Source organism: Hakea prostrata, chromosome 6 (genome assembly GCF_041222555.1).
Source record: "Hakea prostrata isolate BN-2017 chromosome 6, UWA_Hpros_2, whole genome shotgun sequence".
In the NCBI taxonomy this organism is placed as follows: domain Eukaryota; kingdom Viridiplantae; phylum Streptophyta; class Magnoliopsida; order Proteales; family Proteaceae; genus Hakea; species Hakea prostrata.
In genome coordinates, this window is record NC_142605.1 from 35,916,058 (window position 1) to 36,022,803 (window position 106,746).

Sequence of the window (106,746 nt, forward strand, 5' to 3'; positions counted from 1 at the left end):
TGTTAACTGAACTAAGTTTTAAAGGTTGGCAATAAAGATGAGTAGATATTAAAACCTAATTGTTACTGAAAAAATAGAAAAATATGTAATAGAATTTGATTATGTCTATCAAAATACTATATAACATTAGTATCTTTGTAAGTTAAAATATAGATTTTAAGGATGTAATCAAAGTACGAGCAAGCTGGTGAGTTATGAAAAAAAAATTTACTATTTTATCCATACATTAATCATGCATAAGTATCTAAAACCATCATCCTAAGGTGTTTTAAAGAACTCACTTACTATCTTATCTAAATTAATTTAATCTAAAGGAGTGGGGAAAAAATGTGGCGCATGGAAGAAGAGTGAAATGAAAGCCTCACTTATCTCCTCTCTCACTAGATGTTCATATTCTCTCTGATCCATGGAAAGCCATAGGTGATCGGCCTACCCTAAATGTTTATCCAAAATAAATCGTCATTATCATAATGGAGGAATATAATCTGGAGGCTAAGCTTACATATCTAACTGAAAAAAAAAAAATTATGTTAGTAAGCAGCTTTTTTTTGTTTTCAAATAAATATACAGTTTTCAAATTCCAATTCTTCACCTCTCTTTTTAATGTGTTCAGTCTGAATGATCTTATTCAGGTGAAAAGTTGAGAACCAAAATCCTATCTCTCTCTCTCCTCTGTTAGCTTGTCACCTCCTAACGTTGCGTCACCGCCGTTTCTCTCTCTTCTCTGCCTTCATTCCTTGCCTTCTTAAAGACCACGCCAAACCCTCTTTCGTCTGTCTTGCCGTAGCATTCATTCTCAATTTCTCTCTCTGTTTCATTCACAATGGAAGCAGAGATTCTGCTCTTGCTCTGTGAGGAGCCTGCAAGTAGGATGGCAGAGTGAATAAGCATATTTGAAGTCGTCTCTCTCCTTGTTGGTTTCTTCCTCTTTTTGCATTGAGTCGAGTTGCAGAGGGAGAAGATAATGGCTCTTATCTGCTTAGTTGCTCTATTTTTGCTGGCACAAGTTGCTTCACCATTACCCGACGAAGGTTCGGTCCTCTTCTCCTTTTGCAGCTTCAGTGGTTGTTGTTCCTTTTGTGTCCAAGTTACTGTGTTATCCCCTGGATACTATAAACCGTTCAGAGGGTGAACGAAGATCAAGCCAACTTTTTAGTTTTTCAAGGGATGGGTTACCTTTTATAGTAACCGGTTTTTCATTTCCTTGGTGGGTTTTTTGTTTACAAGGCTCTTTGTTCTTCTGAACGTTATTTATTTATTGGTTGAAAATGTTGCTTGTTGGGTCATGGTTTTAATAAAGGAAAGGCGCTTCTATCGATCAAGGCTTCTTTTAGCAATGTAGCTGATGTTCTAGTCGACTGGAATGATGTGCACAAGGATGATTACTGTTCTTGGCGTGGAGTCTCCTGCGAGAACGTTTCTTTCTCTGTTGTTTCCCTGTAGGTTCATCACCTTGTAGCTCTTGCTTTTTCTTCTCTTTCCTTTTCTACGAATGGGTTATGCTCGTTGATTAGTATATCGTGCTCATGGAGTTCTGTTTCACTGGAAAGGAATCTGTCAAGTTTGAATATTGGTGGAGAGATTTCCCCTGCCATTATGGACCTCACCAACTTACAAGTCTTGTGAGTGTTTCTCTTACCTGTTCTTGTGAGATCTTCCTCTGTATCCCCGTGTTAGAGCTTTTTATTGCATGCCTATCTTACAATGCCTGACAACTTGCAGAGATTTGAATGGAAATCGATTGACTGGGCAAATCCCAGATGAAATTGGAGACTGTCTTTCCTTGAAATATCTGTAAGTTCTCTGCTTGTTTGTAGCCAAAATCTTCATTTCGGGAGTGATTTTATATGTTCGTGACTGGGTCGGCTTCGAGCAGGGATTTATCTGATAACATCCTTTATGGTGACATACCCTTTTCTATATCCAAATTAAAGCAACTCGAATATCTGTGAGTTTACAGTCGGATTTTTTTTCTTATTCAAATACCTTTAAAGCCTGAGGATTTCTAGAACTTATCTTTTTAAGTGGAACCCTTCCTGCAGAGCTTTGAAGAACAATATGCTGACTGGTCCAATTCCTTCAACCTTGTCAGAATTGCCAAATTTGAAGACTCTGTAAGTACTCCTTATCTTTTGCCAACTTATATAAGGTGAATTTTGATGCTGCTCCTTTCACTTTCCAACAACAATCAATATTAGTCCATTAGTATTTCCCTTCCATACTTGAGGTGGTTGTGTTGTTATGAAATTGTTTCCATTATGAGATGCAAAGCACATAGAAGTGAGAGTGGGATGTAATGAATTTGCTGAAATGCTTTCTGATGCTGAATAAAATCCAGGAACCTTGGCCAAAACCAGCTTTCAGGCGAAATGCCATCACTTATTTACTGGAGCAAAGTATTGCAATATATGTGAGCCGTTTGTTCTTCTGTACCATATTTATTATTCTTTCAGTAGCTTAGTTTTAATCTGTTTCTCAATTTGCCTGCAAAGATAGTTTTGATGCATGTTCTGATGGGCTGTATTGTGTATGTTTCTGCAGAGGCTTACGTGACAACTCACTTACTGGAACTTTATCCCCTGATATGTGCCAATTGACTGGCCTTTGGTATTTGTGAGTAGTTAATTAGTTTCCACTTTGTTGGATTATCAATAATGATTCCATTTATCATCTCAATGCATCTCAATTTTTTATACAGTGATGTGAGAGGGAATAACCTAAGTGGAACAATTCCAGATAGCATTGGAAACTGTACTAGCTTTCAAATATTGTATGTTTTTCATGCTCATCTTATGTTCAAAGTTGTATGGCAGTTCTTCAATTGGTATTGCTCTCATGGTATCTTTTTGTGATTTTAATATAGGGATATCTCATACAACCAGATTACTGGGGAAATTCCATACAATATTGGTTTCCTGCAAGTGGCTACCCTGTATGTTTATTTATTTTAATGTTGGTCAGATTTAAAGATCCATTAAGTTTGATTTCTGCCTTCTGGTTTCTTGACCTTAAGGCTTACAAGTTCTTTAATCAGGTCCCTTCAAGGAAACAAGCTTACAGGGAGGATTCCTGAAGTCATTGGTCTGATGCAAGCCCTTGCTGTCTTGTAAGCATTTCTTCTTTTCAATTTCATTGTTCGAAGCCTTTTATAATAGAAAATCTAACAAAGTACTCAAATGCACATTGAAGAGTTACTCTGTTTTCTTTCAGGGATCTGAGTGAGAATGAATTGGTGGGGCCAATTCCACCCATTCTTGGAAACCTCACTTATACTGGGAAACTGTGAGTTCCTCAACATTAGCAGTACACAGGTCAATATTTGTGGATCCTTGATTAATGTTTAATCCCGTTGCTATTAGGTATCTACATGGTAATAAACTCACTGGACCAATACCACCAGAGTTGGGGAATATGACAAATCTTAGCTATCTGTGAGAGCCCTATTGTCATTGCACTCTCTCATGACTGCTCCATTGTTTCCACTGTTTCTGGTTGCTAACCCTTCCAACACAGGCAGTTGAACGACAACCAGCTTGTTGGTGGGATACCTGCAGAACTTGGAAATCTAGAAGAATTGTTTGAACTGTGAGTTTCAGTTTTCTTTTTTTTTTTTTAATTGTTTGTCTTTTCCTCTTATTTCTTGTCTTGCCTTCTGAACTCTTTTGTACCTTGCATTGCAGCAATCTTGCCAACAACAATCTTGAAGGACCCATTCCTCAAAACATCAGCTCTTGCGCAGCCCTGAACCAATTGTCAGTTTTTTTTTCCCCCAATTCTTTTCTGGCACAGTTTCTTGACAATTATATTACCTGTTGTTGATATGTTATAATTCTATAATTCTTTTTCAGTAATGTGCATGGTAATTGGTTGAATGGCTCCATACCATTTGGCTTCCAGAATTTAGTGAGCCTCACATATCTGTTAAGTTTTCTTCTATTCTTTGTTTCCCAGAGAATGTCCCTTTTAGATATTTGTGATCCAATCCATTTTAGACACTTCTAATTTAAGGTTTTTTTTTTTCTTTCTTTAGTAATCTTTCTTCAAACAACTTCAAGGGAAGGATCCCTGTCCAGTTGGGACGAATTGTAAATCTTGATACACTGTAAGTGATGCAATGCCATTGATACCAGTCTTGCTGGTGCATCCCATCCAATAGACTCTTCTAATGTGATAAAAATCCAGGGATCTGTCAAACAATGCTTTCTCTGGGCCTCTTCCTGCCTCTGTTGGTTCCCTAGAACACCTTCTTACTCTGTAAGTAATTCAATTTGAAGCAGAAAGAAATATTCAACATTATCTAGTCCAGTCCCTTCCTTTGACTGCTGTTTTTTTGGTTATCTGGTCCATAGGAACTTAAGTAAAAACAGTCTTGATGGACCTCTTCCTGCAGAATTAGGAAATTTGAGAAGTATCCAGATTATGTGAGTTTGTCAAGATTGTTAACATCACCTCATTCAATTGATCTGGTGGCACACTATATTTGCTTCTCATTTTACTTGTAATAACTACTTTGATTTCAATGTCAGTGATATGTCTTTTAACAAGCTCTCAGGTAGGATTCCTGAAGAGTTGGGTCAGCTGCAGAACGTTGTTGCTCTGTAAGTGTGATCTCCAATAATTTTCAGTGACACATTCTTTTTCGCTATCATTTTAACATTCAAATTATCTTCTTTTAATACTTGAAACTCTTGCAGCATCCTTAACAACAATAATCTCTCTGAAGATATCCCAGTTCAGTTAACTAATTGTTTCAGCCTTGTTACATTGTGAGTCCCCATAACTCTCTTTTGCAAACAACTAGAGTTTAGAGTTCAATTGTTATTATACTGACACTCCAACATTCAGGAACCTTGCTTGGAACAACCTGTCTGGAGTTGTACCTCTAAACAAAAACTTTTCAAGGTTTCCACTAGAAAGGTGTGCAGCAAGTCTAAATGACCTTTCTGATATTGGCTACAATGCATTTTTAATTTCTTGTATGATTTGATATGTCATGCAGCTTCTTGGGTAATTCTTTACTATGCGGCAACTGGTCAGGATCATTCTGTGGGCCATATGAAGGGGTATCTGAAGGTATCATAGTCAAATTGATCTTATTCAGATAAAGAATGCTTGGTCTATTTTGTGCTGCTGCTTTCCAAATTAACCTACTTTCCTTTCCTGTTCGCAGCTGTTATCTCCCGCACCATGGCTGTCTGCATTGCCTTGGGCTCCATTACGCTGTTATTGATAATCATACTTGTAATCTATAAATCTAACCAGCAGAAGTGTCATAAGAAGCGGTTGAACAAAGTGTTACAGGGTACATTACTTCTTCTGTCTTGCGAGTTCTATTTATTCCTTCCTTCACATGTTTTCTTTTGTATCAGGTCCTCCAAAGCTTGTAATTCTTCAAATGGACTTGGCTATCCACACCTATGAAGACATCATGATGATTACTGAAAATTTGAGTGAAAAGTACATAATCGGTTATGGTGCCTCAAGCACAGTCTATAAGTGCATGCTGAAGAACTCCAAGCTTATGGCTATCAAGCAGATATACACTCAGTATCCACATAACTTGAGAGAGTTTGAAACTGAACTTGAAACAATTGGTAGCATTAGACACAGAAATCTTGTCAGCTTGCATGGTTACTCTCTTTCTCCACATGGAAATCTTCTCTTCTATGATTATATGGAGAATGGTTCTCTGTGGGATCTTCTGCATGGTCTGTTTTCTTGTCCTCTGGTTTCATGAAGAGTATCTTGTTGCAATTTTCTTGCCTATGGTGTGTAATAGGTTTCTCATTTATTTTACTGAAAAAATAGGACGAGGAAAGAAGGTAAAATTGGACTGGGATACAAGGTTAAGAATTGCTGTTGGAGCTGCCCAAGGACTTGCATATCTTCACCATGATTGCAGTCCACGGATCATTCACAGAGATGTGAAGTCCTCAAATATCCTATTGAATGAGGATTTCGAGGCTCATCTCTCCGACTTTGGGATTGCCAAGTTCCTCCCATCTGCAAAGTCTCATGCCTCCACATTTGTGGTTGGCACTATTGGCTATATTGATCCAGAATATGCTCAAACATCCCGGCTGAACGAAAAGTCTGACGTTTACAGTTTTGGGGTTGTCCTCCTTGAACTACTTACCGGGAAGAAGGCCGTGGACGAGGATTGGAACTTGCATCAATTGGTTTGTTGACTATAAAAGAGTAAATTTAGTCTTCTTTATCTGATGCTATAGTTTTATATTTTGTGTTCAGATATTGGCCAAGGCAGATGATAATACAGTGATGGAGGCAGTTGACCCTGAGGTGTCTGTGACATGCATGGATATTGGACTGGTTAGGAAGACCTTCCAACTTGCTCTGCTCTGCACTAGGCAGCATCCATCAGAGAGACCAAGTATGTATGAGGTTGCAAGAGTGCTGGTCTCATTGCTGCCACCACCACCCGCCAAAAAGTTGTATAATGATCTACCTGTGGCAATCAACAATGCACAATTCTCTGTGAATTCTGAAGGGAAGCAGTGGAAGCTGCCACAACAAAATCAACACTGGGAAGACAACAATTCATCTGATTCCCAGTGGTTTGTTAAGTTTGATGAATTTATATCAAAGCACACCCATTGACTTGCTCGACTGGGGACCATAATCTGAAAAAATGGCATGAGATCATAAGTTTTGCTTTGGCGGGGTTTTCTTTTTCCTTTTAAGCTAGTGTTGGCAAGTGTGTTTTGCAGATAGTATGTTTTGCAGATCCAAACTTGGATTCTGGGAGATCTGGGATAGATTTTGGGAAATTGAAATTATACCATATGTTTGGAGAGGAAGAAGGGAAAAGAGATTGTAATAGGTTGAAAAGAACAAATGGGTTCTGTAAAGGGTGTTTCAGTGGCAGATATATTTTTACAATTGGTCATGAGAATATATGGGATTCTATTGACCAACAGCTGTGCATATTTATTTACTTCTGAGTTCTGACAGTCTGTCTTTCTGGTTTTTAATAGGGATAACTCTGTATTCTCTGTGATTGGAAACTTCTGACCATCCTTCATTCCTGTCTTAAATATGGTTCTTCTACCTGCCATTACTCTGAAAGAGCTGGGATTCTGAGCAGCAGCATCACGGGCTTCAATCGCACATCCAACTATCCAAGAGGATTGAAATCTGTCATCCAGGCTCCACTTTTGTTCTTCCCTACCACTTTGAATCTGCTGGTGGGTCTCTTCCCTTGTGACATAAATGACCGAGACTTTCTCCTTTGACTTTTGTATGCATGGGAGCCAACTAGTGCTACTGCCATCTTCATCTGAAGTTATCAATAGTCCCACTCAACCCCATTAATGCTGTAGGTCAGCTTCATTTTTTTTCGTAGTAAATTACAATCTTTAACCTGACAGGACATTTAGGTGAGTCTTTCTCGATGCAACTTCTTCAGGAGAAAAAGTTTCTTGTAGCCTGACTTAGCAGGGTGAAAGGTAGCACAGTTCTGAAACAACTGTGTTCTTGCAGCCTATGGTCCATATTGAAACTGAAACTGAGAGGGAATTTCAACTACTTGGTTTGTCTCGGTGAAATGATTTTTTTTTTTTTGGGATAAACTTTAATTGCGAAGTGAGCTGATCACAAGTTTCAATCTGAACAGTTGCTATGCATTTATTGCACAACACCCGAGTAGAGCTCGTGAGGGATCATGAATGAGAATTGAGACATCCATTAAAGTATATTTTTTTTTCCATCCTTCTACACATCAGAATTGTCATATTTTGGTTGTGACTCATTAATGTCTCTGCTGGGATTTAATAATTCACCTATAAAAACTAAGCAGTAAAGGGTAGCCCTTGTTTTTTTTTGTTTTTGGTAGGAAAGGGTAGCCCTTGTAACTTGTAAGTCTTCAGGTTGCTCAGCATTTTTGGATCATGAAAGCCAACACTGAAATGGAAGGGGAAGAAGTTGATTAGAGGAAGTAATTGTAATGTGTTGTAGTTTTGATATATTTTCCTGTGACTTCCAGGGGTTGGTGATCGACACAGATTCTCAAAGCATTCCAAATGACACAGAAAACACCAATGACTGATCAGTGAAGTTATTTGAGTGGGATAATTAGTTCAACCTTTCCTGTGCCTTGCTTTTGAGAGAAACCATGTCATTTGGCTTTATAAAGATCCCTTTGGATCAGAAGTTGTTCATTCTTCTTTTCCAACTTGCATTTGTTACTCATTAGACCAGCCATTTACATAACTAATAATATGAATCTACTGATATCATTTTCTCAAAGATTTTGTAATTTTTCTTCTGACCTGAACACATAAAATTTCACCAGTGAAAAATCTTTTACATAGTCAGATTCACCGGTAAGCCAACCGTGACCCCTTTCTTGCTTTTTAAGTTTCTTTGAATTCAGGAAACTATATAAGCTTCTCAGCCACGAAAATTTAAAAGTTGATTGAGATCACAGGATACATCTCAAAATGATCCACCTTAAAGATGGAAAGAAAATGAAGCAGAAGAAAGTCTTGGCTCTCATCTATGAAACGATCATGCATCACCTGAACTTGCGATTCTTCCTCTTGTGACAATATAAAAGCAGAACAAAAAGCTTATAAGGACCCTCTAAACATGAAATCTTTTGGGATCCTTTGCATTGTCAAGGCTTGTTGGAACAGCAAAGAAAGATGACCATGGAAGAGAAGAAATCAATCATTCTAGAGGATGGAGTAGTGGACATTCATGAAGTATTCCCTGAAGAAGAAGATCAAGGAAAAACTAAAATGGCAAACAGGGGAGAAAAGAGATTCAACAGACCCAGTAAGCTAAGAGATATGAGGAAGCAGCGAAGCAGTTTAAGTCGACAGGTCTCATTAGAGACTGGGTTTTCTGTACTCAGCAAGGAGTCAACAGAGAAAGGCAAGGAAACCAGAACACTTGAAAGAAGTGGTCGAAGCTTAGGAGGTTTAGGTTCAGCCAGTAGATTTGGTGGTGAAGCAAGGAAAGGAGATTTTAATATGTTCAGGACGAAATCTACCTTGAGTAAGCAAAAATCTTTGTTGCCCATGCGAGAGATGGATTCTCAGAAGAATGATGTCTCAGGAGGGCTTGAACCTCCGGACAACAAGAGTGTGTCTGCTGGGAGATACTTTGCTGCTTTGAGAGGAGCTGAACTCGACCAAGTCAAGGTAACTCAATACTAATCAGATTCAAATTTCCTGAGACTTCTTAAACTCTAAATTATTGTTGATGTTCAGATTGGGGTTGAGGGATGGATTGAACCGGACTTTTCAAAACCCAATGGGCTAATGCCAAAAGCCAAGCCAACCAGAACACTTTTCTGTATTTCCTTTGGCTATTAATCAATCTGATATCATAGCCCACTGAAAAACAGTTTCTTGGTGTTTCTTGCCTTTTAAAACAAAAGTATCAGTTGAAAACCATTTGATAAAACTTTTTTGTTTCAAGTGATTTTTAAAATGTAAATTAAAATATATGCTTCAAGAAGCAGTTTTGAGAGACAACTATTTGTTGTTGTGCTTGTTTCTCCAAGGGAAAAATGCATGCAGGCTAAGTTTGAGTGAAAAAATTTAGAGATGGTATTCTTAGAATTTGACATTCTAAACATAAGAACCCTATTAAAACCCTGTTGATAATGTTTTTGTTTCTAAAAGTAAGTTTTATCAAATGCGAAAAAATGTTCTTTTGCTTCCAAAACACGATCAAAACTATTTCTGATGTTTTTTCAAAACAAAAACACTCGATCTTGGATCAACTCCAGTCAAGGGACTAGTGGCGGAGCCACGTTGGGACCGGAGGGGGCCATGGCCCCCCCCCCCGGATTTTTTGAAATTGTAAAGATCCTTGTTTTTTTCCTTATTTCTCTATCTTTAAATGTAAAATACCACTATTTGGCCCCCTCCAAAAATTAAAAATAAAAATTTAAAATAAAGATGATTGGTGCAAATTTCATTCATAATCTCTATCTAATGGTTATCATTAAATCTCTAGTTTTAAGGAATAAAATGTTAAATTCTAATTAAAAACTAACTCACGATCCATGAATTTCTCCTTATATATTCTCTCCTATTTTCATTTATATTTATTCTCTCATGAATCTCCTCTTTTATTCCTATTTTTTCTCCTTTTTTTTCTCACACGTCTCACAAAATATTGAAGTTGTTAGCAAACTTTGGAATTTTCCTAAATCTTCTCCACATCAGGTATTCACTCTCTTTCTAAAATTATTCACTCTCATACTCACGAATTTTCTATTAATTTACCTAATTTTTAATGTAGACTCTACATTAAAATATAATAATATATTCTGAGATGGGACCTACAGTGGGTCCCACATTGGCCCACATACATTCGGCCCCCCTCCATGTTCAATCCTGGCTCCGCCCCTAGGGAGCACGCTTCTTTACCACACTAGGGATAGGCCATGTGGGACCCATTGAGAATCCTACATTTGAATTATTTTATTTATATTCAGATATATAGGCCCACTCCCTTTGTATAGTGGGAGAGTGTAGGAAGAGCAATTTGAAACACTTGGTGGGTTGTTAAGAACTTACAAAACAAGAACATGGTTTTGGATAATGGTCTTACCTTGTTGTGCTTTGTGCAATCAACCTGTGTAGGAATACGAAGACATTCTCCTGCCAAAGGACGAGAAGTGGCCATTCCTCCTTCGATTCCCCATCGGCTGCTTCGGTATCTGTCTGGGTCTGAGCAGCCAAGCCATCCTATGGCGCACTCTTGCCACAAGCCCAGCAACATCTTTCCTCCACATACCTCTCTTCATCAACCTGCTCCTCTGGCTCTTGGCCCTTACCGTCCTTGTCTCCTTCTTCTTCATCTACGCACTCAAATGCATATTCTACTTCGAAGCTGTTCGACGTGAATACTTCCACCCTGTTAGAGTTAATTTTTTCTTTGCACCTTGGATCGTCTGTATGTTCCTTGCTCTTGGTGTCCCTCACGTAATCTCACCACCCCAACAGCGTCTTCACCCTGCAATTTGGTGTGCCTTCATGGCTCCTCTGTTCATCCTTGAGCTCAAGATCTATGGCCAATGGCTCTCTGGAGGTAAGAGACGTCTCTCTAAGGTCGCCAACCCTTCTACACATCTCTCTGTGGTTGGAAACTTTGTGGGTTCTATCTTGGCTTCCAGTGTAGGATGGCCAGAGGCTGCAAAGTTCTTCTGGGCTGTTGGTTTTGCACATTACCTTGTGGTCTTTGTTACATTGTATCAAAGATTGCCATCCAGTGAGGCCTTGCCTCAGGAACTGCACCCTGTTTATTCCATGTTCATAGCTGCTCCTTCAGCAGCAAGCATTGCCTGGGAGAAAATTTACAACGAATTTGATGGGCTTTCGCGAACATGTTACTTCATTGCATTGTTTCTCTATTGTTCACTTGTGGTTCGCATCAACTTCTTCACAGGATTTAGGTGAGTGGTATATTGTTTCTCTCTCTTTCAAGGTGTTTCTGTGCTTGTTTCAAGTTTACTAACAAATGGGTTCATGAAATATTACAGGTTTTCTGTGGCCTGGTGGTCTTATACCTTTCCGATGACGACTGCATCATTGGCAACCATCAAGTATGCAGAGCAGGTCCCATGTATACCAAGCAAGGTTCTTGCGCTTACTCTTTCCTTCATGTCTTCAGCAATGGTGTCTGTGCTGCTTGTTTCCACTCTCCTTCATGCTTTTGTTTGGCATTCGTTGTTTCCCAACGACCTTGCCATTGCTATAACTAGAAAATATAATAATAGCAATGTCAAAATGAATGGCAAAGAGAAGAAACCCTTCAAGAAGGCCTATGATATAAGGCGCTGGACAAAGTCAATAGCTAAGCCCAACTTATCGGTTAATAAGGAAAAAGGCAGGGAGGAAAAAGGCTAATGAGAAATAAATGCCATTAGACTGGTTCATTTGAATCACACACACTTCTGAGTTCTGATAATATGAGAAGGGAATTGTTTCTGCATGATTGTAATTGTTTACTAGTTACTACGGTATCATTTTGAACCATGAATCTGTATTTCTATGTCTACCAGAAAGGCTAAACCAAACTGCACATAACAGCAGAAGTCAAATATGAAGAACACAATGACTTGTGGCCACCATTTAGCACTTTGAACCCTGACTTCATGTCTCTCATTGTATATCTGGTTTTTCATGACAGAAGTTGAAATCCAGAAAAAGATTGCAATATAAATGAATTCCATCACCTACTACCTTGGTCAGTATGGTTGCATCAAAGTGAAGTAGCCCTTACTGGTGAAAAGAAACATACTATCATGAAAACTAAAATTTAACTCTTTTTCGGTGATCTGCACTCTTTCACGTAAATGAGCCCTCTTCATCTTGTTCATTGATCTATTCACAATGATCCCCTGGAAAGGAAATAGTGGCAAAATGCCAGTTTCCAGTTTCCAAAAGTCAGTATGGTTGCTCTCTGTTATACTTTGATATTTCAGTGGAATTGCAAGAAAGTTTCTTCTGGCAGGGAAGAGCCCCTGTCATTCATCGTGGCAGAAAACTAGGTAACAAATGCACAAGACAAGAGAAACAGCTATAGTTCATTGACAAAGAGAATTCCAGATTAGTGCTGCTACTTAAAATAAAGATTTAAGACGTCAGAAAAAGAAGAAGTGTACCATTCCTTCTGGTAAAATAACTTCCCATTACATGTACTTGATGTACTACATTTTGTGATGTCGCTTCGCAAAAGTTACATATCCTATGCTTACAAAAATTGAGCCCTTGATAAACTGTACAACTCTGGCCTCTTTACATTTTATTAAGGAACAAAGACTACCTGTTTTCTAAATTGCTAGGAGTTTCAGAAAACTTGCCCCTGCAAGGAAGGAGACCCTGACTTCCAGGACACTGATTAGTCAAGAAAACCTTAGTTACTGTGCTGACCAGTTCAACATTCCGCAGCACAAATTGACTTTCAAAAGATCTCGTGTCCCAAAAAAAGGAGCTATCATGTTGGTCCATCCATCAGTTTTCATGGAAACCCAAAAACTGAAATTCATCATTACCATTTGATAACATGCACAAATAATTGCATCTTCACTCTCAGCGGATGCCAAAGCTCCTGTCGAAAATCAAGGACAAGTTCAGAAACTCTAGTATAATAGGACAACTTTTTCATTTTCACTCAATTAATTTTTGCAATGCAAAATGTAGTTCCAAATAGTCTCAACTTCTGCATCTATAACAATATAATGCCTTCAGACAACCAAATAAAATGCTTGGCAAATGTTTTTATTGTTCACAATGACAGATTCAGTGAGTGTAAAACTCAAGTTGGTCAATTGGATTTCTGATCATGAAAGTTATTCTTTCTTTTTTTTTTTTTTAATATAGGTTTCTAAAGTTATTAATTGAAATTTCTTTTGAATAGGATCTTGTTCTCCGACCATAATTTTGTTTCAAGTAGTTTACCAAGAGTTATATCATGCAACAATGGATCACCAGACAAATGAAATCCTGGAATTCCTCGATGTTTACATACTCAACCATCTCATGGGAGGGAATTAAGACTTTCACAAATTCAAACTTTGAAGAGCGATTTTTTCCAAAAACTTTCCTCTTGTTCAGTTAGCCAACTTCATTTTGTCTCAGTTGATCATATGAGTATCATGCAAGACATAGTGGGTTGGAAAGTTAACTGGTTGGTTGAACAGTTTTCAATTCATCATGAGTAAGTTGTCCGGAGGGTAACAAATCAGTCATTTTTAAATTGGACATGTAAATTTGATCCTTTTGCAAGCACACACATCCAGAGTTGCTGCAACATTGAACTGTCTGTCTTGTTTAAAGAGTTAAGAGATGCAATTCGAACGTCAAGGGGTCCTTGACTAACTTCATTTTTTTTATTTTGGATGAATAAATAACTTCATTTTAGTTATGGATTACTTATAATACGTATGGTATCAGCAGCTTGCTACAAGGATACCATTAAGGATTATCATGCAAAACCAAACCGATGTGTCAGGTTGTTAACAGTCAACATCACATCTTGAACTAAAAATTTAACAGCTACTATAACAAGGCAAACCACTTTTAGGGATCTGAAATATACATGACATACTGCATATTGCAAGATCAAGTTGACCTAATAGCTTGGCAATTTATGGCTTACCTGTTCATATTGCCTTGGGTTCTGAGTTCTTCTCTTCTCTGTGACCACGACTGAGATTGCTTCTCCCCAACTATATGTGGCTTTCCACTTTTCGTTCCTGCCATCTTCATGTCGAGATTTGTTAGTTTTGGAGGTTTGGTCAATTCAAAGTACCCTGTTTAATAATATACAGACTGCTAAATAATGAATATAAGCATCTCATATGTACCACATGTTTTTGTTGGAATGGACCTGGAGTATTTTCCTTTAAGCCCTTCAAATCAAACAAAATTAACATATCTCAATCCTAGGTAGATTAAGACTCCAAGGCAATCAAACTGTAAAAATAGTTCACAAATTCAATACTTAAGGTGTCACAAGTGATCAAGGAAACCTGAGCATGTGTGGAATTAGACCAAGCCAACTTCGGCTGAGATACAGTAGTCTGCTGGAGTTCAGATGTAAGCGACAGCTAAAATTTACACACATATCCAAAAAGGGAGACATGAGTAGTGTGAAGCTTATTTATGCAATAAGCAAAAAAAAAAACAGCAAAATATATTTGAATTCATAGGTTTACATTTTACCTTGTTAAAAAGATCTGTGGGTGGATGATGCTGAGACCTCTTATCTGTTGAAAAATTGAATTCCTGTGGATAGTTGAAAATATAATTAACAAAAAGGCATCCAAAGAATTAATAAGGCACCAAACTGACCATAAAGTGTACTCAATTACCATGGGAACTGTTATTTCCCGCTTACAATTCCGAAAAACACCAATGTCTCCTTTACTTGAAAAGATCTGGAGTCAAATATTAAGATGGTAAATAAATGACAACAACCACTAGCATTTTATAACTCCCAAAAAAAATGCATTTGCTAATTGCCATCCCACCTTCTTATTAAAAGGTCGAGCCTTAAATTGGTGTGCTGGTTCACATTTACCCTTTGGATTATCACCAGGATTTGATCTGAGCATACTCAAAAGAAAAAAAGGCATCTGTTACGACCCAGTCAAAGCAGGAAAATTTGCTCTTTGACCATATAGTTATTAAAATTAAGTCCATGCAGCCACCAGGAGAAAGAAAGAATGAAAAGGACTAGTCGGTACATGATGAGACCTGCTACCTGATAATCATAAAGAGTGCATAATCTATCATTCACAATAAAAGGCACAGTATGGATATACAAAAAAATAGATTTATGCATGTGAATCCCCAAGGCCAAGGTGGTTTATGGATGCATGCTAATACCTTTTTGCGTCCATGGTCGCATTATGGGTGACCGAACTGGTATCCACATCAACCTACAATGGCATGCTTACTATTATTAGCAATTCCTAACAGTGGAAAAGGATAAATGAATCATTAAACATAAACAGCAGCCAATGACATAACTTCTATCAAACATTAATAATGTGGCAATGGTAGCTTATCAGCCTTGTGGAGGTAATGATGTGTATGCTAGATAGATATGGGGACCTACCTTATCAGATTTAGTGCAAGCTTGTGAGGATAAAGCAGATGTAGAGTGTTGTAGAGCCCGCTTTGAAGTCTTCAAATGAAATTCCTAAGATGGAATGTAACAAAATGAAATAATGAAAACCAAAATCTAACTAAAAGATGTTTTTTCGAAGCAATTGCTTGACCTTGCACCAATATGAAGGCAAGCAACTGATAAAGTTAAAAGGCAAGGCTCTGGAGAAATGCAATATATGTACCTGAAATTCGGGCAATCGTGGTGTGGTTTTTTGAACATGTTGCAATGAAGGAGCCTCAAGTATCTAAATTGCCCACAAGAAAATAACGAATTGGGAAAGTTAGTAACTGCTGCACAAATGGTTTCCGTCTTCCCCTCCATCTCCTCACTCTAAAAAAGGGGGAAAAATGAAGGTACCAACTTTTCTGTTCAAAGGGCGTGCTTTGAATGTACATGTTGTTGGCTTCTGATGTTCTTCCAACCCAGCATTTTTCTTTGATCTAAAACTAATAAAAAGAAATTGAATTCATCGGCTTTAGATATTTGAAAAAAAATAAGTAAACAGACCACATCAAGCAACAAGCAATATGAAGTATTTACATAGGTTCCAAATAAAGAAGTATACCAAGTTCTTTGGGCCCTATGTGCTGTCTCCAGTTCAGGCTCTATTGGGATAGTGAGTTTAAGTTTCGAATGCAAAATATTACTCTCAACAGGTCTTTCCTGCTAGTTCATCCAAAAGTGTTAGAATGGAAATTAGACTTTAGTTATATATCAAATGAAACCCAAATATAGCCCCCAAAAAGTAATAAAAATAAGATGCATCAGTTGAAAGACTAAGGCAGAATGCCCATAATCAGTAGCTGCCATAAAACATGAAAAATAGATCACCTTCTTTGGCAATTTGTGTGTCAGAATAGCTTGCTGCTTTATTCCAGCTACCTGTTTGCAAAATGAAAACATAAATCAGTGGCCTTCTTCAGAAAAGAATGCCCAATTATTAAATTCTCTTACTGATCCCCATAGAAAACCACTTCAATAATGCCAGCCAAGTCCCACCAGCTCTTAGCACATGTTTATGCATTATACCAATTTAACAGGATTTTACATCACCCACAAGTTCAAAACGAGCATGGAATCCAACAAGAGTCCTCCTATGTTATCCTAAGTGTGGAATCCAACAAGGAAATAATGAATTTCGGTCCACCTTCTGTAAGAGGCCTCCTTCAAGCTTCTGGCGTTTAGCAGCTTGATTTTCAACACCAGAGGAGTTATCCATGCTCTTCCCACTGTTTTGAAGAAATAGCTTCCCAGACCTACAAAGAACAAATGAGAATAAGGAAGCAGGGGAGGCTTTGACAACTTTTATTGGATCTTGGATCTGGGTTTTAAATGTTTAGAACATGTAATCTGAAGTTATACTAGAACACTATTTAAAGTGAAGTTACACAATAAACTAAAACAAAGAAATAAAACCTCCCAAAAAGTCTGCCAGAACCGCAGACATCTCGTGGTCCATTTTGCTTTGCCAGATGGCTTGCAGTTGGTTTCATTAAAGTAGAACTCCTATGGGAAGGTCCCTTGATTGCATGCTTTATTTTAGCTTTTGGAATATCTTCAGCCATATGATTATAAAATGCCAGCCCTGGAAAGAAAAAGAAAAAAATAAGAGAGAGAGAGAATATAAGGAATATGTTGGTTAATTTTGACTTGAAATATCCTTAATACAAGGAAAAACATGGTCCAGGAAGAAAAAGAGACGGAACGATTGAACTTGATTCTGAAATTAACAAACATGTCAAACTCAAAATATAAGAAATAGAAATGTCCTGTGTCATCATAGGGAATAAAACATTAATACCTTTTGTCAGTGTTTGTTCTTCATGTTTAATTTTCTGTGGATTGCCACCTGTTAAGTTCCTGAAGTCTCCATTACTCGTCCATTCATGATCTATAAAAACAATAAAAAACAATATACAAATTAGAAAGAAAATCTATGCCCCTTCTAAAGCATTAGTCATCAATATTTTAAGATTCCTACAGGGATGTTAAAGTCTACCAACCTCTTCAATTTTCAGATCCACCAGGTGTTTTCTGGAGGGGGGGAAAAAAGCATTCGCATTTGATTGTTGTACTCAACAATAACTATGGCTAAATCTTTTTGGCTGAAAACCATCCCCTACAAAGAACTTAAAGATTTGTGGTTGACAATTTAAGGTTGGGTTTGGGTGTGAGAAGTTCAAGTGGAGCTAGTTGTCTCATTTAAAACAAAAATACTCCGCACATGGTGAGCACAAGAAATTTTAGCCAAAGATTCAGAAAGAGAAGGCTGGACATATTGGAAAAAGATTAAGAAACCTGCCCAACTAAAGTATTAATGCCAAGTTCCATGTAAAACAGTAAATCTTTGACTAAAAGTCTTCTTAGTTATCAGCTACAAATAAAACTCTTTGCAAGGTCTGAAGCAAGTTCGGGCTTTCAGTCATTTGAAATGTTTTGCATATCAAAATTTTCAACAACTTTATGATGATCCATTTTTACCAGTTAAAGAATAAACCAATCAATGATAACAAATCATTTTGAAATGCCAATATAAGCAGTTTTCTAGATTAAAACAAAATCAGAAATAGAACCACTGAGAGACTGGAAACCATAGAGTTCAGTATAAATGTGTATAGTGTGAATGAACACCAAGGGCATGATGGAATTCTTAGAATGCAGCACAAAATGCACATAGCTTGAATGAAAACTAAAAGCATGAAGTACTCTGGAAGTTTAACCACTGTAAATACCTTGGTTATTTTCATCTAATGCAGAGCAATCTGGAGCAGTGCCAACATCTAAGCAATAGGCAGTGGAACCTCCATTTTCCACATCTTTTGATTTTGGAGAGGTGTTTATGTTTTCCACAAAGATAATCTTGCTCCACTTCAACTTCTCGGCAAAAGCTGAAAGTGATTCAACAAAAATGAATAAAGGAACCAAATTGTCAATCAATTCCCTGAATGACTAACTTCTATCAGAACAATGAGGAGGAAAGGTATAAAGCAACGAGATAAGTGCAGATCTCTTTACATGTTTCTGAGTTGGGTGGGGGAGAACGTGATCTCTCCACACAAATAATATCAGGGTTCAGAAAAGAATATTAATTAATTAAATTTTGTCAAACGGAAATGTTACAAACTATTCATCGAAAATACAACATCAACAAGCCTTGTCCCAACTAAATGGATTCAACTACATGGCTTGATCGAATACTGACTTGGAGACCTGAAAGTGAAAACTCTAGTTAATAAAGTTAGCAAGAACATGGGGTCCCACAACAAAAACTAAGCTTGGGTACTTGACGCAACTTAATCACTCAAAACATTAGACACGAAGAGATTTTAACTAAAACGGCAAGGAAATTGTTGAGAAGGAATGGAAGAGTTGACTGGTTTCGTTTATAGAAACCTTGCCCAGGATAAGATGTTGCCGAAAATTACAGATTGTCACTAAAAATGAAGAAATCAGTGTAATCTTGAACAATGAAGACGACCCCTAAATATTTTCTCGCATAAACACCAAAGTCAGATTGAGAAATGCTCAAGACAGTCAAGCAAGTGGAAACAAATGATCAAGATTAAAGAAAAGAAAAGGCCACAAAAAACCATTTATCCAGAAGAAAAGAAAAATAAAGTTGAAACAACTCACGAGAAGGGGGATAACTCCCAGCTGTTTCAAACCACAGCTCCGCTTCTCGAGTCTCCGCAGGCGTTTCATTCCTACTCAAATCAATGTAACGATAAGAGTCAAACTCGTAATCGAAATCTATTTCCACTGAAGAAAACCCTTCTCCAAAGACATCTTCCATTTCTTCGTCCATCTCAGTCCACACTTACACTCTCTACTCTACAATAGTGCCGGTTAGTACAGATTCTCAATCCAAGAAACCGGAGGAAGCCGCCATTGAGATTTCTGGATTCGTTCTTGTTGCCCCCGAATCCCCTCCAAATTCCTGCAACGAATCTTCTTAAACCCTAAATCTGAGAAATGCGAATGAAACCTTAACGCAGGTGCCGGCGATGATTCCGTCGAAGGCAATGCGGCCTGAATGGTAAGAACAATACGAAAATTTGAATTAGCGGGATTCCGAAATTTATTTAAAATAAATATTAATTCGCATCGAAATCGGTAACGTTCCTTTTCAACGCTGTTGACGAATCTATCCTCGCGAAACTGTCGTAATGCCAATCTATATTTAAATCGAAATGAGGAGTTGGGAGTGAGGGGACGTGATCGTGACAGAATTTTGTGATTTCTGGGCCAAAAAGTCGTGTTTCGGTGCCGTGAATAAAGTACATTAATTCGCCTCATAGGTGAAATGACATATCTGTCCTGTTCATTTATCGGAATACACAATAATTTTCAGCAAAAAGACAAGAATTCCAGAATAAATTATCAAAAGAATATCAAAAATCCATAAATAGAACACATTATTTTTCATCTTTACAGAGTGTTTGGGGTTGCGTGTGGGTTCGGTTTTCGGTCCGTCAGTACACAAATGGTTTTCAGGCTGAAATGTTCGGTTCGATTTGGTCAATCCGACCGGAATTTGCCTGCCAAGGTGTATCCGTTAATGACCATATCATCCATTTGCGTGGATAGTGGGTGTAGCCTCCTTATAGAGGCATTAAGTTCAAGGAGATTATGGGTTCGATCTCCTAAGCTCCACCCCTTGGCCTATATCATTTTTTCTAACAAAACCGAACTTGTAAATAAATAAGGGGGGGGGGGGGGGGGGGGGGGGGGGGGGGGGGGGGGGGGGGGGGGGGGGGGGGGGGGGGGGGGGGGGGGGGGGGGGGGGGGGGGGGGGGGGGGGGGGGGGGGGGGGGCGGGGGGGGGGGGGGGGGGGGGGGGGGGGGGGGCGCGCCGCCCCCCCCCCCCCCCCCCCCCCCCCCCCCCCCCCCCCAAGAAAAAAAGAATAAAAAATTAAATATACGCACTTTCCCCCCTTTCCCTCCCCCCCCCCCCCCCTTTCCCCACCAAACAACCCCACCCAAAAACAATGCTGGATGGACAATTTTGTCCTACAATCTCAGGAAAATACATTAATGGCATTTATTTCTGTTCTCTATTACAATAATTATATGTAGGGATAATTACTATTACCCCCTTATACTTTGGTTTTATTACTAATCAAATATCTTTTTTTATGAAATTATTGTTGCCCTCCTCATTTCTAACGGTGTTAAATGATTGTTAACATCAAATATGTAAAGTCTATTTTGCCCTTCATTAAAATTAAGAAGTTAAAAAATATGACATTACCCTCGTTTTTAAAAACTATATTGAATGTCAATTATATCCTTAAAATCTTATATTTTACAATAAATTTTGGCTTTAGTAGGACCACACACTTTGTACAATGGTTGGCATATATTAGGAGATTTTCAATTTTCAATTTTGAATTACATTTGATATTTCCTAATATTTTAGTTTCTATTTTAATTTTTATTTAATCACATATTTCCTTTGTTTTTTTTTTTTTTGTTGCCAGCCTCGGTTTGGGGTTCGACCCGCGTCGCACACCTAGCTGTGGTGGGTGAGTCTCCCAGCAGGAATTTTTTGCATCCACAAGGATTGGATACTAGAACATTGCTTAAGCGGACCAAGCTGCTTACCACTTGGACCAATCCCCGTTGGTTATCACATATTTCCTTTATTCGATAAATTATTTTAAGAGAAGAAAAATCAAGTCTTTTCTTTATTCGGTAGTTTCCTTTTAGAAAAAAAAATCTAATTTAAAGTTAATTTTTCTCCATAGTTAATTAATGATAGTATTATAACTTGCAAAAGAGTAAATAAATTAAGAGATAATTGTAGGGTTATTTTTGGGTTTTTAAAAAAAATATATAAATGCAACATCATCAATAAACTAATTGAACTTAACGAAATGGGGCATTATTAATTTTAGACAAAGTTAAAGATTAGATTAGCAATTTTAAAAAGTAGAAGAGATAAAATAGTAATAAAATCAGAGTACAATGGAACAATAATAATTATCCCGTATATGTAATATTAATTTTATCAATTCTCTTTTGATTGATAGAGTTTATAGGATAGTTTATTTTCTCGAAGAAAAAAAAATCATCTGTTGTGACATCTCTCTTCAGTACACCACCACTATGTGACACTCAGACAATACCAAATCAATGGTTGGGATTAAAACAATAATTTAAATGATAAAAACCCTCAAGTGAAGTTAGTTTAACCTATATCTGTCCATTTATATAAACTCACCCAATTAAACAAAGCTCCCACTGCTTAGAAAGTTAGAATCCCTTTCTTCCTTCGCAATTATCGTCTTCTTCCTCAAGTATTAAGGTCTCAAATCTAAAATTCAAAGGTTGAGGAAAAATTAAATTTGATTTGAGTTTTTGGGTTCTCGTTAATGCGTTTACCTACCATGCTCTGTTTGAAGTTTTGCTAATGAACCAATGATATACATTGAACCAATGATATACATTGAGAAGGAAGAAGAGAGTCTCAGCTGGAGTTATTCTTTAAATCAAGTAGGTTTTTATAAATGGGTGGAAACAGATTGAACAGGTCCCACTTCAGAGTTTTTACATTTGAAATTTACTTTCTTAATTTCAACCATTGATTTGGCATTGTCCAGGTGTCATATTGTAGTGATGCAATGCAGAGTGATGTGCATAGTATACGATTTTCCCCCTTTCCACTTGTCTGACATTGTAGCCTGTAAACCTAAGGGGCTGTTTGGTGATCCAAAAAGGCTAGCCTTTACTAAGAAATGAATTCCACCTTGGCTTTATGTTCCACAATGCCAATGTCTTGCTCATCTTGCTTTATGTAGAAGAAGCAAAAAAAGACAAGCATTGTAGATTGTGGACCTTGGCCAAAAAAAAAAGTAGATTGTGGACCGTTTGGCCTTGTTGCTATGTAATGTAATTGGGCCCGTTGGCTCATACCAGCCCATTCCAATTTTGAGTTATTGACAATTGAGATTGAGAAATATGTAATTTCAAGGACGTTAGACCACAAATTTGGGTTGGATTTGTCTTATTTGTTGGATTGTTCCCAACACAAACGACCAAACTTAGTACCACTTGCATCAATCCTCCCCAAACCATACAAAAGCTCGCAACTCCCTCACTCACTTGGGATAGCTAGTCTCATTACTTGTGCCACGTGTGTTATCCTTTCATGAACCCATTCATTTATCGGTCACAGCCATGGACTTAAAAATTCAGAATTGGACAAGTTTACCCTTGACAATTGTCATTTGTTCCGATATCACCCAGTACATTGTTGAAATTGTTTGGGTGTTGTGTAATTAGTGAATGGTCAAGATCCAAATGTCGACAAGATCTCGACCATCCATTTAAAAAAAAAAGTGTTTTCACACTTTTAAGAAATAGATTCAGTGGATAGTACTGCATATTAATTACATGGCATTGAAGTCAATCTCACCTCAGTACAAACTTGTGGTAGCCATCAATCGCCCAAACTTCAATGCTGCGCATTCGAACTTCAATGCTGCGCATTTAATGCGCAGCATGTGAAGCTGACGGTTGAGATTTCTTTCTTGATTTCGATCTCGACTATCCATTTCAATGTGTTTATAAATCAAAATAGACGGTCAAGATCGAAATCTCCTCAGCTTCACGGAAGATCGACCCGATCAATTAGGTTAGAGCGATTCAAAACCAAGATCTGAAACCATGTGAAGAAGTAGAACGGTTTCCAAATAACTAATATCTTAGTGAATTGCGGCACACGCTGCAATTTTTTTATTCCTTGCCCATTGGAGAATTGTAGATTCCTCGGTTCCAAAACCAACAAATTATCTCACACATGTCTTCAACTTGTACCCTTTAGTCAACGGTCAATAATATACTACATTACCATAAAGCCCTCCCTAGACATATACGTAAAGGCTAAGTTTCTAAAGCCGCATCTTTGTTATTTATTTATTTTTGGTAAACCACACTTCAATTAGAAAAAGAGTGGTTACACAAGCCCAGTTCCTGGGGCATTAAGTCCAAGAGCCAGGGAGAGCTCATAGGCCAGACACACCTAGAGCTAGAAGAAAGACCACCACGGGCCAAAGCATCAGCAGCTAAATTAAAAGACCGAGAAATCCAAGAGAAGGAAACACGAGCAGGGGAAATACAAAGAGAAAAATTCTCATCAACTAGAGGGGAAACTGAATAGGAACCAAACCGTCTATTCTGAAGATCATCAGCATCTTTGTTAATTAGGTTATCATGATGAGCTCATGAGTGCACAAAAAAAAAAAAAAAAACTTCATGAGTGGGCATAAGGCATATTACTTGGACATGTTCTTAGATTCGATACTGTTTTGACATTACATTTACAAACCCCTAGCGTTGTTGTAAGAACTAATACCTTCAACGTGAAATTTATAAGGTCTACTCAGCAGAGAATGCAATGTGAGTCTTGTGACACTTTTTATGAAAAGACATTTAATATTGTGTGCACTCTCATATATTATTATTGATTTTATAATGTCAACTATTTAATGCAAAATGGTAGATCTATGGTAGACTTTTTCGAAGTAGGTTTTAAAGATACGAATTAAACATATAAATTGACGTATGATTATGACTTAACAAATATGATTCATACATACAAGAAATATAACAAGACGTATTAAAAAAAATTGCAACCACTAACGTTGTCAAAGTTTTATGAGACGGCAAGAGTGAACAAGATGCTTGGTTAACTATTCTCAACCACTGGAGTTTTGTTTGGTTGAAAAGATAATTTGTTATAATCTTAAAATTTTTTTATCAAAGGAAATACATTTTATATATTCTAAATTCAAAGATTACGTGGGGGTAAACTAAAAACAAAAATATACTCAAAAATATGAAATGAATTTGAAGCATTGATGGTGGACTTGTTTGGTCTTGAAGCAGGCCATAAAGGATGAAGGTTCAGTGTTGCACAATTAATGTAGAGCATTGAGTTGTGTAGGATTTGGATGGAATAGATGGTCGAGGGTAAACTTTCGACCATTCGATTCGTTTTTTTTTTTTGTTACTATTTCAACCATACTATCTGTAATAAAAAAAAATATGTAAGAGGTTCAAAATTATCTTAAAGAATTAAATATGGCCCACTCCGGCCCTTTTCTTCTCTCACTCTCACTTTTTGTCTCTTTATTTATTTATTTATTTACGTATGGTAAATCTCACTCTCACTTTAGGCTTGGGCAGGGTCGCTCTATGAAAGAATGTGGTCCCAAGCCCTGCTTTCTAGACCGTTGATTTCATCTTATACAGTGAAGGAGCGGTGTACGCGTCAGCATATAATCATGAGAGGATCATTTGGCTAATTAAAAGCACTTGAAGGGTACTAAAGTAAATTGACAAATGCCGTGAAAATCGCAATGAAAAGATCCATGATCTCCCCAAAGAAGGAACGGCGCAAAATTCTCGAAGGCCTCTTTCTGGTCCAGCTGTAACTTTCATCGTTCCCTCCAACAAAATCAAGAAAATAAAGAAACTGAAATCTCTCTCTCTCTCTCTCTCGTCTCTGCTCAGTCTTGCTTCTGTGGCATCTCTTTCTTTCTCCCACGCTTCATCTCACCTCAACCACCTTGAATAACACTACAGCGCGTAACCTACTCTGGAACTCCATGAAGCTTCACCGTTGATGATAATGACCCGTTTCCGGCAACGGCAACAACCGGAAAGCGACGAAGATTCCAAAGGCACCAGTAGCGGTGGTGGTGGTGGTGGAGGAGGCGGAGGAACAGCCATGAGAATAATAGTACCTTTGCAGGGGGTTGTTCAAGGCAGAGGTGGTCTTGTTTTAGGGTCAGTGATTCCTTGTGCCCTCTTTTACTTCTTGCAGCTTTATCTTCGAAGGAATCGTTCAAATTCTCCTCCTTCGGCGTCGTCTCCTCCTTCACCTTCTCAGTCATCAGGACAGCTTGCTGAGCCTTCTGGATTACTTAGGTCTTCGTCCAATATTTTCTCGAGGTCATCGACTGGTCCGGCTTATATATCTTCTCGGGCTAATTCGATTGCGAAATCTGCTGATGTTCCCTACTATGTTGGGCTCAAGAAGGTCACCGAGGATCCATATGACGCTTTGAACAATCCGGATGGTGTTATTCAACTTGGATTGGCTGAGAATAAGGTAATCTTGCATTGGTCTGTTTTATTTTGTTGACTTTTGTTTCTTACATCGATTGAGATTATTTGTTTATTTATCTTTTTTTTGTGGTTTAGAGACGGATGGGGATTTAGGATCTTTTCTTTTTCTTTCTTGTTTTGGTTGTTGTAGTTATCGTTGGATTTGGTTCGAAATTGGCTGGATGAGAATATGAAGGATTCGATATTTGGCGCAGGGGGAGGGGGAGATTTGAGTATACGAGGGATTGCCACTTATCAGCCTTTTGACGGATTGATGGAATTCAAAGTGGTAAGGCAGTATCTTCAATTGTTGACTAATTGGATGTTTTGGTTGAACTTGTGATTCCCGGTGTTCCTTTGCATGATTTATATCATTTTGTAGTGCTAATCTAGGATACTGATAGAGGATTCAACACTTCCGCCCAATATCTGAATTTATATGGGCTGTGTATGATATCACACTGATACAAGTCTTAAGATTTGGACTGAGCTGGTTGCCCAATTATCAAAATATATAATTTGACTTGTATTAGGTTCATTCTTCTGTGCTTCTATAACTTGCAGGTATACTAATGCCACGTTTAATCATTCCCATGAGTCTGCTCTGTTTGTCCCAGAGGTGTTTCCACAGGTGGTATGAAGTTTGAACATCACTTTAGACTTGGTCACTCCGTTGTGACATTAAGTATAAATGCCCACACCTCCAAAAAAGAAAAAAAGGCAAAAGAACTAGGAGGACAAGGTAACTATCTTAGTGGTTGACAATCTAGTAGGCAAGTTAGTAGAATTGATGCCAAAATGTGCAAGTTGATGGCTTTTTCCATGATGTAGATTTTATATATTTCATCCTAAGTCTGGAGATTGGCTTGAACTTGAACCTTGGTGTAGAAGAAATTTAGTTATGTTCTCTATATTGCCACTATATAGAAGTACAATGCTTGTGGTTGAGAAAGAGTGAAACCTCTGTACTTATTATGGTCTATTTCAGCAATCTTTTCTTTGATTCATGCTTAATGGTCTCCAACTTTTGTCATTTTGATGTAATCTGTGGTTAAAGACAAGTTCATCTTTGTATTGAGTAAACCAGTGACTGGTACATTTGGATTTGGGGAATCTGCAAGAAGAGTGGCATTATCTGTCACTTTAGTGACCAAGATAGGTTCCATGTCAGTTAATAGTAATGCTATTCAGTTATGTGCTAATTTATTATGGTATTGGGTAATCCATTCAATCATCATAAAAGCATGAGACATTTGGTTTTGTTTCCACTTGGATGATATCTAGAATACTTGTCTTCATCACATATAAATGTGTGATCTTTGGAATATGTGATTAGGTTTACTCAAATTGGAGTAGGATTTATGAAGATAGAAGTCATAATCTTCTGATTGGCTATTATTATTATTTTGAGTAGTAGATATAGACTTGTTTTGGTATATTTCATTTATTCTGCACTGGTAAGTTGAAAATAGAAACTGCTGGAAAGCAACCAAATTTAACCTCAATTAAGTTCTCACTTTATTTTAAGGCAACTGTGAACTTGGATACATTCCTCCTCGGTTAACCGTCGATGGACTCATCTGAACTACGAGTGAATAGAATGCTCTATGGACACACAGGCATGCAAACAAAAATCGAATCTTCTATGAAGAAAGTTCTTTTGTTTCTACATGGTATTTTTCCTGCAACGTGGAAATTTTTTAGTCCTAATGACCTGATGATGACCTTTTTAACTTTTTATAAGTGGGAAGGTTTTTCCATGTGCCTATATTAAAATATCTGACACACAATGTAGAATGGATGCACTCAAGGTCGGAATGTCCAATGCCGTTCAAATAATACCATTTGGGGACCGAAAGAGTTCTTTCGTAAACATTGATGGATATGTCCACTCTGCTGTCGACATTTCCAATTCACTAAATGTTTTATATATTAAGGACAGTTAATGACAAGAGTTTGTTATTTGTTTTCATACCTTATTTAAGTGTCTAGCTGATTCTTAATTTATTTTATAATTTAACTTGGTTCCTTGGTTCCTTGGTTCTGTTTAATTGGCTGACCCCATTTAGTTTGGATAAAGGCTATGATGATGCTAGGCTTTATTTTATTTTGTGCAAGTGGGATGGAGTCTTTTGCTTCTGTGTTGTGTCTAACTTCACACGCTACATAGTTAATCAAATCTACCTGCCAAACCTGCCATATTTAAACTTTGTGAACATTTGGCCCAAAGTTTAATCCTGTATTGCTGTTATTTTTATCGGGTTGAGGATGGGAAAGGGTGCATGCAGGGGGGGGGGGGGGGGAAGAAAATATAAATTATTATTTAACTGGGAAACTCAAAGTAACCATCCTTGCTAAATACCTCCTATATACTATCTTCCAGCTCACTGAAGTACTTAGAATTGGACTATTAGGTTCTATCACATAGTGTGGCACTCTTTAGATGGTCTGGATTAAGTAACTAGTACAGAAAACGCATAGTGAGCAGTGCAATGGAATTTCAAGTTGGTGAAGAGAAAAATCATTATATTTTATGCATGACTCAATTTGTGATATCCCCTTTTAACAATGTGTCTGTGTGAACGTTTATCCTTGGTTATTTGAGTATATAGTTACGTCTAGAGTCTGAACTCTGAATCATGTTTTTGTTGTGTATCGTCTGATCTGTGTCAGAGTTTGATATTAGCTGACCAATATGGATGTTATCTGGGGTTATAAATAAACGAATGGCTAAGAGCCTAGGAGCGGATGAGGTGCAATGAAGAAGGATTCTTTCTGTGAATGTACTACATAGTCACAGCATTAACAAATTTATCTATTCTGCAGGCTGTGGCAGAATTCATGTCCCAAGTCATGGAAGGATCAGTTTCATTTAACCCATCACAGATTGTGTTAACATCTGGTGCAACTCCTGCACTTGAGATACTCAGCTTCTGCCTGGCTGATGCTGGAAATGCATTTCTTGTTCCCTCGCCTTATTATCCAGGGTAGCTGTTTTATCACTTCTCAATTGATGTAGTTCTTATCCTACTGCCATTGGGTCATGAAGCTAAATTGGATGCATAATCTGCAGGTTTGACAGAGATATAAAGTGGCGAACTGGGGTGGAGCTGATTCCTGTTCCTTGTCGCAGCACTGATAACTTTAACTTGAGCATTACTGCTCTTGACCGTGCATTCAACCAAGCAAAGAAAAGGGGGTTAAAAGTCCGTGGGGTTCTTATTTCAAACCCCTCAAATCCTGTTGGCAGTCTGATGAGTTGGGAAATGCTGTATAGCCTTCTAGACTTTGCCAGAGAAAAGAATATCCATATCATCTCCGATGAAATATTTGCAGGTTCCACCCATGGAGATCAAGAATTTGTGAGCATAGCCAAGGTTCTTGATTCAGAAGACTTTGACAGGAGCAAGGTTCATATAATCTATGGGCTCTCCAAAGATCTCTCCCTTCCTGGCTTTAGGGTGGGGGTTATTTATTCCTTCAATGAGAATGTTATTGCAGCAGCTAAAAAATTGGCAAGGTTCTGCTCTGTTTCAGCTCCCACCCAGCAACTATTAATCTCAATGCTTTCAGACACAAGATTCATCAAGGAATATATTGAGACCAATAGGAAAAGGATTCGGAGGATGTACTTGGCATTTGTGGAAGGGATGAAGCAATTGGGCATCGAGTGCATGCAGAGCAGTGGGGGTTTTTACTGCTGGGCGAACATGAGTGGGTTAACCCGATCTTACAGTGAGAAAGGGGAGCTTGAGCTATGGGATAAACTATTGAACATAGCTAAGATCAATGTGACTCCTGGTTCTTCTTGTCACTGTATTGAACCTGGATGGTTCCGTTGTTGTTTTACTACATTAACTGAGAATGATATTCCTGTAGTTATGGACCGGATTCGGAAAGTCGCCGAAACCTGCAAATCGTAGTTTGAATGATTTTAGTTAAATGTCCAAGCTGTGGCATCAGATCACATATAGTTATCAGTTAGCGTGAAATGCTCTGGTATTGATAGTTTCAAAGTTGCAGTTGAACAAGTAACTCCTGCATCAAAACTGAACTTCCAGGCAAGAAACCAAACAGGAGCTTCAGGAAGTAACTGCAATGAAGAACATAGACCTTTTGTGGATATGGTCTAGGGATGAAGGGTGAAGCTTAAGGGGATTCAGAAGGTAATTACAAATAATGGATTTCAGCTGGACCATAAAACTTGACAAGGAAGACCAGTCTTCTTCTTATGCGGTTTCAGCATCTGCATCATTCGCCCCCTGGAGGAGTTGTCAATCCTCCTGCAAACAGGTCCGAAGAAGCAGCATCCAAAAGCGCTCTTCCTCACGAGTCCCTACCATGTGCAATCAGGAAAGAGTTAGAAATCTTTTTACAAATTTCACATTATGATTCTTATGCAAAATTGGTTTCACTGTACAGATAAAGATCACTCTTCCCTCTTTAATCTATTTGAATTTTCTAGCTAAGACTGTCCTAATTGTAGCCCGGTCACCTCAGAAGGCTAGAGTGATGAACCTGATCATTCAATTTATATCAGATGGATCAAAATATCTGCTGCAATTTTTTGAATGCTTTTGATTAAGATGAAATTAAATAGATTTCTTTAAGGGTTGCAAATTTAAATAGCAGTCAAGATTGGTAAAACAGAGGCTTGGGATAGAGAATTAACCAACGCAAGGCTTTTCTTCCTTGTTTGAGTGGGATTCCAGTTGCAACTTCTTTTGCGGCTCATCAGTATCAACTCTCCAAGCGTTGGTGTTCTTCTCACTGGTATATTGCGCTTACTTATGCCATTGGGTTCTTTGGTCTGTTGCTCTGGGGAGGCATTCTTTTCATTGCTGCCAAAGTCGACATCACAATCTGTTGAAATCAGGGGAAAAAGACATTCTAAGAAGGAAGCTCCAACAAGGCTTGTCCTTCCAGTTGCGTAACTGCTTGCATTACTATCGGTCTCAGAACTTGGTGAGGTTGGGGTTCCATTTTGAGAACTTCCCCTTCTTACTGGAGTCTGTTGCACTGGAACAGCAATAGACTCATCCGTGTCACACCATAATGAGTCAAGATCTAATTCAGATGTTCCTCCTTCCTCTTCTTCGTCATCTGCACTCTTCCATTGAAATATGCTGGTCTTGCGACTAGCCGTAATCGAGGATGATGTGCTCGAAGAGAGTATGGAAAGGTATGGGAAACCACTAAGCTTAAGCGGGGAAGGATTAAGAGAACGTGACTCCGGTTCTGGCTGGGAGAAACCGGGCAGTGGTTTCCCAGGCTTTTCCTCCCATTTGAAGGGAACTGAAGCAACAAGCTTTGCTGGATGTAAAAGAGTGGTTACTGTTGTAGCCTGAGAGTGAGGTTTCCACTCTTTCTTTGGTTTCCCTGGCTTCTCTTCCCAAAGAAATGGAACTGCACCTTGTTGCCTCACCCTTCGCTGTTGGTTACCGGGCTTAGAGGGATATGCTCCAGCCATCATTCAATCAAGAGGTAGTTGCAAGGAATTGCATATCCAATCTGGTGTTGCACCTTGGGAATATGTAGTGCAGTTGAAGTGGATTAGAAAATTTTTCCAACAAATGCAACAGCCTTTTTTCATGGGTTAGAAATATTACAACTAATGCAACATGGATTCTAACCACTCCATTTTTGGGCTTGCCAATCTTATCAAAGAGAGGCATTGAAAATCAAAAAACAATAAAAGAGGTGGTCTTTGGCCCGATGACACTGTAAGTGATGGAAGAATCAACTAATTTTATTTCAACAATGAAGAATTCTCCTCAATTCTCAAGGTAAGTTGGTAAAAACAAAAAGAATAACAAAGAATGTTTCTTTTCTCCCATATCCCTCCCCCAACCCAAGTGCTTCCGGGGTCCCATTTTCTTCCTTGGAATATGAAACCTAATCTATACCAAACCAACAAATCTTTTAGGGGTCGGGGACCCCATCTTCTCTTTGACTACTGTGATTCTGAACCAGATCTAATGGATTCCAGAACTTGAACAACCTCTGCCATGTTGGGTCTCCTGGAAGGTACCTCAGAAGTACAGATCAACCCCAACTTCATGACCTGAATCAACTCATTCTCAACAAACCATCGTAAGGTTCTGTCAAAGCAATCTGAAGCTGTGCCCTTTTCCAACAATCCCCTAACATATTCACACAGAACCACCACCTCAGTTGCTGCTGGACTTTCCACAGGTTTCCTCCCAGTAACCAGTTCTAGTAAGATGATTCCAAAGCTGTAGACATCACATTTATCACTGAACCTCAAGCTCTGACAAGCTAGCTCTGGTGCAACGTATCCCACAGCTGTGTGAAACTTGGTTAAACCATGGGTACCCAAAATTGGTAGCAACTTGATCAACCCATAGTCGGATAACTTGGCTTCGTATTTTTCATCTAAAAGTATATTGGTGGACTTGATGTTGAGATGTAGAACTTGTGGTTTACAGTCATGGTGAAGATAAGCAAGTGCTCTCGCTATTCCAAGGGCAATCTGAAATCTTCTAGACCAGTAAAGTTCGCTCCTGCCACTACTGGTGCTGGTACCAGGGAAACTTACTCCTACACCTCCATGTAAATGGTCATACAGATTGCCGTTGGGAATGAATTCGGAGAGAATTAGCTGCATAGTAGAGGACCAGTAATAGCCCTGGAAAGCAACGAGATTGGGGTGTCGAAGAGTGCCCAGACGCCCAACTTCCTGCTCAAATTCATCTTGGTTCTTGATCCTTCCTAATGTCTCGAGCTTCTTCACTGCAATGGAGACTCCACCTTCAAAGCTGCTTTTGTAAACTGTCCCAATGGACCCGCCACCAATCAGACAATCTTTGTCAAGCAAAGCTTTGGTCCCCGCTTCCCAATCCTCATACCTGGAAGGCAAGCTTTTGCTGAACAGAACCAGCTTCCCAATGATAACATTTGAATCTGTTGAAGCTGGCGGGGTACTCTCCACAACCAACACCTCGTTATTTTTCTTCCTGCTAGCCCTTATGTTCATGAAGGAGATCACGCAAACTCCAGTGAAAATAACAGCAGCAGCAACAATGGCCACTATTGCTGAAACACTCAGTAACTTGGCTTTCCCTTCAGTAGATGTGGTGCGATTGCCTTCACCGTTGCAGCGCATGTTAAGAGGAGGGCCGCAAAGCCCAGGATTATGGGAAAATGCGGCCGCACCAAACTTCTGCAAGGTAGGAATGGCAGGAATCTCCCCGGTGAGATTGTTGTAGGAAAGATTGAAGTAAGTCAGCAATGTTAAATTTCCCAGGGATTCAGAAATTTGCTCTGAGAGTAAATTTTCCGATAGATCAAGCAATTGAATCCTGGATAGCTCCCCTAGAGTTGATGGGATGCTTCCATTGAGCTGGTTTCGGTGGAGGTCGAGAATTTTCAGGTATGTCACATTGTATAGGGTTGGAGGTATTCCTCCTTGTAAGGCATTCTCGGAAAGGTCCCTGCAAAACGAGTTTGTCGTGTCAAAATTTGATTCAAAGAAAATCATATTTGTATAGGTCAAATTGGGCTGAAAAACAATGGACTCACAGCTTAAGCAGAAATCTGCAATGGCTTATCTCGTCGGGTACTTCACCAGTAAGGTGAAGGTTGCGCAAATCCAGAACCTGTAGCAATTCAATGCTTCCAAGCTCGTGCGGTATACTCCCATTGAGTTGGTTAAAGCTTGCATCCAAAGTCCTTAGGTTTCTGCAATTCGTGAGACTCGGTGGGATCTCTCCATTTAAGCTATTTCTTGAAACATCAAAAACTTCCAGTCGATCGCTGCAAGTTTGTATCTCAGGAATCTTCCCTTGGAACTGGTTTGACGATAAGTTGAAACGGGTGAGATTTTTCAGTCCAAGAAGATCGAAAGGAACCAAACCAGTAAACAAATTGCTTCCAAGATCCAACACTTCCAAGCTTTGGCATGCCGAAATCTGCGTTGGGATGTCCCCTGCTAAAGAATTACTTCCCAAGGATATGAAGGATAAGCTTGGAGGACTACAAATCTGTGCAGGAAAACTACCAGTGAGATTGTTGAAAGAAAAATCGAATCCTATAAGCCTCGAGCATTTCGCAATAGATTGAGGAATTGAACCGGAGAGACTGTTGTGTGCGAAAGAAATGAACTTCGTCTTGAAGCAGTTCTTGAAGAGACTGTCAGGAATTTTTCCGGTAAAACCATTGCTCGACAAATCCAGCAACCGAAGATTCGAAAAATCTCCGAGATAGTCAGGAATCTGTCCGAACAACGCATTAGTACTCAAATTAAGCTTCCAGAGTGTCACAATCTCTGCAAATTCCGGAGGCAAGGAACCCGTAAACCGATTCCCGTATAACGACAATGTCCGCAAGAAATTCAAGCCAGCCAAACTCCGCGACAAACTTCCAGAAAGACTCGTATTCCACAGCACTATTCTCTCCACAAATCCTAGGGAATTACAATACACGCCATGGAAATCCTTGCAAGGATTTGTGTTAGGTTGCCACGAGTTTAAGTTGTTAAAAGGATCGTCCGTAACATTCCCTTTGAATTCAAGCAGAATCTCCTTCTCCGTCAAGGAGTAAACGGTGGATCGCAGTAATGAAATTACGAACAGAAGAGAAAACCGATACAAGAATCGCCGGAATCTTCTCATTCTCGCTGAAATGGAGACAAGAGCCCCACCTCTAGTGTTCAAATTTACACTTCCGGATCCGGCATTATCAGTAATGAAAGCGTAAGTTTCTTGATCTTTAACACTTCATAGCCACTTCATAGCCACTTGTAAACAACATCATCTTCTCAGTTTCTGACAATGTCACGCTTTGAGATTTTCAATTCAAATAGTGAAACATTGAATCAAGTTGGATATCCCAGCAACGAACCCTAGACAGAGAAAGAAAGAGGCGAAATGGCAAGAGAAGTTAGGAACCTAGATTGAAGAGTGAAGTGAAGAGGAGAGAGAGAGAGAGAGAGATGTGGGGGGTTGGGATTGACAGACTTGCATTGCCTGGAAAGTGAGCAGGTGAAGGTGACCCCAATTTAATAACTGCTGCTTTTTGAAGTCCGTATCTTACGGTTGCGAACCACTGAAGAACCACGTGGTTAATCCAAACTCTTGCACTCTCTCTCTTCTCAGAATCGTTCGAATCGCCTCCATTAATTCTATTCCTTCAAGTCAACAACCACACTACTTCCTTACCTCCAGTCATTGAAGAAGATGAACAAGGATAACAACGAAAGAGAGAGTTGCTGTAAACCTTGTTTTCTTTGTCTTGGATTCTTTCGAGATCCAGCCTCTTCTTCTCCTCCTCCTCTAAGGTCTGTACCATTCTGCAAAATTAACACCAAGGAAACCAACAGATCTGGTTCAGATAAGCTAATTCTTAATTCATGTCTTTTCTGATTAATAAATAAAATTCCTGATTATTTTTTGGGTTTGTTTGAATTCTGAATTAGCTCTTGATGGTGCACGGAACCCTAGACTCTAGAGATGGTGGAAATGGAAATGACATTCGAAAGAGAGTCTTCTCTTCTTCCAGAATCTTTTTCTCCCCACTTCCGTCCGTTCCACATTTGTCGTTGCTACCCCCCATATGCGAATCTCCGCAGCTTTTTTTTTTTTTTTTTTTTAAATTATCTTTTTTTCCCCATGGCGTTGGATTTTTGGGCTAGTGGAGTTCTTTTAATTTGGTTCCCCGCTTCCAGCTCCTATACAACGTCCTCTAGTTAAATGGAACAGTTGGCAGCTTAGTTGGCCACCCAGCACTCTCCCACGTGTCAACCACGATAGTGTCACTTTTATCTAGAAGTCAACTCACCCATAGAACGGATCTTCTGTCAAGTCTGGATCACTTTTCCGTCCAGAGAACACATATTTATCTTTCAAACGCTTTTCTTCACAGGTGAGACCCTACTCCTATGGAAAAAAAAAGGGGGGGAAAAAAAACCCCCGGGCCCCCCCCCCCCCCCCCGGACACCACACTCCACACATATGCAGTAGACTTGTAAATGATAGCCGGAAATTTATTCGTATTTGCTAAGGGTCCGCATACTAGAATTTTCGAATTGCCGCAAACTAGATTCGGATTTGAATAATTACTTATCGAAAGATAATATCTAGATAAAAATTTATTCGGATAGAGTAAATTATTCAACATTTTTTCTCTAAAAATGGATGATAATCGGATTGAGAAATCCATAAAGAATAATCAAAAATTAAAAATTATCCGGCTAGAGTAAAATATTAGATATTTTTCTCTAAAGAATTGCTGAAATTAGAATTTGAAAATCAAAAATTAGAAGAAAAAAAGTGACAATCACCAATCAATAATCGGATAGTTTATCGGATTGATTATTATCAGATATCCAATAAAGTTACAAATTCAAATTCGAATGCCTTCTCTGAATTTTTTCTAGATTTGAATTTAGATACAAGTGTATTTAAGTAGAATCCGATCCATTTATAGGTCTATCTATTAAGAGGGAACCTACTTAGCTACTTCTAAGTCGGTCCCTCCTAATGTGTGATAAAAGTTATATAAAAGAAGCACAAAACTTTGTACCTAATGGATCTACCGTTAGGTGGAGGATCTGACTCATTCATCGAAAATCAATGGTCACATGGGATTCTTTCCCTCCTTTTCTTTTCGACTCTTCTCTTTTTTTCTGTTATAGATTCTAACACAAAGTTGATCATGGAACTCACTTTTGTCAACGTTTTCCGTTGGAAATTTTTTTTCTCTAACACACCATATCCTAAGACCTAAGTGTAGATGACTTGACCAAACAGCAACATTTTGAGTTGACAGGAAACCCTATAACGCCAGCTCATCCGTCAGCAGTGAAGACTTAGCAGCAAACGATGATCCCAAAGACAACACTAGATGGTTTTCACTTTTGCATTGAAGCTTCTTCAGAACGCATACCCAGATAAGGGGAATCAACTGGTATGTTTCTTACTTTGCGTACCTTTTAATGGTTAGTTCAGAATTCAGAAACTTTACAAACATGGGATGGGACCATTTTATTACCTTTAAATGTATGGGTGGAGTTACTCTCACTCATGAGATGGTTCAGGTGTTATTAATAATAACCCTAGTGGCAGAGGAATTCTGCATTGATAGCTACCCACCGACCCTCTTCACTGTTTAATGTTCTTCTCCCTTTGTCCACTAAACCACAAATCAAAATGATGTTTTGAGAGACAGTTCCAAGGAAGTCCCTGAAAAAGCTTTGAACTCCTAAAATCCCTTGCAAAAATTAGGGTTGGGGGAGCGAGATTCTGGGTTTAAGTTTAGATAATGTTTATATAATCTCAGGACAAAATTATGTTTAGCAACTGAGTCATCAAACCAGAGTCTCTGGATCCTCTACCTATTAAGATAGAGGTATGTGTTTCTTTTATATTTTTTCACCACACAATATGAGTGGAGCCCATTGAAAATTTTATATTTTTTATTTATTTTATCAACATTCAAATGTGGGCTCTGCTTCAATTTTACAGTACACAAGTCTTGAAGAAAGTAGAGACCTCTACCCTAACAGAACGGATAGAGGATTCGGACTCAGACTGTGAATACCACGAAAGAGACAACCATGATGCTCCTTCCTTTCATTTTCAATTAACTGTGATCAACCTAAGGTGGGCTCACTCCATCTGATACTTACCAGCTACCAGAATAAATGCATAACATGCTCTGCTCATTTAACTCTTCCCATGCGGCTGGTGGTGGGGCAAATGAAAATCAATGGCTGCTGGGGTTGCTGTTAAACCTTATGACTACAGGTGTCAGAATGTAGATGGAGGGTCAAGTAAGATGCTATTATTGCTGTTAAACCTTATGCTGTTAAATCATTTGCATCTTTATTGTTAAAAAATGAAGAGTAGCAACTAAGATTTCACCTTTTTGCTCTCCAGAGTCCACACTCATGTCATAATCTGTCAAGGGTCATAGAAGACAAACCATCCAGACTTTCTGGCTGCACTGTCTTCAAACTTTGCTGCACTAAGCTCTCCAAAGATGGAAATCTATAATTCCATCGTCAAATACTTCTCTGTAGAAAAGAAAATAATATAAAGGCCCACTCATTGAGAAAATGGCTTCCAAACCAATGAGCTGCAATGTCAAAACTAATAGCAAACTGATACATCCTGATACCATTGAGGCATCCAGTTTTAGTCACTTCAGTCCTGATTTTTCACCCATCTTATCTAGTTTGAAAGAAACTCCAAAAGTATTTTATAAAACAATGGGTTTAATAAGATCAAAACCAGCTGGTTCATATTGTTGAAAAATCCTTAAAAACCCACCCATTAAATGCATCTATGAAGTATTCCCATCCAGTTTCGAGCTCTTGAGGTGCCCCTAGACATATCAGTTAAACACCCAGTGCAGTGAAGTCTGTAAAACCACTTTGCGTTTTCAGTATATCCTAGTGGACTAAAAGCTGCATACAAATTGATCGCAATAAATCTTTCTATCATTCAATTACTTTCCGGAAACATGGAAATGACAATAAGTTTATTGCTTTCCTTCATTCTATAAACAGTGGAACAATGTTTAATCTGAACAGTTTTTGTATATATATACACTCAAACAATGTATGCCTTTTCCCAGAAGGCTGATGTGGTTTACCTGCATCATCCACGTCACAAATGTCAACACCACCACGTGACCAATAGCGGTGATGGTAAAAAGAATAGACCACCCGACAACCTGGAACTATTTTGACTGCATAACTTGATCCAGCTCCAAAGGAATGAATTCTCTGCTATTCTGAGTTAAGTCAAGCCTCCCACTACAGTAGTGATTCCTCTTCATCCTTTAGTTCGTTCAGCTTCCTCCTGGCATAAACTGTGCTGACCACGGTAGTAGCCACTGTAAAACAGAAACCAATTACATTAAAGATGGTCTGCTGTGTCGTAAGGGACCTGTGCTCCTGCGTTGCCTCAGCCAACGACCCCAATAGAATGCCACTGTAAACAATAAACCATAAACAAGTTTAAAGTGAGAAAACAAAATATTATATTTCATAACAAGAATTATTTAAGATGATTCACAAAGTAAGAGAAAGGGCTGGCTACAATACCCAATTATCCCACAAACACACATGAAACACGATAAGAAGCTGATAAAATCATAAGATGCAGAAAAGAACCCGAAAAGGCAGATGACCACTGCGTCCAGACACAGTGCACAAGATGACTGACCCCCACCAAAAAAAAATAACACACACCAACAATGAAAGGCAGAGTTGATTCTCCTGTTGATGCTTCGACCCACACTCTCTCTCAGATTAGTCTCTTAAGCTTCATCAAGAGGGACTCTTTCCCATCATCTTCACCCAACCACATATTTGTGTGATTTGCATTTGCTTTTTTAGTCCTATTCTTTGAATGCAACAGATCAAATGTATTTCATATAACAAAGAAGAAAGTGCAAATTGCAAAATAGATGCCAAGAAAGCTGTTAGCTAATCTTTAATCATAAATGTGTTTTTCTGAATAGAAGAACTCATGTTTTTAAAGGATCCAATCTTCTCTACACTTTCATCTAAATAATGTTCCTTAAAATGCATTCAACAATTAGTAGTGGGACAATTTTCATGCTTCAAAGTACTTGTTATCCTTTAAAAACAAAAACAAATTCTCTAAATAGAAGTAACTATCTGAACAAAATAATCAGACTCATAAACATATACGAATGTGTAGGTTAGAGAGAGTTAGTTGCGTCTGTCACTAGAATGTCATTCCAGAACCTAGTTGCCAAGTAGAGAGAGATTGTGATTGTCTGCAGCAAACACAATTTTCTCCTGATAATCTACTGGTATTATGATCAACACTACTGGCCCTTTGAGTGTCGAAGGGACCTGGAGCAATGATGTCCTTAGCAACCTCAGAAGCAGAAAATGCTGACAACCCAACATCATATGCATCAATTAAAAATAATGCAACAGCAAACTCTTCAATACTGTGATACAAGGAAGCTATGGGCTCAGTCACATGAGGTGTCATCAATATCAAAACCTTCAGATGGAGCTGCATTAACATACAAGATGAAGGAGGGCAATCGTGTGTTATTTGTGGCGTTGGGAAAGCCCCCCAGCTCTGATGGCAAAATACAGGTATTAATGCCTAACTCAGGGCAGAAAGAAATGTGTGAGTTGGAGCTATGGTTACAGCCTTACAGGTTAGGAAAAAAAGTCTGACAACAGATACAATGAAGCCTGTTTGTTCAGAGATTTGAACATATATGAAGAAGCTGAAACATAACTTGACACAGGACACGGCTAAGGATCAGTAGGAAAACTTTTGATCACTCTCATAGCAGATCTCTGCAAGGTATGGATCCCAGGTCAAGTGAAGGGTCTCCAAAGGGTATTTCAGTGGTTAATATCTTTGGGATAATAGAGACTCATAGCAGAGAATGGGTGAGAGATAGGAAGGAATGAATTGAACGGCTAATGGTATTCGTAGGTCTGGGGAGACGGGTGCACTTAGTTGGTGAAGTTTCAGGACCAACAGATCAACTTTTCCAGAGTTGTCGAGTTGAAGGTTTATGAAAGTAACATGATACTGGGAATCTACATGGTGGGCAACAAAAACTGAAGTAAAGCTGAACTGATCGATGGGTAATATTGGAGGACTTGCACGATTGTGCGACAGCAATTCAAAGCCTATGCACAGGGTTTAAAATTCCTGAACAGGAAACCAGATTGATCCTGGTTAATTCCAATCCAGACCAGATTGGAGTTGGTATATTCCAGGCACCAAGGGTGGATGGGCCCAATAGTAGATGAATTAGGCTATCAAACTTTCAAACATAACATAGTGAACTTTTACCTCAGGATCCGCAGTCTAAAAGTGTGGTGCCCATCCTATGATGTTAAATCCAAGGTTTAAAGTATCCCACGATACCATACGATACTAGCCGACACGTATCCATATTTGACCCAACCGATACGATACATCTCGATACGTCTCTCCATTGAATTACACTAAAATACATTAGTCAAAGTGATACAATACTCGATATAGGATGATACGTCTCTTAAAAACACGTTACCAATACAATACTCAATACCGATACTTTAAACCTTGGTCAAATCTACTCCCTATTAGGTTTCCATGCAAAAGCCCACTCCCCATCCCTCCAAAGGAAAAAGGTGGGGAGTTAAGTTCGTTGGGATTGGGAGTAGTAGCAAAGGATACTGAATTAGGACCTAAATTTTGGGATGAAGGATGAATGATTTATGACAGGTGTATGTCACTCTGGCAGGATTTTAAGTGTTTATTTTTCATCCTAGTAACCTCATCTTCCTTTAGCCCTCTTACTCAATTGGGGGGGGGGGGGGGGGGGGGGAGGGGAATCCATCAAGACCACCAAGACCTCTTCATACATCAAACAAACAATTCATTTTAGGACTCTGGTGAAATCTCCTCAAAGCCAGAACTACTAAGCAAGTTTTTTAATTTCCACTAGAGTCTTGGGTTGACATATCAGTTCTGAACAGCAACAACTATTATCTTCTGATCCTTTCCAAGCCCAATCCCCAGTCTTCTAATGTCTTCTCAAACACTGGTCTATTGCTAAACTGTCAGCACCATTTCATTCACTAAATGCCCGGTCTAAATTTCTATTCATCATCCCAAAATTTCTATCCACCTTCTACATCAATAATTCAATTCAAGAGCAAAATGTGTTCATCACATCCATTCCTAGCATCCTCCAAAAATGCCAGGTCTTCTGAGCATTCCCCAGGTAACGGTTACCTTCAATGTAACTTTTGAAGACTTAATGGGGAATAAAATAGAGAAGAAAGAAGGATAAATAAGATAGGGGGCAGAAGAAGGGGAAATCTTAGAAGAATTAGTGTTGAAGAAGGGGAAGAGGGAGAAGAACATTCATAAGAAGAAGAAGAGAAAGGGAGAAGAGAGCGGGGGTGGCTGCGAAAACACAAAGCTAAAGCTTCAATTCATATTTTTTATTCTAGCCTCAATAAGCTGATTACAAGTGTTTAAATAATAAAAGAGACATACTTCAATATGAAAACAACTATAGTAAGACTCTTGGTAATTTAAAACTAACAAAAAACTGATCATACTAGGACTCTTAGGAATTTAAAACTGACTAAAACTGATCTTAGATATTCACCCAAATTAAAAATCTAATTACATAATTATCCCAATATATAAATAACAAAAATCCTAAATTATCTCTAAAACTCCCACAAAAACAGTTCCTATTTTATCTCCTTGCAAGCTGCACTTTGGGCCCACTAAATTTGAATCTATCTCCATGCAAGCTAGAATTGGAGCCCACCAAATATGAAAATTATCATCTAGGTTACTGCTCACGTTACTGTAGCGTGAATGGTATCTTCTGGTTGTGCTGCATCACTACTAGGGAACCTGGTTTCAACTGAAACTAGAGAAATCCATAAACTGTACAGGTGCTGATCTCATGACCTGTTCCCACTGAGGAGTTAACTAAGATATAGCAGTGGTGACTGGTGAGAGCTGAGCACTCTGCAGAGCATAAGCTAGTGCGTGCATTTTTTTAGGATGGACACATCTATATTTGCACTTCTAAATGTAGTTATGCGTAAATACTTGCTCAAGTTCGAATACACAATAATGAAACTAAGATTTTCACTTACTTCAAAAGATAATGACAAATTGCAGATGCATGCTAAGAGAAATTCACGACAGAGATGTCCTACCTGTAGATAGCAACGATAACATCCGGCACCATTCCCACCAATGACCCCAACATGTAAGGACAGTACTTCACATTTGTTGCAACAGCAGCATAATTGAATATAAGATAAGGAAATGGAGAAATCCTGAGTAAGGTCACAGCACGAAATTGATGAAACCAATTCCCTTCACCGGCTAACCTAATAAAGGCAGCTCTCTTTGGCCATTGCTCCAACCACCTCTACATAAAACTCTTCAGCGTTAATGAAAAGAAGGGGGGAAAACAGCAAAAAAACTAGCAATTTGAAACTGCTCTAAGACACTCACATTGATATGATGCTGAAAGTAAGAACCAATGAAATATGGCAATGAGACACCCACTGTCACTCCTGCCATAATTAGTAGAAAACCATATCCATAACCAAATGTCATTCCAGCAACCCACATGGAAGGTGAAGTCGGAATCAAAAAAGAAGGAAATAGGGCCACAGAAGCAAAGAGTACAACCACAAGTACTGGCATGCTGAATGTGTTCCTCTCCCAGTTTAGACTTGGGATAACCACCTGCCAAGTACATAACAGGTCAGGCAGGAAGGCATAAAAAGAGAACATGCTGTAACAAATAAAAAACCATGGAGTCCTTTTGGCACACTTCCTACACATCCTAAGGACAAGAAATGTCGGAAACACTTGAGAAACAGAGTCTACATATCAAATGCCCACGTTAACTTGTTGCACCCATGCCCCTTCTAACACCTTGTATTGCCTAGAAGCAAGGCAATGAGAACTCAGGAGAATAGATTTTTTTCAAGCAACACTGATCTACTAAAGTGTTCAGTGTTTGGAAGTTTAAACTTACATCAATCAAGATTTTTCTCTTTTTGAATGTATTACATCAATCAGGATTATCAATTAGCACTTCAAGATACGGCCACCAGAGCTTCCAAATGAGATGCACACTACCATAACTTGTTTGCTGTTTTGTTAGAATTCAACCTATGTTTGTACGTGGAGGTTTGATTTCCTACTCACCACACAAATCAAATGAACCGGGAAACACAAATTCAGTCTATGGTGTCTAGCTGATATGGGATGATCCATTATGAATCACACATTTCCTTCCAGATTGGTTTCTCAGTTATCCCATCAGAACCTTAAGGAGAATAAGGTCAATTATAGGCACATAAACTTACTATGCTAAGAAAACCAGCATTCATATACATGTGACCAATTTTTAACTATTGTGAAAACTAAATCACACCACTGTCTCTACTAGTATAGGAAAATCATAAAAGTGGGTTTTTTGGTTTAAGGAAAAAGCTTTGGGTTGTGTTGCACATGTTTGCAGCCTCTGTTCTAAGTGGATTTCATTCTAATTATCACACCAATGACCCTAGGATGTTGATATGCGCTATGAATACAAAATTTGTCAATTAGGATGAATTTAAGCAAAATCGTTTCAAATCCTTAGGGTAATTTGAGTCAGTCTAGATAACTTTCATGTCATATGTTAGTTAACTTGAGCCCTAATGTTATTAGGAAATCCAATTGAGTATATGCTTTGGTTCTAGAATCCCAATTTTAGGACTTTCAGTTATATACCTATTTTTGCTCCTCCAAGCAGTACATATATTCATAGAGGCCTAAGCTGCATTTTATGATATCAAAGTTTTCAGTTCTCCAATGTTTTCCCTTCTGTAAATTCGGTGTGTTGATTTCAGAAGATTGTCAAGGGGTTATTGGTGGATTTCAAACCACAACAGGTGTATCCCTGCCCAATTACCTTCTTCTAATCTTCTATTTCCTTACCAGTCTGCAGTTTTTTGTTTTTGTGTCTGTAAACTGATTTTTCGTAACAGTCAGTTTATTCATTCTCTCTAAGCTGTTGCATTTCTGTTTTCAGGTAGTCCAACTTGCTTCTTTTGGTCACATCTTTCTTCAATCTGACAAGAATTGCTTCAAAATTTATAGTTAAGCTCCTCTTTTTCCTTCCTTCATATTGAATTTTGGGCTGAAATATCAATTCTCTCGCTACTTCTACTTACGGAAAAACATGGTCAACCGGAATACTGAAGGTTACCAGACCTTTCAATTGTTAGCAATAAAATTTTTATCTGTAAGCTGCCAGTTTTCTTGGTTTTGGAGATCTTTGATTGCAAGTCCCTGAAGTTTGGGATTGAAGTGGCATCAACTACATGCATGCCCTTCTTCTATAATCCAGTAACATATAACAATTGTCTATTTCACTGGAGAGATGCCTGATACAGCATTTCATACTTCCTTGATTTCACTATGATTCTGCAACAAAACCACTCATTGCCAGAAACACAAAAGCAAGGGACTTATGGAAGCAATTTCTAGAAATGTAAAACCCTACAATTGACTCTGCAATACTTCCTTTATAAAGTTTTGTCCAACAACAGACCATCTAGGTGTTCAATCAACCTTTTAGAGACTAATTTGAAGGTTGTAATCCCATCACACGTTCACTCTTAAAACAAATATTGGATATACTCTTAAAACAAAGATTGGATATATCAAGATTTAAATTTTTACCTATCACAAACCCCAAAAAAGAAAAATAAATAGATCAAATGTATCAAAACACCCAACTTTTGCATATGTTTAGATGAACTTGGCGCACAGCAAGAGCATGTGCATGTCCTTATTGGCTAGTGCATGACCATTTGATCCAATGGTCTCTGCAAGAAGCCCACATAAATAGGACCATTCCTTCAATTAACTAGTAGGTGGTTAAATTGAGTGCACATCAGGCACTCCACAGACTCCAACTTGTGAATTAAGATACATTTATTAAGGCAGAAAACAGTCAAATTGATCCAAAGAACTTTCAATCAATAAAAACACAATTTCTTTTGAAGGCTATCAAAACTCAATTTGAACAATACTGCGTTAAATTCGTAAACAAAAGAATTACAAAAGGTTGCATCTCGACTCTCGAGGATTCTGAGAAACTCTGAGATAGAAAGTAGAAAAAGTATAAAAGCATGATAGATAAGATGTGTAATACCGAATTCACTGTGCTTCAATCGCTATGAATTACTATGATATTGACTTGAAAAAATATAGAAGAAAAAGAAAATACTAACCTTGTTCAGGAGGATCGGACCGACCCAGACAACAACGAACACAGCGAGCGCGAGCAAGCAAATGCACAACGAAAGCACCTTCACCCACCACCAAACAGACCTTCCTTGCTTAGGACACGGAGGCTCCTCGCCGAAATCCCCAGGTTCACGATCGTTGAAGGAACCCAGTGTCACATAGTCCCCTTTCTCGTTCCCCATTCTCATTTTCAGCTCCGAGACCACAGTGTTCTCGCTTTTACACATCATTCTTCCGCAGGATCCAACAAAACCAGTCCAGATAATTCGAACTTGTCCTTCCGTCTCTATCGAGCTGCAGCCGAAGGAAACCTAAAAGCGAGAACACAGATTCATCTCGAATTGCGTAAAGCAGCAACACTTCAACTTCTAAAAGAGGAAAACCACATGATTTGTATTTCTCTCCTTGACAAGCAGGAAAAACACAATGAATCTAAGCAGAAACCGAAGAGATCCTCTTCGGTTTCTGGAATTCTATTCCAGTTCAAACAAACAGCGACTGGCAAGGAATCGAAGGTTCAAAATCTGACAAGACCAGTTGATGAAATGCAGGAAATTTGTAGTAATTAACCTAATCAATTACGAGGTGGGCATTAATCATTTGGGTTCAGATCTTTCTCTCATGTATGATTTTCGCCGATTCATATTATGATCGTTATTAATTTATGGTATTCTCGTTGCGCTCGCCGTGTAAGGAATTGATATTTACATTTCGGAACTTTACCAATGAGGAAAAAGAAATAATAATAAAAAATAAATATTACATTCGAAACCACACAGACTTCCAAATTCCAATACGTGACGCTAGTGGCATTCAATTAGTCGACGACACGTGTCTCGACAAATAAGCCCTATTCCCGCGGTAACTAAACTTACTGTAACACTAAAAAAAACTAACTGGAAGACCAAACCCTTGCGAATATAGTCATAGACCCAAAGCCACTGCACTTGTGTGGGGCCCACTCTCTCTACCAAGATGCTATTTTTTGTTTTTTGTTTGAGGTTCATCCCGTCAATTTGTGCGCACCTTGATTACATCTTCAGAGGGAGCTTTGTGTTCGCAATGGGTCGAAACCATGACCGCTCTGCTGAAAAGTATGGATCTTACCACTTTACCAACCCTGCATTGACTAACATGCTTTTCCCTAACACTGTAATAACTAGGGATCAACTACAGTGCTGTGCATGTGCTATCGAAATCTCGACCGTCCGATTCAGTTTTAACCACTTGTGAGACGAATGGTCTAGATTGAAATCTTGTTCGAAATTTTGATCTCAACTGTTGGTAGTAGGTTAATGTCCAACTTTCGAGTCTGTCCCCAATAACTATGTATGAACTAGTGTGTCTATAATGTTTCTTTCAACAAAAGTAAAAAGAAAAAAAAAACTATATTTAATAATAATAAATAAATAAATGGTAAACACTTAATAATAATATATTGGATAGATTTTTTTTTTTTTATGTGTTTATATCTATATATATAGCAAGGTTTTTTTTTTTATATCATTTCTTTTTGCTGAATCCTAAAATAACAAGGTATATCATAATATTGTTGTTAACCCATGATACCACACCATGTCATTTTTTTTTTCTTGGTGAACATACATTATTAGTTGACACGTATTCATATTGGATACATTTTGATCCAGTACATATCAATATGTTTCCTACATTTTTAAAGGCACATGCTAGATTATACCAAAATATATTGATCAACGCAATATAATATTCGTTACAAGATGATACATTTTTTAAAATCACCTAACCAATAATGATAAATACTTGAAACTTTGTTGATTAATACTTTTGTTGGTTGAAATGTTCAATTTTTTTAATATTGAAAACATGAAAGCACATTCTATCAAGGAGTGTGGAATATGTGTCTCGCATTTTCTTCTTCAAGGAAAAAAGACAAAGTTGTCTTTCCATATAGATAGATTGGAAGATAGAATCTTGAGAATTCTAATATGTGACATGATTCTCTGTTTTTTTATTAATTATAATATATTCTAATTAGGTACGTTTTATTTGTTAATTTGTTTGGATAATAGTTAGTTAATGTAACCTTCCTGATCTCTCTATTTTTTTAACATTAGGTTTCTTTTTAAATAAGAAACATGAGACATTCACTTAAAGAGATTTATTTTTGATAATATCTTTGACTTGGCATGAAAAATGACATTACATGGAACAGGTTTATCTGTTAATTTATAAAATATCTCTTCTTAATCCTTAAAGGGCATTTAGAAATATGGTATTAATGATTGGTTGCAGAGATTTTCTCTTCACCCAATATAAAGGAAAATTTGGCTTTTATCAAACATGAGACATGCTTGCTTACTTCTATTAGGTGTCGTACACTAGTAATATATCCAAACAATTAAATAAAAAGTTTATTCAATACAAGTTCTGAAAGCATCACTAACAACTAGTTTACTCTGTAAAGCAACTTATAATGGAAGGCACAGCTAAATGTCATGTAAATAGAAGGAAAAAAAAATGATTGGTTGATTAATGATAAAAGAATTTTGTTTTTCAACAATTAATAATACAACTTACAAGTTTAGTAGTGCAAGATACAAATGTGAAATATAATGCGTTACTTAATGAATGATCTTCTTCAAGTCAAACCAATAGTTGACTTACTAGATCCTAGATCTTCACTGTAGAATTTCATGAAACCAGTTTCAATGAGGTAACCAGTTAATGAAAAATTATACCCAAAAAAAAAAAAAAACCAGTTAATGAAAAATGAGAATATCTTCAGTTGACCTCTAATATAAAGTTTTATTTAATTTTGCTTACTAACTAATGATTTTACAAAATTGACAAGAAATCCAACTATGGCCAAACCCAAACACTCGAGGTCTAATATGAATATGGGTAGGCATAGGTTGAACTATTAAGAATGTTTGGAAAAAATATTGTAAATAGATTATACTCGAGCTTTCTCGGGACATTACATCTTTAGACTTTAAGGGACATTACATCTTTAGACTTTAAGGTTTAGATTTGGGAGAAAGTGTGAAAATAAAGAGATTTAAAACTAAAATCTTTTTGTCTTACTATCTTTGCATAGAATACTATCACCACTGTGTCAAAATCACATTCATAAACAATCACACTCTTGGGCATATAAATAGATCCATTCACCCTCTTTAAGTTCAATTTGAATGGCCTAAATTTGTACAAGAGTAGTACTCATACAAGAACTAGAACCCACCATCACGAGGTTGCCTCGTGATTGCCTATCTAGTAATGACCAAGACCTCTTAATAAATAGGTATGGATTTAACTCTCCTCGGTGGTACATGTAAATTCCAAAGAAAAAAAAGAAGAGAGAAGAATAAGAGGAAGAAGAAAAAGCTCCATTTGTTAGGGGCTGGGGGATGGAAGAAGAACCAGAAACTGCTTCAGCCTCCATTCAGTTGTCTTAAGGGCTTGTTTGGTTACATGAATCTAGGGGTTTGAAATGAAATGCAATTTTAGTTCTACAGATTCATGGTTCAAAAAAATAATTGTTTGTTTAGCTTTAAATCTATTGAAGTTCATAGAGTTTTGTTGGGTTACTCCACATGAATCTACAAATTTTATGAATTTTATACTTATATTGGAATCCATGAATTTCACCAAACACCCAATAATGGTTTAGGGCCTGTTTTGTTACATGAATTCAGAGATTTCAAATATTTGGATTCAAAAATGGGAGATTTATACCCGTTTGATTGTGTAAATCATTTGAATCATAAAATCTAAGGATTCACATTTTTACACTAAAAACGTGAATATGTAGATTCATGGGTATAAGGTGAAATTCATAGATTTCACCACTATTATAAAAGTGCTAAATATTTGAACCATGACTCTATAGATGTATTTTTAAGGATGAATCTTCAGATTTCATTCAAAAGATTTAGACTAACCAAACAATTAATTTTATGAATCATGACTCCATAGATTTGAAATTTGTAGATTTTCGAAATCTCTAGACTCAAGTAACCAAATAGGTCATTAATTCATGTTTTTAGGCAAAAAAAAAATGGAATATTTGGATTTCAAGAACCCAAGGACGTTTTACAATTAAATAGGCATAAATCTCCGATTCATGAATCCAGGGATTTGAAATCTGTAGATCCAAGCATCCAGCTAACAAAAGAGGCATGGAATAAATCTCCAATTCATAAATCCAGGGATTTGAAATCGTAGATCCAGGCATCCAGCTAACAAAAGAGGCATGGAATCCGGCTGAATTTGGTTGGGTGGTTCGATCTTACTCTAATTTCAGCGGTTGACCGACCCGGCTGACCCAACTAACGTGCCATCCAACGGAAATAAAAACCCCGCTGTCTAGAAGGATCTCAGCGCTTCATTTCCGACGCGAAGAACACTACAAAAGGCGTCATGAAACCGATTCGCGTTTTCGCGGTTCTATAGAGCTTCCAGCCTTAGTTTTCAGAGAAATGGTTTGTGGCGAATCTCCTTGTTTTGTCGAACACTGTACTTAGCAAGTATATTCTAATCACCATTTTTTATCTGTGGTTGCAGTCAGTCACATTGCATACAAATCTCGGCGACATAAAATGCGAGATCTCATGCGACGAAGTCCCGAAAGCAGCAGAGGTTGGTAATAGCCCTCTTTCCTTCGAATTTCAGTTGATTCACAGTTGATGTTGAAATCCTCATGCTGCAGCTAGTTATCGATTCTTAATTTGATGCTAGATTAGAAAATATACATTAGTAGAAGTTGAAGTACACTGAACTGGTAGCTCTAAAAGTCATGGAAATATAAGCTTTACCGTGCTTTCCAGAACCTTGAAAACCCTAGGTTTATTTCAGTTTGGGTTCGAGTCTGACAATGTTTTTAATTTTATGTCGGTGTATTAGGATATTGTCAACTGATCGTTTTATTGTAGTTGTTGTAGCTTTGTTGAGAATCCACAATAGGAGCAATTTCTGATCGTCTTTCTCACGTTATAGAAATTGCAACGCTGCTTGTCTGCTGCTCCACAATATCCTATTGTTGCCTTGTACGGTCGTTTACTGAATGGCCAGTGGAAATAAACGAGTTAAATTCTTTGGTTCTAAGGGTGAATGTGTACCAGAGGGCTTGAATGAGGGTTTAATTTTCCCAATTTTTATTAGAACATCAAATGGATGTAGACTTAGAGGGCTTGAAACTCAAGGTTGTGCATGATGTATTATCTTGCTTAGGTTTTGGCTGAAATGCAAAGATCTGATAAATTTTGGATATATGGAATTAGTAATAATCTAGATTTTAGTGATTCTATAGAGACTGTTTTCATCATGTGGAACGGTAAAAACACTATTGACGTTGCATTTGCTTGCTGGTAAGAGATATGTTTTCTGCTAGTGAACATAGATAATTGCAAACTTGGAAAGGGATTTTAAAATGATAAATGTAAAATTGCATGGCAACATGGGGGGGGGGGGGGTTTGCTCAGAGAAAGTGAAACAAATGGCATTTAAAAAAAGAAAGAAAGAAGGCTCCTGCTTCTCTATGTAGTCTTTATGTATTGTGAGGCCTTTTGTGGTGCAAACAGTTTTCTCTTTGGTTTATCTTGATAAAGTTTCTTGCCATAGCAAGCAAGCAAAAGGCCCTACAATACATAATTAAGAAGCAATTTGTAGTCAAGGGAAATTTAAAAATGGAGGGGAATGTGGATGATAAATAAGTATGTAAGAATAGAGAGAGAAAACAATGGGACCATCTTGGGACACCCATTATTGCCATCCTGCTACACTGCTACCTGGCAAAAAAGAGCTGCATGTAACTTTGTTTCTCATATAGTGTTGTGTAATATTTGTAAATTAGATGCTGCATTTGAAAGTTAATTTTGGGATTTGCTAACCACACTCTCTCCCGAAAGGATGCATGTTGGTTTCGTCCATGGGTTTTTAGAGAATTTAAGCTTATTACCAGTATGTAGCTCAGCTTCTAAACCATGTTTTGGCCTGATCTATTTCAACCAAGTGTATCATCTTTTAGCTCCTGTACAGATCTTCATTTTCTTGACTGAGACTGTGCATTGGAACACATTCCATATCCTTCCTGTATGGAGTTGATGACATGCATTCTTGGTCATGACTTAAAGCATTTTGCTAGAATACTCATTTTATGATGAGATTGGATGATGTGCTAGACTTACCGCTTCTACTTAGAATCCCTACAAGGCAAATGTCTACATGAAAGGATTATAAGTTCCTGTTGTGCTTGATATGGATGCAGAATTTCTTGGCACTCTGTGCCAGTGGTTATTATGATGGAACCATATTCCATCGGAATATTAAAGGCTTCATGATTCAAGGTGGGGACCCCACAGGCACAGGCAAAGGTGGAACTAGCATATGGGGTAAAAAGTTTAATGATGAGATACGGGAGTCACTCAAGGTATTTAATTCAGCTTTCTTGAGATGCAAACTTATTTTTGTTTAGTATATGAATCCTTAACCTTTCCTGCATAACTGAATGATTGCTACTTTACATGAGAAATTTCATTTGGTTGGATGGTTAAGGAGTGCATGCTTCACGACTTCTGATACAAATCTCTAAATTTCTGTGTTAAGTCAACAAGTGATGGGTTGCTTTGCCAGACCACTTGTAATGGAGAAAGATAGTAAAGTAGGTGCTAGGCTTTTGAGTGTTTCCATTCAATAGGGTGAAGAATCATCTTAACTATATTTGTAAGTCTGGAAAAATTAATAAAGAAGAAGAAAGAGAAAAACAAGCATACAAGGTGAATGTGCACAAGAATGAAAACACTTGTTCATCAAGAAAACAATTAGGGCTTGCTTATGCTCCTGTGCTATCACTGAATTGGTCCTGGTTATTCTTCGGAAATAAATGAAAGAATGGAGGAGATTCTCGAACGAGGAAATGGATTTAATGACCTTGCAAGAAATCTCATGTATGGTTCTGTAGACTAATTGTGAGGGTGACTAAATCATCAACGCTTAGCAGCTTCTTCCGTAGCACTCTTGGGTGCTTTACTTCTTATTGATAATTAGTCATTTTGAGCTGAAGGACTCTTAGGATTTTATCAATTGGAAATATCTTACTTCTTTATTCCCTGCAACCCCCCCCCCCCAAGTTACCATTTGTGCTAGCCATTATTCACAATATGCTTCTTACTGTTCTTTGAAATTGTGTTGTTCAAGGCAAATTCAAATATGAGATGTGTGCAACATGAAATGATACCTTATCTTACTCCCCCCATAGCCGCCCCCGCCCCCCCGGCTGGCGTCCTTGATTCCTCTATGTTTTTGATGATTGATGGCATGTTGGATTTACATACTTGTTTCCTCAAGCGTCCCAATTTCTTAAATTATCTCTTGAGTGCAGCACAACGCAAGAGGGATACTTTCAATGGCTAATAGTGGGCCTAATACGAATGGGAGTCAGTTCTTCCTCTCTTACGCAAAGCAGCCACATCTGAACGGTTTTTATACCGTGTTTGGCAGAGTTATTCATGGGTTTGAAGTTCTTGATCTCATGGAAAAGGTATGTGATGTTTATTTTGCTAATTTTGATGGTGATCTTTGTTCATATTAATGCAATAAACAGAATAAAACCCACAAATGTGTCCAATAATAATAATAATAATAAAACTCAACTCAGATTTATTTGCTTTGGATTCATGCAGACTCCGACTGGACCTGGGGATCGTCCTCTTGCTGAAATCAGACTGAATCGTGTGACCATCCATGCAAACCCTCTTGCTGGTTAAGTTAGGGAACTTTAAAGCTAGTGAGTCTTTAGTTTTCTACTTTTCTTGTATTTTGCTGGTTTTCTCCTCAATGCATAGATTCAAACAGGCTTTTAGTGGTAAGGGGCTTTCCATCCTGTATATTGCATAACTCTGCTAACAAATTATCTTTTTTTTCCTGGGTAAAAGGGGAAAACAGATAGGTGTGTTGGGCTTCTTGTTGTTAAACTGTGGAAATCATGTAATTATGAGACGCAGCAATGTAAAACAGTGCAATTTCTTGCTATGAGACAGGTCTAATAAGTACTGGCTTCTGAAATTGTTGGTTTTTTTTCTTCTTTCTTTCTCCTCCAATGCAACTGACAATGTTGATTTAGGAAACCCTTCTCGCCTGAATGTTGTCACTTTCCACCAGTAACAACCTTCTGCAACAGTCTCGACTAATCCTTCCCGAATCGCTGTGATGTCACCAACAAGACAGTGATCCCTCTCGATCAGTTTTGGAGACTGCAAACTTGACCTGGACCAAATGATTTTCTCCATGTTTTCTGTTCAGAGGTGTGGGTGCATCACAGTAACCTTGTTAAATCTCTGCAAGGTGGAGACCATGAGAAATCCTCAGAGGGAATGGGAAGCAAGGTATTCATCATAGGCTTTCTGTGACAAGAACCGGACTCTGAAAGAGCACAAAGAGATCATCTTTGCCTCTTTTCTTTCTGAGAGGAAAGTTATAATCCAATGAAGCACAATAGCAGATTGCAGTTGGGAACCATATGTTCATATGGCATTCGAACCAGACCAGACGAACGAAGTTGCAATGTAAGAGAATATGATTAGTTGATTCCACAACACTACACCGAGGGCAGAGACTCTGCAGTGGAGGGCAGCGCCAGTTGCAATGCTACCGGTGCAGATGTGATCACCTTAATGTATGGATAATAGAATGCCAGTTATCATAATCCTACCAGTATATTTTAGAGAATTGTATGGAATTAGATAAAAATGAATTATAATTTTTTTTTGCATCAGTCAGTAAATTGAATTACAGACTGTAAATCTGAGTCAGAACATTTAAGACTAGAACTTGTTAACTCAAAATCTCTCTAGGTTTAGGACAGGTTTGGGCGGGGTAAAATTTGGATGCTCGTTAATATTTCTGGCAAATTACATTATATCTATTGTATTTGTAAAATCTTTATTTTCTAAAATTGATATTATTACGAGTGTTTTTTTTTTTTTTGTTGCCAACCCCAGTTTTCAAGGCTTTGCCCTGACTAATCTTGTGTTCGACCTGGTTTGCACATCTGGTTGTGGTGAGTGAGTCTCCCAGCGGGAATTTTTTGCATCCACAAGATTTCGATATCGGAACCTTGCTTAAGCAGATCAAGCTGCTTACCACTTGGACCAACCCCCTTGGTTATTACGAGTGTTTTTTGTGTAGTTATTATATAATTTAAAATATGAGGAGCGTAAACATAATAAAATGAATTTTAGAAAGTATAAACATAATTGTATAAACATAATTGTATGCAAACAAAGGGGTGTAAATATAATTTGCTCCACTATTTTAATTTTTAGAAATAATAAGGTTAAAAAAAAAAAAAAAACTGAACCGATCAAGATTTAAAAAAATATTTATTTGAGAAATTGATTTATTGAATTGATTTATTACTGGCATAAGACTTCCATGAGAAGCTTTTACAGTTTGTCCAAGAATCCAAGTATGTACGATACTTGTATGGATTATATGGAATTCATCAAAACTTAGTAAGTCGTGCGGCTCACCCCCATGTTCCATTACTAGTCATCAATGTGATCGATTATTTTTTACATAATTATATTTATACCCCAAAATTTGAATTTATTACAAGCGTCTCTTTGACTTTGTACAGTTTTTATATAATTCAAATAATGAGGGGTGTCTTACCAAAAAAATAAAATGAGGGGTGTAAATATAATAAAATAAATTTCAAAAAGTATAAATTTAATTATATGCAAATAAGGGGGTGTAAATGTAATTTGTTCTACTATTTTAATTTTAAAAAATGATAGAGTTTTAAAAAAATAAAATAAAATAAAAATACCTGAGTCGATGGTGACAAATTCTCTACATTTATTCGGAGAATTGATTGAATTGATTTATTACTGGCAATAAAGCTTCCATGAGAAGCTTTACAGTTTGTTCGTTACATGTATCCAACATATTAGTAAGGAATTCATCGAAACTTTTCAAGTCGTGCGGCTCACTTCCATGATCCTAGGCAGCTAGAGTTCCAGCTCTAGCGTCACTGGCTACATTAATACAAACCTCAAGCACAGTTCCGTGGGAACGGATTGGAAAAAAGACCAACAAGAAGTTCATTTTTCCATTCACATTGGTGTCGAATTCCATAATTGGGGTTTGAAATCCCCGCCAATTTGATATTTTCCTGTAAAGTGTCAAATGGCTCCTGAGGAAAAGACGGGTACTCCAGTTGTTCCGAAGTCGATTCCAAGCCCTAATGGCGAAGTTCAGGCGAATTCGTCCCAGCCGGGCAACAGCGAAATTTCTCCTTCCAAAAACATTGTCTCCCCCAAGGATTTTATCATCTCCGTCGCACGCAAGCTCTCTTCTCAATCTCTCCAGAATCCCGACCCGGGTGTCTGGGGCGTTCTCACTGCTATTTCTAACAATGCTCGGAAGAGGCCACAGGTTAGTTCCTCCCCATTGTACTTAAACCCTAAAAAAGATCTTTTTTCCCTCCTAAACTTTGTCACCATGTCTCTTGCCGTGGATCATCATATCTGAATTAAGAATTCCTTGCATTCTAGTTAACGATTCACTATGTGAATACGCAGATATGTTAAAACAATTGAATGGTTCTTCCGCATTATTGGTTTTCTTCTGCTCATATATTACACTCATGTGACTCTGTATCTTTCCAATTCCAAGTGAATTATTTAGTTATTTATTATTTTATTTTAAAATTTTAAGTATGGCCTTATGGGCAGCTTGGAAAACCAACAATTATCAGAGAAATAATTGAAGTTCAGAGTATCAATATGTATTGGCATTTTATTGGTACAAACGTGTAGCTGAACTTAGTTCCAAGAAAATAGGGTGGTCATGTTACATTGCTTTAAACTGTTTGTCATCATAATGACTGGAAAAACTTAATTTGCCACATGCAAGTATTGTTAAAATCGCTCTAAATGAAAAAATAATTTGGACATGACAATGAATATGTAACTACATTTTTGGTTGTTAATAATGTTTTACAATATTAAGATTTATGAGTTTTTGAAATTTAAGAAAAGCCCAACTTTAAAAGGTTGGGTATCACACTTACTGTCGTACCATTGAAAACCACATTCTTTTCCTGAAAAGGGGTGACTTTTTATTCTTTTGGAATTTTTTTTTTAAAACTATTTTATTGGATTAAGTAGAGGGTATTTGCTTATTCTTACTAAATGCAATAACAAACTTAAAAACATTAATTTAAATGACATTAGGCATTCTAACCCCTCAAAAAAAGAGATGGTATGAGGCATAAATAAGTGGCTGCTTGATTATGAGGTAGGTTTCGTCAAGTATCAACAGGCATAAGTGTCAGGACTTTGAAATTGTGAAAATTTCATCATCTAGGTAAAAATCAAAACTCATCGTAACTTGTAACTTTTTTAACCTCCACCCTTTTTTTTCGCGTGGTTTGGATGGGTATCAACTGAGATTTTGTTTCATGATTTACAATAGCCAGAGAAGGAGAGAGGCTTGCAGTCTGACCATCACTAGTTGTACAGATCTAAGCAGGATCATTAACAACTTTAGGAGAGCACAAGCTAGAGTCATGCCCAATAGTCTTGCACACCAGACAATGGGGAGTTCTCCAGTTGAAGTGGACTTTTAGTTCAAAGGAATACCATTACCTCCATTCACTGTCATGAAAGAAGGTAAAGGGTTGGCTGTTGCAAACTCAATGCAGATTCTTGCGCATGCCTATCTTCACGGTTCCAACATAAGAGAAAAGGAGGAGGGGCGGTGGATTCCCAGGACGAATTCCATGGTGTGAAGGCCTTCTATGCACCAACAGTTGAGAGGAAGTAAGAAATGAAGTGGAATATGTAAAAGTCTGCCTGTTGGAGTTGAATATGACAGAGAAAAAGAGAAAAATGGATTTCTTCTCTACTTGCCATCCTCAAGAGCTCTTTGAAGCTCATTTGGTTGCCTAGAAATAGAAACTAAGTCTTAATCCTCAATTGCATCTAAATTCCTAATATTTTGGTTTATGGAGTTTGGCCCATTACAAAAGTAAACAAAAGATATGAACTCCATGGCCCATTCAGCCTACTGGATACTAGAAATTAAGCCTTCTTCATCCAATTTGATGGCTTTGTCTGCTGTCACCCTTCTGTTCTCTTGAGCTACATCTGAGAGAGAGCACATTCAGTTGCTTGGCATTGGAGAACCAAAAAGGAAAAAAATATTTGTAGCTCAATTCAGTTTCTTGGAATAAAAGGGGCGAACTGGCTGCTGAGGGCTTCCATACAAGCAGAGTCCGGGGGGCAATTTTCCTACGTAGCCTTACCCCAGTAATTTTTCCTGACAGGCTATTTCAATACCTTGATCTCAAGCTACAGCTGTGGTCTACCGACCATTGTGCCAAGGCCCATCTCTTAATTCAGTTTCTTGGAATATGTCATTTTAAATTCATCTGTGTAATATGTGGTATTCATATGGATGTTTTTAGAGAATTTGTTGATGCGGTTGTTTTTATGTGCTTTTCTTGACTTATACTAATGTGCATACTGCAATTTCAGGGTATAAATATCCTGTTGACAGCTGATGAGCACTGGATTGGTAGACTAGTAGAAGACAAACGTTTTCAGATTGAGTCAAATGCTGTAAGTGGAAATCATTGCAGAATTTATAGGAAGAGGGTCGCCACTGAAGATGTGGAACAGCCATCTGGCCTTTCTACTGCTGTCCTTTTAAAAGATTCCAGGTTCTATATTGTAAATGAAGTTTGTCTGGTTAAGATTATTTGATGCAAAAGTCTGATTGGTCATGTCAACTTTATGCAGCACAAATGGAACGTATCTTAACTGGGAGAGGCTGAAGAAGAATAGCTCTGAAGTAAGGCTACAACATGGAGATATTATATCTTTTGCTGCACCTCCTCAGCATGGTAAGATCTGCATATGTCTTTGTAAATTTATGATTTTGCTGCAAAAATGTTTACTTTGTCCTCTACTTGTTTTTTCTACATCTGTTGTAATCTGTGTATTTTGTTTATCTAACGCTTTTCCTCACCTGGGGAATGGGTTTGGGGTTGGAAGGAGGATGTGGGATGTATTGAGTATTTTGATGGGACATCTAGCTGTGGTAAGGGTTGGTGATTCTTCATCACTGTCATCAGTTCATGCATATGCAGGAAAAGATGGATCCATGTGATAGAGATTATAGGCCCCACGCCCATGGTAATATCTAAATTCCATCCAGAAATCAGTATTACAACAATGCCATTTTATGCTATAGAATCCAGCTGGATGTAATTCTGTGGTGACTTCAAACTTATCTGTGGGCATTTCAACTGCTTTTTTGGTGGTGAAAGTTGAACCAATGAGATGGATGGTCCCTTTGAACTCATGTATAAGTATTTAACTGCTTGTTTGGCCTAGATACTTGAACGACAAAGATAGCTGTGGGTTCATTTCACTGCAACAGAATGTATCATGTGAAGCTTATACACTTTTACTACTGTGTAGTGTCTTATCTATTTTGACGCTCAAATTATTCTGTTCCTCAGTTGCTTGCTGTTTTCTGAAATCAGAGTTGCTTGATCTGGTTTGTATTTTGTCGAAACTGTCCCAGACTGTGTATTATTACTTATAGGTTTCCTAAATAATCAAAGATACTATATATATATATATATATATATATATGAGAATCTTTGGTTCTTGTATCTGTTGCTTTCTTGATCCATTTTTGTGAATGATATTCATCATGATATTCGTTTTGGAGTCTGACTGATTTGTTCCCTCTTTATCTTTTGGCATTATTTTCAGATCTATCATTCGCATTTGTTTATCGAGAGTGTCTTAACTCTGCTCCTATGGTAGATGACGCAGTTTTGAAAAGAAAAGCAGGTATGTCTTTGTCGTAGATCATTTGCAGGTTGTTTGTAATTTTTTTTCTGTGTGCGTGTGTGTGTGTGGTTATTTCGTATTGCTTGTAAATTATCAGTCAATATAATTTTAAGTTGACAGCTGAACAAGCTCAAATTCTGTTGTGGGATGTGTCATTACTCATCAGTTGTTAGACCCTGATAGGTGATCAACCTACTTTAGGGTTGACTATCATACATGATTAAACGTCTCTTGTATGTGACCTTTATTCATCCTTGCAAATGAAAGAATGCTAACTTTCCATTTTCGATTCCCGATTCAGAGGCTAGTGAGGATCTTTCATAGTTCACACCTTTCCATGGTTGGTGTGGTCTGAGATAACCTTGTTCTTGCTCACCCTCGTGCGCATGCTTGCACTTGATTTCTCCCACCCTCTTCACTGTATTCTCTTCCATCTCTCTCTGTATCTCTCTATCTCTCTATCTCTCTCTCTTATGTCTTATATATCTCTTTTCTTTTTAAAAAAAATACATTCAAGCCAAATTATTGTTCACCTGTCATAAGAATGTTTTACACATTAAAGTTAAACTTCAAAAGTTTGAGTTAGAAGTTGGAACAACATTCTATAATGAACAGTGCATGGTTGTTATCTTTCCTTAGTGAGAATTTTCCTAGTTTTGAAGTGATTAACAGCCTTTTGAAACATTGAATTTGCAGTTGTTACTTGTTAGTTTTACTCTGAACATTTATTGTCTATGCAATGGATTGCAGCATCTATTGGATTCCTATGAAGCTTTTAGAATGTATAGGTTGTTGAACTTGTATTATATGTCATATTGCTCTATGCTCACATACTTTTACATTAAGGTGCAAAATGCACGAGGATCCAATGTTTAAGGACCTGATGCAAGCCAATGTTATTGGGTTTATGTTAATTTGATTCCAAACTATGGAAGTGGCTATAAATGTTGATATACTTTTGATCCTTTGTTAGAGGAGGAATTTGGCTGTGAAAGCAAGAGGTTGAAAGGATTAGGTATCGGTGCACCTGAGGGTCCTATTTCTCTTGATGATGTTCGTAGCCTTCAGAGATCAAACACGGTATCTTATGTTTCATGACCTGGCCCTTTGTGATTCCTAACATGGACTACAGTCTTGTTTTAAGTTAGCTACAAACTCAAATTTTCTCTTATTAACATTCTGATATTGTAAATACTTCTAATATGTGCAGGAGTTGAGGAAGCAATTGGAATCTCATGTTCTTACTATTGAAACAATGCGAAAAGAAAATCGAGCAGTTCTTACTCAGCATGAAAATGTATGCTGAACCTCTTTCTTCTTCTCTTGACTCTGTGTTTTGTTATGTGTTTGTCCACTTGGTGTGGCTTCTGTGGGGTTTTCCAAATGCTTTTTCATGTCTCATGATACATCTCTGATATTGCAAAATCCTCTGATTTGGGACTGTGGAATATTTAACCTTTTGTTGTTTTCTGTTAACATGGGACATCATTTATGATGTTCTTGCCTTTGAAGGTTGTAACAAAACCAGGACCTTCTATTGAGTTGTAGCCGCACAAGAGAAGAGAGACAAGAGAGAAGTAGAAGAAGAATGAGAAAAAGGGGAGGAGGAAGATGTGTTTTCTGTAGCAGCGCCTCTCCTCTCAAGAAGCTTTATTTATAGATGAATACAAGCCTAGTCAGTCCCAAAAATGATGGGATTTCTCCTACTAATTTTAGATACATTCCAAGAATAAAAAAACCAATCTTCTGAAGGTCTAAATTTGTCCCAAAGATGAAAAGACAATATAACCCCAAATCGAACAGAAAAAATGCAATAGAATCTTTCCTATTTTGTAAAACACCTAAACTTTCCTATTCTGTAACCAGATTTGCCAGCTTGTACAGTTGTACTCCACGATTCAGACTTAGCTTGTACTCACAAGTTTCAGACTTAGCTTGCACTCCATGGTTCAGAGTCTTCAGACTTAGCTTCTACTCCAAGTTTCAGACTTTCCTTATTTGTCACATGAATCACAACAAAGGTGATAATGGTAATTCAGTTATACCCATACTGGTATATCAGATCCATTCTTAAAATTAATTTTATTATTATCTTGTATACTTACATACTATGTTCTTGATGATGAGAGGTAGAAGCAACATAAAAATTGAGGAGATTTTTTTTTTTTTTTTTTTTTGTAACAAAGGCGTTTTATATATAGGGAAATTGGGGATGGGGATATTACATATGTCGCCAGCAAGGGTCAAACCCATAACCTCTCCACTGAGAGGTGAGGTTCTTAACCACTTCACTAACCCTCCATTGGCAAATTGAGGAGATGTTGATCTGTGGTTGGATTTTAATGTTCACAAATTGACATTTAGTGTGCAAATTGTGAAGGGGAGTTGTGCCTGTAAATGCTTACATGTTGGCCTTAGTTTTAGTAAGCATGATATGGTGTTTGAGTGCAATATATAGTAAAAATTATATTGGTTCCTAGGATAGTGTTCATTTCTTCTTCTTCTTCTTCTTCTTTGTTGTGGCTGCTCTTCACTGAGGCACTCCTTTGAGTTTATTGTCTAACATTTTAACTCTCTGTAGGAGATAAAGGAGCTGAAAGAATCAGTGTCACAGTCTTTTCTTGATCAAATTAAAGAGTTGCGCAACATGTTGGAGGTGAAACAAAAGGAGCTAGCTGAGACCAATGCCCAGTTGGCTGAAAAACAACATACCATGGAGGACCTTAATGAAAGACTTAATGCATCTATGCAGTCACGTATGGATGCTGATGAAATTATCAATAGGTAATGATTTATTGTACAACACAATTTTGTTTGGTCTATTTTGGTTCCTGGTTTCATATTGTTACTTTCTTTTCATTGTTTCACTCATTAGTTGCAGTACATGCATTATAAGGGATGCTCTTGATCAAAATTGGTGGCTTTGGGTGGTATGTAATGAGAGCTTTTGAGCACTTTGGGTGTATTTGTAATTCCTTAATGGTTATATGATTCTACCTGTAAGGCTGTTACTACTTCTTTTGTTAGAAAAAGAGAATATGGTTGTGTTCTCATAATATGCAAGTCATTCTTTTTCTCAACTTTTTCTCTTTCTTAAGGGTATTACAGTGGGAACTACTCTAGGAACTTTCACCCTACCTTAGCACCAAGCTGCAGCCACTTCTCTTCTATCTGTTTTACCTTTCAGGCTCTCATATTGCTCTCTTCTTCGTCTCCAATCTTTCTTCCCTCGTTTTTCTTTGAAAACCTCTCTGGACAACCTTCCCTTACCTTGCTAGGGCTCTCAGATCTCCTCAAATAATGATCTGAGAGACTTTATTTGGAACCAACTCCCTGTCAAGGTCTGAGTGTGGTTTTGAGAACTTGGTCTCGAAGCCAACTTGGAGTCTAGACACAAATTTGGTGCATTTTTGGACTCAGAATTTGTTTGGCCTCCTTGGTGGATTTTTTGGCCTAGTTTGGGTCTGAAACATGGTACGCAGCCTATTTTGGATTGTACATGATGACAATATCAGGTTTTGGTATTTGACTCTCAAACCATGGGTTGTTAATGTTACAACTTACTAAGTCTAAAATACTCTATTCTACACATGAGTTTGTGATAGAAAGTGATCAAATCATACTTTTGATGTAGAACAACTTCAGTAACCCTAGAGCTCATCTATACATCAAGGGTGTCTTTCGATCTCACAAAAATTGAGTAACTTGACCTTCTTAGAAACTTGTGTAAAATATATTAAGTCCACTCCAATCAACATGCTTTGAACATTTTTTTTTTTAAATTGAAAATAGATTTGGGTGCAATTGGTTTACCTTTGCTTTTATTTGATGGACTATAACTTGGTAGTTGTTCCACATAGCAAGGATGTTGATATTTTCCACATCTCCATAAAACTCGAGCTCAGAAGTGATTTTACAGTATTCCAGGAGTCCACATCACAGAGAGGATTGAGTTGGTTCAATTCGGTCAAGAGCTCAACCAATTCGGTTGAGATGAGTGTTACTTCTATATGCAGGGTTGGGTTGAGATCTCAGTAGAACTTGACTGAGATACGTTACTTTTTTATTTTGCCATCTCGTCTTGGTGTTTGAATATACTGAGATCTCAGCAAGTTATCATATTATGACACCACCATGGCCAACCAAGTTGAAGACTCGAAACTGAACAAGTGAGACCTTATTTAGATACATGGTTTCTTTGACAATTACCATAAATTCTTCAATGAGCTACGGAGAGGGATTTTGTCACTTTATTGAGAATCCAATTAGCAAAGAAATCTTTCTAAAATTAAGAATGCTGTTAAGGTGAATGTGTGCTAGAACAATGTTCTCATTCTTAGTTAATTATACAATCTGCATTTTGATAATGGAAGTGAATACAAGACATAGCCTAGGGCTTGTCCACATCAGCAGATCTGGCCACTTGATCTTGCTTGGATTTGAAGTATAGTTGATAACCTCTAAGTGGAGAACTCAGTCAGGCTGATGTTCTAATCTGACTTTATTTCTTGTTTTCTCTCAAATTTGACATTCTTCACTCTGTTTCAGTCTTGCTTTGGTACTGGTTTTACTTCTAAATCAGAACCATGTTACCCATGGTCATGGTATTTTCAATGTATCCAAAAGGGAAGATAAAGAAGGGGGGGGGGGGGGAGGGGATTACCTCTTATGTAATGTGGAGAATGATTTACTTTCTATCAAATCAAATTAGTTATAATAAAATCCAATCTGAAATTTAAATGGTCAGAAGGGAATAACGTATTTTTCCGTTCATTCTAAAAGAAAGGTTTGCCCAGAGTCAGAAAATAATACATTTCTGCATTCTTTCTAAAAGAAAGCTTTTTCCTGTAGTCAGAAGGCGCATATATCTGAACTTGAGGCACGGGTAGATGATGAGCGAAATCAGAGAAGAGAAGAACGAGAAAAGGCTGAAGTGGATCTAAAAGCTGCACTGCAGAAAGCTCACTTAGAGGCACAAGAGGAATTGAAAAGACAGTCAAATGCTGCTTCACAACAACAAAAAGAGCTGCAAGAAGTTATCAACAAACTTCAGGTCTGGGAAGAAATCTGCTTTTTCCAGAAGATTGATTTACTTGAATTCTTGCTTTCTTTCAAGATCCACCAGGGAAGACTCAGAAAAAAATCTTTCTTTTTTCTTCTTCAGGATTCTGATAAAGAAAAGAGTTCACTTATAGAATCTTCAAGAGCCAAACTGGTACATGTCACGTCCTAGATTGTGCATTAACCTAAGTACCTAACATCTACATTTGATCTGACCATAGAAGCTCATGCTTTAGTCATTAATTTGCCTGCAACAGGAAGATTTTAGAGAAAGCTTGGTCATTTCTGAAAAGAAAGTTCGTCAGTTAGAAGTGCAAGTTAAGGAAGAGCAGAAAGCCTCTGCGGATGGCAGAAAAGTATCTCCTCCTATATTGCATTTCTTTTCTTTGTGATTGTTATTATCATTATGTTGTAAAGTTTTTGTTTAATGTATCTGTCTAGTAGTCGGCTTTGTATGCATATTATTTTAGCATCAGTAAGATACTTTCTGTTATCATATCTGAACATATTCAAATTTTGTATTGAATCCTAAAAAGGATGGTTGATGTTTGTTTTCCTGTCATGTTGAAACAGAAAGTTGAGAAGCTGGAGCATGAACTGAAAAGATTGAGGAAAGAACTTGAAAGTGAGAAGGTAAGAAATGGCTTTTTCCCTGTTAGTCATGTTCCACTTTATTGATGTACCAAATATGTTTCTTTCCTTACATAACTTCAAATGCTACCTGACCTATACATTTCTTAAAAACTAGCATCCTTGGTTACTTTTTTTTGTGGGGGTAAAAATTATTCTTGGTTACTGTGCTTCCTTTTAGGATGAATAGTAACATGCCAGGTGCTTATCTAATGCTTGGGAGTTGTTAGCTTCTTGAGGCATGGGCATGTGAGTATAGAAGACAGTATGATGAATCAGAAGATACGTCAACTGGAAACTGTATCTGGATCAATGATTAGTGGATATGGATACTGCAACTGCACAGCCAGCAAGAATTGGGGATCTAGTGGTGTAATGTTAGGAAGCTGTGTGACATGAAGACATTGATGGCATATGAGGGAAGTCCCATCAGCCAATAACAGTTCTGGCTGACCCTACTCAAGCATTTATATTATGTCAGCGAAGACTTGGTGTGACATATGTGGCTGTACACCACAAGCTAAACCTAGACCAACTCTCAAACCAGATATCAAGAAGGTAGCAAATAAGGGTGCAAAAAACAGGGCCTGAATCCAGTAACCTGTGATGTGAAAAGAGGATAGCATGTGGCTAACTTAAGATTACTTAGCCCCTAAAAACCCACAAAACTCAAATTTAGAAACAGAGACAGAATTGGAAGCTTAAGATTCCAAGCAAACCAAACCTGCAAAACTTGGTCAAAGTATGATCAGGTGAAGCTTGTACATAGGATAAAACAGTGCTGCATGTTTCATAAGATTCCATTGACTTGAATGTGAGATATGATCCAAAACAATGAGTTTTATCTAGGTGCCTATAGGTCACGATATCCAATAGGTTGAACCCATATTTGGATTAAAATGCAGGATGATGGTGTTTGTCTGTGAAATTTAAAAGTAACCGCAAGTGCACGGTATCGTGTAGCTAACAGGTCGGTCTCAAGGAGATATGCCACTTAGAATTCAACTTCTTAATAGTAATGCGAGAGTGGAATGATTCAATTTTTGTTAACTAATTAACTAAACTAAACGATCCTAATCTATACATCTAATGCAATCGAATTGAAACGAAAAATAAATTAAACACAATCAATGCATAAATAAAAGATAGGAAAAAATATGCGAACAATAAAAATAAAAGGAAAAGGGAAGTGATCCGAGTGTCAGCTCTGAATTGAGGGAAGGGAGTATAATAATAATGACTTTGATTGTGGACCCTTTTCCGTAGCTTATAGTCCACCGATCGGGGGAATGGATATTAAAGGAAAAAAAAACAGTGCAGAAAGTAAATAACAAAGCAATAAACAAAGCAATAAAAGGAAAAGGAAGCCTTAACCAAAGAGAGGCACGACTGTAGGCATCTCTGATCAAGGATCCAGGGAAAGGGAGAACAATAAATAAATGCTGAAAGTAAATTGCAGAAAGTAAATAACAGAAAGTAAAAAGGAAGCCTTAACCAAAGAGAGGCACGACTGTAGGCATCTCTGATCAAGGATCCAGGGGATGGGAGAACAATAAGTAAATGCTGAAAGTAAATCCTAAATTAAGAATATTGAGGGGTAGATAGAAGCGGGAATGGAGGGAGGAGAGAAGATTAATAAAGAAGGTTACTTACTTGCGAATCGAACAAACGATTCGAATCTCAACCAACCCTAACAACTAGATCTAGATCTAGAATGATCTAAATCTGCAATTGCTAGACCCAGAGAAAAACGAATCTAAAAACTTGAAACTTGAACTTGAATTGCATTACAATAAAAAAATTAAACCTAAACATTCAATCTAGAAATTAAAATCTCACAAATGCAAGCAAAGAAAACTAAAGAAAACCTAAATAAACTGAAGAGAGAAGAAAGAATGCTTCTACTAAGCTCTAGAACACTTTCTCCTTTGATGGAGTATGCTCTCCTTTTATAGAGTTTACATGAGATATGAGGTACGACTGAATTTGAATAAAACTCAGGGTTCCTATCTGACTCAGCCAATTAGGGTTTTGACGTACTAATCGCGCCGACTTAGAGAGATCATATACATAATTCCACCGTTGGATTTTAGAGTTAAGAAGTCGTGAAGCTCTCCTCCAAAAATCAGCTCGATCGGACACCGGATGACCATTTGATGAAGGGCTTGATCGAAACTGGACAGAGGCATTCAAAAACGGGATTTTTCCTCATTTTCTTTTTGAATATAATTCTTTTTCCTCTTTTTCTTTCTTTGACCAAGTCCCAAATAGGAAATAAGATATTAAGGTGTGCAAGGACTCTTTCAATAATATCTCTGTAGATTTGATTAATAATTCCTAATCTCAGCTGTAGATCAAGTTTGCCTTCTTTATCTCTTCAATATTTCGGAGTTGGCCCATAATCACACATCTCTAGCCCATCATGCTCCAGATCAGGCCCATTTTCGCATTTGAGAATTTGAATGGACTTCTTGATGCGTAAAATTGCATGATTCAAGCCCAAAACTCCAAATATTTGCTTAAATATTGAAAAGTCCTAAAATCTGCAAAAACAACATAAAACCCAAGGTAACTCCACTCTAAGTGTATAAAATGCATGCTTTATGCCCTAAGATTTCACACATAAATGTGCTCATCAATGTTGAAGCTATGCTGCTAATTGGTTGAATTCTGATGGTTGGAATGTAAGATATGAAGATGGACTGAACAATGAGTTTTATCTAGGTGCCTATAGGTCACAATATCCAATAGGTTGAACCCATATTTGGATTAAAATGCAGGATGATGGTGTTGAAGCTATGCCACTAATTGGTTGAATTCTGATGGTTGGAATGTAAGATATGAAGATGGACTGAACAATGAGTTTTATCTAGGTGCCTATAGGTCACAATATCCAATAGGTTGAACCCATATTTGGATTAAAATGCAGGATGATGGTGTTGAAGCTATGCCGCTAATTGGTTGAATTCTGATGGTTGAAATGTAAGATATGAACATGGACTGAAACTAACAAGTGTATGTTTATCGAGAAAATCAAGTGCTGGAAGAATCGAGTATGGATCAAATGGAGGGGTGATGATATGGAGGAAGGCTAATGTGGTTTGTGAGAAGGAGAGGGATAAGAAGGTTCAGCAGCAATAATTTGCAGTCACACCTCAAATAAGAGAATGAAAAATAGTCTTAGCAGCTAACACACAACTTGATGATGGAGTGTTCTCAGTTTGAAGCAATGTACAGTAACTCACTGAGATCTCGATAGTTTCTTGGTTTCTTGGGATTCTTAGACAAGAAGTCCTATTAGTCAATATCTCAGTTATCTTGGAATTTTTTTTAAAATTTTTTATTTATTTTATGTTTCTCACCTTTTCTGGCTTTGATTTCAACAAGAAAAAGAAGTGCATTAACTCTGTGTGATCTCAGTCCAATTTGGTTTTTTGGACCACCAAGTTGGCGTACCGAAACTGAATTGTTGAACCTTGTTGGAAGGTCGTCTTCCAATCAACACCAGCAACACAGCAGCAGCTACAGTAGCAATGAAAAAGAGAACAGCAGGGAAACAAATAGAAAATGGAAGGGGACAAAGTTGGTTCAGCTCTTTCCACTGGGTTCCTCAACCCTAGGTGTTTAGCTCTCACAGAAAGGCCCTAGCCTTTCCTACCACTCAAACATGGACGAAATATAAGAGAACTCAAAGCAATGCTTCATTGGTAATCTTAACACACTGAGGATCCCTTCTAATCTCTTGTGCATGCTAAGGTTGGAGGTCTTTGCAGCCTTTAATAGGCTCCACTTGATATATTCCCAACAAGCCTAAGTTGTAATGTTGAAAGGCATTGCTGCCCTTCAATTAAAAGACTTAAAGGCTAATTCAATGGTGATAAGTATACCCCCATGATCTGGGATTGGGAAATCCCGCAGGTCACAGCTCAATTAGGCTAGCCCAACTGAGAGTTGGTTGGCCCTATGGCCCAAGGGGTTGGTTCACCAATTGGAGAAGTGAAGCAGCCCTAGTGTTATCAGTTCCTCATAGTTCTTGCCAAGCATCTTTGCATCACATCAGAGGAGAGGGAAGATAGCACTGGGAGAGGAAGAGAAGGTACCATGATTGATTCGATGGATGTTCTCTGCAGTATTAAGAAGGCTAAGCTTGATTATTCTGATTGTGACGGTCTCTATCCATTGGGCATTGAGGAATATCTTTCCTCAGACTAAGTGATTGGACGTGAACTTTGATGGACATGGGACAATGTATGCCTGCAAAGCAGGAAAACATCCTCCATGAAAGCCAAGGGTGTGGTCGCTTTGGACTTAGTCGTTCTAATGTGCCCTCTCATCCCCTCTTATACAGCAAGGCAGTGTTCTTGCCAACCTTTCTCTTCAGCGGGCTTCAGGTGGCTTCTCCCAGGCTGAGGGAGTGAGGGGGTTTGGAACAACCATTTATGCATCAGATAGAACAGCAGAATAGCTACTTTGGGAAAGTTTTCAACCAGACAGATTTGATTTGGCATGATTGTTAGGGCATTAGCACATCTGGTAAACAAAGGTGCTCCCTCCTATTTCTGTTACTAGCTAACAGTAATAGGTTCTTTAGTAGAAATCTACTTACTACAATTGTTGTCACAAAACGAATAAGGAAACATAACCACATCATGGTAGCGACACTCCCCTATTGCGTTCAATAGCAACAAGCCTAATTGCAATAGAGAACCACAAGGTATTGGACAACAGTACCATGCGGTTCATGTACATAACGTCTCATATTTATGTCTTAGTCCCTGCATTCATATGCTAAGCTTGCATTGATTGTTTTGTGTCTTCACATCTGTGCTTAGCATATCTGATCTTTATTCCTGAATTATGATTCTATATATTTACTTGAAATTTGAGAAAATGACTAATTAGGTTCAATGGATTGATGTCAGATGAGAATCTGGTGACATGGATTGTTTTGCTGTACTTTCAGCTTAAATCTATAACTATACTTGTGAACAATGCTAATGTGCTATCTGTCAACTTATTTTCATTACCTTGAAAGATATGTCCTCTAATCACCCAAATTGAGCAGATTTATTTTGTTGATCATGTCATTTAAAATTTTCTTGATCATTTGTTGGTTTCAGTTGGGAAATTTTTTTTGACATTGTGTTCTAGTTAGATTCTTAACACGTTCACAAGGCTTGGGGTGCATTCATGCATTTCCTTTATATTTTAAGCTGAGGTTCTTTCATACGGTTGGTAGCAGGTAGCTCGAGAAGAAGCATGGACCAAGGTTTCTGCCCTTGAATTAGAAATGGCAGCTGCACTTCATGACCTCTCCATTGAGAAACAAAGGTTTCAAGGTGCCAAGGAAAGAATCATTCTCCGGTAAGAACTTACAGTCCCCTATTGCTTTTCTGCATGTGACGTACTGCTTATTGAGAGTTAAAATCCTCAAATTTATTCTGGCTTTTCAAAGATATTTAGTCATCTAATGCAAGTATTCAGACAAGCTTTTCTTGCCAATTTTCATCTTCCATTTCTGATATTATTTGCACATTTATGTGGTCTCTCTCCTTCTCCCTTCCTGTCATTCTTGCTAAAAGGAAGAGAAACCAGTCAGCTGCTTCGTTTGTTTGCTGTAAATCCGATGGGGGGGGGGACAATGCAAAATTTAATCCGGGAAGCTTTCCCGTGTTTCTAATGGGCTCCCAAGTCCCATGCTATCTGTAATTGGTAACTGCTTCTAAATTGCCTTTTCTTTAGGATCCCAAGTGGAAGTAATCGCTAATCAATTACCAGTTTCTTGGAGAACCTAGATTAGTTGAATGGATAGATGGTAGAGGATCATTCTTGCTACCTCATGTACAAATCAACCTAATTGCTCCCGCTGTTGCCTTAATTCTCTCTGCTGTGCTTTTGAGAGAATGCAACTTTTAAGTGGTATGACATTGTGTCCAATTTGGCAAACCAGACTGAAAATACATGCTAAAGCTCTGGGGGTGTAATGTGGAATAGTTAGGCTGCCTCCAATTCTAAGGGAGGATTGTGTACTCTTTGATGAAGAGCAGCATCACAATGTATTTGAAGCTTTCTTCAATCATATACTATGAAATCAGCTACCCAAATCCCAGTATTAGTTTGGTTGATCTCAAGATTTGCAGGGAATTGAAACAAAAAGCAGAATCGACCCAAAAGATAATATAGAAAATATAGAAGATGGATAGATAGAAGTGTGGATGGGGATGTGTATGTCACTCTCTGAGAGTACCTGTCTCCCACAGCATTAATGGATTTAAACATGCTTGTCCTTATTCTTAACAGCAGGCTGTATTCAGCCTTGTACTTTATTTGAGTAGTAATTGATTACAACAGAATGCTTTTAGAAATAATTAAAATCCTAATAACAGTCTAAGTAACTAAGAAATGAAGAATCCTAACAAGAACCTACCTGTTACTAATAAAACACTCTTTCTTGAGTGGGAAGGAACTCCTAGACTTTATTATATTTTGAAAATTTTAAACCAGAAGTTGGCAAAATAATGTGCCCTAGGATTTAGAAAATAATCCAACCCTAAAAGAGAAGCTAAAATGCTAAATGCCCCATGCAAAGACCAGCAGAGTTCCTAAGTTATCTCTTGACAGCTCAAAGTCTGGGGTAAAAATATCCTTGCAAAACTAACCATCAAAACATCCTTCATAGAGATGGCTATTGGTACCACCACATAAGAATAAACATGGGGAAATATACTTTATTAAACTGGTGGCCAATACTTTTTTAAAATATGGAAAATGGAAATTATATTCTTCATGAGATCTGGAATGAGCTGCCTTGTGAGATTCTTTATCTAACAAAAACCTGCCACCCACATTAGTAATGATTTGAAGTAATGATTATTTTGGCTTCTGTTGGTAAATTGCAGGGAAACACAGCTACGGGCATTCTATTCTACAACTGAGGAGATTTCTTCTCTCTTTACAAAGCAGCAAGAACAGCTAAAAGCAATGCAGAGGACTTTGGAAGACGAAGAGAACTATGAGAATGCATATATTGGTACTGAATTCAATGCTTCAATAGGAACCATAGATGGTGCTGTCGTTAGAGAAAAACCAGCAACATCTCATCGAAAGAATAGTGCTGAAAAAGAAGGCTCTAGCGCCTCAACACAGAGAGCTGTCAGAATCCAGGTTGAGAGTACAAGTGATGAAGTAAGTGCAACTGAGAGGCATGACTGTGATATCAGAAGCCAAGAACCTCAAAACACCCAAGACATAGAATGCACAAGTGCTGATCGCTCTGTCAAAGGAGGTTTTGGTTCTGAGATTGAAGGAGTTGACACAGCACCTGTTCTTGGGGGTGATCCAATTGAAACTGAGAGAGTGCTTGGGACTGAGAGTCCTGGTGTTGACATCAACTTTGTTGAACGTAATCTTGATTTGAACAAATGCAACACTTTAGCTGGTGATACAATGCAGATTGACAATGAACCGCAGTTGCAAGAAATCGGAGAGCAGCTTCAAGAGATGTGTGAGAATACTCAATGCTTACCATCAACTGATCCGAATGAGGTTTTAAAAACCATTGAAGATACTGAAGCTGACAATACAATCAGGACAGCAGATCTTTTGGCTTCTGAAGTTGCAGGGAGCTGGGCAGTCAGCACAGCTCCTTCTGTTCATGGTGAAAATGAATCTCCGAGGAGTAGTGGACAAAGTGACAGTGTAAGGAGTAATGAAGAATGTGCAGCAGCTCTCCACTGTTCTGATGCTCAGGCGGCCGGGAGTCAAATATTACCATGTTCTGCTGCTTCAGCCACCAAATTAAGTCAGGAGCGCCAGGCACTGAATGAAATGATCAAAATTGTTGCTCCGGATTACAAACGTCTATTTGGCAGTGATCATGGTGGTGCTTCTGATCGAGCTGAAGATGACGCATCTACTTCAGGTTCAGATACTGAGGAGGGTAGCAACCATGATTGTAAAGCTGATGTTGGCTCTATGTCAGACTCTGATACCAAGGAAGGTTCAGACCAAGGCGGTGGTGATAATGAGGTAAATTCGATGGATGAAGGTGACAATGCTACACAGGAAGACTCTCTTGGATAGCTTTCCTGAAGATAATTCATTTTGTAAATATACTGGTGAGAGTAGGGTTTGGGTTTCATGTTCATTGTCAGTAGATGCAACTTCTTCAGCTATGTTTATGTGTAATCAATTCCCACATAATCACTTGTCCTCCCACCCCCAAATGATTCGAGGAATATCGATTGATTCGTATCGATCTACCAACCAAGCCAATTCCATATTTGGTAAAAATACATAATATGTGCAAAGCGACCGATCCACATTATGTTGGATTGGTATCAGCCAAGGGCCGGAGGCAGAGACCAAATGCTAATGCTTGTTGACTGGAGCAGTAGTCATTTTCAACCCCAATTGCCCAAAACAGACGTGGTAGCAAAATTTTGATGTAGCTTGGTTTGTTTCGGTTTTGAATTGGTTTATAGATTGGAATGGTCTGCATGATTGCATTACAGACGAGAATATGGTTGGAAGAGAAAAGGACGTTCACACCAGTTGAATTCAAGGGGCAAAATCAAACATCAATAAATTCAACCTGTATCTCATGCATCAAATATAAAAACCTCAGCGTCATCTCTACTTAACTGGGTTGTCTTTTGAGATCCAAACAATTCAATCACAATCAGATGTGATTTCGAAGAAATATGTAAAATTATACAAAGATGGAGAAATGAAAATGCAAAATATTATGAGATAAAGAGGTATATTTTCTATCATTCACATTTACACATCGTAAGGTTTTGCTCTTAGTCCCAAAGAGATTCGAACTCTTGAAATCTCAGTTGAGTAATTTTTCTTCTCATTTATTATATATCATATATTTCTAAGATTATCAAATCGAACTTGCAGAGTTTACAGTGATGGAGTGAAAAAAGAAATTTGCGTCTTGTCACGATCGAATCTTGTTAAATTTCACCTTGAATGATAAGCCACTTGTCTTTACCAAAATCTAGGTTTTTCAATTTTTTTGGGGTAGATTTACTAAAAAAACTGTTCTGGAGAGGGTGTATGTAATTTTATCGTTTATTATCTTTTACATTTTCGAAATTGATTATCTTCTTTTGGAATAAGTTAGAGAGGGATGTCGGGTTCAATTAAAGATGCATGCAACGACGCTTGCGTTAAAGTTCCAGCTACCATTATTCCCTACTGAGTCTCGCGCTCTTGGAAGTTGGAAGCACCAACAAAAGGAGAAAGAGGTCAGGAGAGAAGGTTAAGTGGTAAGCAAAAACATGAGCATGAGGGGTCAATTTTACTTGCAGGTGCCATCTCGGCAACTTGTTTTTTCTTCTTCTACTACTACGAGAAGACTCCCAGAAGATTGGAGACGAAAAGATCGGTTCCCAATTCTTCATTTCCTGCGAAAATGCTCCAACAGTTCGTCATCAGCTTCAGGTGATATTTGTTATTTCTACTTCTTCCCTTCTCACTTCAATTTCGATCTTTCGATGCCCGTTATACATTTAATTTCTTTGCAGCTTCGAATTCTCTTCCATACCCTGCTTCTTCCTGTTCGATTCCTCTGCGTAAGCTTCTGTCTCCCCTCTTTTCACTTCCAGTTCTTGATTCATTTCGCTCTAATAGTAGGTCTCTCGCTGTACAACAGTTGAGAGCGCCAGATCTTCTGTAGGAAGATGTCTACCTGAGAAGGCTTTGGATCCCTTCGAACCTGATCAACCCTCAGAAACGATTCATGAGGTCATTCAGTTGCTCTCCCCTCTTCTATTGCCTGAATTTCTTTTAGTTTTTTCTAATGTGTGAAACAGGGGATTTTTGTACTTTAATTTGTTTGTTGGGCAAGTAGGACATTCTGATATATTTTGGGCTTGTACAGGAGAATGTAAAAAATGAGAGTGGCTTTTTGCAGCTTTTAAAGGGAGCGAACTCTATTCTCCCTCACGTAGTCTTTGCAAGTACAGTGTTGGCTCTTGTTTATCCTCCCTCGTTCACATGGTTTACAAACAGGTTAACAATATTCTTTAAGTGAATTGGATGGCCAATAAATTATGCATTAGTGTTCTCTGTTGCTTTACTTCTTTTCCTATGCCAATCCTTTCTTGTTACTTCTTTCTGTCACTTTTAGTTCCCCTTCTGACAGAGTTTCTTCAGTCTTAAGCACAGTCAAGTGTTGCTTTACAGTTTGCTTTCAATGTTCAGTGCTTAATTTGGTGTCACTTGTGCTTTTAATGCATTGCAGTTTGATTTTTGAGCTTAATTTGTGACAGTTTGCTGACTTGAATCTTAGTTGATGGGACAAATGTTTGCCTCTTGTGATTTCATAACTGTGTTTACTTCTATATTTAACTGCTTCCAGTTCTTCCTCCAAGTTTATGTTACCCAATGATGTTAGAAACCCTACCATTTAAGACTTTTTTTTTGGATGAATAAATAAATATATTAAAGAGGAAGAAGGAATACAAGGCCTTTAAGCAAAACACTGAAAAGGAGAACCAAGACCCCAAGCGACAACAATAAGCCTGTTCCTTGGGGTATCGACAACAGGGGGTGGGGAATAGCTACCAACCATTTAAGCTTAGGAGCTGTAATATTGAAATATGGAACATTCGATTTCCTTTTCAGTGCATCCTGATATGTGGGTCTAGAAAGTTTCTTTATCTTTGTATCAAACAGTACTTTTTTACACATTTTTTTGCTAAAAGTGTGCCTCTTCTCGGAAAAAAGTCCTCTGCTGTGCACAGAGCAGTGCACCTTCTATACTGAACAGAAGGCTGGGATTAAAAGGGTAATTTTAAATTAAAAAAATCTTATAACTTTGTAGTTGCTTTGTTTTCTCAACCACCCATTTGGTATATATGTGCACTGTTGTGCACAGCAATGTCTTCCCCCTCTTCTCTGGGTTTGAGTGTAAGGAAGTGAGATTTTGTGATTCATGATTTTTCCTCACTTTGGAAAGGAAAGTATGCATGAGCACTTTCGCATTCATGAATAACAACTTCATGTGATTCTTCTTGGTTTTTACTTCTTGTGATGCTAACATGAAATGCCTTTACTGACTGTGTGAGTCGTGTGACTATCATAAGTCTTGGGATATCATCCAGATTTAGGAGCTTTCTTTGGCTTGTGGAAATCAATCTCAATCAGAGCTTGATGAAGAAAAACAAATCCATTGAACCCAAACACCACCATGTATTTGTGCACATTCATAAAAATCCAAACTTCTATTACAGAGGAAACATGTCCCTTCTTCAGCCCTCTCTCAGGGAATCCCCTTGTGAGAATTTTAAATTCTTTTGATATCCATAGGCGGAGAATTTTAGCCCATGGTTTATCTTTACTTGCCTAGATACTGTAACCAAGTTGAAAATTTAAACTAATTCACAGTGTTCATGTAAAAACTGCATGCTGAATTTGTAAGAAAATGTTTGTTTTTATTTTTCTTTCAACTTTTATGAAAATCATTTCCCAGGTACTATGCACCGGCACTTGGGTTTTTGATGTTTGCTGTAGGAATAAATTCACGTGAAAAGGATTTTATTGAAGCCTTCAACCGACCTGCCGAAATTTTATTGGGATATGTTGGTCAGTTTGTTATAAAGCCTATCCTTGGATACATTTTTGGTACAATTGCTGGAACAATTTTCCATCTTCCAACACCTATAGGTGAGCAATTCATTTTTCTCATTCCTTCTCTTCCAAGTAAGGTGAAAGGAGGCTATATTAGTGGTAACACATGTATGAATCAGGCGCTGGTGTTATGTTGACTTCTTGTGTTAGTGGGGCTCAGCTCTCGAATTATGCAACTTTTCTGACGGATCCTTCCTTGGCACCCCTAAGCATTGTTATGACATCAGTATCTACTGCCACCGCCGTGCTTGTTACACCAACCTTGTCATTGTTGCTAATTGGGAAAAGGTTGCCTGTTGATGTTAAAGGGATGATCTCCAGTATTCTGCAGATTGTAGTCACACCAATTGCTGCTGGGCTGCTTTTAAATAGGTAGCTGTAATTTCAAAACTTTTTCTTCCTGTAAGTATCTTTTGTATTAAAATGAGCAGCAAGAAATCATGGACAAAGACGGAAACAAATAAAAAACAACACAAAGATCTGATGTGGTTTGTACACTAACATGATGTGCTACGTCTATGGGTGAAGAAGATCTTTCACTATGAACGAAAGAAGATTACAATGGGGATCCCCCAAGTTACCAGAATGCGTTACAAAGTTCTCTCCTAAAACTCTGAAGTGAAAATCCCCATCACAATGACTCCATAAAAGAACTTGAAGGACATATATATGGACTGCAAACCGGATAAATTGGTCGACCCATGGGGTTAGGTTGTACTGTACCGAAGCCCTCTACTTCCATCATAGATCTCAAAAAACAGGTCATTGGGGTCGCACGTTAAAATATGTCGGTGCAGGTCAATTATTGAATACTTGGTAGAAGAATTTGGGTCATACATAACATTTTGAGGTTTTCCTTGTTATGTTTTAATATGTAGTACATTCACATAATTATTGGTTCCATGGCAACCATTACTTGGGTGGCTTCTTCATACCTCCACTTGAATTCTAATAAGAAATTCCCACATTTGAGTCTCTAGGAGCACTCTGAGTTGTAGTAGAAACACTATCCCTGGGCAGCTTGTCCCCAACACTAACACTGAAGTCTTTGGTAGACCGAAGGAGGGATAGAGTAGAGCTTGGTCGTTGAGGATTTAATCATATATTTTGTGGAGTATATTAACTGTTAAAATTAAGGTGGCAAAAATTTGTCTATAATTTTCGATTAGGTAGTGTATAAAATTCTTTGAAAATGCAGAATAGTACCATTTGTTGGCTTCTATTGTTGGATATCTGATGGCAACTGATGCAAGCGTTCTTGTGTCTTGTTATGTGTCCCATATGATGATTCCAATTTACTATCATATCACATTGGTGGTTGATAATCTCTCTGTAAATTTTAATTTTTTTTTTTTAATGGTGTAATAGAATGATTATTTCAGTCTGAAGGTTTTTGTTGTTTTTTTCTCTCTTTCTGTGCATGAAAGGCTCCTTCCCAAGGTTTGTGATGCCATCCGGCTAATATTACCTCCACTGTCAGTGTTTGTGACGGCCCTCTGTGTTGGTTCACCACTTGCAAGAAACATAGAGGCTGTAATGTCCCCATTTGGACTAATCATTTTATTGCTCGTTGTTGGATTTCACCTATCATCATTCGTAGCTGGGTATGCCCTAACAGGTCTTGTCTTCCAGAAGGCATCTGATGTGAAAGCCTTACAAAGAACAATATCCTTTGAAACAGGTTTGGCATCTTGAGTCGTCTATTATTTCTGAAATTATTTGGGAACTAACTATTTGTGCTTCTGTAGGAATGCAAAGCAGTCTTCTAGCTCTTGCCCTTGCAAACAGGTTTTTCGAAGATCCACTTGTGGGTGTTCCTCCAGCCATATCTGTAAGTCATATACATAAACAAATGACCAGTTTTTGTATGCAAGCACACTAAACCAAATTCCTTATTGCGAGTGGCTCCATCACTCCAAGCTTTGTGGTTAGATAGTGATGGACTTACCTTCTTTAATTTATGTTGTGTTAATGGTGGTCAACGTAACAGTACTAATCAGTACTAATGGATCTTGGTGAATCATGGATATTCATCCCTGAAGTTCAGTACCATATGGAAAATGAAATCCACAATATCTAACCCTTTATTGCTAATCTTCAGCATCAAACTTTAGCCTGTGTCTTCATGCTGTTGGCCCCTGCTTTTATCATCAAAGCAAGCAGTCTTCCCTATTGCTGATGTGTTTTGTTAAGAGTTTATAAAGCTTCTGGTCAAGCGTGAGTGTGCATTGCTGTTTCCATTTGGGGAGATTTGTGTCTAGAAACTAATTCTTTTGAAAAAGATCTCAGGTCCTCTTGAGTTGAATAAAGGTTCATGATTGAAACATGATTAGACTAATTCTGTAAATGTTTTGCCTCGTAACTTTTTTATATAGTTGTAGAACATACCTTTAATATGGATTAAGTGGTGTCTCTATGGTAGAATTGATTAAATTTAGTGTCCATTCTTCCAGATGTGGACTTTTCTGCTTTGGCTTATTGAACTATCTTTTTTCTTTGAAGTTTAGTTGATTTTTTTTTGTTCTTTGAATAAAGCACAGATTTCATTCAAGCACTACACAATGCATGGTTGTGAGGTTTTATATTCATTGAAGTGTTTTAAAATTCCCTATGCTTGACAATTCTGGTCAGCATTGGGTTGGATGCTGATATACTTTGAATTTGCAGGTTGTGATCATGTCTCTGATGGGATTCTCTCTCGTTATGCTGTGGACCAGAAAGAAAAAGACTGTCCTGTAGTAGAACAATATGCTCCTATGGTGTTCACTAGTCAGTACCCTACGAGTCATTAGGTTGATATTCTAGGCTCCAGTGGCATGACTTGCTAGTGGCACACGTGAGGTGGGAACCTTTAACAGTTCTCGTCCATGCCCGGAAGAAGTGCAGTTGAATTGATAGCTGCAGCTTCATGAGTACCTTGCATGATCACATGTAATTAGTTCTCGTCCCAAAATTAAGATACACTTGTCATTGGTGACTTTCTGGAGATACATGGTGATGAGTTCTCTACATTTTGGCCTGCCTGCCTGCATTTGTATTTTACGCCATTGCTGTTTTTTCATAGGCAGATTCAAGGCACATTAACCTTGCAGTGTTATCAACTGCCAATAATTTGTCAGATATTGTTCTCAGATTGTCAATTGCAGTACAACACCGTCTTGTAACAGAAGCATGGTTTGAAATTGCAAGAAATGAAAAATATGTCGACAATCATCCATGATCCTGACTGTCGTTTGATCATGTATCTTAGCATTCAGAGGCAAGACATTTTGTTATGGTTACTTCAACCTCTTAAGACACCCCTGATGGTTGATGGCTTATGGCTGATGGCTCTCCTTCCTACATTTGTTCTTGAGAAAACTCAGATTAAGCACAGATTGGGCTCCTCTGTGCTGTGGCGCAGCAGGGCGTGAGGCCCACATCAGGTTGCATTGCTGCCCATGCACTTCCCTTGTGTTGGGCTGCATGTTCAGGCCAACGGGGTCATCCAATGTATGCTGAAGGCCCTGGCACACCACAGAATAGCCAGATGCGATTGAGTACATGGAAGTGTTATAGAGCTGTTTGGGTGTTAAGACTTTGGTCAATTGTAATTGAACTAGGTCCATGTCCTCACAGAATACACCAATTCAGTGATAAAGTTAACGACTCCTACAACGGAGCAATAAATTATGAGATAGATAATATATGGAGAAGGTATGGAAAGATGGAAGTACAAATCCAAGTCCTACATTGAAAACCGTTGAAAATTACATGACTAGCTATTTTCAAATTTCATTTTACTAAATTAGCATTCGATATTTCAATTAACAAAACTAGTTAAAACCAATTTTGAATTTACAAAACTAACCAAAGCATGGATTTTCATTGTCTTTTAACCCTTAAAATTTACCATATCCACACACTGGACAAGTTGGGATTCCAAGAAAAAGATGATAATTGATATATCGATGTGGTTAGTTTTAAGGATAAAAATGTTTGAAGGCATTGAAACTTCGTTGTCCTAATTTGTTTTATTTAAAAATAGCAATAAATCATAGAATATATAAAATTACATTTGAGCAGGTGAGATGAATGTTTGAAACCCAAGAAGGCAAGAACTTCATCATTTTATCTCTACATGGAAAACCGTTGCCACTGTATTAAAAATATTTTCACCATCCCTACATTTGTTTGGAAGAAGAGAAAAAAAGGTGGAAAAAATGAATCGAGTGTGCACCACTTTTATGAAAGTGAGATGCATTGGATTTGGACCTCATGGAGCATGAATCCGCTCTACTTTCGGTTGGAAAATTGTATGGTTGTTCTCTTTTAATTCTATCCCAAGCGCCCACCACTTGGCTTGCAAAGCCTTACTTTCTTGCGAGATTTTGGTTTTGCAGCCATGGCCGCAGCGGCATTGTTACTCTCTCCCAAGCTGTTCGCCTCGGCCTCTTACCAACCCATGCGAACTGTTAGCTCGTCAACCCAACAAAATTCCGCTCGCCTTCCACAGTGGTCTTATTGTAGAAATGCAAAACCTTTAAAAACTATTGTTGTCAATGTTTTCTTGGAATCAAAGTGCCTTAGCAGCTCTTGTCGAGGTACTACTTTGCAACTCAGCCAACATGAAAATGCTGTTCATGTATCAGGCGTGGTTTAATGGTATGGGTTATCTTCCCCTCAACATCTGTGCTTAAAACCGCTTTGTTCCTTTGGAGCTGTCTGTAGTTTGATTGGTTCTTTCCCTTTTGTTCTTATAGGATATAGCTATCTTATATTCTTCTTGATCAGGATTTCTGCAATGGCTATGGTGTGGCAACATGGAGATCTGGGAATGAATCTCGGAAAGGGCTTTCTTGGGGTACGGTAAGCTAGTCATAGACTACCTGCATCTCTACCTTTTGTTGTAATTGAGTTTCTCAGTTTGCTTTGAGACGTTTCTACGGTTTGTTTCGAAAATTCAGTAGTTACTTAGAGGTATCCTCTGCAATTTAAGTGTTGTCAAATACTCTACCAAACTCATGCTAACTCCCAACTTTGTGGCAGATTCCTTATCAAAGGTTGCCCATTCAGTTGAGCTTTCGAAAACTTGGCAGAATACCAATGCTTGGCTTCACTATCGAATCTTTTTATTTTTCACCCTGAATGATAAGTAACTTGTCTTTATCAAGATTTAGGTTTCCCAACCTTTTTGGGAAAAAACATTGTCTTGGCAGAGGGTGTATGTCATTTTCTCGTTTATTGTCTTCCATTTTTCGAAATTGATTATATTCTCTTGGAACAATTTAGGTAGAGATGTCTGGTTCAATTATAGTTGCATGCAAGGACGCTTGCGGGTCCTTGCGGTTCCAGCTACAATGATTCCCTTCTGAGTCTCTGGTTCTTGAAAGTACCAAAGAAAGAGAAAGAGGCGAAGAGAGAAAGAGAAGGGTAAGTGGTAAGCAAAAACTTGAGCATGAAGGGTCACGTTTACTTGCAGTTGTCTTCTCGGCCACCTGTTTTTCTTGCTTCAACTACTTTGAGCAGACTCCCAGAAGATTGGAGACCAAAAGATCGGTTCCTGGTCCTTCATTTCCTGCGAAAATGCTCTAACAGTCCATCATCAGCATCAGGTGTTATTTGTTTTCCTTACTTCTCTTCTCACTTCAATTTCCATCTTTCAATGCCCATCATCAGCATCAGGTGTTTTTTGTCATTTTTACTTCTCTTCTCAATTCAATTTCCATCTTTCAATGCCCATTATGCATTTATCTTGTTTGCAGCTTCCAATTCTCTACCATACCCTGCTTCTTCCTGTTTGACTCCTCTGCATAAGCTTCCCTTTCCATGCTTTCCACTTTCCTTCCAATTCATGATTGATTTCGCTCTAATAGTAGGTATCTCCCTGTACAGCAGCTAAGAGCGCCAGATCTTCTGTGGGAAGATGTCTACCGGAGAAGGCTTTGGATCCCTTTGAAGCTGATCAACCCTCAGAAACAATTCATGAGGTCAGTCAGGTGCTTTTCCCTCTTTCATCTTCTGAATTTTTTTTTTGGGGGCTTCCTAATTTGTCTATTTAGTTGAATTAGAACATACCCTTAACCTGGATCAAGTGGTTCTCTCTGGTAGAATTGAGTAGTCTATGCTTCCAGATGTGGACTTCTCTACTTTGGCTTGTTGTACTATCTTTTTTCACCGATGTTTAATTGAACTTTTGTTCCTTGGACAAACCACCGATTTCATTCAATCACTACAGAATCTGCATGGTAGTAAGGTTTTCTATTGATTAAAATGTTATAAAATTCAGAATTATGGTCAGCATTGGGTAGGATGCTGATATACTTTGAATTTGCAGGTTGTGGTCTTGTCTCTCATGGGATTCTCTCTCCTTATGCTGTGGACCAGAAAGAAAAAGACTGCCATGTAGCAGACAATATTCTCTCGTTTTGCTGTTTTCATATGCAGATCCAAGGCACATTAAGTTAATGGACTGCCAATAACTTCTCAGATATTGTTCTCAGGTTTACTTGCAGTCCAACACTGTCTTGTAAAAGAAGCATGGTTTCAAATTGCGAGAAATGAAAAAGGTGTGGACAATTATTCATGATCATGACTGCCGTTTGATCATGTAACTTAGCATTCAAAGACAAGACACTTTTGTCATGGTTACTTCAACCTCTTAAGACGTTAACCACCCCTGTTGGTTGATGGCTCTCCTTATACTTGTCCTTCGAGAAAATTCAGATTAAGCAGAGATTAGGCTTCTCTGTGCTGTTCCACAGTGGGGCGTTAGGCACACATCAGATTGCATTGCTGCCCATGCAATTCCCTTGTGTTGGGCTGCATGTCCAGGCCAGCAGGGTCGTCCAATGTATGCTGAATGCCCTTTGCTATAGCACCGAGGAGCCAGATGCGATTTGAGTACATGGAGGGTGATAGAGCTGTTGAGTCTGGATCACCTTCCCTTCAGGGGAAAACAACGTGCTCTCCTGACACTTCTCAACGACACAACACGGGTGTGGGTCCCACCTCTGATCCCCCGATGACGAGGTGATTAAGACTCAGAGGGTGTTTGGGTGCTATGGCTTGTTAGTCCGTTCTCCTTGATCAATTGTGATTTGACTACGTACATGTCTTCACAATGGTATGGTTAAACTGCTCCCACAATAGAGCAATAAATCTTGAATGGATAAAATTATAAGAGTTGGGGGGAGGGGGGGGGAAAGGTGTGGAGAGACAAAAGTTTAAACTGAAGACCTCCTTGGTCTTATTGCTTCTACATGGAACACTTTCACTTTCAGCATACGAATTCCCATAGTTCATTTCTTCTTAAGAAAGGGCAAGAAGGGTCTCATTAAAAAATCTGTTCGGCCTGATAAAATTGGCCTGGTCCGGACCGGTCTGATACAACCCATCATCCGGCTCAATGACGGTTCGTATTGGTAAAGATTCATCAAATTGGAAATTTTCTTGTTTTTCGAGTAAACCAACTCCATTGCCTTGGCTCAACCTTTGTTTGGTCGTCTCTTCTAATTCTATCCCAAGCCCCCACTTTTAACTCTGCGAGATTTTGGTTTTGCAGCCATGGCCTCAGCGGCATTGTTACTCTCTCCCAAGCTGTTCGCCTCGGCCTCTTACCAACCCATACGAACTGTTAGCTCGTCAACCCAACAAAGTTCTGCTTGCCTTCCACAGTTGTTGAACACTTGTAGAAATGGAAAGATTTTAAAAACTGTCGTCGGCAATGTTTTGCGGAACCAAAGTGCCTTAGCAGCTCTTGTCGGGGTTGTTTTTGCCCAAACACTTGATGGAGCTCCTTCTGCTTCTGCTTCTGAATTTCCTTTATGGGGTACTACTTTGCAACTAAGCGAACCTGAAAATGCTCTCTCTCTACCTACCTGGGCTGTTCATGTATCCAGCGTCGTCGAATGGTGTGGACTATCTTCCCCTCAACATCTATGGTTAAAACCGCTTTGTTCTTTTGCAGCCGTCTGTATTTAATTGATTCTTTCCCTTTTGTTCTGAAAGCTATCTTATTTCCTTGTTAATCAGGATTTCTGCAATGGCTCTGGTGTGGCAATATGGAGAAAAATCTGGTAATGAATCTTGGAAAGGGCTTTCTTGGGGTATGGTAAGCTAGTCATTGACGACCTGCATCTCTACCCTTTGTTTTGATAGATTTTCTCGGTTTGTTATCCTCTGAAACTTCAAGCGTTGTTAAATACTTTAGCAAAATAATGTTAATCCCAGCAAAATGGGGATGACTGGAAAGACAAAGAAAAAGAAAAAAAAAAAAAGAGGTGCACAACAATGACAATAAATCAGCAATATTGCAACTAAATGGGGTCAGCTGTATGGATCTTACCCTTCAAACAGCTCTATTTGAGGTCATACGTAAAAGGCAAGGCTTAACTCTGCGGTCTTTCCTCACAACTTCTCTCGTGCTCCTAGTTCTTTTACAACCTTCAATTTGAATCGGACAATTCCTTCATGCTGTTTCATTCCAAGGCCTCCGTTGAACAGGGCCATGCCCCATGAATGACTTATGCAGCTTATCTAGTATCAGGGCAGCTCCCAAATCAGCTATAATGTGGTTTTTCCTCACTTCATCAACTTTCATCTTAACATACTCATCTTTGCTACATATGGTTTTGCTTTATGAACTTCTTAACTACCGATATTCTACCTTATACATCATAGCTGATTGTGCAACTGTCCTTCAAACTTTTCTTTTACACTTTAAACCATTCAAGATTTAAAGCGTCCCTCTAAATTTGTGGAAAAGAAAATTGCTGCTTGTATAAATTGTACTCATGATCTATGTCCATGTTGAAGTCAAACTGATAGCTGATTTGGTCTTAATATGTGCAACAACTGCTTCGGTCTTTATTTTTGTCTTGTAGTCACTAATCAAAGTCTATTATTTCTTTCCAACAGATCTGATAAGCATCGATATGACCTCCATTTCTCTCTTGAGCTCTATTACTTGGACACTTCACATGCTGCTGAAGTACCTTACTTGGCACATGCCACCAACACATCATGGTTATGGATTTGGGTATCCAAAAATGCACCTTTGACAGAAGGTGTTTGACCACAATTAAGAAAAGTAGATTTGTTACCGCACCATGGGCACCTTCACCATGATTTGACTAAATTCAGCTGAGTATCCATGCTCCTGCAGTTTTTTCGGGATTCCTCTCATAGCCTAAGTTTTGCGGGTCAATTATATCTGACTCCTCAACGCATACCCTGGTCAACCACTCGTCACATGTTACATGCCTCAAAGATTGGACATGCCCATCAATTGCTAGACAGAAAATAAGTGATGAATTGAGGATTTGAATAACCAGACAAAGGACCTTTGATGCAGATGAGTCATGTAAGCTGGATAAGGTTAATAGGTATTAGGCCTTTGATCCCATGAATCTTTAATGTTATGGCGGGAATATGGGTTTAACGTTACAAAGGGGGTTATCCTCAATATTTTAGTTAGAGTCCATATTCGAGTTAGTTTTTCTTTCATTATTTTAATTTTCTAGTTTGTTTATATTACCTTATTTGTTAAGGATTGGGTTGAGCCTTTCCAATTTAGTGTATGAGTTTGTTTTTGAGTCATATATGTAAGTTTATGGGAGCTACAACCTAGAACATGATTTGATTTATGAGATTAAGGAAAAGAAGAAAGAAGAAAAACCACATAGTATTGTGCTTTGATCTCTGAGAGAGTATGGTAGATGCCATTGCTGAGAGACCAAAATTTGGTGCGAGGCTGATGGTGGGAGACACGAGTTGGAGAAAAACTACCTTGTCTCCTTCCCTTCTATGATTTCTTGTTTCTTGTTCCAAAATTTCTTGCAAATTTGTGAACTGATCAAAGTAGTCACTTTTCATGGAGTGGAGGTTTGCGATCCACATGTGGGCTGATCTATGGTGACCTCATTGTTAAACATTTTACTAAGTTCATGTGATGTTAATCTAAATTTGGGGTTGCTAGATATTTCTCCCGTTTACATCTGGACCTATTGTTTGGGTAGGATGATCACATGTATTCAACCTAGATTGACCATATAGAGCTGGAGTTGGAGTAGCTCAAATTGATGTTCAAATGAGGTCTTCAGGTTCCCGAGTATGGAGAAGTTGCTTGATTTGGAATGAGGGATCTAAAAGAGCCATGGCAGGCCTAAATAACCATAGGGGAAATTGTGAGGAAAGACATACTTAGCCTAAGCCTCATACGAGGTGTGACTTCGGATAGAATTTATTGGAGAACAAGGATTCAAGTTTCCAACACTATTTAGTTGGGATAAGAACTAGAGACTGTTATGAAATGTGGGTTCACATAATTGGCTGCCAGTTGAGTTGCCACATGGTAAAAGAATGAGGCCTGGGATAGGTCTCTCTCTTCACTTTATATCAATTCCAAGAGGGGGAGGAGCAAGTAAGTAAAATTATGACTTGTCATTATTCAAGGATCAAGATTGCAGTTTGAGACCCAGTCGTTTAGGCCCGAAACCAAGAAATGTTGAATCTTGTTTCAAGGTTTCGACACTAAGTTTCAACTCTGGGGCTTCCTGGAATGAGACAGGGTTAACCCTGAGTTTCAACTTAGATATTTTGATCACTGTCGACTAAAATTTACTTCCACAAGACCAAGATCATATCTGAGAGCCACTGTACTAATTTTCAAATATTCTTAGTAAAAGTGAACTGAGGAAGATGCTTTAAATGTTCGATCTTTCTTTTTGAGATTCTACCCTATTGTAATTTCGTATGGCACAGGTACCCCTGCTTGGTGGAGCATTTTGTGCATGCACATGGCATTTCTTTTATAACTCCGAGTCCCTTGAGGTAACCAGCTTTATCTTTTTTCTTTGCATGGAAATCTTTTGAAATTCACATGCATCAGTGTTTGGATATTTTAGAGTTTTTTTTACTGGTGCCCACTGAAGTGGGCCCATAATTCCTGACTACCCACTTAAGTGGGCTAAATTGCACAGTGTCCACTTTGCACTTTATGTAAAATTGCTAGTTACCCACTGTTAACTTTTCTGTTAGTTTGAAACTAAAATGACCATTTTGCCCATATATGTGCTGGTAAATATAATTTTTGCTAAAGTGGAATCCAAACCCGACAGTGGAATCCAAACCCAACAAGTGTGTCCTCAGGTCCTTCTTCGCTTCTACAAAAGTCAGATATCCTCAATGCAGTCCTAACCTAACATCTTCAGCCCCACTACGGTTCACTAAAGTGGAATCCAAACCTGATAAGTGCGTCCTCAGTTCCTTATTCACTCCTATGAAAGTCAGATATCCTTTATGCAGTCCTAACCTAACATCCTCGGCCCCACTAGGGTTCGCTATAGTGGAATCCAAACCCAACTAGTGTGTCCTCAGTTCCTTCTTTGCTCCTACAAAAGTAAGATATCCTCTATGCAGTCCTAACCTGACATCCTTGGCCCCAACAGAGGCATGTCCATGCAGTAGTTGCAGAAGCGCTTCATCTAAAACAGCTGTTCTTCCAGCATAAACACCCAAAAATCCTTTAAGACAGAAATCACATCAATTTGTTTCAATCAGATCAAAACATGTTGGATTCTATTAGGAGTCTAATAAGAGTTTGTATAGGAGTTAAATTAGAGTTTGTATTCATGTAAAATTCTATTCCTTGTAATAGTATACTTTCCATTTAATTATAAATAGAGGGCTTGAGATCATTGATCGATAAGCCATTCTGCCAAACATTGTATTTCTACATGGCATCAGAGCCTAAATACGATTAGGGAAGTGAGAGAAAAAGAAAAAAGAAATCCATCGCCCTTTCTTTCTGGCAGCTTCGAAATCCAGAGTGTCGAAATCCATCGAAATCCAGCCTCGATTAGGATTTTTTTTCTGCAAAACCCATCGCAGATTTTCTCCAATTGTTGCAGAATTTTCTGCGCAGAATTTTTCTCGCAACGATCGCAGAATTTTCTGCAACTATCACGAAATTCTCGTAACCTATCGTTCGATTTGGGAAGCGACCTACCTTCTTCTTCGATTTTTTTCAAACCCATCGCCAATCTTCGCCCTCTCATGCTGCAGTTTTTCAAGACCGTCTTGGTCGCCAAACTGAAATGAAAAAATAAAAGAAAGAAGAAGACGACGATTCAGTTCCATCTCGATTCAACAAATAAGAACAGAAAACAGAGGAAAGAAGAAGAGAAGAAGAAATCAGCAACTTCTGCTGCTTCTGCAACTGCAACAGCTTCATCTTCAACTCCTGCTACTACCGCTGCTCCTGCAACTTTTTTTCTCTCTGATTCTTCATCTGAAGCCTGCGATTCTGAAGCCTGGTTCTTCATCTGAAACCTGCGATTGAGGTTCTTCGATCAGGGTTCTGCTATTGAGGTTCTTCGATTAGGGGGTGTTCTTCTTAAGCCTGCGATTGAGGATCGATTCTTCATCTGAGGTAATTCGATTAGCCCAAATAAAATAGATGTTTGAGGGTTATTTTGGTAAATTTGCATTACAAGGACTTATATGTAAATTTGTATAAGTTCTTAGATTTATTTGCAAATTCAGATTTTTCAAGGACATATTTGTCATTACTGAAAAGAAAAGAAAAAAAAGAGAGGGGTATTTATTCTTTTTTTTTTAGGTGGTTTGGTTGTTGCATTCTGCGACATTTCAGTTACTTTGAAGGGGTGAAGACTGAAGAACTGCAGACAATTCTGTCAACATGGCAACCACTGATGGTACTACTGCTCCCACTGGCTCCGAACATTACCCCATTTTTCATTCTCTTTCCGTGAGATTTGATGGAACAAATTATTTGATCTGGTCTCGCTCTGCTTACCTGACTATTGCTGGAAGATGACTAGTTGGATACATTACGGGCACCACTATCAAACCCACTACCGCAGGTGTTTTACAGGATAAATGGATATCAAATGACTCCCTTATTATGTCATTCCTTTTGAATTCCATGCATCCAAATATTGCTCGGGGTTACCTATTACTTGATACTGCAGCCCAAATCTGGAAGGCTACTACTGAAACCTGTGGACAGTTGGGGAATGATGCACAGGTTTATGAGTTATGAAAGAAGCTTCATGAGACTACCCAAAAGGAACTGACTGTGGCCCACTATTATGCTGAGTTGCGCTCTCTTTGGTAGGAGTTGGATCATTATGGGGATTATCATCCCACTAACCTAGATGATGTGACTACTTATAAGAAGCACATTGATAAGATTCGGGTATATGACTTCTTAGCATGTTTGAATGTGGAGTACGATCAAATCAGAGTGCAAGTCTTAAGTCGTTCTCCCTTTCCTACACTAGAACAATCTTAGGCTCTTGTTCAGTGTGAGGAAAGTCGTCGATTAGCCATGCTTCATACTCCTATTATGGAGAAATCAGTCTTACAGTCTGTTCATACTAAATTTGATCCTGCTAAGGAGATTGTCAAGTGTGAGCACTGTCACAAACCATATCATACCAAGGCAAATTGTTGGAAACTGCATGGGAAGCCTGCTGATTTTGAGCAAAAACGAGCACAAAGAAAGGGAAAACCAAAGGCTAATCTCTTTGAGACAGTTTCCACCACACCTTCTGCAGACGTTGGTTTTTCACAAGAGGAGTTCACTACTCTGCGACGTATTATGCAGTCTTCTACCGCCGGTACAGCTTCGAACACTGCTTCCTCTACTACCCATACCAACTCCTACCTTGCTACTTCAGGTAAAACTTTTACAGGCTTTCAAGCTTCTTCGATTTCTACTCCTTGGATCATTGATACAGGAGCCACAGATTATATGACAGGTTTATCCACCTCTTTCTTTCAATATTCTCCAACTTCTGGAAAGGATAAAGTTCGCATTGCTGATGGCTCCTATTCTTCCATTGCTGGAAAAGGGACCATTCAGCATTCTCCATCACTTTCTTTGTCTAAAGTTTTACATGTTTCCTCTTTCTCTACTAACTTGCTCCCTATCAGTAGTCTTACACATGACTTGAATTGTAAAGTGACATTTTCTCATCTTACTGTCTTCCAGGATCTGGTCACAGAGAAGGAGATTGGACGTGGTAAACTAGACAATGGACTTTATTTGCTCGAGCCGATTGGAGGATCTACTTCTGCTTTGACTACATCTTCTAATCCGGTCCATTCGGTAATATCAAACCTTCATCAGTGGCACCGTAGGCTAGGTCATCCCCCTTTAGGAACTCTTAAGAAAATATTTCCTGATTTGGTTTCTTCTTGTAATGAGGATAATTTTTTTGTGAAGCTTGCATTTTTGTGAAGCAGACTCGTTCTACCTATTTACCTTCCCTTCATAATAGGAAACCTGTTCCTTTTATGTTAATTCATACTGATGTGTGGGGTTCCTGTCGACGTGTGCCTATTACTGGCCATAGGTACTTTGTTACTTTTATTGATTGTCACTCTCGTTCTACATGGATTTATCTTTTAAAACAAAAAAATGAGGTTTTTCGATGTTTTCGTGATTTTCATAATATGATTAAAACTCAGTTCAATGCCACTGTGAAGATTCTTCGCAGTGACAGTGGCACAGAGTATATTGATGGTGAATTTCAAAGATATCTCTCTGATTCTGGCATAATACATCAAACCAGTTGCGTTGATACAGCCGCCCAAAATGGGGTTGCCGAAAGGTAGAATCAGCATCTCTTAGAGATAGCCCGTTCCATTATGATTACTATGAATGTACCTGACCAATACTGAAGTGATGCTATACTCACTGCTTCTTACCTTATGAATAGGATGCCCAGTAGGATACTTGGTTTTAAATGTCCTAATGAGATTCTTCAGGGAGCCTCTTCTTTTGTTATTCCCCCAAAGGTTTTTGGATGTGTGTGTTATGTCAAAATCACAGCCCACCAGAGTGAGCTGGCTCCCTGTGGCCTACTCTGCATATTTTTTGGGTATTCTGCTACTCAAAAAGGGTACAAATGTTATCATCCTCCATCCAGGAAAACCATTGTATCCATGGATGTAATTTTTCATGAGTTTTGCCCTTACTATACACCTCTCTAGGGGGAGAGTCCTAGAGGAGAGGTGTTCTTTCCGACTCTAGATCTTCCTATCACACGACAACACAACTTAAGAGTCTCAGAAGAGTTTCCGACCCAGGGGGAGACTTCAGCAAGTATACCTGAGGACTCTAATCTTCCCCCTTCAATTTCTGAACCATGTGAAGAACCTAGCCAGGGGGAGACCACTCCTGTGAGACACACTGTTGGGGTCTTTCAAAACCAAATTGACCAGAATAAGGAGGTACCGACTTATTAGAGGAAGAAATACAACTGGCTATAGCAGGTGGAGAAATGTGATACATTACCACTTCAGTCTCTTGCTCCAGAATCAGATTCTAATGAGGTATCTTCTTCTGATCTTCCTATTGCTGTTAGAAAAGGGGTTAGATCTTGTACTCAACATCCCATAGCTAAATATGTTTCTTATAACTCTTTGTTTGACTCCTACCGTGCTTTTATATCCTCTCTGTCATCTGTATCTGTTCCTAAAAGTTGGCAGGAAGCCTATGCTGATAAGAGATGGAAGGCCTCTATGGTAGAGGAAATGTAGGCAATGAAGAAAAATGACACTTGGGAGCTGGTTACACTTCCTCGAGGAAAAAAACCAGTGGGCTACAAATGGGTATTTGTGGTTAAACAAAATATGGATGGATCAGTCAACAAGTTGAAAGCTAGACTAGTTGCAAAGGGGTTAACCCAGACCTATGGGATTGATTATCAGGAGACCTTTGCCCCTGTTGCGAAATTAAACACTGTCAGAGTTCTGTTGTCTGTAGCTGTGAACAAAGACTGGAACTTGCACCAAGTAGACGTAAAGAATGCCTTCTTACATGGGGAGTTAGCAGAAGAGGTTTATATGGAAATCCCACATGGTTTCTCCGATGACAATACTGCAGGGGAAGTTTGTCGATTGAAGAGGTCTCTCTATGGGTTAAAGCAGTCTCCTAGATGCTGGTTTGGACGCCTCCTGAAGGCAATGACTTCTATTGGGTACAAGCAAAGCAATGTTGATCATACACTATTTGTCAAGAAGTCAAGTACTAACATCACACTTCTCATTGTCTATGTAGACGATATTGTCATTACAGGGAATGATGGTGAAGAAATTCAAAAGTTGAAGGACTTTCTTGGCAGAGAGTTTGAAATTAAAGATCTAGGGAAGTTACAGTATTTCTTAGGAATTGAGGTGGCTCAATCAAATAAAGGTACATTTCTATCCCAAAGAAAGTATGTCCTAGATTTATTATCAGAAGTGGGAATGTTGGGTGTAAAGCAGTTGATACCCCTATTGAAGCTGGAGCTAAATTTAAAGAAAAAGAGGGAGAACCAGTGGACAAAGGAAGATACCAAAGGCTGGTAGGGTAGCTTATTTACTTGTCCCACACCAGGCCAGATATCGCTGATGCTGTAAGTATAGTGAGTCAATTAATGCATGATCCATATTTAGCTCATATGAAGGCTGTTATCAGAATACTACAGTATTTAAAGGGAACTCCTGAAAAAGGAATACTTTTGTCACTCAGTGATAATCTAAAAGTAGAAGCATACACTGATGCAGATTGGGTTGGATCTCCAGATAGGAAGTCAATTTCAGGTTACTGTACCTTTATTGGAGGTAATCTAGTTACTTGGAGAAGTAAGAAACAGAATGTGGTAGCTTTATCTAGTACTGAAGCTGAATATAGAGCTATGGTTCGTGGAGTTTGTGAGCTACTATGGTTGAAAGGCTTGCTGCAAGATATTGGAGTCCAAGTTCCAAACCCTATGATGTTATATTGTGACAACAATGCTGCTATTAGTATTGCTAATAATCTAGTGCAACATGATTGAACTAAGCACATTGAAATTGACAGGTTCTTTGTCAAAGGAAAGTTGGAACAATGGCTTATCTGCATGCCTTTTGTAAGATCTGGAGACCAAGTAGCAGATGTTTTCACTAAGGGTTTGAAAGAAAGAGATTTCCTTCCTATTGTAGGCAAGTTGGGCATGAGTAATATCTATGCCTCAACTTGAGGGGGAGTGTTGGATTCTATTAGGAGTCTAATAAGAGTTTGTATAGGAGTTAAATTAGAGTTTGTATTCATGTAAAATTCTATTCCTTGTAATAGTATACTTTCCACTTAATTATAAATAGAGGGCTTGAGATCATTGATCAATAAGCCATTCTGCCAAATATTGTATTTCTACAAAACAAGATAAATAATTGGAACATACTAAAAGCTACGAATTATGTTTAATATGAAAAGAATAGTACCTGCTCAGAGCTCAAATGTGCCGACCATGAAAGGGAACGACCAATCCTAGAAAGCATCATCATTCACTCAATCCGAGCATGAAGCTACATACAATTAGAAGGAGAAGCTCTCTGAAGGAGGAGGATCAGCGATCAAACAAGCGAAGGAAGGGGAAGATTTGAAGGATTCATGGATGAACAATGATTAGATAGGATGCGAATGAAGAACATGAAGAAGAAATCCAGAGCTGAAGTTTTAAACAAGAAAACTCAGAGAAGAAACTCAGATCTACAATCCAGGTCCTGTTAATGAATCGAGTAGGATTCAAGGGCTTCTTTTTGTAAATTTAGAAACTTAAAATCCTTAGATATAAAAGACAAAAGTTATATTTACCAACACATTATGGGAAAAATGGTCATTTAGTTTCAAACTAACGGAAAAGTTAACCTTGGGTAACTTGCAATTCTACAAAAAATGCAAGTGGGCAGTCAAGAATTATAGGCCCACTTAAATGGGCGCCCTGCAAAAAACTCTATATTTTGTCGGCCCTCATTTGGTGCAAAATAGCACAAGGTTAGCACTGATTCCAATCAACCCTGCAGGGGCCATGTGAAATAGGACTTTCATTGGAGTAAGCCCTTTGTGTTCAAATTCTAATAAATTGAATAAATAACAGTGGTAAAGATGTATTTTAGAATAATTAAAACTCTAGACATTACATTGAGGGAATTATAAGCATATTGATTATCCGGCAACATGTCAGGTCACCATAAGATCAAATACCACGTAGGTGGCTTCTGTCTCTTTTTCATTTTGAAGTGGACTTTAATGTGAAGCCAGTGGTAGCTAGCTTGTATATGAGGGACTGCGTCCCGGTTATCCTTTAATCATTGCAATTTTCTCATCTAGCTGTTCTTTTAATTGAGGCTTTGTTTCATGGTGGATGCGTTACGCCAACACTATGTCTGTGCACAGATGGCTAAAAACAATTCAAGCATATAGATAACTGAAAGCATCTCCCAGGTGTACCCAATACACAAGGCTCTTGCAACTGCAGGGTTTGGAAGGGTCAGAATCTACACAGCCTTACCCCCTGCTCATGGAGAGGCAATTTCCAGACTCAAACTCATGAACACTAGGCTGCAATGGAGCAACTGTGCTGTCCAGCCAGGTTCCATCCTTCATTTAAGTGACATGTACAATTTAAAAGATGCAGCTGGAGGAATATGATAGAATGCATGTATTCCCATATCTATACAAAAACATCAATCTCAGCTTTATTTCAATTAATTAATGGGGTCAGATATATAAATCCTTTCAAAGCAAAATAGCAAAAACTTATCTATGGTCAATTTATGCCTACTTACTAGGGCATCTCAAGGCCTCCCTTGTGCATGGACGAACCACCACATCAGCTCAAACTGTTCCATTCCTCCCTTTATTCTTCATAGTTTGCTGCACATTCATCTTAACATCCTCAGCTCTTCAACACATAGCTTTGCTATTAACTACCTAACATTTCATATATCATACCAGATATCATACCAGGGCAGACAACGGTCCTATAGAACTTTCCTTTAAGTTCTTGTAAGATATATTTTAGATATGTAAGAACTTCCCTTTAAGTTATTGTAAGATATATTTTAGATATATACATATCTGTATTATACTTTTTCTTGGATACTCAATTAAAAAGGTGGATTGAAGATGTTTTGTCTGTTATATGAGTAACTTGTATTTTCTTCCAATTTTCTGACGATTTTTGAATTTTTTGAAATGCTTCCAGTATTAGATGGATTGTCCATGAACTGATTTGGTAATGCTCCATTAATTCCAGGTATTGGTGGCCCTGCAGGCAACACTTACTGTTGTTGGTAACTTCACAATGTGCATTGCCGCTTATCGTATATACAAGTCCTGTCAAGGAGGGTCAGGGACTCAGTAGTATGTATTATCATGGATTTTGCTCTATTGTATGGTCAAATCTTCAACTATTTAGCCCTTGGTCGCTGTGGAGGTGATTTTTTTGGGGGTTGTCTACTCTATAGGTGAACTATTGGTCTTGACTCTTATAGCTATGGAAATATTATTGTAGCAACAGTTTCATGCTTGCAGAAAGTACAAAAAAGTGGAGCCTAAGTTGAAGTTTTCTTAGTAGTGATGAGACAATGCTAATCATAAGGGAGTTGAATGTTTTGGAGGGTACTGCTTGAAAGAGAAATTTCCTGTTTAAATTATTTCGGTGGCGGAAAGGAAAAAAATTTCTGTGGAGCCCTGTTCGTGGTGTGGCTTGATAATGTTGATAGTGAAACACTTACAGAATGCTTAGAGCTCAAGGAAATTATTGTTCAATCTGAAGTTGGATTGGAGGTGGATTGTCAATGACAGCATGTTACAGGCTGTTGTTCTGTTGTAAACTGAGAAATTCTATGGCAGGACAAGGATTTTTCTCAACATAGCCTAACCCACTGGTTGTAATATTATGCATCTTCAAGGCTAATCATCATGTGATCAGCAATGTCTTTAGAATTTCTGCTTCATTTTAACGGATTTTAGATGTGAATCCCATTTCTGTCTTTTAGGTTGGGGCTGTCTGAGAACTTTGACAAATTCCATGGACAGATCTTTATCAATACATAGCATGATGAAGTACTGAGTCCTCAATTCAAGCTAAACATGTAAATGGGTAATCCAGGCATGGGTACTAATTTGACCTTAATTATGGTGCATAAGAAAAGTAGTAACACTATCATCTCCACAACAGGCCAGATTTTTGTATAAAGACAAAATCCTGTTGGAATTTGGATGGAATCAAATACCCTAATCTGCTGTCTTCTTGAAGGTGCCTATGATTTGTCAGGTTGAATTCTTTTAGGACCCCAATGAGTGCAACCATCTAACATATACTGCTTCTACAGATGATGATTCCATTTACACCTACCTGCTTTCACTTTAAATTGAATGATCACCATCTGTATGGTAGTTGGGCTAATCTTGTTTAACTCTGATTCAAAGCTCAATCCAATAGAAGTTTCTTCTGCAAAGTTTTAATATGGCCTTGCCTAAAAATTAGTGATTCTGATGATGACTATGAACTAATCTACAGAGCAATCGATTGCTGAGGAGATACATGGGGTCCAGTTTGGGTGCCAGAGAGGGAGAGGATGTGGACCATATGGATGATGGTGTATGAATTGTCTTCATCAGCATCATCATCATGATTCCTGCATGTGAGCTACGTTAAAGGTGTGCAACAACCCAGGGCACTTGCCAGTGCTAGAGAAGGTTTGGTTTAGGATTATTCATTTCTGGTTTGACTAGCAAGTTTATTCATACCTTCATCAAGTAGCTAAGAGGCGAAGGCGATTGGGAGAATTGAAGAGAAGAAAACTGGGCATGGATTGGAGAGAGTGATGAATGCTGAGTGGTCCTAGTCTTCTCTTGGCAAATGGCTTTCCATGTTCAAAAAGACCATGATTTTGGAGGTGGGTAGTTTACAGATCCCTTAGATAAGGATGTACCAAGGTCGTTGTCTTCTGCTCAAATCATCTAAAGATAGATAAAAAAGGGAATAGAGCAAGCTAGAATCAATAGTATAGCCACCATAAAGTAGTATTTGACTCTAGATCCCTGTGTTCCAACTTAGTATTATGAGAGATTGGATAAAAAGGTGAAGAAGCTGAAGTAAGAATAGAAGTGAACAACCCACCGTTCCCATTAGATACCCCACAAATGGAAGAGCACTTATATTGAATCTGACACTTATTTGAGAGAGAAAAGCCACAGGACCATTGTTGCCCTGTGTCCATTCTAAATCTTCTCTTTCAATTTAATTGATGGTGTATAGGGGATCACTGATGCAACCGACCTTGGCCCATGCCAGTTTCAAGATAAAGGACCAACCTAAGTTGAAATCTTCTGTGTTGAGGACTGATCAGATGGTAGTAGCCCCTAATTGGATTGGAATAGGAACTGGTGGAATTTGGCATAAAAAACCTGTAACTTAGTTTCTGTATGTGATTGGTTTGATCCAGATTGACTGAAATTAGGATCTGGATCATTTTGGGCAATTCTAATGTGGTTTGGCTAGAAAAAATTTACACGCAGAATGCCAAAAATCTAGATTCGAAAAGGTGGGCCCCTGGAGGGGTGGAGTAGCTGACCCAAGTTGTTTCATAGTGAAGGAGAGGGACAAAAGTCACAAAACCATCATCGTGGTTATCTCCACCACCATCCTTTTAATTGAAGGGCAGGAAAGAGAGATAGGAGGGTTTGAGGCAGTGTAAGGTGTGGGACTAATACTGGAGGAAAGGAGAAGATGATGATGATGAGAATTCTGAGAATTCAGATAAGAGCAGAGCAGGAGATAGAAGCCAAAAATGTCTAATTGAGGGGGTTCTCACACTCGCTTTCCACATAAATGAGTATAGCTTCCCCTACTCGATTACATGAAGGAAGGGGGCAAAGAAGAAATCCAACCACATTCTCTTTTGATCCCTGTTGGATTCTGAAGTTTAAATTACCATGAAGTTATAATTTCAGTAGTCAGTAATAAATGTCGTTTAAAATATCTCACGATACAATATGATACTCTAAAGTGCATATAGTAGGTAGATTGCACAAAAATCTATTAGTTAATACAATAGAATCCTTGATATATGACGATGCATCTCTCAAAATTACCTAATTGATTCTTTATTTACTTTGATTATGCATATATGTTTGATGTGCTGGACTCTTAGGATGTGAGGAGTTGGGTCAAATTTACTGCAGGTTGTGGTTGAAACTGGGTTAATCTAAACCAGATGGGAGATTTTTACTTCATCACAACCCTTTTCTCAAATCGAGTTGGATTGGTACTGTGAGAATCAGATCAACCAATGACTCAAGCATGGATATGAAATGAAGAACTACCCAACCATAAGAAATTACATGCCAAAAGTTACAGTGGTCAATGGGTCTTCCCAATTTCAAGCTCCAGTCACTGTTGCTGAAACAGGAAACCTTCATTTCACTCCTACAATCCTGCTGTTAAATCTTAGAAAGGTTTTCATAACGCAGTACTCCTTAACTCAGAACTTTTTGAGAAAGCGAAATCCATGAAAAGTTTACGGACTTTCTCCAACTCCAAAAGCTGTACCAAACAAGTAATGCATAGCTTAATTAAGCAAATTTCTGTAGGTAACTCCTTTCCAACTTTCCCATGGGAACTCCAAAATTGAGATGGTGAGAAGTTTCCAGGGTAAAACTTCAAACTGAGGTACGTATTGCCCTCATTCTCAGCTTGTCTTCTTCAGCACTAGTATAACAATAGGTCCACTGTGAGTCTGTGACACAGAGAGAGAGAGAGAGAGACAGACACACAAACACAAACACAGAGAGAGAGAGAGAGAGAGAGAGAGAGAGAGAGAGAGAGAGAGAGAGAGAGAGAGGATGGGTCATGAATGGAGATAAGGAAATGAGAAGGGGCCGGGGCCGAAGGAGGGGAAGCTGGAGGTGTAAGTAAGTAATGATGATACCTCATATGCCATCATTGCAAGCCAAGGCTCCTTCCGTATACAAACACTGCACCCATGAAATGGATTCAAACATCATATTATCCCTCCTCTCCCCCTTGTGACTCCATAGTCCTAAAGCCCCTCATTGCCTCACCTCTACTCATCTATTATTTATATGTTCACCTGCACTTTCTAATTTCTACATCATCTTCCCAGTCCAATATACTTTCTTCTTCACCTGTTCTTCCATATCTCCTTATCTTTAGGAAGGAAATTCAGAATGTGCCAATCTACAACTCCCCACAATTCTTCTGCTTGCAGACGGCTAACCAAGCGATGCAAAGTTCGCGTCCATCGCTTAACCAGGTTCTTCCTTGCCTCCCAACTCTTGTACATAGTGATTTCTGGGTCTTCTTCATTCTGTTTCTATATTTTGATTTCTGGGTCTCCTTCATTCTGTTCATATATTTTGATTGCTGGGTCTCATTCATTCTGTTTACTTATGATGTTTTACATTAAAAACAGGAGGAGGTCAGAAGAAGCAGCAGAGACAGTTGGCATAGAAATAGCGATGAAGAACTTGAAGCTGTATTTGGAGAACCGGATTATCATACAAGAGAATGAGAAGCTGAGGGAGAAAGCGCTTCTCCTTCACCAAGAGAACCAGACCTTGATAGTTGAGCTTCACAAGAAGTTCTCTCATACTCATGATTTTGCCTCCAAAAGCCACCATTCACGATATGATCAACTTTCATGCTGAAGCTTGAAGAAGAATATGATCAGATGGGATCTTTTCTTTCCTGGACTCTGTTTTTCTGTTCTGGTAATTATGGTTATTATATTAGTGAATATTGGATATAGATAAGCAAGGGACTTTTTTATGGATGAAGGTAATTCAATCTTTATATTTATGAAAAACCACCATGAGTTAGAGACTTGGGAAAGGGAAAACACGATTTCTACATCTCAGTTTCCTTTTACGGATCAAACACACTCTGTTTTAGATCAAAATATATTACAGAAAACGTGTGTTTCGAGTTTCAACCCTTTTCCCAGTAAGCAAGGGCTTATCAAGGAGAAGTTCTTGTTACATTGTAATCCTTTCTTCTCATGTTTTCAACAAGGGTTTGTTGAAATAGTGAATACTGATACTTTCCCCTTTTGAACTTCCAATACATATTATTGAATAGTGATGAAGGTGGAAGGAAACCCTTGTTGAAAACATAATAATAATAATAATAATAATAATAATAATTTATGGATTAAAAAATAATAATAATTGTTTAAAGGAAATTGATGCGCTTCCAATTTTGACTCCAAATGTTGTATTATGGATAATTAGTATTGCCCTCTATACTTTAGTTTTGTTACTAATCAAATCTCGTTTTTTATGAAATTTATATTTATATTGCCCCTCTCACTTATGATGGTGTTAAGTCGTTATTAACATTGAATATGTAATGTGTATTTTGTCATTTATTAAAATTAAGATGTCAAAAAGATGACATTGCCCTCATTTATAGAAATCATATTGAATGCTAATTATATCATTAAATTCTTATTTTTAAGAATCAACTTTGGATTTTAAAGAGTACTAGTCATCTCCATATGTGGGTGAAGGGATTCTCTCTTCCCATTTTCTTCCTATACCTCACCGGAAACCCTATCACCGCCGGCCACAACTACCCCCACCTACCCTTGTTGAAACTCACTCACCACTGTCGGCTAGCAAGGACGTTGAAGGAATTTGAGATCCAGTGTGAAAATTCAGCAGTTGAAGACAACCAAGCATTCTTGCTTGATCAAGCTTTGTCAATACTTGTAACATTTGAATCGTTCTAAGACCAAACTTTCCTCTCTCTCCCTCTCTCTCTCTCTCTCTCTCTCTCTCTCTCTCTCTTCCTTTAGAAGTCAAACCAAAATGGCCAAAATGCTTTGTGTGAAGTTTGGTTCTTACACTGATAGTAGGGGGCACTAGCAGTTTCAAACTGATGTCTACAACCAAATCAAGCTTCCTTTCTTGTTCAATATCGACCACCGTATTAAGATTAAGCTTCTTGGCAATAAGTGCCAAAACAATATCTCATCCTCATAGCTTCCCTTGCAAAAATAGGTCATTGTCATAAGAAGTTTCGATTTCGATCCAGCTTCCAAACCGGAATGGTACGATGACCCAAACTAAACACTATCTTCAATGACAAATCGATCCTAGTTGCATTTAACTAGATAAATTCCTTAATAATGCAACTCACGGCTCTGAGAATGGACTGCATAATTGAATACCAATTGAAAAGCTTTGAGACGGTTCTTGAGGACATCTAGAAAACATACAATAAGAGGGAACTACAAACCTAATCCACCAGGCAGACGTTGGATCGAAACTTTGCTTACAACCTTCATGAGATCAATCTCCTAGTGAGGGAAGGTATCATCACCATAAGGATGAACGGCAATGTCATTGAAGGAATTGACTGAGAAGTATGGTGGACCCCAACCACAATCTTGTAGAGAGAGGCAAACAAAGCTAGTGTCTTTCTTCATTTGGGTATGGGTTTTGATCAATTCATTTTGTTTTAGGGATTTGAACTGGTGGTGAGTGATTTCTGGCAAGGGGAGGTGGTTGCCGACAATGATGGGGTTTTCGGCAATGTATAGGAAGAAGATGAGCGCATGAATAAAATTTGGGTCATTTATGTGAGTGAGAGTATTTTAGTAATTTCACTAATTGAGGGGCATTTTAGCCAATTGACCCATAAGACTAACGGTCAAATATTTTCATTCTAACAATGGAAAACTGAAATTTAGATTTTTACTTTTTTTAAGGGGCAATAAATGTAATTGACGGCAAAGTTAGGGATCTATATATAATTTGCTCAAAGATGCATCAGTGAAAAGAGAAAATAAATTTTTACAACTAGGTGTTTGAGTTTTTACTGTAAATTTTGTTGTACATTCTCAGCCCAAGTACTTCCAGACCTAGGCACTGACGAGTCAAGCGACAAGTTGCCGAAACGGGCGATGAAAGTCATGTAACTTCCTCGTCACGGCTCACGACTTTTATTTTTCCTGCTAACACAGCTACTCCGTCAAGTTGCAGTTATCTACACGTCAGCAGTGACCGAGTGCGGCGACTCGCGTCTGACATATATGACGGACGATGACGACAGCGAGGGGCCCAGGTAAACGGCCCCAAATTGCAGAAACAGACAAACGAACCGTAAACAACTGCCAACTGGCAGTCGCGGCTGACGTGTTTCCTGCTCTGTCTTCTGTTACCGGTCACATTCGGGCCCACAAGCCCGTAGTGGAACGGAAAATGTTTGACCGTTTTTAACGGGTTGTGGCTTGCCTTGGAAACAAGCGTGGTATGAAAGGTGAGAAACTTGGCCTTTTTCCGTCATTTCCAAAGATTTTGGAATTATGATCCAGTACAACCTCTCTCTCACATTAGTTTTCTAATTTTCACCATCGGATTAGAATCAGAACGACAATCAATCACCAGAACTGCTATGAGATTCATATCTGACAGACTCAGTGCAACGTCATAGGGTGCTCAACATTTCTTGTAGTTAAAACTTCAATGCAATCAGTGGCCTCTTTTGTTGAATTAATTTTTTAAAATTAAATTAATAAAAGAAAGAAAAAGGAAAGAATAGAATAGAATAGAATAGAATAAACAAAGAAGCGATAAAGCGGAAACAGGGGCGTCTTCTCGGTTTCAATAGCCCTTTCCTTCCCCTTCTTCTCTTCGTCTTCGATTTTGATCTCCGTAGCTGTTTCGTGTTGCAGCGAGAGAGATCCGACGATCCTGAAGAACGAGATCTTGGATTATTGAACGCAAGAGGTAAGGAACCTGATCGATCATGTATGTTTCTGCTTCATCTGGTCGAGGGTTTTTGGTAGAAATCGAATAGATCTATTATCCTTGAGAAGCTTTTTTGTCTCTTTTTCTTGTTTCTGTTTCATCACCTTGTCTTGTATTTTAATGGTCGATCGTCGGTTTATGTCTTGTATGGTGGTTTGATAACTTGTATATATTAATATTCTGTATAGTTCTGTGAACATGCGCCCTTGGGATAAGTGAGAACAATCAGAGAAGAAAAAAATAATCTTGACATCTATTATTCTCGAATTTTCTTTGATCTATTTCTCGAACTGTTTTTAGTTTGACGAGAGCGCCCTTACAGATATACCGATTACTATTTCTCGAATTGTATATTTTGTATAGGGGATTAGGGTTGAGAGGTCTTTTTGCGTGAGGGATTCAAAGACACTGTTGTTTTTTGCGTTGATCTTGCTGATGATTCATTTCCGAAGATAATTTCCCTCTTTTTTCTTTTTTCGATTGAAGTGTGCGAGACGAAGATGGGTTCTGAAGAGAGCTGGGATCGAGAGACGGGATGCCAAGCTCCTGAGAGTCACCGACCTTGCGCAAATGGGTGTGGTTTCTTTGGTACGCCAGCGACCTTGAATCTCTGCTCCAAGTGCTACGGGGACATCTGCATCAAAGAGCAGCAAGCAGCTTCTGCCAAGGTTGCCGTGGAGAGGTCGCTCAGCCCAACAAAATCGAACACATCAACGCAGCAGATACAACAACAACAACTATTATCTGTCCCTTCCTTGTCGGTTGATTCTTCTTCCACTTTGGCTCCTCCATCTACATCACCAATTCCATCATCTTCTGCTTTAAATTCCACTCCAACCGGTGTTGTTGGGGTTGAATCAGGGGTGAAAAAGAGGTGCCTGAGCTGTAAGAAGCGAGTTGGGATTCTGGGTTTCAATTGCAGATGTGGAAACCTTTTTTGCTCGGAGCATCGGTACCCAGAGATGCATGCATGTACTTTTGATTTTAAGTCTATGGGTCGACAATCCATTGCCAAGGCCAATCCATTAGTGAAGGCTGACAAGGTTCAAAGGTTCTGAAACATCCCTTGTGACTCATCTGCTAGGTGTTGTCTTGTTAAGTTTCATGTTCTGTTATTTCCTTTGGTTGTTTCATGTTCTATGAAAGAAAGTTGAGTTGGCTGTGCTGTGTTTGGGAGTTGGGAATTGGGAATTAGGACTTGGGACTTAGAGAGTTTCTTTCTGTTTGCAAGGGAACAAGGGGAATTGGGATGGAAAATTGGTAACAGAGAATAGGCAGCTCAGCTGCAACAGAGAGAATTCCTTCCAGGCTGTTTGAGTGGGTAAAGTGGATTACATAATGGAGTTATTTGCAGTTGAGACCATGCTTTCTTTCTTATATTTTATTCTATTTCATTATCATCTCCTGCTGAGATTCTATCTTTTCTTGACTTTAAGCAATGATAATAATAATCTGCACCAAAGAAGAAAAAGAAAAAGAAAAAGAAAAGTTAGGCAATTGAAACAGGTGTTTGGTTGAAATGATTATCACAATAATGAGGAATGATTAATGGATAACTAATAATTAGTAGCAGTACCAGACTTTTGTATTTTTCTTTATCTTTTGTTTTTTATTTGTGACTAGACTTGCACAGAAATGAATGCAGGAAAGTGGAAAAGTAAAACCTTTTGATTGGCAGTTGGACATAAATTATAGATTTCAGATCCTTGTTTGATGGATTTTTATGGTGAATCAAGCTTGTTAATGGGGTTGCTTACCAAACAATATACATTAAAGAAAAAGGTTGGTTGTTGAATTATCAATTTTGAGATTCACTTGATTGATCATCAAAAGGGCTATGTGCCTGAGAAGTTTCTCAAGTGGAGGAGTGTGACTTCCTCAGTGGCTAGTTTAAGTAACACTGGGTCTCCTTTTAATCATAAATTCTGGGTTTGATTAATTTACAAGTCACAAACCACAACTAACCAAAGCTATTACGATCAGATTCAGCAAACTGAAACTTCAAAATGTTCACCCCATGCTGGATACTGTAAATCAAGGTTTAAATACAGTGTTGTGGCTGTATCTTGACGAACAATCAAATTGTTGCATGGAGTTGGATCCTTGGATTCCAGATGCAAATTAAATAACACAAGCAGCATCAAGATCTAGCTTGGATGAAAGCAAAGGAAGCTGAAATGGGAATTTAGCAGAGGTGGAAGTGCCATGCTGCAGCTTGTAACCTCATATGCAGTATGGCATCATGTCTGCATCAGACTTCACATGCTTTTTGCCTCTCTTCTGTGTGTGGGGCTTCTTACATGCCTTTTTTTTTTTTTTTTGATTATCTTCTTCCTAGTTCTGCAACTTGTACTGTGATGTTTCCCCTTCCCTCCCTCAGCAGTCAGCTCCCATGGACTCAGGGGTCATGCAAAGGAAAATCTAGGCCCTAATCCAGCCCACTATAAATATTTTCAGGTACTGGGGGATTTTAATTTGTGGCTGGCGGTCAGGATTTCGCCACATATGCATAATTGTATCTGAAGGTTGTGGGAGAACTTGCGGGATATATATGTCAAATTTTAATTTTACATTCAATGGTTTAAAAGTTTTTAGATTTACAAAGTGAAGTCCCAGAGTCTAATAAGAATGGACACATTTACCATTCACGTCGTCGATGGATTAGGAAAAGAGCTGCCGGCGAACATGTTCGATAGAGCAACGACAACCACCGTTGCCGGAACATAAAAAGGAATTTAGCAGTCTAATATGAAGCTTCGTCGATGTTACCTCGGACATACTTGCTATTCTGGATAACCATATAAATCGTCAATAACAATCTTAATCATGGGATTCAAAATCTTCTTTGATCAGAAATCGACAAATCCATTATCGTCGATCAGGGTGGCTTCTTCGCTTTCCTCAAAGATCGAAGACATGGAGAGACTCCAAAAGTGTCAAATGTTACAGATGACATTGTTGAGCCTGAAATTGATGAAACCTCGAGGATCTGAGTTGAAACAAGGAATACTCAGAACTAGGAACAGAAGATGTTGTAGATAAGAGAGAAATTGTATTGAGAAAGTTACTTCCGAGAGTTGAAGCAATGGATGATAAATCCTAAGCAAGGTTATGTGGAGGTGAAGTGGAGGAGCACTTAGGGTTTGAAAATTGGGGAATCAAGTCAGGTAGACTCAGGAGGGATTTTACTTTGTAAATTTAAAAATTTTTAATAAAATTAAAATTTAATATATACATATATCTTCCCGCCAGGTTCTCCCACAACCATCCGATTCAATTTTGCATGCGTGACGAAATCTTGAACGTTGGCAACTGCTGCAGCAAATTAAAATTCGTGTACCTGGGTGGATTTGCAATCTGACAATTTTTATCTGCAAAATAGTGGTTGA

General features: G+C 38.3%; 11 protein-coding genes and 1 pseudogene across 16 annotated transcripts; 8 read left to right on the forward strand and 4 right to left on the reverse strand.

The window, feature by feature from the left end:
• Window positions 1-602: 602 nt before the first annotated feature.
• Window positions 603-7,101, forward strand: LOC149013705 (uncharacterized). Of its 2 annotated transcripts, XM_089158941.1 has the most exons (27): window positions 603-1,031; window positions 1,301-1,439; window positions 1,551-1,622; window positions 1,723-1,794; window positions 1,877-1,948; window positions 2,043-2,114; window positions 2,339-2,410; window positions 2,542-2,613; window positions 2,699-2,770; window positions 2,864-2,932; window positions 3,035-3,106; window positions 3,211-3,282; window positions 3,360-3,431; window positions 3,514-3,585; window positions 3,681-3,752; window positions 3,849-3,920; window positions 4,031-4,102; window positions 4,183-4,254; window positions 4,350-4,421; window positions 4,527-4,598; window positions 4,695-4,766; window positions 4,846-4,917; window positions 5,000-5,073; window positions 5,171-5,302; window positions 5,370-5,708; window positions 5,809-6,179; window positions 6,250-7,101. In XM_089158941.1, the coding sequence occupies exons 1-27, from the start codon at window positions 965-967 to the stop codon at window positions 6,616-6,618; spliced, it is 2,928 nt and encodes a 975-aa protein (XP_089015067.1). In that variant the 5' UTR covers window positions 603-964; the 3' UTR covers window positions 6,619-7,101. The 2 variants fall into 2 exon arrangements, with proteins under 2 accessions (XP_089015067.1, XP_089015068.1); XM_089158942.1 differs by lacking the exons at window positions 3,849-3,920; window positions 4,031-4,102; window positions 4,183-4,254; window positions 4,350-4,421 and having other exon boundaries at window positions 604-1,031.
• A 1,250-nt stretch (window positions 7,102-8,351) lies between these two features.
• On the forward strand, window positions 8,352-12,220 carry OZS1 (C4-dicarboxylate transporter/malic acid transport protein). Its single transcript, XM_089158971.1, has 3 exons — window positions 8,352-9,164; window positions 10,620-11,431; window positions 11,519-12,220. The coding sequence occupies exons 1-3, from the start codon at window positions 8,664-8,666 to the stop codon at window positions 11,883-11,885; spliced, it is 1,680 nt and encodes a 559-aa protein (XP_089015097.1). The 5' UTR covers window positions 8,352-8,663; the 3' UTR covers window positions 11,886-12,220.
• Window positions 12,221-12,559: 339 nt separating this feature from the next.
• LOC149013707 (protein TPX2-like) lies at window positions 12,560-19,796 on the reverse strand. The gene is made up of 18 exons (XM_089158972.1): window positions 19,291-19,796; window positions 18,390-18,545; window positions 17,459-17,548; window positions 17,074-17,242; window positions 16,805-16,913; window positions 16,489-16,539; window positions 16,223-16,320; window positions 16,019-16,103; window positions 15,839-15,901; window positions 15,604-15,687; window positions 15,372-15,424; window positions 15,014-15,089; window positions 14,855-14,920; window positions 14,706-14,768; window positions 14,513-14,590; window positions 14,348-14,392; window positions 14,140-14,243; window positions 12,560-13,089 (listed from the first exon to the last, which is right to left on the reverse strand). Exons 1-18 carry the CDS (start codon window positions 19,460-19,462, stop codon window positions 13,071-13,073), a joined length of 1,581 nt encoding a protein of 526 aa, XP_089015098.1. The 5' UTR covers window positions 19,463-19,796; the 3' UTR covers window positions 12,560-13,070.
• A 5,272-nt stretch (window positions 19,797-25,068) lies between these two features.
• ACS12 (1-amino-cyclopropane-1-carboxylate synthase 12) lies at window positions 25,069-29,925 on the forward strand. Its single transcript, XM_089158241.1, has 4 exons — window positions 25,069-25,773; window positions 25,921-26,058; window positions 28,596-28,756; window positions 28,843-29,925. Exons 1-4 carry the CDS (start codon window positions 25,285-25,287, stop codon window positions 29,690-29,692), a joined length of 1,638 nt encoding a protein of 545 aa, XP_089014367.1. The 5' UTR covers window positions 25,069-25,284; the 3' UTR covers window positions 29,693-29,925.
• A 612-nt stretch (window positions 29,926-30,537) lies between these two features.
• Window positions 30,538-31,402, reverse strand: LOC149013709 (hydroxyproline-rich glycoprotein family protein; the record flags this gene model as incomplete). Its single annotated transcript, XM_089157741.1, has 1 exon — window positions 30,538-31,402. A coding segment is annotated over exon 1 (705 nt), but the record flags the coding sequence as incomplete, so codon positions are not given.
• Window positions 31,403-31,540: 138 nt separating this feature from the next.
• Window positions 31,541-35,122, reverse strand: LOC149013710 (Leucine-rich repeat protein kinase family protein). The gene is made up of 2 exons (XM_089158240.1): window positions 33,312-35,122; window positions 31,541-33,223 (listed from the first exon to the last, which is right to left on the reverse strand). The coding sequence occupies exons 1-2, from the start codon at window positions 34,400-34,402 to the stop codon at window positions 31,723-31,725; spliced, it is 2,592 nt and encodes an 863-aa protein (XP_089014366.1). The 5' UTR covers window positions 34,403-35,122; the 3' UTR covers window positions 31,541-31,722.
• A 2,120-nt stretch (window positions 35,123-37,242) lies between these two features.
• LOC149013711 (uncharacterized) lies at window positions 37,243-46,231 on the reverse strand. Of its 2 annotated transcripts, XR_016174035.1 has the most exons (5): window positions 45,559-46,231; window positions 42,776-43,012; window positions 42,472-42,689; window positions 37,652-38,725; window positions 37,245-37,528 (listed from the first exon to the last, which is right to left on the reverse strand). XR_016174035.1 is itself a non-coding variant. In XM_089159279.1 (4 exons), the coding sequence occupies exons 1-4, from the start codon at window positions 45,802-45,804 to the stop codon at window positions 38,548-38,550; spliced, it is 879 nt and encodes a 292-aa protein (XP_089015405.1). In that variant the 5' UTR covers window positions 45,805-46,231; the 3' UTR covers window positions 37,243-38,547. The 2 variants fall into 2 exon arrangements, 1 of the variants encoding a protein (XP_089015405.1); XM_089159279.1 differs by having other exon boundaries at window positions 37,243-38,725.
• A 3,721-nt stretch (window positions 46,232-49,952) lies between these two features.
• Window positions 49,953-54,236, forward strand: LOC149013712 (Cyclophilin-like peptidyl-prolyl cis-trans isomerase family protein). The gene is made up of 5 exons (XM_089160039.1): window positions 49,953-50,037; window positions 50,120-50,194; window positions 51,822-51,983; window positions 52,935-53,093; window positions 53,236-54,236. The coding sequence occupies exons 1-5, from the start codon at window positions 50,035-50,037 to the stop codon at window positions 53,317-53,319; spliced, it is 483 nt and encodes a 160-aa protein (XP_089016165.1). The 5' UTR covers window positions 49,953-50,034; the 3' UTR covers window positions 53,320-54,236.
• A 1,205-nt stretch (window positions 54,237-55,441) lies between these two features.
• Window positions 55,442-73,860, forward strand: LOC149013713 (SMAD/FHA domain-containing protein). Of its 3 annotated transcripts, none has more exons than XM_089160258.1 (13): window positions 55,442-55,990; window positions 58,096-58,280; window positions 58,360-58,463; window positions 59,344-59,424; window positions 60,398-60,504; window positions 60,635-60,721; window positions 62,006-62,208; window positions 64,276-64,477; window positions 64,589-64,639; window positions 64,743-64,841; window positions 65,059-65,118; window positions 70,355-70,479; window positions 72,015-73,860. In XM_089160258.1, the coding sequence occupies exons 1-13, from the start codon at window positions 55,742-55,744 to the stop codon at window positions 73,195-73,197; spliced, it is 2,736 nt and encodes a 911-aa protein (XP_089016384.1). In that variant the 5' UTR covers window positions 55,442-55,741; the 3' UTR covers window positions 73,198-73,860. The 3 variants fall into 3 exon arrangements, with proteins under 3 accessions (XP_089016384.1, XP_089016385.1, XP_089016386.1); XM_089160259.1 differs by having other exon boundaries at window positions 70,358-70,479; XM_089160260.1 differs by lacking the exon at window positions 55,442-55,990 and having other exon boundaries at window positions 58,100-58,179.
• Window positions 73,861-73,950: 90 nt separating this feature from the next.
• Window positions 73,951-80,056, forward strand: LOC149013714 (putative sodium/metabolite cotransporter BASS5, chloroplastic). Its single transcript, XM_089160261.1, has 9 exons — window positions 73,951-74,568; window positions 74,652-74,699; window positions 74,780-74,871; window positions 75,008-75,138; window positions 76,601-76,794; window positions 76,878-77,130; window positions 78,186-78,439; window positions 78,507-78,589; window positions 79,426-80,056. Exons 1-9 carry the CDS (start codon window positions 74,406-74,408, stop codon window positions 79,495-79,497), a joined length of 1,290 nt encoding a protein of 429 aa, XP_089016387.1. The 5' UTR covers window positions 73,951-74,405; the 3' UTR covers window positions 79,498-80,056.
• Window positions 80,057-83,205: 3,149 nt separating this feature from the next.
• On the forward strand, window positions 83,206-98,084 carry LOC149013715 (YCF49-like protein). Its single transcript, XM_089158015.1, has 6 exons — window positions 83,206-83,306; window positions 84,302-84,650; window positions 84,772-84,850; window positions 87,502-87,570; window positions 90,758-90,874; window positions 95,832-98,084. Exons 2-6 carry the CDS (start codon window positions 84,304-84,306, stop codon window positions 95,937-95,939), a joined length of 720 nt encoding a protein of 239 aa, XP_089014141.1. The 5' UTR covers window positions 83,206-83,306; window positions 84,302-84,303; the 3' UTR covers window positions 95,940-98,084.
• A 5,078-nt stretch (window positions 98,085-103,162) lies between these two features.
• LOC149013716 (zinc finger A20 and AN1 domain-containing stress-associated protein 4 pseudogene) lies at window positions 103,163-105,032 on the forward strand (annotated as a pseudogene). Its single transcript, XR_016174103.1, has 2 exons — window positions 103,163-103,336; window positions 103,844-105,032. The product of XR_016174103.1 is annotated as a zinc finger A20 and AN1 domain-containing stress-associated protein 4 pseudogene (transcript).
• The last annotated feature ends 1,714 nt before the right edge of the window (window positions 105,033-106,746 follow it).

Coding starts and splice junctions, on each gene's coding strand:
- LOC149013705 (XM_089158941.1), top strand. CDS start 965: ATGGCTCTTATCTGCTTAGTTGCTCTATTTTTGCTGGCACAAGTTGCT. Junction 2,614..2,698: donor TTGACTGGCCTTTGGTATTT/GTGAGTAGTTAA, acceptor TTTTTTATACAG/TGATGTGAGAGGGAATAACC. Junction 3,921..4,030: donor TTAGTGAGCCTCACATATCT/GTTAAGTTTTCT, acceptor TTCTTTCTTTAG/TAATCTTTCTTCAAACAACT.
- ACS12 (XM_089158241.1), top strand. CDS start 25,285: ATGATAATGACCCGTTTCCGGCAACGGCAACAACCGGAAAGCGACGAA. Junction 25,774..25,920: donor TTGGATTGGCTGAGAATAAG/GTAATCTTGCAT, acceptor TGGTTGTTGTAG/TTATCGTTGGATTTGGTTCG. Junction 28,757..28,842: donor CCCTCGCCTTATTATCCAGG/GTAGCTGTTTTA, acceptor CATAATCTGCAG/GTTTGACAGAGATATAAAGT.
- OZS1 (XM_089158971.1), top strand. CDS start 8,664: ATGACCATGGAAGAGAAGAAATCAATCATTCTAGAGGATGGAGTAGTG. Junction 9,165..10,619: donor CTGAACTCGACCAAGTCAAG/GTAACTCAATAC, acceptor CAACCTGTGTAG/GAATACGAAGACATTCTCCT. Junction 11,432..11,518: donor AACTTCTTCACAGGATTTAG/GTGAGTGGTATA, acceptor GAAATATTACAG/GTTTTCTGTGGCCTGGTGGT.
- LOC149013712 (XM_089160039.1), top strand. Junction 51,984..52,934: donor AGATACGGGAGTCACTCAAG/GTATTTAATTCA, acceptor TCTTGAGTGCAG/CACAACGCAAGAGGGATACT. Junction 53,094..53,235: donor TTCTTGATCTCATGGAAAAG/GTATGTGATGTT, acceptor GGATTCATGCAG/ACTCCGACTGGACCTGGGGA.
- LOC149013714 (XM_089160261.1), top strand. CDS start 74,406: ATGAGCATGAGGGGTCAATTTTACTTGCAGGTGCCATCTCGGCAACTT. Junction 76,795..76,877: donor CCATCTTCCAACACCTATAG/GTGAGCAATTCA, acceptor TGTATGAATCAG/GCGCTGGTGTTATGTTGACT. Junction 77,131..78,185: donor GCTGGGCTGCTTTTAAATAG/GTAGCTGTAATT, acceptor TGTGCATGAAAG/GCTCCTTCCCAAGGTTTGTG.
- LOC149013713 (XM_089160258.1), top strand. CDS start 55,742: ATGGCTCCTGAGGAAAAGACGGGTACTCCAGTTGTTCCGAAGTCGATT. Junction 58,281..58,359: donor GTCCTTTTAAAAGATTCCAG/GTTCTATATTGT, acceptor AACTTTATGCAG/CACAAATGGAACGTATCTTA. Junction 64,842..65,058: donor CCTCTGCGGATGGCAGAAAA/GTATCTCCTCCT, acceptor ATGTTGAAACAG/AAAGTTGAGAAGCTGGAGCA.
- LOC149013710 (XM_089158240.1), bottom strand. CDS start 34,402: ATGAGAAGATTCCGGCGATTCTTGTATCGGTTTTCTCTTCTGTTCGTA. Junction 33,224..33,311: donor TGCAGATTTCTGCTTAAGCT/GTGAGTCCATTG, acceptor CTCGTTTTGCAG/GGACCTTTCCGAGAATGCCT.
- LOC149013711 (XM_089159279.1), bottom strand. CDS start 45,804: ATGATGTGTAAAAGCGAGAACACTGTGGTCTCGGAGCTGAAAATGAGA. Junction 43,013..45,558: donor GTCCGATCCTCCTGAACAAG/GTTAGTATTTTC, acceptor TGTACTTGGCAG/GTGGTTATCCCAAGTCTAAA. Junction 42,690..42,775: donor ACTTTCAGCATCATATCAAT/GTGAGTGTCTTA, acceptor AGTTTTATGTAG/AGGTGGTTGGAGCAATGGCC.
- LOC149013707 (XM_089158972.1), bottom strand. CDS start 19,462: ATGGACGAAGAAATGGAAGATGTCTTTGGAGAAGGGTTTTCTTCAGTG. Junction 15,090..15,371: donor GCGACCATGGACGCAAAAAG/GTATTAGCATGC, acceptor GAGTATGCTCAG/ATCAAATCCTGGTGATAATC. Junction 14,921..15,013: donor CTCGACCTTTTAATAAGAAG/GTGGGATGGCAA, acceptor ATTTGACTCCAG/ATCTTTTCAAGTAAAGGAGA.
- LOC149013715 (XM_089158015.1), top strand. CDS start 84,304: ATGGCCTCAGCGGCATTGTTACTCTCTCCCAAGCTGTTCGCCTCGGCC. Junction 84,651..84,771: donor GTATCCAGCGTCGTCGAATG/GTGTGGACTATC, acceptor CTTGTTAATCAG/GATTTCTGCAATGGCTCTGG. Junction 87,571..90,757: donor ATAACTCCGAGTCCCTTGAG/GTAACCAGCTTT, acceptor ACTGTCTTCCAG/GATCTGGTCACAGAGAAGGA.